Here is a 144179-nt window from a genome sequence, read left to right on the forward strand (position 1 = left end):
CCTTTCCTCTTAATCCATACCCTTAGGCAACCACCCGAACACTTTGTCTCTATAGATTTGCCTATTCTGGACATTTCATATAAATGGAACCATAGGGTACATGGTCTTTGTGACTGGCTTCTTTCACTTACCATCCTTTCATATTTTATCCATGTTATAACCTGTACCAGGATTCCCATTTCTTTTTATTGCCAAATATTCCATTGCGTGAATATACCAAAAGTTTAACCATGCATCACATGATGCATATTTAGGTTGTTTTTACTTTTTAGGTATATAAATGATGGTGCTCTTAACTTTCATGTACCAATTTTTGTGTATACATGTTTGTATCACTCTTGGATTTATACCCAGTTGTGGAAATGCTGGGTCATATGAAAACTCTAACCTTTAGAGGAATCACAAATCTGTCATGTTCAATTCCTACATTCCAGTATCTGAGGATTCCAGTTTCTCCATATCCTCCTCACCAAGACTTGTTATTGTCCATCTTTTTCATTATAGCCAACTTAGTGGGTGTGATATATCTCTTTGAGGTTTTTATTTGCATTTTCCTGCTGGCTAGATACTGAGCACTTTTTCATCTGTTTATAGGGCATTTGTTTATTGTCTTTGGAGAAATGTCTGTTCAAGTCCTTTGACCACTTTTAAATTGGATTGTCCTTTAATTATTGAGTTTTAAGAGTTATTTATACATTCTAGATGCAAGTCCCTTAGCAGGTATTATTTGCAAAAAAAAAAAAAAAAAAAAAAGTTCCCATTCTGGCTTTTTCACTTTCTTGATGGTGTTTTTGAAGCACATTTTAAGTTTTGATGTTGACTTCGCCTTATTTTTTAATTCCAGTTAATTTACATACAGTGTAATATTAGTTTCGTATACAAGATAGTGATGCAACAATTCTGTGCACATCACTTCGTACTCATCATGACAAGTGCATTCCTTAATCCCTATCACCTATTTCACCCATTCTCCCACCCACGTATTTTTTGTTGTGTTTCCTTCTGATGTTATATCTAAGAAACCATTGTTTAATCCAACGTCATAAAGATTTACATTTGTTTTCTTCTAAAAATCGTTTGTAGCTTACATTTAAGTCATAATCTATTTGGAGTTAATTTTTTTTTTTTAAAGTAAAAATGTATGGGGATGCCTGGGTGGCTCAGTCAGTCAAACATCTGCCTTTAGCTCAGGTCATGATCCCAGAGTCCTGGGATTGAGTCCCACATTAGACTCTCTGCTCAGCTGGGAACCTGCTTCTCCCTCCACCTGCTACTCCCCACGCTTGTATGCATGCTCTCTGACAAATAAAATCTTTAAAAAAAAATATGCACGTGTTTACATGTATCCAGTTGTCCTGGCACCATTTGTGGAAAAGACTAACATTTTCCCATTGAATTGCTCCACCAACCTTGTGAAAAATCAATTGACAGTAAATGTGAGAGTTTATTTCTAGACTCTCAATTCCATTGCATTGATCTATAGGTCTATTCTCCTGCCAGGACCACATTGTCTTCATTGTTATAGCTTCACAAAGTTTTGAAATTATGAAGTGTGAATCCTCCAACTTGTTCTTTTTTAAGACTATTTTGGCTATTCTGGGCTCCTTAAATTTCTATATGAATTTTAGGATGAACTTGTCATTTTTTGCAAAAAACAAACAAACAAAAACCAAACCCAGCTGGGGTTTTGATCAAGAATGCATTGAATCTGTAGATCAGTTTGGGGAATATGGCCATTCTAATAATGCAGTGTTAAGTCTTCTAGTCCATAAATACAGGGTGTCTCTGCATTTATTTAGGTCTTCTTTTATGTCTTTCAACAATGTTTTGTAGGTCAGAGTATAAAGTTTTGCTTATCTCTCAAGTGTATTCCTAAGTATTTTAGAGTTTTGATGTCTTAAGTCACTTTTACTAAGCTCTGCTTTTGTAGGTACTTATTTCATCAAAATTTTCCAACTTACTGTCATAAAGTTATTTATAATAGTCCTGAATTGGTCAGTGTTCAACCAGAGAAATAGAACTAGCAGGAAAATATATTAGAAGATTTCTTGCAGGAATTCACTCACACAGTTGTGGAGATTAGAAGGCAAGTCTGAAACCCTAGATATACAGTGTAGACCTCTAGGAAGGGCAGGCAGGAAATCTGGCTTGAGCTGAAATTGCTGTGTACAGGTTTATTTCTTCTACCTCAGGAGAGCCTCAGTTCTGCTCTTTAAGAAAGTCTTTCAACTGATTGAATCAGGGCCACCCACATTATCTAGGATTATCCTACTTAAAGTCACCTGATTATAATATAATCTGTAAAATACCTTCATAGCAGTACATAGGTTAGTGTTTCACTGAATAACTGGCAGATGTGGCCTAGGCAATTGACAGACAAAACTGATCATGATAGGCCTCTTTCAAAAATCTGTACCATTTGTAGTTAATACATTCCTTTCTATTCCTAGAATCACTTATCACTCTTTTTCTATTATGATTAATCTTGCCAGATATTTTCCAAATTCGTCTTTCAAAGAACCAACTTTTGGCTTTCTGATCCCATTATGTTTATTTTCAATTCCATCACTTTTTACCCTTTATGATACAGGGTATCATAAACAACAACAAGACCATCACCAGCAAAAGGCAACACTTCAAATTTTAGGTTTGAGTTGTTTGGTTTTCTTTTGGATTTTTTGGGTCCTTTTTTTATACCTTTTGGGACCATGAATTTGGACAGCATATCTATGTGAAAGAAAAAACACATGCACAGAAGAAAGCCTGATGACATACACCAAAATATTAACAGTGGTTACCTCCAGATATTAGGATTAGAGGGGATATTCCTCCTTATTCTTCCCATATTAAAAAGTTGTACTTCTGGGCCCTCTTGGTTGCCGTTGATTAAGTGTCCGATTTCAGCTCAGGGCATGATCCAAGATTCCTGGGATCAAGCCCTGCGTCCCTGTGTTGGGCTCCCTATTCAGCAGGGAGTCTGCTTCTCCCTTTCCCCCTGCTTGTATTCTCTCAAATAAATTAATAAAATCTTTAAAAAATTATGACTTCTATTATAATGCATACATGTTGAAAACTAATATAAACTAATAATTAATATAAATTAATATAAAACTAATAGAATACTGTATGTCAACTCAAACTAAAAAAATGTATACACTTCTAATTAAATGAAATGCCGGATTTTTAAAAAGATTTTTTCAATGCAGGATTCTTGATTGATCCTAGATTGGGTGGTTGGCAGGGAGGGAAGGCTAAAGGATGCTTTAGGGGAAATTTTAATATGAAATGCATTTTAGGTAATAATGCTCTTCTGTTAGATTTCTTTGGTATAATATATTGTGGTTACATAAAAAAGAATGTCTTTGTTCTTAGGGGACACAGCTTGAGGCACCGAGGGTGAAATATTATGATGCATATTTCAAATGGCTTGGGAAAAACCCTATTTATAAAGCATATACTACAAAATGTCAACAGTAAGTCAATCCTCAGATAAAGGTTGAATTATGTTCACTGCACTACTTGAAATTTTCCTTAGGTGTGAAAATTTTCAAAATAGAAACCTGAGGAAAAATTACATACTTCTATAATAAAGCAGTTGGAAAACAAGAAAGACCCATAAGACAACCAGTCACTGATTAAGGTACTTTCTACATGGATGGGTCGCATCTTTTTGTTTACAGGGATCTGTTTCATGTTGGTGACAGAGGCTCACCACAGGCTGCTGCACTGATACGATGGGCTGTAGATTACCACAGCCCCCAGAGGTGGCAGGCATAACTCAGTGCTCACTCACTTGCTCTCTGGAATAATCAGATGATGCTCTTTTGATGAATATAAAGTATAAAAAGAACCTCCTCTTTGAGAAGGTTTTACTATTTCATACAAAGAACAAAATTAAACAAATGGCTATATTCTACAGCACATAACAAGCTCAGAATGGGGAATATTATTGAAATCATGATGGTGGTTAATATATTCATTCACTTCCATTTCCATTTTCCCACTCTTAAGTCCCAATTCTCTGAAAAAAATTCTTTTTAAAGGTTTAATCTTATATAGCAAAGGAATAAAGGTAATGTTTCTTGGTTTTCAAGTTCTGATTTAAAATTTAAACCAAGTCAATACAAAAATGTTCCTTCAACCAAATAAAACCCCTTTTTGGGACACCTGGTTGGCTCAGTTGGTTAAGCCTCTGCCTTTAGCTCAGGTCATGATCCCCGGGGTCCTGCGATCAAGTCCCACATCAGGCTCCTTGCTCAGCAGGGAGCCTGCTTCTCTCTCTGCCTCTGCCTGCCACTCTGTCTGCTTGTGCTCTCTTGTGCGCTCTCTCTGACAAATAAATAAAATCTTTAAAAAAAAACAAAAAACCCCACCTTTTTCTTTTTCTTCAAATCCTTAGTATTATTAGGTTCCTATGGAACTGTAATAACTGAAGGACTATATCCTATGTACAACAAATAAGTTGAGGAAATAAAAATAAATGTATGTCTACAAACATGTCTTCCAAAGTACTATAAACTTTTACCTCAACTTCTTGAAATAAAAATTCATCCAGTATTCAGAACAAAATCAAATGATGAAGCAACATCAAATACCCAATAGCATAACTGGCGTTGGTGGTATAGTGGTGAGCATAGCTGCCTTCCAATAGCATAACTAATAATAGCCAACATCTATATAAAACATTACTATGTACTAGGAACTAAGTGCTTTTATCTCATTTAATTCCCATAACCCTAAAGTAGGTACTATTATTATACCCATTTTACAGATGAGTGGTCAAAGGCCAGAAACTTGTCCAAGGTTTATTTGGCTGGTAGGTATTACAGGGAGTCTTCAGACCCAGGTTGTTTGGCTTTGAAATCTGTGCTCCTAACCACTGCACTATAATGTCTCTCTATACTAGCTACTAATTAAAAAGTCAGAAATGCATTCCTTCCTAACCTTAGTCATCATGATAAAGCGTACCTTTGGCTTCTACATATCTGAATTTTCAACATTTTATATTCCTTCCAACATATAATACCATCCTCAATTCTGAGCCACCTGATTTATTTTTACTATAACCTCCCTTTCATCCCCACCCCTGTGTACTCTGCTGTCATTAAGTGGCTGCATTTATATTAAACTCTGCTTAGAATAATAACCAAAAATATATGAAATAATTAAATCTTGTTTGTCCAAAATTAAAGAGGAGTTCAACACTTTCCCTAACTCTTCAACTACTCTCTTATCAAGGCTTCAAAGACTTGCTCAGGAAAGTACTGCTGATTATGATAACCAGAGTATCTTACCAAGAACACATTATGCCCTGGGCTGAAATACTATCAAAACAGTATCCACAATCTTCTTTTCCATGTGTATGATGCTTACTTAGCAGGATGGGGATGATGGTGGAAATTATGGCAATAAATATAAACTGTATTTTCTAGAAACACTTTCATTTCATGGAAATACAATGTTAAGACCACAGCAAGCTAAATATGGAAATGTGAAAGTCATTTATTTTTTAAAAACCAGGCAAATACAAAGACAACTGAAACCCATATATGAAGAAATTTCTGAAACAAACAAAATTTAAAAATCTCATCTAAAAAATTATTTACATGTTTAGGGTTCATATTAAAAAACATGGTCCCTAGTTCAGTATAGACATAGAGAAGAGTCTATGGTAACAAACCTGGAGGACGACTTCTGTAGTACTTCTCCATACATGACATAAACCGAAAGAGGAAACCCCTTGAAGGTACTTCAATGTTCAGAGGTTTTAAGACCTTGGCTTTGATGATTTTAAAGATAAGAAACAACACCAAACTGGCTTCCACTAGGACACGCCAGTGGCTTCACATTGGTGACTAATCACAGTGTTTCTCAATGTCCCTCCATTTGGGAGCAGAGCAATCTGCAGAGATGACAGTTTTTACACATGCCCTGTCACCTACACCAATATAATCACTACATTATCTTATGAAGACAGGTAGTTGTCACTAAACTCTCAAAAATATATAATGAGTTTTCTAAAGTTTTTTTTTTTTTTAAAGTCCAGGTTTATCAATGATGAATAAAAAATCCATTACCCACTTTCCCACTTTCTTTAACTCTATTCCTGCTTAAATGCAAAAGCTGACAGCTTCTGATTGGTCGAAAGATCTAAAGGTTTTTGCTTTTTAGGCAAATTCAGATTCTCCTTTGCTTTTTCCTTCTCATTTTCAGTTTCATAACTTTCATCAACCACATGTTTTCGCTTCTTTGCTTCAGCTCCATCACTTGTAGTTCCTCCTTTGGCCTTAGACGCCCATGCCTTTGTAAAAATATGGGAGGAGGAAAGATTTTTAGGCAGTAACAAAGAAATAGGAAGGAAATTATTTCCTTTCTTTTCCAGGTAAAAATCCATACATAAAAGAGCAGAATTTTTTTTAAAAAGCAGCATAATTAGCACTTGAATTGTTAAGCTAATCATTAAGGGTTCTCATTGTTAACAGATTTTACTTAATTGCAGAGCACGTTAAAAAATTTACATTCTACCTCTAATATTTCAATCTAAACTCTGCTTGTATTTAACCATATTAAGTGCAAAATACTATAACAGCAGCTACTTTTTAAAAAATGAAACTTTTTGAGATTATTTACAAGCAGTTGTAGGTAACAATACAGAAGGATCTCATGTACCAGTTTCCTGGTTTACCCCAATAGAAGCATCTTGCAAAACAAATGTAGTATCACAATCAGGGTACTGACATCAATACAATTCCTCTTTTTTATTTCTACTCCTATGTGTGTTGTGTATATTTAATTCCAATGTAGATTCCATGTTCAAGATACAAAACAGTTCCATCATTATAAGGATCCCTCATGTTGTCCCCAAAACCTACACTTCCTACCCAGGTCCCCACTCCTGGTAATTAGTGCTCTGTTCTTCATCCCTATCACTTTGTCATTTCAGGAATGACATTTCAGATATTCTTTAAGGACTGGCTTCTATTCACTAAGCAAGAACCTTATGAAGTTCAGTCATTTCCATTTGTCTCTTATTCACTGACTGAATGACTGATTTTTTAAGGAGGTTCCACACCCAGCATGGAGACCAACCAAGGGCTTGAACTCACAACCTTGAGATCAAGAACTGAGCAGAGATCAAGAGTCCGATGCTTAACTGATTGAGGCACCCAAGCGCCCCTCCATCGGTCTCTTAAATCTATTTTAATATGTAATAGTTCCTCCTTCTTCCGCTTTGCTTCTTTTCCCGCTTCTTTACTACAGAAAAGGAACCCTTTGAAGCTGCAGAATTTCTCACATTAACAGACTGGATTTAAGAAAACATTTAAGGTTTACCTTAACAATACTAATTACATTTTTAAGTTTTCAAATACACAATCACAACCTTTACTAAGTTTCTTCCTCTTCTGCTGTATAAAACCATTCAAATGCCATTTTATCTAATTCTTTAGAATTTCTATCCTCTTATAAATTCTTATAAAAAATGAGAAGTATGAAGTTGCCAGTGAAATTCTAATAAGGCTAGAGGTGGTTAAACCAGTTTCTAGCCTCCTCATTTTGTAATACACTTTATTTTTAAAACCCAGTTTATCGAGGCAGGTATCTATTTCACCAGGTGCTCATGCTGTGTACTGTCAGCCCTGGGGAAGTGAAATCTGAGGATTTAACTGATACACCCTGAACATTCCTTCCCCTTGCACCAGAAAGCTGCTCCTAGTCCTCCCTCACATGGCAGAAATTACATGAGGAGCAACAGGTACCAGCCACCTGTCCTAATTTCCAAGTGAAAGGCTATAATAGAACACTACCTTTTCTCCCCAAAAGCAGTATTCTCATTTTGGGTTTTCTTGGTGTTTTTTTTTTTTTTTTTTTCCCCCTTAAAGTAAGCTCTGTACCCATAGTGAGGCTTAAACTCACAATCCCAAGATCAAGAGTCACTTGCTCTACTGACTGAGCCAGCCAGACAGTCCAGTATTCTCACTTTGTATTCAATATGGAAGTACACCGCATTTTAAAAAATTCTTCTTAAATTACAAGAACCTTAAAATCCAAACATGTGAATTTCATTCTTACTTATTCACTTAGTTTGCTTTTGATTTAGAAGTAATGTAATTTTTCTTAGAGTAGCCTACTAACTTGCATTATATAGGAACTTATATACAGATATAAACAGTATATCTACCCCAAATTTAACCCTGGCACTAAATAATAATTATTACACACCTACGCAGTCAAAGCTGACATTTCAGTTATTTAATTCCCTCTCAACCAAGAGTTTACCAGAGTATCTGCAATTTCCAAAAACAGAAAAAGGGAATTTTCTGTAAGAATTTTTAAAATCTGGGAATTTAATAAGATCTCAATCTCAGCAAAATTATCCTTACCTTCCTTTCTTCAGCTGACAATACTCTAAATCTCATCATTCCTTCTTTTATTACGTCTGCTTCATCTGAAAAGTTAGGATTGTCAGACAAAATACTACTTCTGTTTTCTTCTAGCCACATCTGGAACCCAGTCTTTGGCCTAAAATAGCAATTATGTGAAAAAAATTTTATAATTAAAATGCAGTTTAAAGTGCTTTATGATTTTTCAGGTTAGTAATGAACCATTAGTCTTTGCATACCTATATAAAGTAAGAGAGACACAATTAAATTTTTTTCTTAAGATTTTTTTTTTTTTTTTGACAGAGAGAGCACAAGCAGGGGGAACAGGAGAGGGAGAAGCAGGGAGCCTGATGCCAGCTTGATGCCAGGACTCTGGGATCATGACCTGAGTCAAAGGCAGACACTTAACCAACTGAGTCACCCAGGCGCCCCGAGAGACACAATTAATTACATCTGTTAATATTCATACTACATATTACCCTGGAGACCATGGGAATAACAAACTGAAAAATCCTTTGTAAGATCAATTCAAAGATTTTACATATTTGTATTTTCCAAGTGGAGCAACCATGAACTCTACCCTTTCAGCTCTTTTTAGAATACCTACACACTCAAGATCTCCAATTCTCCTCAGCCCCGCTGGGCCAGTAAAATTTTTCCAAGTATCCTTGGTGGGTTCTCTTTCCATTTCCCAAACCAGCTATTTGAAATTCTTATTTCTCTCAAGATCCTTACCCAACCCCTCTCTGCTCTCATAGCTGACCTGGGAGTGGGGGTCCTTTCTTGTGCAACTATTATGTAAAGCATAAACACAGCACACTTGTCAATTTCATTAGATTTTACTTCTGACACAATTGTCTTTAGATCATAAGCAAAGGTTTAACGTAAACATTTAATATTTACTGAGCACTTACTATGTGCTAGGCATTGTTCTAAAAGCCATGTATTACCTCATTTCACCCTATGAGATAGGTGCAATTACTGTCTCCATTCCATGGATGAGGAAATTGAGGCTCAGAAACTTGAAATAACTTATTCCAGACTACACAGCAGAAATCAGACCCGGGATTGAACAATTGGGCAGTCTGACTCCAGCGTCCCCATGCTTAACACATCAGCTCTACTACTGCCCCACACTACCCTATAGCCAAATGGAGCCTGAATAATAAATTTAAGGACACAGCAAAAATTAGATGCAAAAATACCACAGAAAAATATTTATGATAAAATTTTAAATGGAACCAGAAAGACAGGATATAAAATTAAAGCTCTAATACAAATCTCATTAAATATAACATCTTAATTTTACTAAAAAAAGATAGAAGGGAAGAATTACCTTTATGAATAATTGCGGGATTTTGCCTAAACTTTTTAATTTTTAGAAAAACAAGCTATTAAAAAAATATTATTAGTCTGGCTAGAACTACTTGCCCAATTTCTGGAAATATCCTAATATAATTCTACTTTCAGAAAAATAATAGAGCAAATAAAAACAAACAGCAACACTAAACAAAGGTTCTTGAATTTCTAGAAATATTCATTTTAATCAAACTTGGGGCAAGTCTAGCTAATAGCTTACAATCTCTCCCCAAACAGCTATTGTTCAAGAGAAAAACAAAATTGAACATTTCTCTTCTGATTGAGTATATCAACATTTGTGACAAAATATTTAGTTAAGGGGTGCCTAGGCGGCTCAGTGGGTTAAGCCTCTATCTTCAGCTCAGGTCATGATCTCAGGGTCCTGGGATCAAGCCCCGCATCGGGCTCTCTGCTCAGCGGGGAGCCTGCTTACCACCCCCCCCTCCGCCTGCCTCTTTACCTACTTGTGATCTCTCTCTGTCAAATAAATAAATAAAATCTTTTAAAAAAAATTTAGTTAAGCAGTGATAATTCTTTAATGAAATTTCATCTAAGTAAGTTTTCTGTATAGCTCACTGATAGTAAAAAAAAAATTGGAATCTTCTTAAATAAAATCTTCATCATTTAATATCTGATTTGAATTCAGGACAAAAATGGGAAAAATAAAAACCAAAGGTACTCCTCAGATTAAATTGGTTAACATGAGTGGCACCTGGCTGGCTCAGTTGGTAGAGCATGCGTGTTTGAACTTGGGGTCATGAGTCTGAGCCCTATGTTGAGTATAGAAATTACTTAAAAAATAAAACCTTTAAGGGGCACCTGGGTGGCTCAGTGGGTTAGTATCTGCCTTTGGCTCAGGTCATGATCTCAGGTATCCTGGGACTGAGTCCCATGTCGGGCTCCCTCCTCAGCGGAGAGTCATCTTCTCATTCTCCCTCTGCCCCTCCTCCCTGCTTGCGCTTTAGCGCTCTCTCACAAGAAAATAAATAAAAATCTTTAAAAAAAAGAGAGACCTCAAGAAATGTGGTAACATATTACACTGGCAGACAAATAGGATACAGGCAAATAAGAACTCTCATATTGCAGGAGGCACAGAAAATGATACAACATCAACAGAGAAAAATTTGGCAATATCTATTGAAATTACAAGTGCACATTAACTTGAAGCATACAGGAATCCATCTTATAGCTATAGGTGTATGTGAGAAATGACATTCATATGAAGTTATTCTTTGTGCTACTGTTTGTACTAGCAAAAGACCAGCAACCACCTTCTGTCCACCAGTAGAGAACTGAATAAATTATGGTATATCCATTCAGTGTATGTGAAAAGATTAAAGAAACTCTTTATGTAGTAATATGAGATGTTCTATAAAAAATGTTAAATGAAAAGAAGCAAGGTACAGAATAACATGTATGCTACCATTTCTGTAAAAATAAAAAAATAGATAAATCTAAGTGTTTGAACATGTACAAAAAATATTGGAGGGCTATGTGAGAAATCTGTTGTAATGACTGTGCAAGAGGGGAACTGGGTGGACAGGAAAGATGTTTACTCTTTATCACACTTTTTTTGGGTAACTTTTCACTGTTTCTCCCATGCAACTATCTATTTTAAGATAAACAAAAAAATTATAAAATATGTACAATTTAAAACACATATAATTTATCAGGGTGGATCTTATTAAGTAACATAAATAGACATTAATCAATATTTATGGCTTCCTTTCCTTAAAGTTATGTGTTCAGAATGTCCACTAACAGTGTCAATGTATTACTTGTAATAATGAACAAGAGGGGGCGCCTGGGTGGCTCAGTGGGTTAAGCCGCTGCCTTCGGCTCAGGTCATGATCTCAGGGTCCTGGGATCGAGTCCCGCATCGGGCTCTCTGCTCAGCAGGGAGCCTGCTTCCCTCTCTCTCTCTGCCTGCCTCTCTGACTACTTGTGATCTCTCTCTGTCAAATAAATAAATAAAATCTTTAAAAAAAAAAAAAAAAAAAAATGAACAAGAGGGTTGAGTAATTTTGTATTGTTTCTGTATGCCTTTTATTGGGATATTATATCTTAAGAATAATAAATTTATTTATGTACTGACCTTTGATTTTCAGTGTTTTGAGGAGACATAGCTGGTGTTTCAGATGATGACTTTTTAGGATGTTCTTCTTTTACATCCTCAGTCTTATCAGTTTGGGAAGTTCTTTTCTGGAAATAGGATGCTGCAGATGCCTATAAAAACAAACATAATGAATACTGCAACAAAATCTAGTAAGATATTATATACTACAATCAACTTTTGAAAAGTGTGGGAAAATATATGTAGAATTCTTAAACCAACATGTGAAGAAGCCCCCTGAAGTTCTCAGCTGAACATAAACAAGACTACAGACACAAAATCCCCTAAAACTACAAATCCCGTATTTTCTAAGTGCTGAATTTTACTATATGAAATGGAAAAGAAAAAAGATCTATTGTACTAATGACAAATCTGGGATGAAATACAAAATCTGGGCTGAAACCAGAAGGCAAAATCAGAATACAGAACAAGACTGGGGGGTGCCTGCGTGGCTCAGCTCTTAAGCATCTGCCTTCAGCTCAGGTCATGATTCCAGGGTCCTGGGACCAAGCCCCACATTGGGCTCCCTGCTCAGCGGTAAGCTTGCTTCTCCCTCTCCACTCCCCCTGCTTGTATTCCCTCTCTTGCTGTCTCTCTCTCTGTCAAATAAATAAATAGAATCTTCAAAAAAAAAGATTGGTGCCAGCTACTACAGCATCATCTTTAAATAAAGATACGCATCAGAATCATCTGGGAAATTTTTTTTAAAGACCAAACAGATTCCTGAGTCCCTGGGCCCTGAATGTGTATGTATATATATGTATGTATGGTATATATATATATATGTATGTATGGTATATATGTATACATACATATACATATATACCATACATACATATATATATGTGTTTTCTTTCCACCCCCCAAAAAGTGATTCTGAAGCAAAATCAGATTGGAGAACCACTACCCTTGCTAGACAATCAATCATAAACAACTGGAGCCTCCTGTCCCATACCTGAAAGAGTGAACAAAACAAACAGAATATGTGCTGCTTATTGTTAATGTGGGTAGTTGAAATTGTACCTGCTTAGACTTTGGCTTTGGAACTAGAGGCTTTATAACTGGAGACTTTTCATTATTTGTAGCTCGATTAAGTGCAGTAGATTTCTTGGATGATTTGTTCATATTGTCTAAAATATTACTTGAACGTGCTGAATTCACTGAAGTGGATGGTTCTTTGGAATTGGCTGATACCTAAAGAACAAACTATTAGCATTTTATATTTAAAGAAGAAAAAAAATCCCAAGAGATTAATTTTTCCTTACAGTATGTCAGGTTTATATTGTGGTCTCACATTTAGAATTGAACACATTTTGTACAATAAAATTAAGACTGATACACATATTAAATATACCACATCCCCAAGGAAAAGAGGGAATAATCTTTCAAAACTATCAGTATTTAGGGGCACCTGGGTGGCTCAGTTGGTTAAACAACTGCCTTCAGCTCAGGTCATGATCCCGGAGTCTTGGGATCAAGTCCCATATCAGGCTCCCAGCTCTATGGAGTCTGCTTCTCCCTCTGACCTTCTCCCCTCTCATGCTCTCTCTCACTCTCTCTCTCTCAAGTAAATAAATAAAATCTTAAAAAAAAAAATCAGTATTTAGAGGGTAAGTAGAACATATAACTCTTAGACCAAGTGTGAACTAGTGCTGCTTTCATCTGTTTTCATGAAGATCTGCTTTAGTCTTTAATGCCTCCAAGTCTGGAGAGTGTCATCTGGTAGTCTGGAAATATTTCTTTGTATAAAAATGTACTGAAATACATTTTAAATATCACTGGAAAGAGTTTACCTTGAAGGGGTTTACTCGTCCTTGGTTGCTACAGGTAACTGCACCTTTCGTAAGAAAGAAACCCTCACTTAATAGCGGCAAAACATAGAAGACTTCTGACCTCTTTAATAATAAATGGAATATTTTAATCTGTATCATACAAAAACAAATGTACTTTGCAGCTTTAAAACTATTAACAACTATATATGACCTCCTACCTCTTTCCAAGCTAAAATACAAGCTAGTAAATGGGAACTACCCCAACTTGTTAATATGAAATATAACCACCCAATATTCATATAGATCTATCCTTTTCTCCTATTACCATGGAAGAACGGTGACTCATTTTAGCTAAGTTAACAATTCCTCTACTTGTGCCCTAGATCCCAATCCCTCCTGCTTTGTCAGGAAACTCACCCTATCAGTGCCTACACCATCTTTGGATGTATACTACTTTTTCCTCTTTATTGGCTACTCAAGTTTCCTAACTTAAACAAACAAACAAAAACAAGCCCTCTCAACCCCATAGAGCCAAATTCGAGAGCTGTCAACAAAGCTATTCCCAGTTCCTCAAGGTTCATACATTCCCACATCCAAAATATAATGGCTTCCAGCCCTACTATCCTATAGAATCTGCTCTTGCTAAGGACCCAATAAAGTCCGTGTGGCCAAATATGGTGGGTAGTTTTCAGTCATCATCATTTTGACCCACTCAATAGCATTCTACATAGCTGAGTGTCCCTTTCTTTTTGATACTGTTTCCTACCCTTGAGTTCTGAGATTCCATGTTCCTATCTCCTTCCTCTCTTACCTCATTTTCTTTTAATGGTTCCTCCTCCGCCCAGTGTTTAAATGCTGGGGATTCTCCACCCCCTAAGCTCACTTTTCTTCTCACTTTATATCCTCCTCCAATGCTCAATCACCCATGCCCATGATTTAAATTGCTATCATTATGCCAACAATTTTCACTTTATATCTCCCTCCCAGACTACTTTCCTGAGTTCCTAACCCAAACATCCAATAGTAGTTCATCTTCCTCCTATCTAAACCTGAGTTTCCCTAGTGTTTTCTAACCCAGTAAATGGTACCATCATTCATTCAAATATTCAAGCTGGGAAACTAAGTCATTCTGTATACCCTGAACTTTCATTCTCTCTACATTTTCTTCAGCAACACTTTATCAATTCTTCTCATTCTTTCTCCCATTAGTCACCACCACCCGAGTCTAAGACACTATTCAATATCACTTGAGCTGTCTCCTTATGTGCATTCCTCCTCTGCCAGTGTGCACACTCTGCCTCTGCTTTAAACCTACAAAGGCCTCCCAGTGACCTCAGAATAAAGATCAAAATCCTTACTGTGGCCTCTATGGATCTGCATGATTTAGCTCCCGCCCTTCCCTCCAATACCACTCGGTGTCATATTTCTCTGCCTCTGTGCTCTTCGCACTACTCTTAGTCTTCGCAAATGCTATTCCTTAAGTCACACGCCTTTCCCTTGCTTCTGCTCTCACCCACTTCAGCCTAGCTGATTCTTATTCATCTCTGCTTTAAACATTCCATGAGGCCTCTCTTGGGGTCCTGACAAAGCCCTTACCTCTGACTAGATTACAGCACACTGTTATATGTTCTTATAATACTCTGTACATGTGTTTACAGGTAATTTTTTAAAATCAAAGGACTATATACACACGGTTTAAAAATTCAGTTGATACTATGTATGATTTACGCAGGAGTCAACCATGCATGTCTGCCTGACTTCTGTATGTCCCACCTAGTCAAATACCTGACACACAATAGGCACTTAATAAATATTTGTAAAATTAGCAGTTTCACAAACAATATTTCTGATAAAAACAAACCAAGGGCAGAAGAGTGGAGGTGGGGGTGGGCAAAAGGGGTGTATTTGAATAGATATATCACTTTAAAGACTTCTTGAACAATTTTCTTGATATTACAGAATCACAAATATTTCTCACCTGACTTAATAGCTGGCACATCAGCAGAATTTGCACTTTTGGAAAATGGATTCTGTCCTATAAAATTTAAAACAATACATTGTAAATGGGGAGACAAAGTTACTCTCTATAATCAACAATCAGCATAGATATATTAACAAAGCACTGGTATTCAATTTTCCTCAGCCAAGTAAAATAGGGAAAGCCACATAAATGAAATTTCTCATCCTTAAATTGCCTTAAAAATGTATCTTATAGGGCACCAGGGTGGCTCAGTTGGTTAAGCATCCAACTCTTGATTTCAGCTTAAGTCATAATCTCCAGGTTGTGAAATTGAGACCCATCTGGCTACTCGCTCGGCGGGCAGTCTGCTTCTCTCCCTACCTCTCCCTCTGTCCCTCCCCCAACTCATACACATACTCTTTCTCTAAAATAAATAAATGAATCTTTAAAAAAAAAAATCTTGCCATGGTTATGTAATTCTGGTTCTTCTTCTTTATCATCAGATTCTCTGGTGTCCTCTGCATCTTCTTCAACTTGGTTTCTAAGCCTTGGCTGGCCCCACTCTGTAGCAGTATTACTGTAACTAAAAGACAATATATTATTCAATAAAGAGCTATACAGGGGCGCTTGTGTGGCTCAGTGGGTTAAGCCACTGCCTTCGGCTCAGGTCATGATCTCAGGGTCCTGGGATCGAGCCCCGCATCGGGCTCTCTCTCTGCCTGCCTCTCCATCTACTTGTGATTTCTCTCTGTCAAATAAATAAATAAAATCTTTAAAAAAAAAAAGAGCCATACAAAGACCAATTTGGGGCGCCTGGGTGGCTCAGTGGGTTGGGCCACTGCCTTCGGCTCGGGTCATGATCTCAGGGTCCTGGGATCGAGTCCTGCGTTGGGCTCTCTGCTCAGCAGGGAGCCTGCTTCCCTATCTCTCTCTCTCTCTGGCTGCCTCTCCGTCTACTTGTGATTTCTCTCTGTCAAATTAAAAAAAAAAAAAAAAAGACCAATTTAATATTCAGAATGGTAAAGAAGAATTTAAGCAACTGATTATTTCTTACCCGGCATTCAGCTCTTTTCTGAAATCTTCCTCTTCCTCTTCTTCTACCTGGGTTGCTTCCAATTCAGCTGCCTTCTCTACAGCCAGTTCACTAAGCCTTTGGGCCAATATTAATCTCCGGGAACGAGAAGCATATTTAATGGCTAAATTCACAGCATTTTGAGTCATTAAATCAGCTAGTTCCACACAACGGAATTCCCGATCCAGTTTACAAGAAAGCTAACCCAGAATGGAAAAAAAATAAAGCCACGTCAAGGAAACTTTTTATTTAAAAAATTTTTAAATTTATTATTATGTTCAATTAGCCAGTATATAATACATCATTAGTTTTTGATGTAGTGCTCAACAATTCATTAGTTGCATATAACACCCAAGAGAAACTTTTTAAAAATAAGAGAATGATACTAGTAGTAAAACTGAGAAATCAGTTTTCTAGATAATGCATCTCACTGACTCTAAGAACCATATTTTTATACATTTTAACATCTCTGAAAGTGGGAGCATCTCACAACTGATGGTGGGTCAGAGTTTAATTTGTAGCATTTTGGGGGAGGCTTAAATAATGATGCATTTTACAATCAATAGTAGCTTAGATTCAATGAAATAAGGCTTAGGATTTCAGTCTATTAATTGCAAGGGAAGTAAAGACACTCCTTTACAATTCAAATGTAGTTTTCTTAAACTTGTTTCACTGCCCACCCACCCTCACCCCACCGTTGCCAAATAAGGCAGCAAGTTCAAAAAAGGAATAGATAGTAAATGATTTATTTGTTATTACTTTGCCCAGAATTGTTACACAAATACTACTAAGTGAGTTTGGGTGGGGAGAAGTAGATTTAGCCATTCATTTTTAAGTGTGATTGTCTAAGATCTCCAACTTCCAGAAATAGTTACACAACTTCTAATTAACAACTCCCTTTTTCTTGCTCGATTTTTTTATATGTAACAATACAAAACAAAGGGCATTCATTTAACATCTTAGAAAACACTTGACTACTTTTCTTTTGGTATGAATTTTTACAACTCAAAGTGAGGCAACTCAAGTACAATGTAAGGAAAATTAGTACTTCACAGACTACTAAGGGTTTCCTAATTCATAGGGTAGAAGGATTATTTTGTTACTTAGACATCCCACATCTCATGCCTCAGCACAGAGGTTTAGACAATCACCTGCATGTCCTTTTCAAGGTTTCTACTATCACTCATCTATAAACAGTACTTCTTAATCAGGGTAGTACTCTGCCTCAGGGGACATTTGGAAATGAAAAGTAGGATTCTCATAGCAACGAGGCTGAAGTTCCAGCATTTGCCAGGGGGACAGGAATGCTAAAGAACTGACCAGTCCTTAAGCTACTGATACTCTGTTCAGAAACACTGTTCAGAGGAAATGCTCCTCCAATGCTACATGGTAAATAACCAAACGGATATTCTTACATGTGCTGTGGGAAATAAGAAGGTTACTAGCTCCTACACCACACATGACATTTTTATAAAAGGAACAAAACTTACTCTACAATAAGCTAATTAAATTTCTTTAATACTGGGAGGCACTCAGTTGGTTAAGTGACTGCCTCTGGTTCAGGTCATGATCAGAGTTCCAGGATCAAGTCTCACATTGGGCTCCCTGCTCAGCAGGGAGTCTGCTTCTCCCTCTGAACCACCCCCACCCCCGGCCCCCCGTCACACTCTCTCATTCTGTCTCTCTCTCAAATAAATAAGTAAATAAAATCTTTAGAAAAAAATTTCTTTAATACTATACTCAAGACAGTGTCACATAGTGGTGACAACAGTGAATACTACCTTTTTCCAACAACATGATGGCTCTAGAGAGTATAAGGCTAAGTGAAATGAGTCAGAGAAAGATAAATACCATATGATTTCACTCATATGTATAATTTAAGAAATAAAACAAACATAGAAAAAAGGACAAACAAAAAAACTAGACTCTTAACTATAGAGAACTGGTGGTTACCATAGGAGACATTGGTAGGGAGATGGGTGAAATAGGAGGAGGTTAAAAGTACACATATCTGCTCATGATCTTAGTTACAAGGTAATGTCTAAAATATTTTACTTATTTTTAAAAATATTTTAACTGCAACATCAACTGGGAAACAATTGAGTAATGTACAGAATTGTTAAATCACTGTATTGTACACCTGAAATTAACATAACACTATAAATGATACTAGAATTAAAATTTTAAAAATTTAAAAAAAAGTTTCTGAGGTTGTGGAACTTGGTGCTAATTCACATACTTTTAAGAAATCCAATCTATAGAAAAGTGCAACTTTAATTTTTCCAGCATATTTATTATACTCACTGCAAGCATTTTCATTAAAAGCTCCTGTTGTTCTTTTATTGCTTGATTTTTAGTGCTTTCTTCATACTCATAACCATTTTTAGCTAAATAATCAAGGTAATTGTGAAACATGATGGAACGCCAAAATTGTTCCTACAAAAGTGAAAAAAATAGCTTAGAGAAAACTACCAGCTTAATACCAGGCAAGTATTAAATATCTATCTTGGGGCACTTGGGTGGCTCAGTGGGTTAAGCCGCTGCCTTTGGCTCAGGTCATGGTCTCAGGGTCCTGGGATCGAGCCCCACATCGGGCTCTCTGTTCAGCAGGGAGCCTGCTTCCTCCTCTCTCTCTGCCTGCCTCTCTGCCTACTTGTGATCTCTGTCTGTCAAATAAATAAATAAAATCTTAAAAAAAAAAATCTATCTTAAGATAACGGATTCTGAATTAAAATAATTTTTGAAATACTTTTTCTATAATTTATTTTGTAATTCAAATTTTAACATGATACCAAACCTTAACTTCATCTTTTGTACTTAAAAAAAAAAAAAAAAAAAAAAGGAACTATAACATTTTAAACAGTATCTTAGCTATCATTAATGCTCAGAGAAGGTGGTATGCTACTTTTTAAGAGGCTGGTTTACTTCCTATTTAAAGTAACTAATTACAAGATTTCAAATGACTTTTGATGGTACAGGGCTATGCCTAGAGTGAAGCAAGCCTGGTCTAAGACCCAATATTTATGGAGGTCTACCCTCTCAGGCACTCACCCAACTCTGAGAGTGAGTGAGAACCTTTACCCTGATGTTCATGCCCATTTCCCTCACAGACAAAATCCCTGGACGCAGAGACGGCAATCAGGTGCCCTTGTGATCATAAGCAGTCACCCTCCCACCCTGTTACCACTATTTATTTAATCATAAAGTAATGAGTATTCAACACTGCTTATCAGGGATATTTTTAAATGTCTGTATCACAGACAATGTATTATCAAATTCAGAGTGTCAAGGTAAGATTTCGACATACCTCCATTTGTCCTTTCTCTGTTGCAATCTGACAATAAGGAAGCTTAAAGGATAGTATAGCTACAGCAGGTCGTGGAAGGGTGGGAGGAAACCGAGAACCTTTGCAAGGAATGCACCTGTCAATAAAAAAAAAAAAAAAAAAGTGTCACTACAAAAACTCCCTTCCCAAATCATAAAAAATGTTAAAATATAAAATTTCCAAAATTCAATAACTTGGAATAATATTATTCCAATAGCTAGCTTAATAATATACAACAAATTACTTTTTTTTTTTTAACTTCACAATTGATTAGGGTTTCTTTTGTTTTTTTTTTTTTTTAAAGATTTTGTTTATATATTTGAGAGAGAGAGAGAGAGATCACAAGTAGGCAGAGAGTCAAGCAGAGAGAGGGGGAAGCACGCTCCCCACCAAGCAGAAAGCCCCATGTGGGGCTCGATCCCAGGATGCTGAGAACATGACCTGAGCCGAAGGCAGAGGCCTAACCCACTGAGCCACCCAGGCACCCCACACACCTGATTAGGTTTAAAAACTATCCCTCCCCATGCATTTTAAGAATTTCAACAACCCCTCCTCACATCAGTTTTTCCTTCGGAAACTGTCCACTTTTAAATTATGGCAGCTCGGGGCACCTGGGTGGCTCAGTGGGTTAAGCCTCTGCCTTCAGCTCAGGTCATGATCTCAGTGTCCTGGGATCGAGCCCCACATCTGGGCTGTCTGCTCAGCAGGGAGCCTGCTTCCCTCTCTCTCTCTCTGCCTCCCTCTCTGCCTACTTGTGATCTCTCTCTCTGTGTCAAATAAATAAATAAAATCTTTAAAAAATAGAATAAAATAAAATACAGCAGCTATGCCATAAATAGTTTTCAAGGGATCCATGTTATAAAACAGATCACCCAAGATGAAATACTGATGAAGCATTTCCTTTTATTTATCAGTTTGGGAATACTTGGTACTGCTGGTAGAAAGTGTCAAATAAGAGAAAAAGACAGTGATATGTCCAATAGAGATAAGTATCTACTACTAGATATTGGTAAAGTGAAGCAGAAAATCCAGTATATACCTGTTATAATATATACCTGCTCTGCTAAATCAGTGGTTGCCTTATGAGATAATAAATAGCTCAGTGGTGAGAGCTTTGTCTAAACCTTTTCTGATTATGATATGAAAGTATTTAAAGATGCCCATCAGTATGAATAGTAATGCAATTCATTAATTAGAAATCATTCATTAATCGCAGAGTGACATATGCATGTAGAATACCCTTTCAACTTATGTACTCCAAATTATTTATAAGAAAACCACTGGAAAACCTTGCTCACACACGAAGTACCTTGGTTGAATTTTCTATTTTCTCTAGTCATTTAAAAATACAGTACAATGTTCAATGCCTATTAATAACCACACACATTTAATTTATAGTACAGCCTTTTAGTCATGGCTTAAAGTCATGACTTTCTTAAAGGGAAACACTAAGTAGAAATCAGATCCTCAGGTGTAAATTTTTTCATAAATGTCTTCTAGTATTATCAAATGCCCACTAGAATAGTTAAAAATTAAATAAGTGGCAATACTTAGCAATCTTTTAAACTAGAGAGGCCCCCCTTCCTAATAAGATTTGAATACACTTTCTTCTTTTTGTGACCCTACAATAAAAATACAAACATGTTTTTAGCGTTCCAATACTTTTGAACATACAATCTCATTTCTTCTTCTTCCTCTCCTTTTATGATTTCATATAAATCAGTGGTTATCACCATAACAGGTGGTAGTTTGAATACCTGAAAAAAATCTCTTGTAGCAATTCTGTCATTCACAGAAGCTAGTGGTTTATTAGTCATGCAAAATGAAAAAGCATATGTGCATTCGGAAAGGAACAAGTCTAATGATACATATATATGTATATTAACATAATCAGAAGGAACATTGGGAATAATCTTAATTGCCTTAACATTTATTTTTTTCTATAAGAAGACTTATACTCTCTTGTTTAAAAAAATTTTATACCTCAAATACTCTATTGACTTATCACAGTAAGCAATTATCACAAAGAAAAATTAGGACTTTATTAATGGTTTTTTAAAGCTACATTTATATCAAAGCAGGGAATTAGTACCCTGCTTTGATATAAATAAAATTTCTTATACTTTTAGCTTTAAAGACTTGAAGTAAAAAGACCTGTTCTCCATTAAATACTCCTTTCATTAAAGAAGAGGAAGAACAAACTCATTTGACTGCTAATTTGGTGGGTTTTGCCTATAATGAATAAGCCTCCAGGAAATTGCGTGGCTAAACCACCTGGAGGAAAAAATGCAAAAAATAAACTATGGTTTACTAAGAAAACAAAATTACTTCAATTCCTTTTCAAATAGATAATAAAACTTGTTCTCTTATTAAGGGAAGAATCGAAAAAATATTAGACTAGTGAAAACTGGGGCCAATGTCCAGACTAAGCTTTCCCCGGGTAACAAGTTTTGCTTTGTGTTCTGGGTTGCACGGAGGAGACTTTGTTCACAATTTGTTTAGAGCACGTACTCAGGAGTAGATAATGATTTTAGCAGCCAACTCTTCCAGGCCTTTACGTAGTGCAGCACATATAGTCAGTACTGTAACAAATGCTTGTTAAAACTCAAAACAAGAATTCGTTTGCAAGCATGCTTAAAACTCTTAAGAGCTTTTAAAAGCTAAAGAGAAAAGGAAAAAAGGCTAATGTTGGTAGAGAGCAAACTGGACTGTAGCATGCAAAATCAGGAAACTCGGTTACATATTAACCAGTAGTGATTATGAAAAAAAAATCTTCAGTGGAAACAATAAAGATAGTTTTTGCTAAACTGAAGTGTCATTCAAATGGAGGTAGGAGTGATAACTTCTACAGATTAGTAATTACTCATATTCATGATTAAAGGCAGGTATTTCGTATGGAATCAAATGACAGGTTTTAAATTCCTTTATTTATATCCCTAGGAGTTGAACAGTTAAGTCATATACTAACTCTGTTTAACTGTTTGAGGAAATGCCAAACTGTACCGAGTTTCTATCCCCACCTAGCGCTGTTTAGGGTTCCGCATGCTCAACAGCACTAATTATTGTCCATCTTTCAGATAATAACCATCCTGGTGGGTATGAAGTGGTATCTCTGTGATTTTGATTTGCATAATGATGCTTAATAACTAATGAATACCTTTTCATGCATTATAGGCCGTGCGTGTTTTCTTTCGAGAAATGTCAGTTCAAATACTCTGCCTAGTTTTTAATTGAGTTACCTTTTCTTAGGTTACAAGAGTTCTTTATATATTCTGATACACATCCCTTTTAAATCTACATGGTACTCTAGTATGCACTTGTACCTAACATTATTACCTATTCTACTAATAGAAATTTAGGGTTCCAATCTTTTGCTAATATTAACAATCCTACAAGGCAGGGTATCTTTTGCACATGTCATTTCCACATGTGCTAGCAGCACTATTTCCTAAACTTTAATGCACACACAAATCACCTGAGGATCTTGTTAAAATGCAAGTTCTGATTCAGTAAGTCTGAAGTGATGCCTGAGATCTGGTGTTTCTTTTCTTTGAAAGATTTTATTTATTTATTTGAGAGAAAGTGCATGCATATGTGTGCAAGAAAGAGAGCATGAGGGGCAGGGAGGCCGACATGTGGCTCCATCCCAAGACCCTGGGATCGTGATCTGAGGGGAAAGCAGATGCTTAACTGAATGAGCCACCCTGGTGTCCTGAGATCTGGCATTTCTAATAAGCTCCCTGGTGATGCTGATGCTGATGGTCCATGGATCACACTTTAAACAGCAAGTACTAGTACATCTGCAGAAAAAATCCTAAGGCAGATAAAAAAGCACATGCATTTCTAATTCTGGTAGTTCTTGACAAACTGCCTTCCATGGGGATTATAACCAATTATACTCCTATCAGCAATGATAAGCTTGATTATTTCCCCCCCAGTCTCACCAACTAAGAGCGTTATCATTTTCCAGATTCTCCTTACTCGATAAGTAAAAAGAGTGTTTTTATAAGTTTTGATTCATATTTTTCTTATTTTGATATCAATCATCTTTTCACATATCCAAGAGCCATTTTTATTTTCTTTTCTAATTAGTGCCTTTCTAGAAATAGTCTCTACTTACAACTTCTGTGATATGATGTTCTTCAAGTGATTTTTCTCTTATTTGCTTAGCCAATATTCCTTTTCCTCATTCAAAAGCTCCATCTCCCAATACATGACCTCTAAAGGCTGGAATTTCTAAGGGGTGGATTCTGTGACCTTTTTGTTTCTTTCTTCTAAGTGATCTCGTTTATTACTATGACTTTATTTTTTTTAAGTGTTTTATTTATTTTTGAGAGAGAGAGAACATGTGAGTGTGGGTTGGGGGGGCAGAGAGAGAAGCAGGCTCCCCACTGAGCAGGAAACCCAATGTGGGGCTCAATCCCAGGACCTGGAGATCACGACCCGAGCCAAAGGCAGCCACTTCACTGACTGAGACACCCAGGTGCCCCTTGTTTATTACTATGAATACTTTACTTACTATGAAGTATATACTTACTATGAAGGTATAATACTTTAAATACCTTCTATATTTTGGTGATTCCCAAATTTATATCTTACAGTCATGTATTATAATACCTTCTTGATATCACCACTTAGATATTCTGCAGGCATTTCAACAATATACCCAAGAGCGAATTTGTTTTCACCTCTCATTTCTATAAATGGTATGACTATACATCTAGTTGCTTTAATTGGAGACATGGGTATCATTATTGAGTCTTCTCTCTCACTCCCAACATGCCATCTATCAGAAAATCCTACTTGTTTCTATCTCAAATCTAGTTCCTTTAATTTCTACTGCTGCCACCCTAGTTCCAGCTACACTAGTAGCTCTGCTGGATGACTGCAAAATCTTCCTCAATGTCTCTCAATGGAGGCACTGATAGCACTTGGGAAGGAAGGACAATCTGTAGTTCAGTAGGACCATCCTGCACATTCTAAGATGTTCAACAGCCCTGGCCACAGCTCTCTAGATGCCAGGTAACCCCTGATCATTGTGATGGCTAAAAATATGACCCTATGTCTCCAAACACTCTCAGAAAGCAGAATAAATTCCCTGACTGAAAACTGGGCTCCCTAATTTCAGTCTTACCTCTGCCAAGACATTTAGCACATGTATTTTTCTTTTTATAGTATAAATCAGATTACATCATTCCCCAGATAAAACTGTAGAATGGCTTCATGATACAACTTCAAATGAAATATTAACTTCTCTATATGGTCTATAATGCAGCCTATATCTAACTTTCCGATATCAGCATGGACTTATGCTTCCCATCAACCCTCAACTTCTTGTATGCTAGCCATTTTTGCATTCTTTCAATTCTTTAAATACACCTAGCTCTTTCTGACCTGAGGACTTTTATACATGCTGTCTATTCTGCATGGATCATTTTTCACTTCACTTTTGCCCACAGACTCCTTGGTCTTGGGTCTCATTTTAATTCTATCTCTTTATCAAGAGTCTTATGTGATCATGCTACCTAGAATGTGCCCTTCTGTTATGCTCCAATTTGTGTTTAGTACTCTTCTTCTTCTTGCTTTCTTGGCCTTGTCACTGTTGTATTCCTCAACTTCTACCTAAGCAAGTGCTCAGATTAATTTGTGGCATTTATCCCAAGTAGTAATTAACATTTACTTATTTCTGTTATCTGTCTCCCCAGTCTATAAGTTCCATGAAAGCAAAGAACTCTTTGTTCACCAAGTACCGATATAATGTCAAAGGGGAAAAAGTGAAGCTAATTTGAATAATATATTTTATTAAATCCAATATATCCAAAATATTATCATTTTAACATGTAATTAATATAAAAGAATTACTAAGATTCTTCTTTTTTTGTACTAAACTTTCAAAGTTTGGAGTATTTCATACTTACCACCATCTCAATCTGGATTAGCCACATTTCAAGTGCTCAGATTAATTTGTGGCATTTATCCCAAGTAGTAATTAACATTTACTTATTTCTGTTATCTGTCTCCCCAGTCTATAAGTTCCATGAAAGCAAAGAACTCTTTGTTCACCAAGTACCGATATAATGTCACTGCCAGTTGCTTAGACCAAGAAGATATCAAGTGTCAAAAAAAGAAGAAAATATTTAATATTGAATAGAGACTAAATGGATTGAGAGTTGTACACCTGCAGTCAGCTACTAAATTTCTATTAGCCCTCTCTCTGGTTACAATTACTGAGCCCTTTAAAACTCTCAAAAAGCCACTGAATTATTCAATTCTAAATCACAGTTTAAAATAAAAGGCTGTAATAAAAGATGAAATGCCACATTTAGCTCTCCCTTCCCTGTCTGGCTGAAATAATACTAAAGTCTCACCATTAAATTTAACTTCTATTTTGTTCAGTAAGTTCTAAGTCAAGCAATCAGTTGAAAACTTCAAAATGAATTTCTAAGCTAGTAAATATGGAAAGCAAATATATGAACTAAGGTGAAGGACAAAAAAAAATTCCAAATACCTTTAAAGTGTATAAAATAAAAAATTTCACAGTACTTTTTAGAAACAACCAAGCACTTTCTAATAGCCTACCTGAGTTGCTGGGGATTTTCATGGATACCAACCACCCAGTAGTGATCAGATTTTCCTTTGCAGTGTTCTCTTGTGTTACATATTGGAGTCCATGTGTTACCAAGCCCTCTGTTAAGCATTCGAACAACACCTTCTGAATCCACATAACAGGGAGTACCTACACAGCAATTGAAAAAGGAATCATTTGGAGAAATAGCTACATATTTGTGAAATAAATCCTATATCAAAAATATATACCAATGATTCAAATGTCAGTTCAAAAGCAAAAAGGTGAATAATTAAAGATCATTTCCCACAAAACTTCATTAACCACACAGAGTAAGACCTAACTGAATAAAAGAAAAAAAATTGCATGACTAAAATTTACCCAAGGGAAAAGCTGATAGTTTCAGTGAGAACTATGCCACCTAGTGGAATATAGCAGTATTTTTAAAAGCCAATTTCAGTTTAAAAAAAAAAAAAGAGTTAAACCTGAATCTGAAGTTTCGCTAGTTAAGAGAGACTTGGAAAAATGACCAGAACCTGACGCACAGTGATGATATAGAGAAATTTGTGTTTAGTACTCTTCTTCTTCTTGCTTTCTTGGCCTTGTCACTGTTGTATTCCTCAACTTCTACCTAAGCAATTCTTAACCTGAAAACAAGTCAGCATCTCTGTTTCCCACTTACTCTGTTCTCATGTCAGGAAGTACACAGCATATTTGCTAATTACCCCTTTCATTATCTGTGACTTCATACACCTCTCACACTGCAAACAGCATGTTCCTCAAGTCTAGATCTAACTGGTAGGGGGAAAAAAATAAAGCTATATGAATGGAAGTTATTAAATTAATGGTCACATTAGAACATAAATAACCAATAAGGGGCACCTGGGTGATCAGTGGGTTAAAGCTTCTGCCTTCGGCTCCAGTCATGATCCCAGCATCCTGGGATCGAGTCCCACGTTGGGCTCTCTGCTCAGCAGGGAGCCTGCTTCCCTCTCTCTCTCTGCCTGCCTCTCTGCCTACTTGTGATCTCTCTCTCTCTCTCTGTCATATAAATGAATAATAAAATCTTAAAAAAAAAACTGCTAAAAAAAAGGAAAGGGGAAAAAGTGAAGCTAATTTGAATAATATATTTTATTAAATCCAATATATCCAAAATATTATCATTTTAACATGTAATTAATATAAAAGAATTACTAAGATTCTTCTTTTTTTGTACTAAACTTTCAAAGTTTGGAGTATTTCATACTTACCACCATCTCAATCTGGATTAGCCACATTTCAAGTGCTCAATAGCCAGCCATACATGGCTACCGCAGTAGACAGTGCAGCTATTGAAATTTCCTATTTTTTTTGCATAGAATCTCCTGGAAAAGCCACAACTTGACTACTGACTTGTATCTCCTCGTTATCTAAAACAAACTTCTAGAGAAATGTATTTCTCTCTTTGTATGTTTTCTAAACAGAATTCACATGAACATCAGATCTTATACATAAAAGAATGGCTATCTTGCCTAACAATTCCAGTTTCCCCACTGCCAACATAGTAGAGAAATTTACACATAGAATATAGATAATTCACCTTAAGAAAAATAATTAGGAATAAAACAATGGAACAATCTCTACTTGAAAAAATGTCTTTAATATAAATAAGTTAATTTATCTTGCCTTCAGCTGAAAATCCAACCCACACTAGGTAGGATTTCCTCGTAAGAGGAAGAGGATCACCATGTAAAATTTGTTTTTTCTTTTTCCCCAGCTCTAGCAGTTGAACTCCAAGGCACTGATCACCATCAAATCCTGCACCTAGTGAGAATATATAAATAGAAATCAGATTTCAAAGGCTATTTAGCTATAATGCAGTCTAGAGTACCTTCTGTGAACTGAACTGATTTTGTGATAAACTCTATATTAACTAGCACTACTTTTTATGGATAACCCCCCTGATTGAGGTACCATTCTGGTATAAAGCAGAATACTATGTTACAGGGACTATTTATACAAAGTGGTATTAAGCGATAATTCACTCACCCAAGAAATATTTACAACGAGCTTACTATGTGCGAGGTACTAAGCTACAATAGTAAAGAAGACATATCCTCAGGAAATTTATATTCAGGTAGAAGACTAATTTTGGGGAAAAAAATGTTAAGTGTTAACAGAATTAAAATAATAATGTGATACAGAGTGTCAGACTGAGTGATTACTTTAGACTGGACAGTCTAAAGGTAGCCTGTGTGAGAAAGTAAAATTTAGCTGAGATATAAATTGCAAGTTAGTTAGGGGAAAGAGCTGTAATACAGTAAACAGAAGGAACAGCTAATGAAAAGATCCTAAGATGGGAACAAGCTTGGTAAATTTGAAGAACACAAAGAAGCTAGTATGGCGAGAATGAACGATGAGAAAAAGTGGCAAGAGATGTGGTTGAAGAGGCAGGCAAAGGTCAGATCATGTAGGACCTTGCTAGCTGTGATTAAAGGTTTGATTTTTATTCTAAAGCAATGGGAAGTCATCAGAGGAATGTGAGCAGAAGAGGGACATGTTCTGATTTATGTTTTTAAAAGATCACTCAGGTTGTTATATGGAGAATGGACTATGGAAGGCAAGGGTTGAAGCTAACAAGCCAGGTACAGGGCTACTAGTCCAGGAGAAGAGGGGTTTTAGTGGAGGAGATGAAAAGACGGTTTGGAATGTTTTATTTGATAGAACTGACATGGTGATATGACTTCACTGATAGGGTTGACGTGGGGGCGGTGAGGGAAAGAGAAGAATTCATGATTCATTTCTGACTTGACTGGCTGGATTAAGAGTATGCCATTTATGCAGATGGGGAAAACTAAGTAAAAGGCAAGGCGGAAGGTAAAAAACAAAAACGCAAAAGTTTTATTATGACCAAATTTGAAATGAGTATCAAAATTGTACAAAGAGATTGCAAGTGGCCACTGGATATATAAGTCTGTAGATACAAGGAGAGGGTAGGGCTGGTGATACTAATTTATAGGTCATGGACACACAGATCTATTATATAAAGCCACAGGCCCGGGGGTACCTGGATGGCTCAATTGGGTGTCTGCCTTTGGCTCGGGTGGTCCTGGGATTGAGCACCACTTTGGGCTCCCTGCTCAGTGGGGAGCCTTGTACTCCCTCTCCCTCTGTCTACCACTCTGCCTACTTGTGCTCTCTCTCTTAAATGAATAAAAAAATCTTAAAAAATAAAATAATAAAGCCACAAGCCTTAAGGAGATATCCCAAGGTAGTTTCTCAAGCTGTACTTTTGAGCTATGAGTCAAGAAATGAATTTAAAGTTGCAAATAGTATTTAAAGAAAATTGAAATCAGGGGAGCCTGCACGGCTAAGTTGGTTAAGCATCTGCCTTTGGCTCAGGTCATGATCCCACGGTCCTGGGATCTAGCCTCACACTGGGCTTCTTGCTCAGCAGGGAGCCTGCTTCTCTCCCTCTGCCTGCTGCTCCCGCTGCTTGTGCTCTTTCTCTCTGTCAAATAAGTAAGATCTTTAAAGAAAACTGAAATCAAGGAGTAAATACTGTCCATGAGACTTTTATTTCAGTTACATTTACAGATATATACAGAATAGCAATGTAGAATGTAGTTCTTATTAGGGCTAAGAGTCAAAAGACTGAAAGTTCCTCATCTAGAGAGGGTACTAGAGAAGCAGGGCTGTGATAGAGTCCTGGAGCACTCCAGCCAAGAGGCTGGCATAGGAGGTAGAGCCAGAAGAATAGCCAAAGGAGTTATCAGTAAAAAAACATCTAGAGTGATGTTACAGAATCCAAGAAAGGAAAGAGCTGGGTAGGGGATGAGTAAAATAGGTGGTGGGGTTTAAGGAATGCACCTGTTGTGATGAGCACTGGTAATGTATGGAATTGCTGAATCATTATATTGTACACCCGGAACTAATATAACACTGTATTTAAACTAAGTTGGAATCAAAATTTAAAAAAAGAGGGAAAGATGGAACTAGAGTGTACTGTGCTAAGCAAAATAAGGCAGTCAGAGAAAGACAAATATCATGTGATTTCACTCATATGTGGAATTTAAGAAACGCAACAGATGAAGATAGGGGAAGGGAAGGAAAAATAAAATACGATAAAAATAGAGAGGAAGAAAAAGCACAAGAGACTCAGTAGTTAAGAGAACAAACTGAGGGTTGAGGGAGGGGAGGTGGGCAGGGGGATGGGTTAAATGCATGATTGGTATTAAAGAGGGCACATGTTGTGATGAGTACTGGGTGTTATATGTAAATGATGAATCACTAAATTCTACTCCTGAAACCAATACTACACTATTTATGTTAACTTGAATTTAAATAATATTTTTAAAAAATAGAAAATGTGTTTTTAATGGAATTATAAAAAAAAATAAGCATAAAAAGATTATCAGTAATCTTCCTTCTTTTCTTAAGTAAGCTCTAGGTCCAACATGGGGCTTGAACTCATGGCCCTGAAGTGAAGGTTGCCTGCCCCCTATCAATAATCTTGATAAAATCAGTCCTGACACATAGTGATGGGTACTGAAGACAGAATATGAAATGAAGGAAGCAGCAACTTTTTAAGTCATATTCAAACTGTCTTGGTCCTGTACGCTAGAAGTTAGTTTATTTTTTGAGGCATTTAAACTCTGAAAATTCTTACAGGATTTAAACATGGAAGTAACTATAAACATGGAATTCTTTCTACAATACAGTTTTCCTACAAATAAAATACTTTCCTTTTCATTACTATCAGTGAATACAACAAAATTCTGTAAATTTGAAGACCATACTGATTCAAATACAAAATGAATGCAAAAGCAGGTATATAACCCAAAACAAAATAAAAGAAAGAGAAAAATTCTCAAGTAATTTTCATTTTACTTCAGGTCTCAGTAAAATTATAAAAGACTAGGAAAAAACCTACCTCTATGATAAACAATGAAAAGCTGTTCTCCATGTCCTGCCATTGATACTATAGGGCCAGGAAGACTGAAGATCTCTTTCTGAACACCTCCAATAGTGAACAGTCGAAGGAGCATGGCACTAGTGGCAGCAGCTGCCCATCCCAGACCAAGACATATGGCTTCAATATCTTCATCCTGAGGCATGTCTACTAACCACTCTTTGCTTGAATCCCAAGAACTGAAGTGCAGACAGTGAAGCTTGCTAAAAATTAAAACAAGACAGAAACAAACTTTCATATTTGCTATTTTATATCTATAAAACTAACCATGATACCCCAGTGACAAAACCAAATAGCTATTTTTTCTATTAAACATAAATAGTCCAAAAATAGCTTTGAAAAAGTAATTATGAAATATCCTTAAAATGGACTATATTAAAGCCATTTAACAGTCATGTTAACAGGAAAGTGCTCATAGCTTAATGTTAAATGAAAACAGGCAGACTAAAATCTGCAGAATAGGACCTTAGGTTGTAAATATACAGAAAAAGATGACTAAATTTTTAAAAAGAGATGAAGCATCAAAATGTTAAAGAGTTCTTTCACTGCCAAAAAAATTTAATACAGGAAAACAAAAGAAAAAAGGAAAAAAAATCACACAATCCTACCAGCAAGATCACCAACCACTGCAAACAATTTGATGTTTCCAGTCTTTTTTCTTTGCATGCATACAGACACATAAGTTATTAAAGTTAAGTTTGGGAATGCAGATACTATAGTATTCGGAAACAGAGGTAGTACTGATTTTCTGAAGAGTAATTTAAAATTCTATATTTTTTTTTTTTTTTAAGAAATGTATTTATATGAGAGAGAAAGAGAGAACAAGTGCCTGAGTGGGGGTAAGTGGCAAAGGGAGAGGATGAAGCAGACTCTCTGCTCAGCAGAAAGCCTGATGCGAGGCTCAAACACAGGACCCTGGGATCATGACCTGAGCCAAAGGCAGACACTTAACCAACTGAGCCACCCAGGCACCTCTAAATTCAATTTTAAAATGAAAAGTCACATTGTATATAGCTATGAAATAACATATCCAGGAAAACAGGGAAAGATATCTGAAATCAAAATTGCACATGGAAACAAATGTTCTAATTATGTGAAGACTCTGAGTTGGAGACACTGAGTCAACAGTGGTTTATTTTAGTGTACTAATTTAATTCAATAATGAGGTATTGAAAAAAATAATGAAGTAGTGTGTGGATTTTACAATGTGTATATTAGGAAACCAATTAATGTTAAGATGAGTTTCTCAGACTTTAATGCAAACTCAAGCACCTGTAGATCTCATTAAAATGCAGATTCTGATTTAGGTCTGGGGTGGAGTCTGAGAGTCTGTTTTCGACAAGCTTCAAGTGACCCATGCTCCTAGTTTGTGGACCACACTTAGAGCAGCAAGAAGCTAATGTATCCGATTAGGATTTTAATTTCGAATCACCTCAGAGTTGGTAAAACCTATAATCAAGTGTATAAGCATTAAAATCAGCTGAAAAATCAGGAAAAGGCAATCTGGCTGAAATAAGTGACCCATGCTCCTAGTTTGTGGACCACACTTAGAGCAGCAAGAAGCTAATGTATCCGATTAGGATTTTAATTTCGAATCACCTCAGAGTTGGTAAAACCTATAATCAAGTGTATAAGCATTAAAATCAGCTGAAAAATCAGGAAAAGGCAATCTGGCTGAAATAACAGAAAGATGAATAAAAATTTTTCTTCTTCTTTAAAAAAATATGGATGGATTCAGCATTCCACTGCTTTTCCATCATAATTTTGTCTATGTATCTACTTACCAAATATCATTCTGCCCTCTCCCTTTTTAAAAAGAAGTTTCAATTCGGGGCGCTTGGGTCGCTCAGTGGGTTAAAGCCTCTGTCTTCAGCTCAGGTCATGATCCCAGGGTCCTGGGATCGATGCCCGCACTGGGCTCTCTGCTCAGCGGGGAGCCTGCTTCCTCCTCTCTCTCTGCCTGCCTCTCTGCCTACTTGTGCTCTCTGTCTGTCAAATAAATAAATAAAATCTTTAAAAATATTACATAAAAATATTTTTTTAAAAAAGTTTCAATTCTATTTTATAATGACAAAAAAACCCAAAAAGCAGAAAAAAATCCAGGTCAGTAGTTGTCCAAGGCTGGTATTAACTGCAAAGGGATACAAGGGAATATTTTTGAGTGATAAAAAAACATTTTGAGGAGCACCTGGCTGACTCAGTCGGTACAACATGTGACTCTTGGTCTTGGGGTTATGGGTTTGAGCCCTACACTGCTGTAGGGATTACTTAAAAATATAGCAGCAATGTCCACAACAGCCAAACTATGGAAAGAGCCGAGCTGTCCACTGACAGATGAATGGATGAAGGAGATGTGGTATAGGGACACCTGAGTGGCTCAGTTGGTTAAGCGTCTAGCATCGGCTCATGTCATGATTCCGCACTGGGCTCCTTGCTCAGTGGGGAGCCTGCTTCCCCTCTGCCTGTTGCTCCCCTTGCTTGTGTTCTCTCTCTCCTTCTCTTTCTCTCTGACAAATACATAAATTTAAAAAAAAAAAAAGTAGAGACACACACACACACACACACACACACACACACACACACACAGGAGTATTACGCAGCCATCAAAAAATGAAATCTTGCCATTTGCAATGACAGGATGGAACCAGAGTGTATGATGCTAAGCGAAATATGTCAATCAGAGAAAGACAATTATCATGATTTCACTCAAATATGGAATTTAAGGGGCGCCTGGGTGGCTCAGTGAGTTAAGCCTCTGTCTTTGGCTCAGGTCATGATCTCAGGGTCCTGGGATTGAGGCTCTGATTTTCTGAGCCTACATCAGGCTCTCTGCTCAGCGGGGAGCCTGCTTCCCCTTCTCTCTCTGCCTGCTCCTCTGCCTACTTGTGATCTCTGTCTGTCAAATAAATAAATAGAATCTTTAAAAAAATGTATTTAAAAATGTGGAATTTAAGAAACAAAACAGAGGACCATAGGGGAAACGAGGAAAAAATAAAACAGGGCAAAACCAAAGAGGGAGACAAACCATAAAAGACTCTTAATAATAGGAAACAAACTGAGGGTTGCTGAAGGGTATGGGGTTGGGGTGATGGACACTAAGAAGGGCATGTGATGTAATGAGTACTGGGTATTATATAAGACTGATGAATCACAGGTCTGTACCTCTGAAACCAAAAACATATATGTTAATTAAATGAGTTTAAATTAAAAAGTTTTTTAAAAATTAAAAAAATTTTTTTGATTGTGACAGTTGATACATACACATTCGTTAAACTCACTAAACTGTATACCTAAGAAGTACATTTTATTATACATGAATTACACTAATAAAGTAAAGTTAAAAAGGGGGCAAGGGTTTGTACAAAAAGAAATCTAGAAAAGATACATACCAAATTGTTAACAGTGGTTATATCTGAAAGTAGAATTCTGGGGGGGATTTTTATTTCCTAAAAATCCTGTACTGCTTGTTTGTTTACAATATATATATTAAATATTATGTAATTATGTCTATAATATATAAGCAATTATAGAGATATTATATAATTATAATTATATACCATATTATATACATCTATATATCATACATATCTACAATAGTAATGAAACAGAGTAACAATGTTTTATCTAACTCTTTAGTTTCTCTTGCAATTATAAATTGTTAATTGTATCATGTCATTTCCCCTGCCCCCCCACAATGCAGGGCTTGAACTCACAACCCTGAGATCAAGAGCTGAGCTGAGATTAAGAGTCAGATGCCTAAACCGAATGAGTCACCCAGATGCCCCATGTCATCCTGATTTGTATTTAGAGACTGTAAAGGACAGGACAATTAGGCAAAAAGAGACATGTTCTGAGGTATTATGTATGAAACTCTTCTGTATCTAACAATCCAGCAGTGACCAATTCTTCCCAATAATCTGGAATTTACCTTGGTAGTTCATCAGTACTTTCACATGCCAACAAAATAGCTTCATAAGATAGATCTGCTACTGTGTAATTCAAAGTGTTTGATAAGTGTGTTGCGTGGTGTATGGAGGTATCATGGAACTCCACATCTATGGCATTGTCTTGCTCATCATTATAGCAGCGAATAATTCCAACAGAGTTCCACACCTATAAACATTAAGGTTAAATACAAGTCTGAGATAAATTAAAGGTCCTAAAATCAGTGGACTAAAGTAGTACAAATTAATAAATATTATAATTCAGTCTGTATTGAAATTGAAGTTATGGGAGCAAACACAGCTTAACTACCTTTAAATAGTTTCAAGTAAGAGTAGTGACATCAGAACTACAATTACTACCTACTCTTTTCATGAGAAAAAGGCACATAAATATTTAGTAGCAAGTGGAGTATTTCATTTAATACTTTAAAAATTACATGACTGCCATAAAAAAATACAATTCTGAACAACCAAACTATTAAATTCCCCAACAGAATTATTTTAAAAATTTACTTACTTATAAATATGGATATAAATGACAGCATATTTTCCTGCTCCAACTAACTATTTTATATCGTAGGAATAAATATATACATTTTAAGGCAACATAAACCAATACCATTAAACATAAACCAATACCATTTAGAAAACTTATCTTCCACCCATATATACTACAGGCTCACACTTTCCTCTACTACAAACAACTATAAATAAAGTATGTAACAACAAGAAATTAAGACCTATTACTTGATGATGACTACGGACACCAATTAACAGTTTTATTAAAATAAAACATCACTTCTAATATTTACATACAAATTTATGCCAGGCCTATCCTTTCAAAAAGGACAAGAGGCAAAGTCCTCAGTGGAAAGCCTCAAATAAATAAAAATATTAAACTTTTTAGTTCTCAGAACAAAAAGCTAATATATTCATTCATCCATTTAGGAAATATATTCTTAATGCCTACTGTGCCATACCTTGTTCTAAGTGCTATCAGTAAACAAAACAAAAACAATTTCTTATCCTTCTGGAGTTTATATTCCAGTGGGATGGGGTGGGGAAAAGGGGCAGATAGTTTGTTTTCCATAGTATTTATCATCTTCTAATATATTATATTAGGAGCCACCTTCAAAAAATACCTTCTAACCAGTGTTTTGGAATCAGTATAAACTTCTATATAAAAATATGAGAAATAAAGTTTGGAAGTACAATCAAGAGATATTGCAAGATATATAGTCACATTATGTTCATTATGTCACTTTGCAAAGCAGATTTTTTTTTTTTTGCAAAGCAAAATTTTATTTAATGTGATTTCCAATAATAAGGTTGAAATAAGGTTAAAACTGTAAATTAACCATAAAATAAATCAACCACAAAATTATAATGAACCAAAGTGCTTTTGGCCAGTTAATCAAGGTTTTAAAAAATATTTCGTACCAAACAAAACTAACTATAGTGAGATAAAACACTTACAGTTTAAATAGTTAAATAAGGGCGCCTGGGTGGCTCAGTGGGTTAAGCCGCTGCCTTCGGCTCAGGTCATGATCTCAGGGTCCTGAGATCGAGTCCCGCATCGGGCTCTCTGCTCAGCAGGGAGCCTGCTTCCTCCTCTCTCTCTCTACCTGTCTCTCTGCCTACTTGTGATCTCTCTCTGTCAAATAAATAAATAAAAAAAAATCTAAAAAAAAAAATAAATAGTTAAATAAAACGATTTTAAAGTTAAATGTAGATCCAAGGCTTACCATGAACCTATGCGTGAGATGCATGGGAGTAGAACCTGACTGGAATGGCTTTTGCCGGGGAGTTGGCATTGGCCCATCATAAAACGGCCTTTGGGATGTTACAAGTGGTAGATTATGAATGCTGTTGGCCTGATCATCTTCGTCTTCCTCTTTGGAAAGACTAGAACCAGCTTTTAACAAGGTAACATCTAGAAAATAAAAAATCATACTTAGAGAATCATAAATACCAATGATGTAGAAAAAGGAAAGCACTATGAAATCTAAATAAACTTTTCTATTCATATTTAATAATACTAGCATGCTATCTGCCTCTTCTACTATGTTAACATTTACAGTGATGGTACAAAACAATAGAGGGTAAAACTGTTGGTGTGGCAGTGGCACCAGTCTGTATTAGTAGTCAATTCATTGTTAACCACCACTCAATTGCTGTAAAAATATTAATTCTGTTGAATCTTGATCCAACATAGATTTTTTAAAAATGTTCTTTGTGCTAAAATACGAAGTGTGCATAAAGAGTGATGTCCACCTCAAAAAAAAAAAAAAAAAAAATTTGTGCAACTGAGTTGTAAGCTGAACTAGTTGATTTTTTCACAGAACACCATTTATACTTCAAAGAATGCCAAATAAACTATGGCTATGCAGTCTTTGGTATTTGGTAAACATTTTCTTTAAATAAATGAAGTTAATCATTTAAGAAAAATAACTGACAGAATTTGTTGTCAATGATAGAATTTGAGTTTTCAAGCAAAAATCAGAATATTAGAAAATGGGGCACCTGGGTGGCTCAGTGTGTTAAGCCTCTGCCTTCAGCTTGGGTCATGATCTCAGGGTCCTGCGACTGAGCCCCAGATCGGGCTCCCTGCTCAGCAGGGAGCCTGCTTCCCCCTCTCTCTGCCTGACTCTCTGCCTACTTGTGATCTCTCTCTCTCTCTCAAATAAATAAATAAAATCTTAAAAAATATATATTAGAAAACTTGTACCTGCCACCATGAGCCTGACTGCTTCCTAATATTTAAAAACTTCTGATGAGATTGGTGATGATACTGATACTGGATAATAGTGTCAAAATTAAAAGACCTGCAGACCTATAGTGAACCAGTATTTTCCAAATTACCAATGCATATATTTTAAAATCAAACATGGTAAATTAAAAGATTCATTTAAGTCAGACCAATGGATTTTAATGTAATACAGCTGGAATATTCACTGGAGTTTCTGGATTCCACATTGCAAGTAAGTTGAGTTTTTCAGTACAGAAGCAAAGAAGACTATCTAGAAGTATTTCTTTTCTTTTTTTTTTTTTTTTAAAGATTTTATTTATTTATTTGACAGACAGGAATCACAAGCAGGCAGAGAGGCAGAGAGAGAGAGAGAGGAAGGGAAAGCAGGCTCCCCGCTGAGCAGAGAGCCTGATGTGGGGCTCGACCCCATGACCTTGAGATCATGACCTGAGCCGAAGGCAGAGGCTTTATTTAACCCACTGAGCCACCCAGGCTAGAAGTATTTCAACAGGCTGTTAAAATACTCCCTTTTCAAACTACACGTTCATGTGAGCCTGAATACTATACACATACGTCAAGTAAAAACAACATATATGACAACAGACTGAACTCTGAGGCATTATGAGAGAATTCAAGTCATCTTCTATGCTAGACATTAAAGAAATTTTCAAAAGGATAAAATAATGCCAATTTTCTTATGAAATTTTTTCATCTGAAACATTATTATGTATACATAAATGAGTTTATTGTTATTTAAAAGTAAATTAAATTTCTTAGTTTTAGTTTCTACCATGGTAAATAATGATTAACTCCACAAATAATTTTGAGATCCTCAAAAGTTTTTAAGAATGTAATGAGCTGGGGCGCCTGGGTGGCTCAGTGGGTTAAAGCCTCCGCCTTCAGCTCAGGTCATGATCCCAGGGGGCCTCTGCTCAGCAGGGAGCCTGCTTCCTCCTCTCTCTGACTGCCTCTCTGCCTACTTGTAATCTCTATCTGTCAAATAAATAAATAAAATCTTAAAAAAAAAAAAAAAAGAATGTAATGAGCTCCTGAGATCAAACATTTGAGGACTTCTGTTGTATAAAACCCGTATGATTTAAATGTAGCACAATTTACCACCACAAAATGGTATTTAGCATTTGATAATACCACTTATTTGATAATGATACATTTATTTGATAATGTTAAATGTACTATTTTAGCATATAAGTTGTTGCAACAGGCACTTTATAAATTTTTATTTTATTTTATTTCTTTGTTTGACAGAGAAAGAGACAGCGAGAGAGGGAACACAAGCAGGGGAAGTGGGAGAGGGAGAAGCAAGCTTCCTACTGAGCAGGAAGCCTGATGTGGGGCTCCATCCCAGGACTCCGGGACTATGACGTGAGCCAAAGGCAGATGCTTAACAACTGAGCCACCCAGGCACCCCTAAAGTGTTCTTTCAATTGTTATCTCTATTTCTTTAACAGATACTATACTATTCGCGTTACATATTTCTTGAGTTAGCTTGGTAGCTTATATCAAAGAATCATCCATTTTATCAAAGTTGTTACATTTATGGGCACAAAGTTGTTCATAACATTCTCCTTTATTCTTCTGTTATTAATAGCAGTGCTATCTTATAGAAATGAATTATATGTACAATTTTAAATTTTCTAGTAGCCATATTTTAAATAGTAAAAAAAAAACCCAGGTCTAATTAATTTTAATATTATTCTATATTAAAACATTATAATTTCAACACGTACTCATGTAAAAAAAGGACTAAAATATTTTACACTCTTCTCATATTCTCTTCAAAATCTGGTTGCGTTTCACACTTACAACACATCTCATTTTAAACTAAGCACATTTCAAATGCTCAATAGCCACAGGTAGTTAGTGGCTACCATACTAGATAGTATAGGTCTATAGGATCTATGGTGATGAGTCGCCTTTCATCACTTATATTAGTCATTTGGGTCTTCTTTTCCTTTCTGGTCAGTCAGATTCAATGACTTCACCAATCTTTTTAAAGAACTAGCTTTTGATTTCACTGACTTTCTTTATAGGTTTTTGGTTGTCAATATCATTGAATTGTTTATTTTCTTCTTTCTGCTAGTATGGATTTTAATTTCCTCTTAATTTTCTAATTTGCTAAAGCATAAGCTTAGATCATTGATTTGAAACCTTTCTAACAAGTATTTTTTTTTTTTAAAGATTTTGTTCATTTATTTGACAGACAGAGGTCACAAGTAGGCAGAGAGGCAGGCAGAGAGAGAGAGAAAGAAGCAGGCTCCCTGCTGAGCAGAGAGCCCGATGTGGGGCTCGATCCCAGAACCCTGGGATCACGACCTGAACCGAAGGCAGAGGCTTAACCCAATGAGCCACCCAGGTGCCCCCAAGTATTTAATATTATACATTTCCCTCTGTACACTGCATTAGCTACATTCTGTAAATTTAATAATGACTTCAAATAAAAAAATCTTTTCAATGAAAAATTGAAAAGATCAATCAATGGGATGCACAATCATATCCACAAAATCAACACATACCAACTGAATTATCATCATCTTCTAGGATGTGACTTCGTTGTCTAGGACGACCTGAGGCCAGCATGAGGTCATCATCTTCTTCCTCATCATTTATAATCCTCTTTGAAAAAGAGGGAGTCTCAACTGCATTGTCATTTAGAAAATCACCAGCATTATTTGCATCATCTCCATCAAAAAGATCATTGTAATCCTTTTCCACTTTGCTAGATACCTTGAACAAATTAACACAAATTACAAAGTATCAGTGAACTATTTAGATAGACTCCTTTACTCAAATGGCAATTCTGTAATACACACCTATACATTCTACCATGTAAGCAAATGTACCTGACAAGAATAATAAATGTATTTACAAGGACTGTATTTATATTTATGTGAGAACTAGTCATTACTTTAAGTGCCTTACAGACTAAGGATGGGACAGGAGTGTAGGACAGATATGTAAAGAACTACTGTATATACCCAAATACAAGGTAAGATTTTACTCCTCAAAGGTCATTCTCCAGAGAAGTCACCTGAAGTCCCTATAAAATCTCTTTTATTATAAGATTCTCTCATTTACTTTTATTAAATTGATTTTATACTGTGTAGGTAGGATATATTTGCTTTCAATGATCTCAGTTAAAGCTAGTTTTTTTGTGGGCTTTCTTTTGATGCTTATAAAAGTAAATGGATAAAACCAACAGACAAAGGAAGCAAGAAAATTCAACACTAATCCCTGATTACTGGGAATATGAACAATGTAGATGTAGAATCTACCTTTGTAGACCCCAGATGACTGTAAACAGTTTTTTAGATCACATTACTGTATTTGTTGGGTAATCTCCATGCCCAATGAGCGGCTTGAACTCACAACCCTGAGATCAAGAGATGCATGCCCTACTGACTCAGAAAGCTGCTGAGATCACTTTAAAAAGTGAATAGTGGGCTCCTGGGTGGCTCAGTCGGTTGAGTGTCTGAGCTGAAGCTCAGGTCATGAACCCAGGGTCCTGGGATCAAGCCCCATGTCTGGGTCCTTACTCAGCAGGGAGTCTGCTTTTTCCTCTGTCCTTCCCTCTGCTCATGCTCTCACACTCAAATAAATAAAATCTTAAAAAAAAAAGAATACTAAGCAGATACACTGTAGAGCTCACAGGTGACTCCCATAGTATAAATGAATGTACAAATGTTCAATACATTTGTTATTGTATAACAATTTTTTTTACAACTGTATAACTGTACAAATGTTAAGCCAATGGAAGCTTATAGTTTGGTAAAAATCCTTTTTTTTTTTTTAAATTTTATTTATTTATTTGACAGAGTAAGAGAGGAAATACAAGCAGAGGAAGCCAGAGAGAGAGAAGCAGGCTTCCCGCTGAGCAGGGAGCCCAAAGTAGGGCTCAATCCCAGGATGCTGGGTTTATGACCTGAGTCAAAGGCAGACATTTAATGACTGAGCCACCCAGGCGCCCCTGGTATAAAATTCTAATGAGAGCACCATCAACAGATTCAAAAAGACTTTATCACAAATCTTTTAGATGGAAATATATAAAATTGTGTTCTAGAAAACTAATGTTTAGTGAAAGGAGAGAACAGAAATAAAAAATGCTTCTAAATTCTTATATTTAAACATATGATCTGAAAATAATAATTAAGAACTAAATGCTCTAGGAAGGTTTGCTTTTTTTAAAATATTTAACTATTTTATCTTTAGTCCTAGGAGTTTACATACTCACTTGGGTTAAAAACTTTTTTTGGATTTTCTTTTTAAAAAATGAGGAATTTTATTGGAGAAATTAAAATCAAAACCTCATTGAGATACCACCTTATACCAGTTAGAATGGCCAAAATTATCAGGACAGGAAACAACAAGTGTTGGAGAGGATGTGGGGAAAGGGGAACACTCTTACACTGTTGTTGGGAATGCAAGTTGGGGTAGCCACTTTGGAAAGCAGTGTGGAGATTCCTCAAAAAATTAAAAATAGAGCTATCCTATGACCTTGCAATTGCACTACTGGGTATTTATCCCAAAGATACAGATGTAGTGAAAAGAAGGGCTATATGTACCCCAATGTTCATAGCAGCAATAGCCACAGTTGCCAAACCGTGGAAAGAGCCAAGAGGCCCTTCAACAGATGAATGGATAAAGAAGATATGGTCCACACATACAATGGAGTATTATGCCTCCATCAAAAAGGATGAATACCCAACTTTTTTATCAACATGGATGGTACTGGAGGAGATTATGCTGAGTGAAATAAGTTAAGCAGAGAGAGTCAATTTTTATATGGTTTCACTTACTTGTGGAGCATAAGGAATAACATGGAGGACATTAGGAAAAGGAAAGGAAAAGTGAATTGGGGTAAATCAGAGGGGGAGATAAAGCATGAAAGACAATGGACTCTGAGAAACAAACTGAGGGTTTTGGAAGGGAGTCGCGGGAAAGTGAGTTAGCCTGGTGGTAGGTATTAAGGAGGGCAGGTATTGTATGGAGCACTGGGTACAGTTGCATAAACAATGAATCTTGGAACACTGAAAAAAAAAAAAAAAGGACTTTTGCCTTATACTTACGATGATGTCCATAAAGTATTAGAGGTATTATGATAGGAATATGTACTATGAAGAATAAAAGCAAAAAAGAAAAGAATGAGCAGTTAAGGGTTAAGGTTTTTTAAGAGGTAACCTTTAAACTAAAAACTGTTTTACAATTTACTTCATTTTTATCAATGTTACACATGCATATAAATTAGTCAGTTAGGTTTATTATAAAAATGAAAATAGTCCTCCTGCACAGCCTCCAACTTACTTTTCTATTCTACTGGACAATTCTTTTGATAACTTCCTCCATAGTTTTAAATAATATTCTAGTGTTTTTTTTTTTGGCTTTTCAGTTTTAATTATTATCTATTAAATAGATTCTATTAACTTCTATATATTAGGAAATATGAGGATTTGGTGTAATTTTCAACCACCCCTATTCTCTTGTATGTATGTACATTATTCTCCTACTCCAATCCTCCCAATATAGAGATTATTATGACCATATAGATGATATTCATGGTTGAATAAAAATACTAACAGCTATTCATGGTTGACTATAACTTATAAAGTGTTGTGTTAGAGACCTTCTAATTCTATACATAATTCATATAATCCTCACAATAAAACTCTACATGGTAGACATTATTGCCATCCTCATTTTATAAATGTGGCATATTATGACCACTTTTCCTTCCTTTTGTAATTTTTTTCCCTGGAGTTAAGAATCCTCTCTCTTTAAGCCTTCTTTCTTGGACAGATTCCCCAAAAACAATTCCAATCTCTTGCCTAAAAAGCCCCAAACCAGCTGACAATGCCATAGGAGCCAACTATGAAAAATAGGCTGGGAATTTTAACATCCAAGTATACACACTTTCATTTAATCCTTTTCAGTACAGTATTCCTCCTCCACCCAATGCTACTCAACTGTACCCAGTGCACCAACCAAAGACCTCTGTTTTACTTTTTCTAGAGAACAAATTTCCAGCATTCTGCCAGAATATACATGACAGTGAGGGAACATTAATGCTGAGATTGGAGATATCTACTTGTTTGTGCACATTAGGTGTGCACATTAATGCTGAGATTGGAGATATCTACTTGTTTATTAAACCAACCTTCTGTTTATAGCCCCACTTTTAGATGTGTCTAGTGCTACCAAATTCTGAAATCATTAAGGGATTCAGTCAGGCAGTGAAATACTATTTCAGGCAGGCAGTCTAAATTGCATCTCTGCTTTCCCCCAACTATGGTCTTAGGAGTCAATTTTTTGACTTTTTAAGAAACTAAAGTTTCCCATCATGCTTCTATTTTCCAGGGGTTCCAGTATCAGTATCCAAGTAGACATAAATGGAGGGGGGGTGGTTAAGTAAATGATCTTTAACTGGAACCCTAAACCAAGACTTAAAATAAGACTGGGTATATTTGCCATGTAGGAGGAATAACAAACAAAAATAAGGAGCTGTATAAAACAAGGTGGCCTGTTTAAAGCAGTTCAGTAACGCCAGATGGCTAAGCATTAAGAGATATAAGGGTAGCTCTAAGAGTTAAAGCCAATTCAGAGCAGAAAAGGTTTACAGGCCAAACTAAGCTATACTTATTAACCCTAATTTTTATCTATATTTATTTAAATAACAACCTCCAGAAAACCAGGATACTAAAATAGTATTTCACAGTGGTATTCTTTATAAAGCCAAGGAATATTAATAGGCATTCTATGGAGGGGAATCCATAAGTTTCTCAGTAAAATATATTTAGGAAGCATTAGGTCAAACAAGTTTGTTTTTTTTTAAAGATTTTATTTATTTATTTATTTGACAGAGAGAGATCACAAGTAGACAGAGAGGCAGGCAGAGAGAGAGAGGGAAGCAGGCTCCCCACTGAGCAGAGAGCCTGACGTGGGACTCGATCCCAGGACCCTGAGATCATGACCTGAGCCAAAGGCAGAGGCTTCACCCACTGAGCCACCCAGGCACCCCAGGTCAAACAAGTTTAAATAATTTTCTTTATGACAGGTAATTACTGAACATCTAATATAACATGAATTGTGATTGTCCAAGAAAGTAATGTATTTTGTGGTGTTTTCCAAACCCATATGACAATAAAAGACTTTGTTGAAGAAACTATTCCACCATCTATTTATTACTTGTTACCTTACTGCTTGATGTCTTTCCACTGGGTTCACAAACATTCTCCAGAAGCCCTAGATTTCCTTCTGCATCAGTATAAGCTATTCGACCACAAGTAGGATGCCATGCCAGGCCACAAATTGCATAACCCTTCTCATGTTTCACCCTAAAATTAAAAAGTGAGTTCTTAAAACAGTACCAAAGTATATAAACTATACATTGCTTTAGGTTAATTTTAATTAGAAAGGTTAAATGACTTCTGACAAACTAATAACTATATACTATATGTTTGTATTCTAACAGTCTAATAATTGCAAAAACTTGAAATGCTTCATAATAAAACAAAAAATCTAATAGAAATGAGAAAAAAACAAAAATAAAAACAAAAACAATAAAAAAAAGAAGGGGGGGTGTCTGGTTGGCTCAGTCAGTATAGCATCCAACTCTTGATCTCAGGGTCGTGAGTTTGAGCCCCACACTGGGTATAGAGATTAGTTGGGAAAAAAAAAAGGACAAAAGATATGTTGAATCATACCTTTCCATGCATTCTTTGGTTTCCACATTCCAAACTATAATTAAACCATTAATACTCCCTGCAGCTAAATATTGCCCACAGGGAGACCAGGTTACTATATTTAGGGCCTATGAGGAAAAACAATGAATAAATAACAATCTGCACAATTCGAAACTAAACACTTATTTTTATTACCAAATTCAAATTTTTACAACCCATATTCTGTGTAACTTCTAATTAAAGTGATTCATAAAGGCAGGACAGTTTGGCAAGACTTTCTAAATTTCTTTTTCAGTAATATTTAACTATCACTAGCAGCTATTACTTTGTTTACCATGAGAAAATTATATTGACACAATTTTAAAAGCAAAATCTAAAAACTGTTATTATCCTAGAATACAGATCATAAAAAGTACCCTCGCAACCGTCCCTTTCAAGATGAAGAGAACCACAGTGAGTGAAGTGAACCATATTAAGCCATTGCTGACTTACTAGACCTCTGTTTCCTTGAGAGCCAAATGGGAATGTATAACAGAAAAAGAGAGAAAGAATATAGACCAATAAACTTTCCTGCCCTAACATTTCAGAGTCTATCTGTGATCACAAGTCTCAATGAAACTCACTAAACAATAATGGCTAATTAATTACTGATAATGTGAAAATAACACGTTCTAATATTATGTTAGGGTTAAATATGACTTCTTATAAATTAAGAGACTTTCTTATCAAATATCACAAGGAGGGAAGCCTGGGTGGCTCAGTCCGTTAAGCGGCTGCCTTCAGTTCAAGTAATGATCCCAAGGTCCTGGGATTGAGTCCTGCATTGGGCTCCTTGCTCAACGGGGAGCCTGCTTCTCCCTCTGCCTCTGCCTGCCACTCTGCCTGATTGTGCTCTCTCTCTGACAAATAAATAAAAATGAAATCTTAATTTTTTTTTTCTACAAGGAGAGAGTTCACACAGAACCTAAAAAAGACCTATTTACTGTCCAGTTACCTATTTACTGAGGGGGCAAAAGGTGGACACATGCACAACAATCTGGAGTTGTTCTCCATGTCCAACAATACTTCACTACAACTATATTTAGGCAAAGTGTAATACTCCTGCTAGCCTAATGAAAGTTTCACTTATAAAACCTACCTGAGGGGGAGGAAATAAAAACCTACCTGAGAGATGAAATTATCTGAAAGATCATATTGATTATTCCACGTTTCTCTTCTATATAGCTTAACAGACTTTTCCACAGGAACTGCCAGCAACTATTAGAAAAGACAAATGATTTAAACGAAAGTTTACATTAAATTAGAGAGAAAAAAAGCAAAAAAAAAAAAAAAATCCAAATAAGAATACAAAACATAAAACCAAAATCGTACTTTATTTGGCAACTAACAAAACTCTGAAAAACACTTAAAATTTTGATAAGCAAAGAATGAATGATCACTCTATTGCTTGCACTGACAACCAGAGCACTTATAGTTACATATTTCTGATACTACTTCTCAGGAATCTAAGCCCTTTGGATCTAAACATCTACCTCATTTGCCAAAAGGAAAGAAACAGATCCAGAATGCTTTAAATATATTGAGAAAAGGAAGTTGATTTTTTTAGACATTCTTCCAAAAAACAGACTAACAATAAAAACCATATATTCTTTCAATGTTTATACAAAAAAGAGAAAACTATGTATTATTTATTAACAGAAAAACTATGTTAACTGTATTGATTTTTAATTAATGTTTCATGAGCAAAATAAAAATACACACAAAACTCCTCAACTATCACTTTAACACAGAATGTAGTAGTCTTAAGAGTTCACATGCTACAAAGGGCATACATTAAAAGAAAGTCTCCCTCCCATCCCTAAATCCTATTTCTACTTCCCAAAGGTGCACATAAGCATAGACTGCACCAGAAGACATAAGAACAGGGGTGGTTGGGTGGCTCAGTCAGTTATGTGTCTGCCTTCGGCTGAGGTCATGATCCCAGAATCCTGGAATCGAGCCCCATATCAGGTTCCCTACTCAGCCAGGAGTCTGCTTCTCCCTCTCTCAACTACTCCCCCTTACTTGTGCTTGTTCTCTCTTCTCTCTGTGTCAAATAAATAGAACCTTAAAAAAATAAAGCATACACACACACACACAAACAGTAGCATTCTATTTATACACCTACTGCTCTACAGCTTAATGTTTTTTATTTCACAATGTATCAGAAGACTATTCCCAGTGAGCACATACTGATCTACCTAACTTTAACAATTGCAGAATACCCTACTTTTAGGAATACCAGGCTTAAAGATACAAATGTAGTGATCGGAAGGGGCACATGCACCCCAATGTTCACAGCAGCAATATCCACAATAGCCAAACTATGGAAAGAGTCTAGATGTCCATCAACAGATGAATGGATGAAGAAGATGTGGTGTGTACACACACACACACACACACATACACACACACACACATGAATATTATGCAGCCATCAAAAAATAAAATCTTGCCATTTGCAATGACATGGATGGAACTACAGGATATTATGCTAAGTGAAATAAGTCAATCAGAGAAAGCCAATTTTCTTTCTTTTTTTTTTTTTTAAGATTTTATTTATTTATTTGACAGGCAGAGATCACAAGTAGGCAGAGCAGCAGGCAGAGAGAGGCAGGAAAGCAGGCTCCCTGCTGAGCAGAGAGCCCGATGCGGGACTCGATCCCAGGACCCTGAGATCATGACCTGAGCCGAAGGCAGCGGCTTAACCCACTGAGCCACCCAGGCGCCCAAGAGAAAGCCAATTTTCATATGATCTCATTGATATGAGGAATTTGAGAAACAAGACAGAGGATCATAGGGGAAAGCAGGGGAAAATGAAACAAGACAACCAGAGAGGGAGATAAACCGTAAGAGACTCTTAGTTTCGGGAAACAAACTGAGAATTATTGGAGGGGAGGGGTTGGGAAGGATGGGGTGGCTAGATGATGGACACTGGGGAGGGTATGTGCTATGGTGAGTGCTGGGAGTTGTGTAAGACTAATGAATCACAGACCTGTACCCCTGAAACAAATATACATTATATTTTAATTTTAAAAAAAGAAAAAAAAAGGAATACCAGGATTTATTTGATCAGTTCCTATTAATAAACATTTAGGATGTTGCTATTCTTTTGCTACTACAAAGAGTGATACAACATTTTCATTATACATACCCTGTAGTGCATATATATAAATATGCTTACAGGATTTATGCCTAGAACTAGTACTGTTCATTCTGATAAAAAACTGCCACACCGGGGCGCCTGAGTGGCTCAGTTGTTAAGCATCTGCCTTCGGCTCAGGTCATGATCCAGGGTCCTGGGATCAAGCCCCGCATCAGGCTCCTGGCTCAGCAGGAAGCCTGCTTCTCCCTCTCCCACTCCCCACTTGTATTCCCTCTCTAGATGTCTCTTCTTCTCTGTCAAATAAAATTTAAAAAAAAAACAAACAAACAAAAAAAAAAACTGCCACACCTACTTCCACATAGTATGTAATCAAACTTTTGATGTTTGGACATCTGATAAATGAAAAACAGGCTATCATAATAGTTTCAATTTGCATTTCTTTTGGTATGAAAGGTTGCATATACTTTCATATGTCAAAAGTCATCTGTATTATCTTTTTCTATACACTGCCTATTCATGTCCTTGACCATCTTTCTATTAGGATCTTACCAACTTGGTTTTTTTTTTTTTGAAAGGTTTTATTTTAGGGCACTTGGGTGGCTCAGTCATTAAGCGTCTGCCTTCGGCTCAGGTCATGATCCCAGGGTCCTGGGATCAAGCCCCGCATCGGGTTCCCTGCTCAGTGGGAAGCCTGCTTCTCCCCCTCCCACTCCCCCTGCCTGTGTTCCCTCTCTCGCTATATCTCTGTCAAATAAATTAATAAAATCTTAAAAAAAAAAAAAAGAAGAAGAAGGAAAAATTTTATTTTTATTTATTTTTCAAAAATCTTATTTACTTATTTCAGGGAAAGAGGAAGAACACAAGCAGGGGTAGACAGGCTGAGGGACAGACTCCCCGCTGAGCAGAGAGCCCAGTGTGAGCCTCAATCCCAAAACCCTGAGATCATGACCTGAGCAATGCAACACTTAACCAACAGAGCCACCCAGGTGCCCCGAAGATTTTACTTTTAAGTAATCTCTACACCCAACGTGGGGCTCAAACTCACAACCTTGAGATCAAGATTTACATACTCTTACAAACGAGCCAGCCAGGCACCCCAGATCTTACTGATTTTTAAGAACTTTTTTTTAAAAAGACTATTTATTTCTTTGAGAGACAGTGTATGAGAGAGAAGATTAGTGGGAGGAGAGCAGAGGGACAAGCCAACATTAAGTGTGGAGCCCAACACAGGGCTTGATCCCAGGACCCTAAGATCATGACCTGAGCCAAAGTCAGACACTTAACCTACTGAGATACCCAGGTGCCCTGACTTAAAAGAACTTTCTGAATTTTAAGAAAATTAACTCTTGGGGCACCTGGGTGGCTCAGCTGGTTGAGCGTCTGCCTTTGACAGGTCATGATCTCGGGGTCCCAGGATCAAGCTCCATGTCAGGCTCCCTGCTCAGCTGGGGGGTCTGCTTCTCCTTCTCCCTCTGCAGCTCCCCAGTTGTGTATGCTCTGTCAAATGAATAAATAATAAATAAATAGAAAATTAGCTCTTTGTCATATTTTTTCAAACATTTTTCCCAGTTTGTCATTCGTTCTTTGAAATATTTCATACAAAAATGTATGCTTTTACGGGCGCCTGGGTGGCTCAGTGGGTTAAGCCGCTGCCTTCGGCTCAGGTCATGATCTCAGGGTCCTGGGATCGAGTCCCGCATCGGGCTCTCTGCTCAGCAGGGAGCCTGCTTCCTTCTCTCTCTCTCTCTCTGCCTGCCTCTCAGTGTACTTGTAATTTCTCTCTGTCAAATAAATAAAATCTTTAAAAAAAAAAAAAATGTATGCTTTTTATACCGTCAAGTTTATTAATCTTCCTGTAAAATTTCAATTACAAAGAAAAATTGAAAGAATTATATAGCAAACACGATTCATCATGTAGTAGGAAGCCTTTAAGATGGTTCTCAAAGATTCTCAGCTCCTGGTATTCATACTCTTTGCCAATATATTTACTCAGTCTTCTTTTCTCCGCCTTTCAATAAACTAACTCTTTACATACTGGATCTATTTCTCTATTTAACAGATATCTATCCATGACTCAGTGGCAACCTTTAATTCTCATAGCATCATAATATGTGTATCTGACTAGATTAGACTCCAAGACTTTGTTCTCCACATGGATTTTACAATAGCTCTACGGTCCCCTTCAAACATCTTACTCATATTTCACATTTGAATGTTCTCTAAACTATAGGTTAATTTAGGAAAGAACTGACATCTTTATATCGAAAATTCCCTTCTAAAAATGGAATATATTTTTCTATTTAAGTCTTCTTTTACTCCTCTCGATAGCACGTTACAGTTTTCATTATACAGCCCTTTCACATTTTGGCAAGTTTACCCTTGTTAATTCAGCTTTTTTGATTTCACAGTAAATGCACCATTTTCCCCACTATATTTTCTAATAATTGTTTTTTTAAAAGATTTTATTTATTTATTTGTCAGAGAGAGAGTGCATGAGCTAGCCAGCACAGGCAGACAGAGTGGCAGGCAGAGACAGAGAGAAAAGCAGGCTCCCAACCAAGCAAGGAGCCTGATGTGGGACTCGATCCCAGGACGCTGAAATTATGACCTGAGCCAAAGGCAGCCACTTAACCAACTGAGCCACACCATATTTTCTAAATGGCTATTTTTTATATACAGGATTGTTACTGGTTTTGCATATTAGTTTGTTTCCAAATACCGTGGTGGATTTTCTTACTAATAATATTTTTCCCTCAGTTGATTTCTTAAGATCTTATATTCAACCATTTCATTTGTAAATAATGAGCATCCTCCATCCTCTTTTGAAACAATTCCTACCTTTTTTTTTTTTTAAAGATTTTATTTATTTACTTGAGAGAGAGACAGTGAGAGAGAGCATGAACGAGGAGAAGGTCAGAGAGAGAAGCAGACTCCCCATGGAGCTGGGAGCCTGATGTGGGACTCGATCCAAGGACTTCAGGATCATGACCTAAGCCGAAGGCAGTCGTCCAACCAACTGAGCCACCCAGGCGTCCCAATTCCTACCTTTCTATTGTCTATCAGGTGCTACTAAAATGTTAAATGCTACTAGTAAGAGTGGTAGACATAATAAGACTTTCCCGAGTTGTTCCATTATATACAAAATAAAGAATATAAAATTAACTCATACAAAATGTATGCTTCAGAAAGAACCTTTACAAAGTTAACATGTTTCCTTTTTTTTTTTTTTTTTAAAGTAGGCTCCATGCCCAGCGTGAAGCCCAACCCAGGGCCTGAACCCACAATCCTGAAAAATCAAGGTCTGAGCCCACACCATCAGTCACACGCTTTAACCAAATGAGCCACCCAGGCACCCCCAAAGTTAAAACATTTCTTAAAGCATTTCAATACTTATTGGTTGGCTTGGGCACTAAAACTTACAACCTAAATGAAACAGTTACAATATCAAAAACTAATTCTACTATTTTCACATTCAAAGTTGAAAAGAACTACAAGTAACTAAAACAAAGGTTGAAAAGTAAGAGTCACTTACCTTCCCACTTTTTGGCTGCCAAGCAAGTCTGCAGATTGATTTTGCATTTATCACATCATTGCATTTTTGTAGCAGTGGCCAACTAATAGTACAAGTCTGATATTTTAAAAAAGAAAATTTATTTCCCTTTATGAAACTTCTCCCAAAGAGATATGCAGAATGGAATATATTTCAGAGGTGCTTTCTTCAACTGACATATAGCATGAAAAAAGCAACTTGATTCACTTTCATCTAACTATGATATATGATTGACCTAAATTACTTTAAATAATTCAGAGGTATAAAAAGCACAAATCTTATAAGTGTATTTCCTATATAGAATAAGCAAACAATATACTCACTGAATACACGTATATACACACATGAAAAAAAAAACTCGATACATTAAATTCTTAAAACATCTACAAGATTAAAGTTAAGAAATCTATAAAATGTTAAGGTATCAAAGTCAACTCTTTAAAACAGTTCAAACATGAGCAGAAAAAACAGTGGCTATTGAGGCATACCCTGTGGGGGATACTTTCCTCATCAGCCACATTATCTCTAGAATGCCTCAGGAAGAATTAATTGTTCCCTTTGCCAATCCAGAGACCACTTCCCAACAAGTGGTAGTTCATAATAGAGTAAATATATACTGACAGATTTTTTTCCCCCACCGATTTATAAAACCTAAAACTGAAATATAAATCTATTTCCCATGTGATTGGGTATAAACACAATTACCCTTCAACACATTTTCACATTAGGTTATTACAGGATTTGATCAACTATAAAGAAAAAGAATTATTAATTTGACCCCATGCTATGTAATATCACATTTAAGGCAGAAATGAGCACAAAGTTTTAAATTCAAATTGATAAGTTTACCTGATCTGAAATTTGCCACACTTTGACAGATCCATCACAACTAGCTGATGCCTGCAAGAATAAAATAAATTTCTCTATGGTTACAACCATAATACCATAAGGTAACTGGTGCAACTGATAAACCAAATAGCCTTTTTATCAACTGTGTGAAATTTTTCACTAATTCCCTTATAATTTTAAAAATACTGAAAAAAAAAAGAAGAAATGGCAAAAATGATTACCAGAAAGATGTCCTTAGGATCAAAGGAAAGACTTAAAACAGGAGCATCATGTCCTCGAAATGTTTTCTGTTGGCTGCAATCTATCACATCTACAACTTTGAGTAGAAAATCACTATGAACAATAAGAGTAATGTATAACAGAGTATTAATAAACACCCATGCAAAAACCTCTCCTACATCTACCCAAATATTTCAAAATCACAATACCCAAATACCCAAATATTTCAAAATCACAAGAGTAAATGTCATAATTTCTTTACAGCAACATGTAAAATTTGGCATCCAAATTTAAGGATCTACTTTTTAATCTTGGCTCTGTAAAGATACTAAAAACAAAACTCAGGATTTCCCTTTAAAATACAAATACTTCCTAAGTGGCTTCCTTCATTACACCTTAAGCTTCTATTATTAATTAATTAATTAAAGTCCCAACCGTTTTTATTTTTAAGTCACAGCCACTTTTAAGAGCACTATGTCAGGGGCATCTGGGTGGCTCAGCTGGTTAAGCAGCCAGCTCTTGAGAGCGGCATAGGTCATGATCTCAGAGTCCTGGGATCCAGCCCTGTGTTGGGCTCCATGCTCAGCAGGGAGTCTGCTTGAGATTTTTCACTCTCCCTCTCTATTCCTCCCCCTCCTCATGCACACTCTCTCTAAGATAAATAAATAAATTCTAAAAAAAAAAAAAAAGTACTATGCCTTTTATTCCCCTCAGTAATTCATTAGTTCCTTTCTTTTTTCATATGACAAATAAGCATAAAGAGAAACAACAAAAATTCTGACAACTGAAGTTCTTCCCAAAATGATTTTTAAAATTTCGTATCAAACTATCATGTTTCCCCAATCTTTTTCAGCATTTATTGAACAGGCTGTCTGCAAAACAGTCTATCTCAATTAACAAAGAAGCACAAGGTTGCCCTCAAAAACCTTTACTAAAGACTTGAATACAAAAATTAGGCGGGGTACCTGGTTGATTCAGTCAGTTAAACATCTGACACTTGATTTCAGCTCGGGTCATGATCTCAAGGTTGTGAGACAGAGCCCCACATCAGGCTCTGAGCTGGGCATTGAACCACTTAAGATTCTCTGTCTTCCTCTCCCTCTGCCCCTCCCGACTGCACACACACACACACACACACACACACACACACACACACAGGACAGAGTACTGAAAATGTTACACTGAAGCCAATGAATGAGGCCATTCTGTTCTAATATTACTTCCTTTTCAGGTATCAGAGGGCCTTACCTAGATCCAGCAGCAACTTTTCCACCATCCCCATTAAAGACCACATGGTTTGCATTTGTGGTGAAGCGAGTCAATATACCATCTGGAACTCCTTCAGGAAATGTGTGAACTTGAATAGTATTATTAGATACTGCAGTGACCAATTTCCCATTCTAAAAGAAACATTGGCAAAAAAAATCCTAATCAATTGAGTCTCTCCATACTTTAACAATCCTATAAAAAACATAAAAGCTTATAATTGTACTTAATGTCAAGAGAAAAATCATCATTCAATGTACAAGTTTCCTGAAGTACCTATTAGCAAAAAAAATTTACTTACTACCTTTACACAATTTAATTCTCACTTCATCAGCCAAATTTTTAGCCTCTGAATTTTCATTTACTTCTGACAAGAAAATTATTTAAATAGTATTTTTATGCATCCCCAAGTGTCATGAAAGAGACTCAAGGGAGCTTTTTAGAAAAAAAAAAAAAAAACATAGCTAGTCTCAGTGAGGGAACAGCACATCAGAAGGTATGGATGGACTACAGCGTTGCCACTGTGTTTCCACAATAAAATCATCAGATATCTTTGGGGTAAGTAAAATCTAAATGCAGAATCCATGGCTTCTCTTTAAAAACACTAAGTAAGAAGACAGCAGAATCAGAGGATCCTAAAAAGAATACACTTATAATGATGAACAGTGTAAAATGGTTGAGAATTACTATATTGTACAACTGGAACTAATACAACACTGTAGGTTAACTATACTGGAAGTAAAAATATAAACAACCTTTTTAAAAATAATAAAAACACTAAATGAACAGAAACTTTCAGGATCTGAAAATGATCAGCAGATACCATTGCTCTGCATAGATTTTGGCTAAGAATCATAAAAGGTCAAGTATCTGCCCTAGAACCTTAATTTTATTACTTACTTCTCTAGGAGGAACTAAGTCCTGACAGACTAAATCATCGTCTACCAATGCCTTACATGCTCCAATAAATCATAATCAATTATTGAGATTAAATGATAACTGCCAAAGAAACAAATTACTCAAGTTTATTAATAAATATCATACAGCAATAGGTCTCAGTCATATTTACATATGTAAGACCCTCCTCTTGTCTACAACACCTGCTCTCACTCCAGTGGAAAAGGAACTTGGTAATACAGTGACATTTTACTACATAGAAAAATTGGGGAAGATGTCTACATCTGTTCAAGGAACAGTACAGATGACTCAGATTTGAACTATAATATATACTTATCTTCAATTACTGGAAAATCAGTGAAAAAAACTGTTTATGCCTACTTTGTAACTACTCTTCAAGTAATTAAACAATCCACAATACACTAAATCTATCAGAAGCTAATCTAACAATAACTTAAATGTGAAAACAAGAAGAGAATTCAGGAAAAACTAACCAACTCAAGACAACACATGATGCTACATGTTCTTTGGCAAAACTGCAGAAACATCAACTATATGTATGCATGTACAGGAATTTTGCAACCTGGCTGTGCTTTACTTGGCAGAGAGATCTCTCAGTGGAATCCAACTAAGCAGCCTCAGTTAGATCTAGTAAAGAATTCTGGTAACCATTAACTGGTCCTCCATTCATGTGAAAATATTAAAGTATATATCTATACTTACTCACCCAAGAGACCTGAATAAAGGATGTGCTTTGAAGTCAATTTCCAACAAATCTACTGGGAAACCAAATCATTATCAGTCCTTTCTCAACTAGTAAAGCTAAAAAAAAGAAAACACTCAAAAAGAATCGGGGATCTGGTCAGATCACTCTTCTCCCTAGTAGACTGAGAAGAATGGGTCCAAACACAGGCTGACTTGAGCTCCAGTCCACAGTGTTCCTTTTTTCTTTTTTAATATATTTATTTATTTATTTATTTGACAGACAGAGATTACAAGTAGGCAGAGAGGCAGACAGAGATAGAGAGGAGGAAGGAGGCTACCCGCTGAGCAGAGAGCCTGATGTGGGGCTCGATCCCAGGACCCTGGGATCATGACCGAAGGCAGAGGCTTTAACCCACTGAGCTACCCCGGCGCCCCTGACCACTGTGTTCCTTACCAACAGAGTCAACTGACCTTCTTCAGACCTTTGACCTTTCCAAGAATAAAATGGAGGTAATTTCACATACTTCCCCGTATCTTTGTTAAAAGGCCTTGACAAGGTAAAATACTATGCAAGCTTTAACTATTACTACCAGTTGATTCATCTCATTTTTCCTGTTTTTGGAGAGTGATATTTTCTCTACTTTGTTCTCAAACAAAACGTCTGACCATACTTCCCTATACCAATGACTCCAAAAACAGAAAGTATATTTATAAGCAATTATATTTTAAAAGGAAATCTGTTGTAAAATTTTCAGCTTCACATGGCTGTGTGGTAAAGTCATTTCAATGAAGTACCATAAACTCTATTCCTAAAGCCAAAGAAAACATTTAAGCACAGACTATCAGACTTGTAGTGGATTGAATAATGGCCCCCAAAAGACATGTCTAAGTCCTAAATCCAGTTACCTGGATTTTTTAGAAATAGTCTTATTTAGAAATAGGGTCTTTGCACACGTAGTAAATTAAGGATCTAAATCTAATGACTGGTGTCCTTATAAGAAAATGGACAGGAGATTTGAGACACAGAGAAGAAGGCAATGTGAAGAGAGAAGCAGAGATAGGAGTGATGTATCTTCCAACTAAGGAACAATGAGGATAGCTGGCAACCCACCAGAAGCTAGAAAAAAAGGCATGGAACAGACGCTCTCTCAGGGTCTTGGAGTTAACCCTGTCCACACCTTGATTTCAGGCATCTTACCTTCTGAACTGTGAGACAATAATTTTCTGTTGTTTTAAGCCATTGAGTTTGTGAAAATTTGTTACAGCTGCCCTAGGAAACTATTACAAGACCACTTTTTTTTTTCCTTCTTTACATTTTTTTCATACACAAATAATGCAGTGCATACATACTGTATAAGAAAATTAAAAATAGGGACGCCTGGGTGGCTCAGTGGGTTGAGCCGCTGCCTTCGGCTCGGGTCATGATCCCAGCGTCCTGGGATCGAGTCCCACATCGGGCTCCTTGCTTGGCGGGGAGCCTGCTTCTCCCTCTGCCTCTGTCTGCCTGTGCTCACTCTCTCTCCCTCTCTCTCTGACAAATAAATAAATAAAATATTAAAAAAAAAAAAAGAAAATTAAAAATATGAAATTGTTCTGGCCAAAGCATGAGTTTCCCTACTCTAATGAAATAATCTCCACTAACATTTTGGGGTTAAGTCTTTCTAACTTTCTTATATACATTTATGTATATATGTATCCTTTATCTTAAACATAAGACTACACAATACAGACTACTCTGCAACTCTCTTTCATTTTTCAACTCATTGTAAATATCTTTGCAGATGAAGATATATAGCGCTCACTCTTTTTTGTGGCTACATAAAAATACATTTCATGGGTCTACCAAAATTTATGAAATAGAGACATCTGGGTGGTTCAGTTGGTTAAGCATCAGCCATCAGCCTTCAGCTCCAGTGATGATCCCAGGGTCCTGGGATCTAGTCCCGGACCTGGTTGGACTTCCTGCTCAGCCTGCTTCTCCCTCTTCTTGCCGCCCCTCTTGGGCTTTCTCTTGCCATCTCTCAAATAAATAAATAAAAATCTTTAAAAAAAATTTTACAAAACAAATTCTCTCCTGAAGGACACTTCAATCAGTTCTAACTTATAAACAATAATTTTAAAAATATAGTTGACCACACAAATAGAAGGAATATAAGAATTTCCTCAGGGTAAAGGGTACCTGGGTGGCTCAGTCGGTTAAGAAACTGCCTTCAACTCAGGTGATGATCCCAGGTTGTGGGATCAAGCCCCATGTCAGGTTCCCTGCTGAGTGGTAAGCCTGTTTCTCCCTCTGCCTGTCCCTACCCTTGCATGCGCTCTCTCTGACAAATAAATAAATAAAATCTTAAAAAGAAAAAAAAAGGGGGCGCCTGGGTGGCTCAGTGGGTTAAACCTCTGCCTTCAGCTCGGGTCACAGTCTCGGGGTCCTGGGATTGAGTCCTGAGTTGGGCTCTCTGCTTAGCGGGGAGCCTGCTTCCCCCTCTCTCTCTGCCTGCCTCTCTGCCTACTTGTGATCTCTCTCTGTGTGTCAAATAAATAAATAAAATCTTAAAAAATAGAATTTCCTCAAAGTAAATAGCCAGAAATGACCATGTGCATTCAATGTTTTATTCACAGTATGAATTCACTCCCTTTTTTTTTTAATTTGAAAGAGGGCAAATGAGAGAGGGGGAAGCTCCATCCAAGGAGCAGAAGAGTATGACAAGACTCCTTGTTTGTTTGTTTTTTTTAAAGATTTTATTTACTATTTGACAGAGAGAGACACAGCCAGAGAAGGAACATAAGCAGTGGAAGTGGGAGAGGGAGAAGCAAGCTTCCTGCCAAGCAGGGAGCCCGATGGAGGGCTCCATCCCAGGACCCTGAGATCACAACCAAAGCCGAAAGCGATGCTTAACGACTGAGCCACCAAGGGGCCCAAGACTTTTTGTTGAGGACGAAGCCTGTCATGGGGTTCCATCCCACAACCCTGAGATCATGAACCAAGCTGAAATCAAAAGCAGTTCAACCTACTGAGTAGCTCAACCACTGAGCCACCCAAACATCCCTCAATTTACTTCTTAAAAAGCTCCCCAAGCACACCTGGGGACTTGATTTCAGCTCAGGTCATGATCTCAGGTTCATGAGATGGAGCCCTGTGTGGGGCCTACTTAAGATTCTCTCTCTTCCCTCTGCCCCTCCCCCGACAAAAACCAAACAAACAAAAAACCCAAAACTCCCCAGTTACATTTCCAGCAACTGTCGTGCAATACTGTAAAATAATAGAAAATACATATTGCTCTCTGCCTCTTATTCCTGGCAGAGTTCCTAAAACCCTTGAAATTTCCTAAGTGATAAGACTACTAGGAGCAGTTTTTGCTCTAATATTTGGTCTTTGATCCCAGTTCCCAACACAAGTTCCTAAATTCCCTGAGATTTCCTGGGTGATAGAAAAGACCCTTCAAAGGAGGCAATTCTTGGTGGGCTCCTGGATAGCTTCAGGATGAGGGCTGGTCATCAGAAAAATCAAACCATGATTAGAAACAGAACTTTCAGCCTTATCCCATCATCATCCAAGAAAGGAAGAAGGGCTGGAAATGGAATTAATAATCAATTATGCCAATGTAATGAAGCCTCCATAAACATCCCAATGGTATGAGGTTCAAAGAGCTTCTCAGTTGGTGAACACATCCCCATTAACAGGAGGGCAGAGGATCCCAACTCCATGGGGGGAAAAAAAGCCTTTCAGACCTTCCCTATGTACTTCTTCATCTGGCTGTTCACCTGTATCCTTTCTCTATATTTCACTACATAATGAACTGTTAGGAGTGTTTCCCTGAATTCTGTGAGCTACTGTAGCAAAAGACTGACTCCAAATAAGTGGGATCCTCTGATTTATAGCCAAGCAGGACCAAGTAGGGTAACCTGGGGACCTACTACTTGCAACTATTATCTGAAGTGGGGGACAGTCTCATGGGACTGAGCCCCTGAACTCTTAAGGTCTGTGCTCACTCCTGTCAGTGTCCAAATTGAACCAAACTGTAGGACACCCAGCCAGTATTACAGAAAATTGCTTGGTGTAGGAGAAAAAACCCACACACCTGGTGCTGGAAATGTTATGAGGAAGGTAGTAGTGTGAGAATAAAGGAAAAAGATAGGAAAGTGTTCTTCCTTTACAAATACTTACTTCTCCAAACCCTCACTATTACTGGAATTAGCAATATTTTTCACCCTTGCTAATCTGATAGAAAAAAAAAAAATTCAATTGTTTAATTTCTACTTCTTTGCTTATTAGTGAAATTTAACTTGTATCTAGTATATGTTGATCATTTCTATTTTTCCTTCTGGGAATATATTTTCCATTACATATGACCATTTTTTTTTTTAGATTTATTTATTTGAGAGAGAAAAAGAGAGCACATGTGAGAATGCGCAGGAGCGGGAGGGAGGAAGAGAGAAGCTCAAGCAGACTCCATGATGAACATGGAGCCTGACACAGGGCTCAATCTAAGCCTGAGACCACCACCAGAGCCAAAACCAAGAGTTAGAAGCTTAACTAACTGCACCACCCAGATGCCCCTATATAGGACAATTTTAAAAAGAACATCTTAAGTATCTAAAGACTATCTCATTCCTCTACCTTAATGAACCTGGGTTTGAAAAAAACATGAATTCTGTGAAAATACTTTTCTCTACCCAAATACAATACACTCAACTTAAAATTCATCACAAATAGAAAGCTTAGTGGTTTTTAGATACTTAGTTTGCAAAGGTCTTCTGAAAACAAGTCTCCATTCTCCAAATAACCTACATATCATTCCCCTATTTACACCTTACATAAAACATTAGAGGGGCGCCTTGGTGGCTCAGTTGATTAAGTGACTGCCTTCAGCTCAGGTCATGATCCCGGAGTCCCGGGATTGAGTCCCGCATCAGGCTCCCAGCTCCATGGGGAGTCTGCTTCTCCTTCTGACTTTCCCTCTCTCAGCTTTGCGCAGTGGCACTATTGTAGTCAATGAGGTTTATCCAAGGCGCAATTACTGCTAACTGACCTCCCCTCTCATGCTCTCTCTCACTGTCTCTCTCTCTCAAAAAAACAAATAAAATCTTTTTAAAAAAACCAAAAACATTAGAAATATGTATATGTCTTGAAAAAGTTAAAATATTCCTCTTTTCTTGTGTAAATGGTTGTCTAAATTAGTGAACTAAAAACCTGAGAATGCCATGGAGTTTTCTCTCAAAGGGAAATAAAGGGAACATTTAAATCTCAAAAGAAAAAGTATAATTTCTTGCAAATATTTTAATTGGTTTACCATTAATAAACCATTTATCACCTTTAGTAAACCATTCAGATTTTATTTTTTTAATTTTTATTTAAGATTATTTATTTATCTGACAGAGAAATAGGGAGCATGAGGAGGCAGAGCAGCAGGCAGAGGAAGAAGGAGAAATGGGCTCTCTGCCAAGCAGGAAGCCCCATGCAGTGCTCAATCCCAATAGGACCTGAGCTGATGGCAGTCGCTTAACCAACTGAGCCACTCAGGTGACCCCATTCAGATTTTAAACCCATTCAGATTCAGATTTTACTTGTAAAAATTTTGGGAAATTTATTGTATTATTATGGTACACATTTGAATATTATGATTTCATAAGAGAAAAAAATAAAAAGCACATTCAAAACTTCAACAAAAATATTCTTTACACTAATTTATAAAAAATCAAACAGCAGTATCACTTCTCATGGTTTGCTATAAATGTTTCCAATACCTTCAAAGCACATGAATATGCCTTTTCTCCAACGTTAATGGACTTAGGATCATCATCATCTAAGTCTTCCCAAATCCTCACATCTCCATCACTTCCACAAGTCACAATGTAACTGTGAAGGGAACACACTCATTAAAAGGTCATCCAAGTTTCAGGAAAGAAAAAAAAAAGTCACCCAGTTTCAGGCCTATTAATTTTTTTGGAATACTTTATCTTCTTTTCAATAAAATTAAAGTGTTACTCAATGTTTTCTCACTTTACATACATAGGTCTTAATAAAAAGGCCTACTAATCTCCTATCCTATAAAACGAAAAGTAAGTTTAATGTTCCCTACAGTTTCTCCTTGGCATAAAATTCTTTATCTGAAATAATGTAAGAAAGGTGAATGGGTAATCTCTGTTAACAACAGGGACCAGGTCTACCTTGCTCACCACTGTGCCTCTAGCACAAAGCAAGCTGACATATAGAAGCCTTGATAAATATTTGTTGAATGAATGAGTGGATGGATACAAGAGCTCAGTTATCCTAAGCTGATTATCAAATGGCCACCTGTATCTCTCAAGTCTTGTTTTAAACCCATATTCCTGGTGCTTTTATTCATTTGGTATGTGTCCTGACACATATAAAAGCAAAAAATATAAAAAAGTAACATGGCAAATGGCAAAGAGAAGCCACATAAAGAACTGTAGAGGTTCATAAGAAAGGTGGTGTCTACATGGGGAAGTCAAAGGGCAAGTAGAACTGGATATGCTGAGATTGGTGAAAAGAGCAGTTCCAGAGGAAACCACATGAACCATAGGAAACCATATGAAGTTAGTAAAATATGGGGGAGTTCACTTAGAGCAGACAGTACAGGAAATTGAGAAAGAAAATGTAGACTGGGGGTCATCCAATTTACAATGATCTTAATGCAAGTGTAGAAGCTTGGATTCCCTTCTATAGGAAATAAATAGAACCGTTAGTCTTTTTGTCTAGGACATTCCTTTTTTTTTTTTCTTTTTTTCTTTTCTTAAAGATTGTATTTATTTGCTAGAGACAGAGAGAAACCACAAGCCAGAGGGAAAAGCAGACTCTCTGCTGAGCAGGGAGCCAAAGGGGGGCTTGATCCCAGGACTCTGTGATCATGAACTGAGCTGAAGCCAGACACTTAACCAACTGCGCCACCCAGGTGTCCCAGCTTAGGACAATCCTGATTTATGCATAGAGCTGGTTTAGAATAGGTCAATTTTTTTAAATTTTAAGACATATTAGTATTGGGGCACCTGACTGGCTCTGTCAGAAGAGCCTGTGATTCTTAATCTTGGGTTGTGAGTTTGAGCTCCATGTTGGGCATAGAGGTCACTAAAAAAAATACATAAACTTTAAAAAATAAATAAAATGTAGTATCTTAAAAAAAAACATATTAATATTATTTGCATCAAAACTGGTTAGGTGGGTTTGACAGACCTCTTTGCATTTCCAGCTTCTGCCATGATCTTGTTTACTAGTGAAACATGTACAATTAAAGAATTCTCCCTTTATCACATAAGTAAATCTAAAAGACAAGTGATAACCCATCTCCCCATTCCAATCCTTTTTTTTATTAGCATATAATGTATTGTTTGTTGCAAGGCTACAGGTCCTGTGAATCATCAGTTTTACACTACTTGATGCAACATAACTAAGACCTCCTTTCGCAGACAATAGGGACTAACAAACAGAAACTAAAGTGAAGTCAGTCAAGAGGCTTTACAGTGATTTCTTTTAGTCCTCAGTAGTGATGGGGTAAGGACTTCATATTGCTGTCGTTACTATTTGACCCAATCAGCCGGCCAGCAAGGGAGAAGTTGCAGGTGCCAGTTGGCAGTACCAATGGCAAATTATAGTGAAATACAGTGGAATTAATGAGAAATATATGCAACAAATAGTTAAGTTAAATAGTTAAGTTGAGCTTTTAGAGTTGCCTAAACATTCTTCTGTGTTTTTGTCATTTACTATAGGAATAAAACTAAATGTTAACTTTATTATTGATTATGCCTTTTAATGAAGTACCTTACAGTAGCAACTAAAAAAAAGCTACAAGTTTAACAAAAGTACACATTTAACAAAAAATTAAATACATTTCTGCTTCTCAAGAAGTTGATAATGGAACTGTAACATGAACAAAATGTTAGTTGACGCTTATCATGGGGGCTAGATTGATAACACCAACCATATGAAGTCAGAAGACACAAAATTTCTGAAGAAACCTGAGCATCTACTTTGTAAGTTAGTAGTTATTTTGTGACTTCCTGAAAACCATGCTTCTACAGCTGCAGAGTCTGCATCTTGTCAGGCAGAACTTTTCATAATTTAGTAGTGTCCAATAGAACTTTATCTTAAAGGATGGAAATGGTCTCAAACAGGCTCCTGAGTAATTAAAGTGGGGTTTAAAATGTCACTCATGCAACTGAGGAACTGAATTTTAAATTTAATTAACTTTAATTAAAATCTAAAGAGCCACCTGTGTCTGGTGGCTATTGTGCAGAACACTGCAGCATTAAAACAGATGACAGCGGTTCTAAATTAATTTTGTTCATTTTTCATTTTAATTTTTCTAATTCAAGTATGAAGTAAAGTTATAGCTGTTAATACGTTGTTGCCATTAGTAAAATAATTTTTCAAACAGTTAAATGATACTGGCTTTATTTCAAAGTCATCAGAGCGTTTAAATAGAGAATCAGTCAGATTAATTCCAATAATGGCTTAGTCTTCTCTTCAGCTCATGGAAACAAAGTAAAGCTTCTAGAAGTTTATACTGTGGATGTGAAACATCTAATATTATTGGCAATTCTATATAACTTCATTTGAAAAGTTCAATGCTAAAGATAAAATTCTTTATTTTTGTACTAATACAACATTTTGGTTGAGCACAGCACTGTAGTAAAAACAATGTACTTACTGAGTTAAGAAACCTATGAAACACGTATGTACTGCAAATTGAAAGTGTAATTCATAACCAAATGCACTGTGATAATGTACCAATTAAAACAGAAGCCATAATTGTCAAATTCTGAGATCATTTTATTTATACCAGAAAAACAACAAAATTTTTTTAACAAACTGATATTAAATACATAAAAATACTTCAGCATTGCATGAGGTGCTTTCTCTTCTGCCTATCATCACTTAGTATTTTTTTTTTTTAAAGATTTTATTTATTTATTTGACAGAGAGAAATCACAAGTAGACAGAGAGGCAGGCAGAGAGAGAGAGGGAAACAGGCTCCCTGCTGAGCAGAGAGCCCGATGCAGGACTCGATCCCAGGACCCTGAGATCATGACCTGAGCCGAAGGCAGCAGCTTAACCCACTGAGCCACCCAGGCGCCCCTTACTTAGTATTTTTTAAATATTTGAGCCTTTAAAGAGTGACTTTTTAAAATTTAAATTCAATTAGCTAACATATAGTGATGATTAGTTCTAGATCTAGTGTTCAGTGATTCATCAGCTGTGTATAATACCCAGTACTCATCACAGCAAGTGTCCTCCTTGATGCCCATCACCAAGTAACCCCATGAAGAGTGAATTTATAAAACCTACATGTCCTATAATGATGGTATTATTATTACTGGAAACAAGTTCCCTAAGTCTTAGTAGCATCTTGCTCAAAATAAGTTAATAATTTTTAATTTAAGCATTCAACTTAAGGCTTTGAAGCTTTCAGTAAAATGCAGTTAATGAAAACAAAGCTTATGCACAGGAAGGTAAAACATATGCCTTCAAAAGCAAATAAGAATTGAAGAAACTGTACATTAAAAGCTAAAAGACTGAATGATATAATTTTGAAACTCATTAATTGTACTCTGGAATATCTTGACCTGTGAGAAGAATCTTTTGAGGGAACTCCTTTTTCAATTGTATAAATTTATGAACGTATTCATAAATTTATTTTTAAATTTTTTATTTAAAATTTTTAAATTTTAAATTAAGTACACTTAAAATTTGTGAAACATTCAAAGAAACCACACACAACTTACCTGATGAATTTTATCTTTAAAAATATTAAAGAACTAATAAAATAAAGTAAAATAAATTTTAAAAATATTGAAGACCTCACTACTGAAAAAGGATACTCTGAATACAGGTTAAAAAAAAAACAAAAAAAAACCAGAACTTGTAAAAATACTGAAGGTGAAAGATTTACCTATTTAAAATAAATTTTTAAAAATTGAGACTCTTCTGGGACGCCTGGGTGGCTCAGAAGGTTGAGGTTCTGCCTTCAGCTCAGGTTGTGATCTCCAGGTCCTAGGATGGAACCTCATGTCAGACTCCCAGATCAGTGGGGAATGTGCTTCTTCCTCTCCCTCTGCCTCTCCCCCTGCTTGTGTTCTCTCTCTCTCTCTCTCTCTAATGAGTAAATAAAACCTTTACCAAAAAATAAAAATAAAATAAATAAAAATTGAGATTCTTCCATTTAACAGAATTTGCTTTGACCTTACCAGGTATGTGAGAACCTAAAGAGAGTATTTTCTGATTGAAAAGTATTATGGTCTAGGGTCACATGGGTGGCTCAGTCAGTTAAGCATCTCTGTTGGACTCAGGTCATGATCCAGAGTCCTGGGATAGAGTCTGCCATCCATCAGGGCTCCCTGCTCTGCCTGCTGCTCCCCTGCTTGCCCGCTTGTACATGGGCTCTCTCTCTCTCTGACAAATAAATAATCTTCAAAAAAAATTATGGTCTAAAAAAAAAGTCACTGAAGGTCTCACTTCAAGTTCTCACTATAAATTTAACTCTGAGGAAGACTCCAATTTTATAATAAAAAAAGACAATATTAAAAAAATATTTTTCAGAAAAATATCAGCAATATCATGTTAGAGAAAGGCTAAAAAATGATTAAAGTACATGAATATGTACCAAAAATACTCTATTTATGTAAATGTTTGGATTATATGTTTAATGTTTAGAAAATCAAAGTAAAATTTTTTTTAATGTTTTAATGTCACAAATGTTTTTATGAAAAAATGTTTTGAAACAGTTTTTGAAAAGAAATGTTACAGATCTACCAAAACAGAATAATTTGCGAATCAATAAGTAATTTTAAAAACTAATTTTAACTCTTGAAATTTTTCTCCTCATTCCCAAAGGTGCTCTGGTTTGGATGGTAAGAAAATCACTGTAAGTTTCTGAGTAAAAAAAACACTGTAAGGACTAATTCTATCATGCCTTTATCCTCTTTGTGACATAACTACAAGAAGCCAATGATTACCAAGTTATTTCTCACCATCTGGATTCTCCATCCTCACAAAGCAATGTTCTGTCCCTCATCTGACCCCCCTCTCCCTGACCCTTCCACTGGCCTCCTGAAATTCACGGTCAGGCACCAGAAAAATCTCTCCATCCTCAGCTTTTTTTCCCAACATTTCTTCTGAGAACACTGCTTCATCTTCAGCCCTCTTAAAGGGTGGCTAATTTTTCTTCTACATTCCTGTGGGGTCTATTGATGGGCCTCCCTTGCATTTCACTATTACTTCCATTCTATTGCTACACACTATTCTTTTTTTTTTTTTTTTGCTACACACTATTCTTAAAAAAAAAAAAAAAGAAAAAAGAAAAAAACTGCTATCAAAACACTTACAAATGACTAGAGAAATCTCCCATGTTCCCTAAGAATTTTTAGCACAAGGCTGGCTCACTGTCATTCTCTAAGAACACTATTCCTATCATAATTCTTAGTATTATCAGTATCCATATAGACAAAGACTTACACCAAACCTTGTCTTCCACCTCATCCTCAAACCCCCATGGTCATAGCATAAATTTTGTCTTTATCAATATTGCAACTGCTTCATAACTTCAATTTCAATCACCCTAATCACTTATCTTTTCACCTTATACCCTTAATATCCTAACTTCAACAATTTTTTTACTTCTATTAGGATCTACAATCTATTGAAACTACTTCCTCACACTCTCTCACTCCCTTCAAATTCTCACATCCCTCCTAATCTGGCTTAGATTCCAGTCTGTCCTTCAGATCACTCCTTTACCTCATCCTCAAACTCTGACCCTTCTTCACTGTGTCATACTTACCTGGCAAATTCCCTATCTATGCCTATTAATAAATTTGTACTTGAAGCGCCTGGGTGGCTCAGTTGATTAAGTCTCTGCCCTTGGCTCAAGTCATGATCCTGGGGTCCTGGGATCGAGCACCACTACAGGGCCCCTGCTGTGTGCTCTTTCTCTTTCTCTCTCTTCCTTAAACAAGTAAATAAAATCTTTAAAAAAAAAAAAAAAAAAAAAGTTTGCACTTGCAGAGCTAAACACAGCTAGAGAAAAACACATAACTGGGCTGTCTGGTCTCACTTTAAATTTGTGATCACTAACCTAAAGTAGGCTTAGTGCTGCCCAGTATTCCACCTAACATTTCCCTAGGCCTTTCAGCTTTTCTTCTCTTCTGAACATCTATCTCATATATACTCCTCTTTCTTCAAACCTTTACTGCCTCCCACTCTTAACTTTGCTTCTTCTTTTACTCAGAAAACAGAAGCAGTCTACAGAAATTGGCTGCATGTTCGCCCCATCCCATTTAGTTGCTCCTTCCTTCCACTTGTGAATTTGACCATGCTCTTACCTTTGGCCACTGTCTCCCCCTTATGCACTATACCGTAGCCCCTCTCACCTACTGAAGGCTACCACTCCAGCAATTCTCCCTCTTTCTATTCTAACATCAACTTATCCCTCTCTGTCAGATCATCCCCACTCTACATATACTGTATCTCTCACCTTAAAACAAAGACCTTTCCTGACCTCAAATTCCTATCCAACTACCCCTGCTCTTTATGTGTCATCCTTACGAACTCCAGTTCCTTCCTTTCCATTTTCTTGAATCTACTGAGACAAGGTTTTCATTCTTACCACTCCATTTAAAAAGCTCAAGATCATCCAGTGCCTCCATATCACTAAATCTAATGGTGGATTCTCAGTCCTCAACTTGACCCACCACCATCTGACATAGTTTATTACTTCTCTCCCTTTTTTTTTAAAAAGAATTATTTATTTATTTGACAGAGAGAGATACAAGAAGAGAGGGAATATAAGCAGGGGGAGTGTGAGAAGGAGAAGCAGGCTTCCACCAGAGCAGGGAGCCTGATACAGGGCTCCATCCCAGGACCCTGGGATCATGACCTGAGCCAAAGGCAGAAGTTTAACAACCGAATCACCCAGGCGCCCCACTTTATTATTTCCTTCTCCTTAAAATGCTTATATTTCAGGGCACCTGGGTGGCTCAGTGGGCTAAGCCTCTGCCTTCGGCTTGGATCATGATCTCAGGGTCCTGGGACTGAGTCCCACATCGGGATCTCTGCTCAGCATAGAGCCTGCTTCCCCCTCTCTCCCTCTACCTGCCTCTCTGTCTACTTGTGATCTCTGTCAAATAAATAAACAAAATTAAAAAAAAAAAAAGTTTATATTTCATTTGCCTTCTAGACATCATTCTTGTCTCTTGATTTTCTGCTTTTCCAGTCACCTTTTCTTAGTCTCCTTAGCTGGATCTTCCTCTCCAACTTGATCTCTAAATGTTTTGGAGTGTCCCAGAGCTTAGCCCTTGAACCTTTTTCCTTTACATTTACTCTATCCCTAGGCGATTTCAAAGTTCATAGCATTAAATATCTACTTATTGACAACTTCCACATGTAGATTTCCAGCCTGGACCTCAATCCTGAACTCCAGGAAACATCAGCAAAAATAGATTTCTAGGGTGCCAAGGTGGCTCAGTCGGTTAGGAGTCTGCCTTCAGCTCAGGTCATGACCCCAGGGTCCTGGGATCAAGTTCCACATCAGGCTCCCTGCTCAGTGGGGAGTCTGCTTCTCCCTTTCTTTGTACCTGCCACTCTGCCTGCTTGTGATCTCTCACACTCTAATAATAAATAAATATTTTTTTAAAAAACCATATAGATTTCTGTTTCTAGCTTACATTTATTACTTCTCTTAGCTTTCAACCCATTTTATCCAACTGTCTACATCTCTAATTGATCTCAAAGAAACATTCTAAATGTCCAAATGTAAACTCCTAATCTCCACTCTCATTCTACCTCTGAAATAATCTCCTCTCCAAGCATTTCAGATATCTGTGAATGGCACTATCATTTCTCCAAATGTTACATCCAGAAACATACACATTATCCCATACATCTCCCTCTCCTTCATCTTTAATGTCTGATCCACCCTATTGATTCTACCTTTTAAGTATTTCCTGATTGTATCCTTTTTTCCATACACATCTTCTCTAGTTCAAGCTTCCATCATACTCTATCAGAGTAATACTGATCCCAGTCTTTCTGCATCTACTTCTATTCCTCCAATTCATCCTCCACGTAACTTCTCAAAAACAAGAGTCTGGTCACATCTCTCTGCTTCAAATTTTTAAAATATTCCTACTGCTTTTAGAATAAAAATATTATTATATTATTATTATAATATAGATTATAAATATATATTTTTATGTAACATATAAATACATATAAATATATATTATAAACATTATTCTAATATTATCATATTAAGATTCCTTAATAAGGTACAGAAGGTCCTGGCTAGGATAACCGCTACCTACCTTCACAGATTCATCTCTCATCAGCCCCCGTATCACACTCTACATTTTGGCATCCCTAGCTTTCTTTCAGTCCTTTGAGCATGGTCCCTACCCCCACTGGAATTTTGCAGTGTTTCCTCTGTCCGGAATGCCACCACTACCACCTCACTGCCATCACCACCCCATCTCTTTCTACTCCCTAACGTCTACTCAATCTTCAGATCTCATCTCAAGAAACAACCCCTCAGAGAAACCTTCCCTGCTTCCTCAAGCTGTATCAACTTCCCTTCAAATATACTTATCATTGCACCTATCACTTATTTCTAAACACACATTTGCTTTGTGATTAATTTGTGCTCAATGTATGTCAATTTAAAAAGACTTCAAGGTCAATTAAGGAATAGATTGTGCTTTGTACTACTGTGCCTCTAGCCTCCACCAGACTTGACACCCAAGTACTTTTTTCAGTGAAAGAATCAACACAGGAGTGACCGTGGAAGCCACACAACTGGACATTACTGCAGAGGAATGAAACTTAAAAAGGTAAAAGAGACCAGGGTTTTGGGGAAATATCACAATTTAGTAATCAAGCAGAGGAAATAAGTTGGGAAAAAAGCTATCAAAAGGGGGTATGGGGTAACTGAGTGATGGACATTAAGAAGGGTACCTGATATAACAAGCACTGGGTATTATATAAGACTGATGAATCACTGGGGCGCCTGGGTGGCTCAGTGGTTAAGCGTCTGCCTTTGGTACAGGTCATGATCCCAGGGTCCTGGGATGGAGTCAGGCATCAGGCTCCCTGCTGAGCAGGAAGCCTGCTTCTCCCTCTCCCACTTCCCCAGCTTGTATTCCCTCTCTGTCAAATAAACAAATAAAATCTTTAAAAAGAAAAAAAAAAAGGGGCGCCTGGGTGGCTCAGTGGGTTAAGCTGCTTCTGCCTTCGGCTCAGGTCATGATCTCAGGGTCCTGGGATCCAGTCCCGCATGGGGCTCTCTGCTCAGCAGGGAGCCTGCTTCCTCCTCTCTCTCTCTCTCTGCCTGCCTCTCCGACTACTTGTGATTTCTCTCTGTCAAATAAATAAATAAAATCTTAAAAAAAAAAAAGACTGGGCGCCTGGGTGGCTCAGTGGGTTAAGCCGTTGCCTTCCGCTGGGGTCATGATCTCAGGATCCTGGGATCGAGGCCCGCATCGGGCTCTCTGCTCAGTGGGGAACCTGCTTCCCTCTCTCTCTCTCTGCCTGCCTCTCTGCCTACTTGTGATCTCTCTCTGTCAAATAAATAAATAAAATCTTTAAAAAAAAAAAAAAAAAAAGACTGATGAATCACCAACCACGACCTCTGAAAGCTAAAAATACATTATATGTTAATTTTAAAAATAAATTAATTTTTAAAAAAGCCGTCAAAAGGTTAAAAACAACAATGAAAAAATGAAATAGCATTACAAACGCCACGGAAAGATACAATACCAGAAAGATAGAACAGGCCACTGAATTTGACAAGTAGGTGATTTGACCATAAAATAATGTGGGACGCAGAGAGGAAGGCAACAAAAGAAAAATACGGGGGAAAGGTCACATCTTTCCAACTCGTCTGGAGATATGATTTTACACTCGCTTTTCCGAGATACTAGTTAACTACCATGTCGGTCCGAATTGAACAATAAATCTAAGGAAAATATGTGTGCCATTTTAGATTTCAGCCTTATTTCTCTCTACCTGGGTGAGTCATTTTAGGCTGACTACTTATCTACCTTAAAACAACAAAAGTGCTAATACTTACACCCGAAATACTGTTTTTGTTTTTCCAAGCACCTTACCTCCCCAAATCATCAAAACAGACATCTGTGTGTCCCTCTGTATGTCCAAATCTCATCGGCTTCTGGGTGGCAGGCATCTTTTCTTCTACCTACCTAAAAATATTTTATAAAAGCTAATATTATTTTAAAGGTGAGGAAAGACAGTGACTGATGGGGAAGGGAAGTTAGTCTCCGGCGGCCCCTTTCCCCCCACCCTGGTGGCACAAACAAGATATAGTAGAGGGTCTGCCAGACAATAAGCCGGGAAAAGGACACGCTTCCCTTCGGTGCGCGACACGGGCACCGGCAGCGGGAACGAGTACTCACCAACCGGACCGACCTCCTCCACTGTTGAAAAACGCGTTGCAAGAGCCAACCGAGCGCCGCTTCCCGCGCTCTGGCGAGCTCGCTACACTGCGCCTGCGCCCGCTCGCCCACGCCCAGCGCCGGGCGGGACCGAAGTCGCCGGGTGGTGGCGTCAGCGGCGCGCCGCCTGTGAAAGAAAAAGCCGGTTGCTAGGGGAGTGAGAAAGAAAGGGAGGGTGCCGAACACGGAAGTGATGGCAGCGCCTTGGGAGTAGGTGGAGGCGGTGACCGCAATGTGTGAGACAGGAACTCAGCGCCGACGGGTGGGGGCTTGCACAAAGGCATCGGCCTTTTCGGACCTACACGAGGTGCAGAAGTGGCTGGGCCTCCCTTCTCCACCTTAGCGAGCACTCAAGAGGGATGGCGATGGTGATGGCGGCAGTTTCTCGGACAGCCCCAGTTAAGCTGCGGTCTGAGAGGTGAGTGGGGGAAGGGTGGTTGCTGCCTGGCTTTGCCGACTGGGGTCGGCTGTCGCCTTCCAGCCTCTCCTAACATGAAACCATATCCGAGTGCAGCTGAACGTGTCCAGCTCCTCCTTGGGGCCCAGTTAGAGAATGAGGTCTTTGAGCATCTTCTCTCAAGGAGACCGAGACCCTTCCCAAACCTTTAATCTTGGCATCCTTCGTGTCCTTACCTTGTCGTTTCTATAGAGATAAAGGAGGGAAGATTTTCATCTCAATTCTCAGTTCCAAGAGGTATGGCCTGCACATTAATGCTTATTGGGGGGGGGGGGGGGACCTTCTACATATATCCCTTAAGAAGAAAGTAACTTGGGTTTCCCCCTTCCCCCACCTAAAATTCTCTGAACTGCGTATTTAGAGCTAAAGGAAGAGCCAGAACTAAAGAATATTGTTGAATACTTAGTTCGCGCCTTACAATCTGAACCAAGGTCTCGGCTATTAAGTTCATGCTTTGATTGTGTCCCCGTGTTCTCCCATGTTGGTAGACGGGTGTGATGAATACCCTCACAGTTACATATTTTTGTGGTACCCACCTTCTAGTCTGCATCGGACACTAATTTATGAACTAAGGGAGACGTTTTTCTGGTGTAGACATTTCCCCATTGTTTTTCAACCTAGTTCCATTGTGAAAAGTTGCACAGTTAACACAAACGGTGCTATTGTTCTTCCTGTCTTGGCATTCTGTGAAGGTTGTTTGGAGTACTAGGGTTCCACATAGGCTTCCTAGATACTCAAGTTTGGTATGTTAATGAAGAGGAAAAATGGTTGGCTGAAAGTGAACTTGGAATTTGTGGAAAAATAGCCAAACTATTGTGGATTTCCCACAACGGCAAAAGATACCTGAGATGATTCTTTCTGAGTGACTTAATTTTATTTGGAGATCATTCATTAATTTTTAGATAGACTGATATGTAATTTTTTTTTTATCCAAGTAAATATCACTGGATAGACTATGGGATTGAAGTGGAACTCTGATAATATTTGTCTCTATATTGAATATATCTTGATGAGATTTCAAGGCCGTACTATTCAGAGCTCAGCATAAAAAAAATCTGTAAATTGGAACAGGAATTATAGGTATAAAATGCCCTAACTATGACATCTATAACACTATGTGACTTTAAAATTATGAATGGCTTTGTGGCCATTCATGGCCACGTGAATGAATGGCTGGGTGGCTCAGTTGGTTAAGTGACTGCCTTCAGCTCTGGTCATGATCCTGGAGTCCTGGGACCTAGGCCCACATCTCGCTCCCTGCTCAGCAGGGAGTCCTCTTCTCCCTTTGACCCTCCTCAGTCTCATGTACTCTCTCTGTCTCTCAAATAAATAAATAAAATGCTTTTTAAAAAATAATTAAACTATGAATGGTATCTATATTTCTCTCCCTTAACTCTGTCTTAGCAATCAAGCCATTTAATCCATAGGTTAAAGAAAAATTTCCTTTACAGATTTCATATGTATGGAAAGAGCTTAGGCCTTAGAGTCAAACAGCCCCAGGTTTTAATTACTCAGTTACTCATTGTATGACCTTGAATATGCTTTACTTTTTCTGAATGTCAGATTTCTTATTTCTAAAATGGAGATATCTGCTTCCATGTATTGTTACAGTGTATAGAAGATACTCGTGGATGTATAAAACTAATTGTTACTAATGTCTAGTGTTATTAACAGGGTACCTTGGGTGGGTAGTTAGTGCTTTTATTTAAAATAGACTGTTTTTGTTTAAATCATTATCCTGTAAAAGTTTTCAAGTATTAAAAGATAAACTCTTACTTTTGCTGGTATTACATTTCTCTTTCAGTCAAATGCCTACAAATTTTAATGTCAGTGAGTTCATGGTCTTGATGGAAACAGACATTCAAACAACATTTACAAGATAGTGTGGTAATGAAATGCAAGTAACTTAAATGTTAGCAAGATAGTGTGGTTATTTAGGATAATGTAGCCTTTAAAAAAAATCTGTTGTGGCTGTCAAAATTTTCCAAATGGATTTATTTATCATTAACAGTGGGTGTCTCATAGGAGTGGGTAGCTGAATGAACTCCCTGAAAATGACACCAAGATCACAGATTAAACTGCTATGAAGATTAGTTAGCTTTGCTCTGTTGTGACCATTTATAGTGTCCTTACACTCACAAATATTGTTCTCAAGAGCAATAGGATGAGAAAACACGAATATATTACAATTCTGCTGATGGTGATGAGTATTAGCTACATTATATACTCTTAGAGACTCAGTTTATCTAAGAAAAATACCAGTGTTGTGTTATGGAAGGAGTTTTAAAAATGCATTTTCAACAAAATATGTACTTGATGTAAAAATCACTAATTATGTGAAAGATAAGGCTGGAAGAGAATGTTAAAATAACTGAAGAGAGGGACATCTGGGTGGCTCAGTCAGTTAAGCATCTAACTTGTTTCATCTCAGGTCATGAAATTTGAGCCCCAAGTGGCCTCTGCTCTGGGCATGGAGCCTACTTAAGGTTCTCTCTCTCCCTCTGCCCCTCAACCCCCATCTCTCTGACATGTGTGTGTTCTCTCTCTCACTCTCAAAAATAAATGAGGAGAACGGCAATTTCTAAAGGCAATTTAGAAATCTGAAGGTCTGTGTATCTCTGAAGATGTCCTGAAACTTACCGGCCTATTTAATTTATTTTTGGAGTAAATAATACTTGACTATGTGTAAACTTACTAAGTTATAAAAGACAATACAATAAAAGTTCTTTTCCCAGCTATCCAGCTCTTGTGGCTAGAGGCAGTGACAGTATTTGATTACTTTGTCACCTGGATAGTGGACCCTTACATAGCAAGACAGATATATTCACACTTTTATTGATGAAGAAACCGACTCAGAGAGATTATAGTTTGTCCAAAGTCACATTCCTACCAAATGTCAAAATGAGAGATGGAACTCAGATCTTTTACCTTCAGATTCAAGGTAGTCTACCATACTGCTCCTCCATATCATAAGTGTTGCCATAAAACTTAGAATTTAGTAAAACACATTAGGACACAAAAGCATTTTAAGTCTAGAGTCACCTTATACTAGTTTATTAAAACTTGTATTGGTAAAACTTATCACCCAAGCTTAAATATAAGGATATGTAATTTTTTTAGGAAATGTAATTATTATGAAACAATGGAAAGAATAATTTATAATCAGAAGAAACTTTGCCTACTCTTTCTGTTGAAATCTATGTATTTACTAAATTTGCTTGCTAGAAGCTGTATTTTTTTTTAAACGGTTTTATTTATTCATTTGACAGATAGGGATCACAAGTAGGCAGAGAGGCTGTGGGTGGTGGAGCAGGGGTGGGGTGAGGGGATGGGGGCCAGGATGCTCCCTGCTGAGCAGAGAGCCTGAGAGGACCGTGAGATTATGACTTGAGGCAAAGGCAGAAGCTTAACCCACTGAGCCACCCAGGTGCTGCAAGAAGCTACATCTTTTAATAATTAAAGGTTTAGGGGTGCCTGGGTGGCTCAGTGGGTTAAGCTGCTGCCTTCGGCTCAGATCATGATCTCAGGGTCCTGGGATCGAGTCCCATATCGGGCTCTCTGCTCAGCAGGGAGCCTGCCTCCTCCTCTCTCTCTCTCTCTGCCTACTTGTGATCTCTCTCTGTCAAATAAATAAATAAAATCTTAAAAAATAATAATAATAATTAAAGGTTTAGGGTGCCTGGGTGGCTCAGTGGGTTAAAGCCCCTGCCTTCAGCTCAGGTCATGATCCCAGGGTCCTGGGATTGAGCCTCATATCGGGCTTTCTGCTCATCCTCCTCTCTCTGCCTGCTTCTCTGCCTACTTGTGAACTCTCTCTCCCTCTCTGTCAAATAAATAAATAAAATCTTAAAAAAAAAAAAAAAAGAAAGAAAAATGCTGAAGCCCCCTCAGCCTCAGATTTTCAAGCCTTATATGTGGCCTTTGTTGTCTTTTGTTCCTTTTTTTTTTTTTTTTAATTTTGCCACTTGCCCACCTCTCATTTTTAGAAATTAATTTTACATTAGAAGTTCTGAGTACTCCTGGAAGCTAACTAATATGCATTTTCATTAATCTCAATGTATGCTATTTTCATACATCTTAAATACTGGTGGTAAAAACATAAGGCAGCTTGCATTATCCAGATTTTTCAGTGTGAAAATTGAAGCTAAATGAGATTTTAAAATCAGATGATATAACTAGTATGTGACAAAGTCTGGATTTTAGCCTGTATTTGATGATTTAGCCCTTCATGCTATTTCATCTGCCCATTATCATTTTTAAATATAATATAGTGAAAAACTAGATTGTTGATTTTTTATAGATGTTTAAAACATTAAAATTTTCTCTTTATTTTTTTAAGATTTTATTTATTTATTTGACACAAAGAGACAGATATCACAAGTAGGCAGAGAGGCAGGCGGGGCGGGGGGGGGGCAGGCTCCCCACTGAGCAGATAACCCAATGTGGGGCTCAATGCGGGGCTTGATCCCAGGACCCTGAGATCATGACCTGAGCCGAAGGCAGAGGCTTAACCCCCTGAGCCGCCCAGGCATCCCTAAAATTTTCTTTTTAGACTAAATTACTCTTACAGGAAAATAAACTGCAAGAAACTAGAACAAAATGTCTAAATTTACTACCTTTAGGTAATTGAATTATAGGTTTTTTTAAAACTTTTAAACTTTTCTGGATGTTCCATAAATTTTTACTGAGCATATATTGTTTTTATAATTAAAAAATTATAAATTGGAAAGAAAAAAATACGTCTGTTTAATCCAGTTTATTCCCTAAAGAGTTAGAATCATGTATCTTAAATATTTTGGTTTTTAGGATTCTTTTAAGGTCCTTCCACTTTTAAAAGTCCAGGTACTGCCAGCTCTTAGTTTTCTGTTCTCTCTTGTTCAGTGACAGGTTCCTGGCCATTTCTCTCTGGCATGTTCAGGGAACATACAATCATTTAAATATTAGCCCAAGTTAATATTTCTTCTAAAATTTGCTCCAAAAGGATTTGTGTGGACTAAGTACAGGAAACTGTGGCTTAGCAGGCTTCTTAACTGAAGGTCCTATCAGAACCTTTTGCTAAATATGCATTGTAGTAGTTCAGATGGGAAGCCATTCCTAAACTTGTTTAACAAGGAAACCCCTATCTCTTTAGAATGTGTATTAGCATCTTTTAGAACTAGTGTCCATGAAAGTACAGGCTGGCAGACACCAGCATAAGCAAACTATAATTGGGAAAGTAAGTGGAGAGTATGGGGAGAAGGCGGATATAGTAGTACTAATTAGTAATTCCTTTTGTTAGTTTGTTTATTACTCCAGTTAGGTCCCATGAGCCCTGACTTGATAGCATGAAAATGGCAGACACCAAAATATTTACTGGAAAATGAACCTATATTGCTCTTGTAATGAGAAAAACAAAACAAAGCATTTTTTTAGTGCTGAGATTTTTTTTTCATGTGAACAAACCTGGTTTTCGTGTTTTTCCTTAATATTTCAAGGAATTCATTGTCATCTACTGTCCAGTATATTCCATTTGTGGACTCTAAATGTCTCCACAGAATCCTCTTCAAGTATCAAACTATGATCAAATGTTAAGGACTATGACCCATACAGTCCAATTGAGCTATCACAAACTATGATCAGAATGCTTTCTGATCATAGTCTGTGATCAGTTTGGGGACATATAATGGCAGGTAAACTTTGGAGTCCTGGATTTGGTCAGGAAATTCCCAGAGCTGAATTACTACCAGAGTAATAATTTATTTATAAGTTCTTTATGTAGTGTAATAAATAATTATTTTAGGATCAATTTTATTTTAATTTAGTATTTACATGACTTCTGGCCTTAGGTATGCATTGTAGATAAAGTCATTGTTCAGTGAATAATTAATACATAAAATAATGCTCTGGTATCCAGTGTCATAGAGAATACAATGAATTTTTCAGATAGATGAAGTTTAACCCTTTAATTATTGGCCTTTTTTTTTTTTTTTAAGGAGCCTTCATGCCCAGCATGGGCCTTGAACTCATAATAACCCCCTAAGATTGAGAGTCTCATGCTCTGCCTACTGAGCCAGCCAGACAGGCATCCCTAATAGTTGGCTTTTTAACAATTTTCTGTAGAAATCTTGAATTAAAATCACCTCTTTGGCCTTATTCAATAGACCTAATTAAATGTTATTTAAACCTTTGTTAGTAGAATGGCTATGTTGGATATTTATTCTAGGTTCACTGTCCTTGCAGTAGAAGCTGGAATCACATGACTGCTTGGAATCTAAGAACTTGCTTTCTTGAAAGTGACTTTTATATAAATTTGCTTTTTTAGATATTTGCCTCTTGCTCATTAAGAAATAATAATTTGGGGGAGCACCTTGGTGGCTTAGTGGATTAAAGCCTCTGCCTTCGGTTCCGGTCATGATCCCAGGGTCCTGGGATCGAGCCCTGCATCGGGCTCTCTGCTTAGCAGGGAGCCTGCTTCCTCCTCTCTCTCTCTCTACCTGCCTCTCTGCTTACTTGTGATCTCTGTCAAATAAATAAATTAAATATTTTTTTAAAAAAGAAATAATAATTTTTAAAGATGTCACTCTGTACTCCCCAGAGCAATGTAATTTAGCTGCCTTCATAAAAAATTAATTATTGAATCAAGAGCCAAAGCAACCTTCTCCCTAGTGATTTTTTTCACCCTCTTAAAAAAAAAAAAACTTTGCAGTTACCAACAAAGATCTTTGATTTGTCAGCACCCTTTAAAGTATCATCTTTGATTTCTATACTACATAAAAAATGGTAGTAAAGGCACTTTCTTATTTTTTTTTTTTTTAAGATTTATTTATTTCACAGAGAGAGAGAGAGAGAGGTCACAGTAGGCAGAATGTAGCCCCCCCGCATCGGCGGGGCTCGATCCCAGGACCCTGAGATTATGACCTGAGCCAAAGGCAGAAGGTTAACCCACTGAGCCACCCAGGTGCCCCATAAAGCCATTTTCTTATCACTTTGAATCTCTTCTGCCTCATTTATTCGAAATTCGTAAAATTCCAAGTACTAGTGATAGGCTATTTGAAAGGATTCATTCAGATTCAGAACCCAACACTTTTTTTTCACATTTAGATTTTATTTCTATAGGCAAGACACCAAAACACTTTTCTAATACTCATCTTTAGTCTTTAAAAATAGAACAGTAAAAATAATGTTCTCATTAAAAATTGTTATTTTTATGGAGAACACTGTGGTTGAACTTATTTTTAAGAATTTTAAGGTTTGGGGGTGCCTGGGTGGCTCAGTGGGTTAAAGTCTCTGCCTTCGGCTCAGGTCATGATCCCAGGGTCCTGGGATCGAGCCCTGCATCAGGCTCTCTGCTTAGCAGGGAACCTACTTCCTCCTCTCTCTCTCTGCCTATTTGTGATCTCTGTCTGTCAAATAAATAAGTAAAATCTTAAAAAAAAAAAATAATTCTTTTTTTAAAAAAAGAATTTTAAGGTTTGGAAAAAAAGAAAAAGAAAAAAAAGAATTTTAAGGTTTGCCCCCCCGGGTGGCAAAAAGTCGGTTAAGCTTAGTAAGTGTCTGACTGGATTTCATCTCCGAGCATGATCTCAGGGTCATAGGATTGAGCCCCATGTCAGACTCCACACAGCATGGAGCCTGCTTAAGATTCTCTCCCTCTGCTCTGTTCCCCACCCCTTGCATGCACTCGCTTTAAAAAAAAAAAAAAAGTTAAGTTTTAATGAAACTTGTGGAAGAGATTAAGAAATTATTTTTCTGGGGTGCCTGGGTGGCTCAGTGGGTTAAAGCCACTGCTCTCGGCTCAGGTCATGATTCTAGGGTCCTGGGATCAAGCCCCGCATCGGGCTCTCTGCTCAGCAGGAGGCCTGCTTCTCTTCCTCTCTCTCTCTCTACCTGCCTCTCTGCCTACTTGTGATCTCTGTCTGTCAAATAAATAAGTAAAATCTTTAAAAAAAAAAAAAAAAAAAGAAAAGAAAGAAAGAAATTATTTTTCTAAATGTAAAGATTTGAGAGTTTATACATATAATGGATTTTCATCATTTTTGTAAAGAAATCACGTAATAGTGAAGGAAATTCTGAATATCTTTTTTCTAAAAAGATCTCTCTGTAGCACAAACTTTTTTAAGCAGTTACTTTATTAGTAATTAAGATGTTACCTACACCATGAAATAACCAGCTAAATGTTTTGTTTTGCCTTTCTTTTTTAATATATCTGCTAAATAGCTTCTGAGAACCACTTATCCCAGTAAAGATCCTCAATTTTAGAACACCTTCAATTTCAACAACATGATATGTTATAAAATGTCTGTGATTGTGTCTATTTACAAATATTGTGAAGATTATTTTATTTAAGGTAATATAATCCACAAATCTATTCTAGCAACATGGAAGCAGGTACAGTTCACTGTAGGTAAACAAAGAAATGGAGAGGGCTGCCATCAGGTCCTCAGCTTTTTGGAACTCCCACTCTTCCTTCAGGAACAGGACACCATCCAACAAGTAATTTGACAATGAGTGATGGGAACATTGCCAAGCATATATTCAACAGTAATGAATTTTAATTTTTCTAATGTTTATACAAATATAAGTAGAAGTTAAATTTTCTTACTACTTTGAAGACTATAACATTAAATGACATTTTGGACCATATATTGATATGGTATGTTTTACCAAATCAATTTTTTGCCATAATTTATAAAAGTGGGAGGGACTTCTGAAGCATGAACTCAGTTTTCTAGCAAAAGAATAGCTATGTAAAATTTATAGAAGGCTATAATTCTCAGATACATATAAAACTAAGTCAAGATTTTCTGTGTATTAACTCTTTAAGTACAAGTAAATGTATGGAACATTCATCTAGGGCGATGGTATGTCACATTATTTTATGGACATCAGCATTAGCACATGTAAGAACAGTTAACCAAAAATACAGAGAATACTTAATTTATTAGTAACTATTATGTACAAGTTGGTAAGCCTTGTCAAAGTAAATCTGTTATGTTGGCATGTTAGCTTATATAGAATAAGGGTGGAAATTAGTTCTCTGGGAGAAAATGTTCTCTAGCTTCGTGTCTCTTGAGTTCCAGCTATATCTGGCATGTTGATCCTTTTTCACTGAAACATGTTATCCTCCTGAAAATTCTATTTGCTTATAAACTTTTTAAGTTAGAATTGGACTAGAGACAAAAGTATTCTGTCATGTTGTCATTATAAACTATTTCTTTTTTTTAAGATTTACTTATTTGAGAGAGAGAGAGAACAAGTGGGAGGGACAGGAAGAGGGAGAGAGAATCTCAAGCAGACACAGTGATGAATGTGGAGCTGAACATGGGGCTGGGATCACAATCAGAGCAGAAAACAAGAGTTGGACATTCCCAACAACTATGTCACCCAGGAGCCCCAGGAATAATTTCTATTAAACTGGCTTATGTGCTTTAATAAAATAATATAGGTATAATCTGTTTCTTTAAAAAAAAAATAAGAACATTTATTGATTACTTAATACATTTAGGATCTGAGCTGAGTACTTTATATACATCATTTCATTTAATCTCCAACAGTTGAATACAATAGCATCAATATCTTTTTTTTTTTTTTTTTAAGATTTATTTATTTATTTGTCTGAGAGAGAGAGAGCATAAGCAGGCAGAGTGGTGGGCAGAGGCAGAGAGAGAAGCAATCTCCGGCTGAGAAAGGAGCCTGATGCAGGACTCGATCCCAGGACAGTGGGATCCTGACCTGAGCCAAAGGCAGCCACTTAACCAACTGAGCCACCCAGGCATCCCCAGTATCTCTATTTTATAGATGAAAAACACTGAGGTTTCAAGTCATGTGGCTAGTATAAAATAAACTGGACTCAAACCATACTGCTAGTGGCCACCATTACTGTGCTATGGAACTGCATTCTTCTCATATCCATGCATAAAGATGTTGAAAATGTTAAAATGGTTTCTGCTGAATGGTAGGGTTATGGATAGCTTGGGTTTTTGTTTTTGTTTTTGTTTTTTTCATATTTATAAGCTTAGTTTGAATTAATCATGACTATGAATTATGGTTATTTATGTTCATCAAAATGATATATGCACCCAGGTTAAAAATGAAATTGAAATATTAGATAATATAAATGCTACAGTCCTACCCAATCCAAAGGCATCCACTTTCAATCTTTTAACTGTTTTTCAGATATTTACCTTTATATTTCTAAATCGTATGCTAATACTTCTTTCTTGATTCATCAGTTATCAGACATTGTCACTTGACTTCCTTTTATGATAGATGAGGATTTAACTCTTTTAGTCTCTTTTTCTTTTTTTTTAAGTCTCCTTCCTTTCTTTCTGGTTTTTTTTTTTTAAGATTTTGTTTATTTATTTGTCAGAGTGAGAGAGTGTGCATGAACACAAGCAGGAAGCTGCGGGAGCAGCAGGCAGAGGGAGAAGCAGGCTCCCCGCTGAGCAAGGAACGTGATGCAGAACTCAATCCCAGGACCCTGGGATCATGACCCGAGCGGAAGGCAGATGCTTAACCAACTGAGCAACCCAGGCGTCCCATCTTTCCATTTTCTTAATTGCATTTATATTGCAGTTTTGATGAATATGTAAATGATATTTTCAGTCCTGAGCCAGATGTTTTACAGCTCTACTTTCTTGTATAACTCTTGAATTTTTGTGTAATTGATAATTACCTAATTCTTCTTCTGTTGGCATTGTTCTCAATTGAATTTTCCAAAAGTCTGTTCTTTTTTTTTTTTCCTCAAGATCTTCCACCTTGGAGCCTATAGCCATGTGTCGTTAAGTGAACTAGTTGCTCTGGAGACCCTATTATCTAGAGACTTTCCTTCTTCATCATCCTAAGAATTCACATTTCCTCTCTTTATTTCCTGTGTTATGTCTTTTGTTGTGGGTGTACATTCTAATTTTAGAAGACTGTATCTTCCAATATGAGGTAAAATTGTTAATGCTTTGCATATCTGAAAATTTCTTTAATTTATCCTCATATTTGATGGATAATTTGGCTGGTTATCTCTTCAAAGTTGGAAAGTAGCTTCCATCTTCCAAAACTAGCCTCTGGCTTCCAGTGTTACTGTTGAGAAGCCAGATGCCATTTATTTACAATCCTTTGTGACCTTTTTTCCTCAGGAAGATTTGTTTTGTTTTAAAGTTTTTATTTATTTATTTGACAGAGAGAGAGCAATCACAAGTAGGCAGAGAGGCAGGCAGACAGAGAGGGGGAAGCAGGCCCCCTGCTGAACAGAGAGCCTGACGTGGGGCTCGATCCCAGGACCCTGAGATCATGACCTGAGCCAAAGACAGAGGCTTAACCCACTGAGCCACCCAGGCGCCCCAGGAAGACTGTTTTTTAATTTTTATCTATTTTGGGGTGTGGACTTATTTATTTCTTTATTTAACTGTGGTAAGAACACTTAACATGACATCTGCCCTCTTAACTTTAGTGTCTCCACTTTATCGCTAGGGTTCTAAAATTTTAGAATAATGTAGCTCAGTGTGCATTCCCCCCCATTGTGCTGGGTACTCAGTGAACTCTATCAGTATGGATGCACATATCCTTTGGTTCTGAGAAATTTTCTAACATAGTTTCCCTTCTTCATTTTGTTATTTTCTGTGAAATGTCTATATTGGTCCTCTAAGTTTTCTTACCTTTTGTGTCTAATAAACCATTTTTTTCCTATTTCATGTTACTTCCTCAATTTATTCTCCCAACTTTCCTATTGAATATTTTATCTCTGTAATCATATTTTTAATTTACAAAACTTTCTTGTTCTCCAATTGTCCCAGATGCCTCTTACTTATTCGTAGGTGTGATATCTTCTCTTAACTTGGAAGAAATTAATTTTATTTTCTGCTCTTTTTGTGGTTATTGTTTTCTCTAAGCTTTTAGTTTTAGTCTCTAAAACTGTTATTGTTCATGTTAGAGGCTTTCCTCAAAAATCTGATGACCTGTGACTATTCATTCATATCGTGGAGTGAATGAAGCACAACAATGCTGCCCGACAGCTGTGTGTGTGAGTAGGTGGGGCTTGTGGACTGGCAAGCTTCTCTGCATGCTTGGGTGGGTCTTCCAGTTTTATTTGTTTTATTTTGTTCTTTTTGATTCATTTATTTATTTTGAGAGAGAGAGAGAGAGTATACGTCAGGGGAGGGGCATAGGAAGAGGGAGAGAGAGAATCTGGAGCAAACTCCCCACTGAGCACGGAGCCTGGCAAGGGACTTGATCCTGAGCTCATGACCCGAGCCACAGTCAAGAGTCCACTCTTGGATCACTCAACCAACAGAGGTACCCAGGCACCTCCCCCCGAGCTTTTTATTGGTGGAGTCCCAGCTGTCAGCATCTAGAGGTCTTTTCTCTTTGGCCATTCTGTTTCTTCTGCAAAGTATCTTTTAGTCCCCTATTAGGAGGTGTAAGTCTGGCTGCTGGAGTTTTGGGTGTTGGATGGAAAAAGGAAGTAGGAGCTTTCATTCTGATTTTTGTTCCAAACCTCCCCTCTGCCCTCTATGTCTGATATCCAGAGTTCTGGGCCTCGCTAGTTCCGTTTCCCCAAATGATAAATATCCCATCTCCTCTAAGTGTAGGAGTAAAAAATGGAGAGATCCAGTTGTACTTATGCATATTTTCCACCCTGTTCTCCACCCACTTCTGTATCCTCTGGTGCCTCAGAGTCCTGGACTTTGCTTACTCTGTTGGTTTGCTTCTCATCCCTGTCATCTCTGTGCCTAGTGTTACCCAGCTCTCAGCTGCTGAGTTATTTACTGCTCCTCCATTCATATTCTGTCCTCATGTTTTGTGATTCAAGTTGTAGATATCTGCTAGTCTTGTCAAAGATAAGATTTGTGTTTTCTCATTTTTTCCTTGTTTTAGGTTGACTTCTGAGAGGATAGAGCAAAAAGATTTTCACTTGGCCATTTCAAACCAAACAATTACTTATTTTACAATCAGAAGAAAACAAAAAGCTGTTCTCATTTTGAGGGGAAATGAAGTTACAATATTCACTAACAAATTTAGTAATGGAAAGCAGCAGGTGTAGTAGCTAAAGGAAGCATTAGAATCACTAAACAATTTTATAGGAGACTTGGTTGTTACTGACAGCAGAGAGAACTTGAGAGAGAAAAACTGAAGCAGGCCCTGGTAAAGATGGGAATGCCATCAAGATCAGAGATAGGGAGCTTATCTTTGATAATAGAAGTGAAAGAAGAAATGGTACAAGGTAGAGTTAATAGGCAAGTTGAGGGAGTTTATATTCAGTGGAGTAAAGTTGCTTATAGAGTTTAATAAACTGCTCTTTGGGTATTTTTTTAGTAGATCACCAGGCATTTCAGATCTTACATATTTTTCAGAACTGAATAAAAAAAGTAGACACTACGTAGTATTAATGAAAAAGGTCTGCTTAGGGCTCCTTTATTACTTTTTTATCTTGAAAAATATGTTTAAGTATAAGCTCTTAATAACAGGTGTCTCTTCTAATCAATGACTCTTCATATTCTTCAGCTTACTTTGTTGCCTTCTTGTTTATTTTTGTTCAGTGGAACTTAGTCAACAAACAGCTAAAGCATAATGTTGAATATAATTTTGGTATAATAAATGATGATGTATCCCCCAAAATTAGATTTAAAAATACTTTCCCTATGGATTTTAAATGAGTATTCACTAGTGAGCTCACTAAACAAAATAGTCTGTATAATCACCAGGTGCTATTCAGCGTTCAGAAATGGAGTATTTTATTTGGCAAGTCTGATTCATTAGTTCACACTTTTAAGTACTTGCCAGTCTTATTTGCTACTACAGATGCTTGCTTGAAAAATCCTGTTGCTTTGAAAATGCATTCAGGTGGCTCTAAACATTTACGTGACTGGTGGGATTCTGATGTTCTCTGACATAATCAGAAACTTAATTGTAAAGTCTCCAAATTCAAATTTCATTTGCATAATATTTGAGATTATAAAATCCTTATTTAGGATTACAGAATCCCAATTCTGGGCTTAATATTCCACGTAAGAGGGCGCCTGGGTGGCTCAGTGGGTTGAGCCACTGCCTTCGGCTCAGGTCATGATCTCAGGGTCCTGGGATCGAGTCCCGCGTCGGGCTCTCTGCTCAGCGGGGAGCCTGCTTCCTCCTCTCTCTCTCTCTGCCTGCCTCTCTGCCTACTTGTGATCTCTCTCTGTCAAATAAATAAATAAAATCTTTAAAAAAAAAAAAAATTCCACGTAAGAATAGTTAAGCTAATCCCCTCTATAACCAATCATTACTATTAGTCTTAATAAAACTCAGTGCTTCACATTGTTTAATTCTAATGTATCTAGCCAATTTTATTTTATTTTTTTAAAAGATTTTATTTATTTACTTAACAGAGATCACAAGTAGGCAGAGAGGCAGGTGGGGAGGAGGGGGGGGAAGCAGGCTCCCTGCTGAGCAGAGAGCCCAATGTGGGGCTCAATCCCAGGACCCCAGGACCATGACCTGAGCTGAAGGCAGAGGCTTTAACCCACTGAGCCACTCAGGTGCCCCTGTAGCCAATTTTATAAGACAGTCATTGCTCTATAGAAATTTAACTGCTTGTTTCTCAAGATTACCAAGAAAAATACAAGGGTATATGTGTAAAGTAACAGATTTTTTATTTTTTTATCCTATTCCTTATTTTCTAAAAACTGCCCAGACTGATAGTGAAATTGACCATTTACTGAAATGAGTTGACAAAACTGCATTGGGAATGCTTGCATGACGTTCCTTTTGTTCAGTGGTGATTATTAATTCTCAACAGCTTTTAGAACTTAAAGTTTATATTTTCAATCAATAGGAAACAAAGCAAGGAGAGGGAGGTTGAGGGAACTACAGGGTAGTGGTTCTCAAACACCAACTCATGTATTTCTACCTCTTGTAATCAATTCACTGACTAGTCTGCTGTGAAATAAAAATAAGGGGAGGAGAGATTGACATAAGGTATACCTCAAGACTAGCAATTGTTCATATTTTGAGCATACAGTTGGACTAAGAGGCGGCCTCACTTTTTCCAACCTACATTGAAAATTAACTGTAGGAAAAGAACGTATATTCTTGACTCCTGGGCACTATGAAATTATAGTATATAGAAGAGCAGATCATTTAAGTGAAAACAAAATATCCTGGAACTGTCTTCCAACATATCCAGTATTCTTATCTTGTTCATGTACTAGTTATGCTTTTTCATCTTATGTCTGATTGGGGCTTAAAATAGAAACTACTGTGTGTGAAGTAAATGACAATTGGATGCCTGGATGGCTCAGTTGGTTAAACTTTGTCTGATTCTTCGTTTCAGCTCAGGTCATGATCTCATGGTCAGGAAATCAAGCCCTATGTTGGGCTCAGTGCTCAATGTGGAGTCTGCTTGAGATTCTCTCCCCCGTCTCTGCCCCTCACCCCTACCCCACCCCTGCCCACTTGCTTATCATGAGCATGGAGCCTGCCTGGGATTCTCTCTCTCCCTCTCCCCCTCCCCTGTTCCTGTGGTCTCTCTTTCTATCAAAAAAAATTTAAGAAAAAAGAAGTGAATGACAAATGACTGCTGTTTTGTTTTGTTTTGTTTTCCTTTAGATATATCCAGAGAGTGCCCAGAAGAAACTTCCTGCTGGAAAAACTGAAAAAGCAGTATTTATAACACTGGAATTTGTGGATAACTTGTTAAAATGGCAGAAAATAGTGAAAGTATTAGCAAAAATGTAGATGTGAGGCCCAAAACTAGTCGAAGTAGAAGTGCTGACAGAAAGGACGGTTATGTGTGGAGTGGAAAGAAACTATCTTGGTCAAAAAAGAGTGAAAGTTGTTCAGATGCTGAAACAGTGAATGCTGTAGAGAAAACTGAAGTTCCTTTAAGGAGCCAAGAAAGGAAGCACAGCTGTTCATCTATCGAGTTGGATTTAGATCATTCCTGTGGGCATAGATTTTTAGGCCGCTCTCTTAAACAGAAACTGCAAGATGCCGTGGGGCAGTGTTTTCCAATAAAGAATTGTAGTGGTCGGCACTCTTCGGGGCTTCCATCTAAAAGGAAAATTCATATCAGTGAACTCATGTTAGATAAGTGTCCTTTCCCACCTCGATCAGATTTAGCCTTTAGGTGGCACTTTATTAAACGACACACTGCTCCTATAAATTCCAAATCCAGTGAATGGGTAAGCACAGACTCGTCTCAGAGTGAACTGAGGGATAGTCAGCTAAAACAAAGAAGAAACGTGGAAGAAGAGGTAAACTGCTTCTCACAAACCAATGTTCAGCCCTGTGTCATAACCACCAACAGTGCTTCTTCATGTAGAGGTGGTCCCATGACTGGCTCTGTGATGAACCTGCTTTCAAATAACAGTATAGAAGATAGTGATATGGATTCGGATGATGAAATTATTACACTTTGCACAAGTTCCAGGAAAAGAAACAAACCCAAATGGGAAATGGATGAAGAAATCCTGCAGTTGGAAACACCTCCTAAGTACCATACCCAGATTGATTATGTCCACTGTCTTGTACCAGACCTCCTGCAGATCAATAACAATCCATGTTACTGGGGAGTTATGGATAAATATGCAGCTGAAGCTCTACTAGAGGGAAAACCAGAGGGTACCTTTTTACTTCGAGACTCAGCACAGGAAGACTATTTATTCTCAGTCAGTTTTAGACGCTATAGTCGTTCTCTTCATGCTAGAATTGAACAATGGAATCACAACTTTAGCTTTGATGCACATGATCCTTGTGTCTTCCATTCTCCTGACATTACTGGGCTCCTAGAACATTATAAGGACCCAAGTGCCTGTATGTTCTTTGAACCACTTTTATCCACTCCTTTAATTCGGACTTTCCCCTTTTCCTTGCAGCATATATGCAGAACAGTTATTTGTAACTGTACAACTTATGATGGCATTGATGCCCTTCCAATTCCTTCTTCTATGAAATTATATCTGAAGGAATATCACTATAAATCAAAAGTTAGAGTACTCAGGATTGATGCACCAGAACAATGCTAGGGAATGTGTAGGAATATGGGAATGATTATATATACATATTTTCATTTAATATTTTATTTTTCTTATGTCACTTTGAATTTTTCTACAAGGGCAGTTCAAATCTAAAATAAATCTCTGCCCTAAATTTTACTTCCAGATCAGTTTATTTTTCTTAAGATAAACTAATTGTTTAAAGTTACACACTAGGGGTTAATGAATATTTTTGACCAGGTGTTTGGTTTTTGGTTTTACAGATAGATTGTATACTTAATTTTTTTTCTTAATTGTAATTTGCTTAAGGTCCAGGGATATTTGAAATTTGGTAGGCATTGCAAATACAATTAAGTAATCTATATTTCGTACTTTCCTTTAAAAATAAGCTTATGTCCTTTCCTACATGTTCCCTTGTTAACCTATGCCATTGGCATCCCTATACATAAAATACAGTTTCCTCATCCCCCTTTCCCGAGTTGTTTTAAAATTCTTCAGTTAACCTGAGTGTGTTGTAATTCACAATCCATATCAATGTAATTGAGTCTTGTACCTTAATAATAAACAGTAGGGATGTTAAAGGTAACAAAATGGTTTGAAATTAAACTTGAAGTGTTTTCATTTTAAATACTAACTATAAAGCAGTATTACTAAATTTGATTAATCTGATTAGGAAGAATCAAATGAGAACATGACTTTTTGGAAGTGAATTTATTTTCTACACTGTAGCATGGTCATTTATTTTTGAATAGGTCTTTTACTCAACCTAGATGAGTTGCTATCTTCAGAACAAATATTGTTCCTTTCTCGCTGGAAGCTTTAAAAATAATAACACTATTAGTATAGTAATTACTAACATATTAAAGCAACTATGGGGTTTTTCTGTATTTACTTATGAAGCATTTCTTCTGATTACCCTTTTCATAGAAACTCTGAGCCTGTTATTTTGGAGAGATGCCACGGTTTTATAAACAGCCAGAAATTTCCATCAGTAACCAAAGAGGACCTAAGTAGTCTTCATTATTTTAAAGTGAGCTTCACTAAGGATTCAAGAAGTAAAACATGGAGCTCGGTTTTTTGAAACTTAATATTGGTTTTGATTTTCAAGTTTCAAATAATTATTCCTGTCTTCAGAATTAACATGTCTTTACTGTGGCTTCAAAAAAGGAAAAATGTTTTGCGAGCTACATGGCTTACACCATACTGAATAGCACTAGGCACTAGAAGTAGTATTTTAAATTTGCTATCCCAGTACAGAAGCATTTTTAGAAATGTCATCCCAGTATGATAAAGGTAAATGGAGTGATACCTTATCTAACTCCACTTTTTTAAAGAGTCAGTGCATAATAAATTTCTCAGACAGTTTTTTCTTCTGGTGAGCTGTCTAGCCCTTTGTACAAATTGGCATTTTTAATATCCTAGTAATTGATTTCTTTCTTTCTTTCTTTCTTTTTTTCCTAGTAATTGATTTCTTGATGCTAATTTAGGTCCGGTAGGAAGCTGCTTCTACCTGGATTGGAAGAAATTTGACTCAAGTTTCCAAGTTAGAACAGATGTTTAAGTATCATTGCTTTTATGTTGAAGTAGCATTTCCCTTTCCTGCAGTTCTGTTGTAAACATAAAGATGGCATTTTTCAGTAGTAGCTTTAAAATACATTTTAAGCAGTTACAACAAAATTAAATCAAGAAAATATCTTACCATTTTCTAGCATTTTTTTTTTCTCAGTGATCTCAAGATTGTCTTATTCCAGGTAGGGTAACTACTAATTATGGCACCTGTCTGTGGAGTAATGAGGCTCAGGATATCATTAACACCGATATCGGGATAAATATCTCTTCTAAAGATGATACTTCCCTTTTTCAAAAGTAGAAAAGTCTCATACTACCTCATCTTTATTGTGACACTTTTTGTAGATCACTGAGAAGCTTGTCTTATTTACCAATAAACTGCTTCCTAAATATCCATTTTTGGTGAAAGAACACTAATAGTGTAGTAAGACTCTACCCATGATTATAGTTTTTTATCAGAATTTGATAATGAGACTTTCTGTTTCTGTGAAACAATTATTGTTTTAAATATTTTTCTTTTAAAAGTAACTTTTTATCAGTACAGAAAAACCTTAGGGATGACTAGCTAACAAATATTCTGTTATAGAGTAATTTTGTAAAGAAAAAATGAAATATAATTATGTTGTCTTTTATAATGGTAAAAATTAATGTTTATATGAAAATCAAGATATGAGTAGCTTTTCATATATTCAAACTGGTTGCTTGTGATATATTTTCTTTGGCTTTCTTATTTTTTCAACTTAAAGGTATTAATAACTGTTAACATTTTCAAAATACTGCCATATATATATCCTTGAAGTAAATGATCTAATAAATGAGAGCAGGGAAGAGACTCATTTACTCTGAAATGGTTTGTATTTTTCCTTTGGTATTTGCTAGAGTGAAAAGAAATATGGAAAGTACAAGTATAAAGACTTGAGAAGGGAATTGTTAACCACGAAGGAAAAAGGAAAGAGTAATTAATTTTTTAAAACATTAAAGAATTGGAATTCAGAAAGGTTAATACCTTTCTCTTTGTGGGGATAAATTTGGAAGAGCATCCAGTATTCACAAACCTATTTTTAAAATGTAAAATGTGTAATTATTGGAATATATAAAACAAAAGTGACTAAGTCATGAAAGGAACGTAAGGAAAGATACAAATATATCTAAATATAAATTTTGTAACTCTAGGTTTGTGGGCATTTGAAAAGTGTAAATTCCAGAGTTGAGAAAGCATCAGCATGGTGGAAATGTCTAGAGCTTATTGGTGAGAGAAGATGGAGCTAAAAGAAACAAGATAAAATATTAAAATTAAGAATTTAGGCATCACCTCAGGGAAGAGCCTTGATAGTGAAAGGGAACTACTTAACTGCTAATAGCTGGTCTGGACCAGACACTTAACTGCGCTTTGGGAATCATCCTGCACTAATCAGGAAATAAACTTGACTTTTCTATTTCTCAAGCTTTTCAGGACAATCCCACCACCACCACCATGCATTTTTTCTTTTTTTTTAAGCTATAGCATCTTGATTCATATTCTAATTCCTAAAATATTCTGAATGGATTTTTTTGGGATCCTGGAGCATTTTTGTATGAAAAATCCTATGTGATCTTTCTATAGCTATGCCATTCACTTAAATAATTCATAGGGAGAATGGTTTAATTTAAAGGAAGAAGATTAAAGGAAGCTTTTAGTCAGCCTGTGGTTAGATTTATTGATTTGGTGAACAGAACTGTGTTCTTTCCTGAATTTCAGCTAATGGTCAAAGAATGGCTTTCAGTTAAAGTTGTGACTTATTATAAATAATATAAAGAATGTCTAAGTAATTAGAAATCCTTTAAAAAGTAGAGTAAATGTGGCCAATAGGACTCATACAAATTCCATTTCTTTTTATAAGAAAAATACAAACCATTATCATTTATTCATGAGCCAAAGCCATTAAGAAGACAAATCAAGTTATCAACTTCCTGTCTCTCTGAAGTTTGGATCATTTTATAGACCCACATAATAGAGCAGTTTTTTCCTTTGAAACAAAAACCTTGAAACCTATCTCTTACAAATATACTTAGTTTTCATTTTAAAACTTTTTTGTCACTTTTATTTATAATGAGTCAAATAGGTTATATATTGATTGGTGGAGTAAATTTCACAGGAAAGTAGACTTAACTATTTCTGGAGACAACACAGGGAGAACAATGTTTAAATGTAAAAAAAAAAAAAAAAAAACCTCCTATATGTTAAATAATACCCAAATGAATGAAAGATGTTAAATCAAACAGACTATTATTTCTATTTTGGAAAAAAAAAATCTTTACAATTTTCGTTTTAACTGTAATCAGTTTTACAATTATTTTTATTTCTAAAGAATGAACAGAAAGCACAAAGTTTTTTTTTTCTTTTTTTAATGTCCTAGTAGAAATGAACAATGCTACAAGAGTCTGCCTATGCCATTCTAGTGTATTAAGATATTTGACACAGTGGAGGTGACTTTTTAAATGGATTGGCTTCTAAGAAGTGTAGACTAATGGATATGACCCAATGGAAAGGGATTTGGGGTACATTAATCCTTTTTCAAATAAAAGTGGAGTCTATTTTTTGTTTAATTCTGAATAGATTACTCAATCCTAAATATCTTCATCTCTTAGCGTATAAAATGTAGATAAATAATACTTGTCACCTGACTTCCTGAAGGTTATTCCTTCATTTAAGAGGTGACCCTTGGAGCATACTTGAAAATAATTTCTGTAATTTCTTGAAAGTAACGTGATGATAGATTTTCAGAGTATCCCCTTAGTGGATCCTGCAAGTTCACATTCACTTCTTACAGTCTGTAATAGGCTTTCTTGGCTTGATTTGACAATAGAGATAACAGTACAATTTGGATTTGTGGTTTAGACTCGAATTGAATGAACAATTGCAGTTTTCTCCTACCCTTAATAAGGTTTATGTAAAATTGATGTTTGCCTGTTATTTTAAAAGTTGATTACATTTGCAGGAAGTGAAGATAATCACTTTTGCTGTGGTTAAAATCAAATCTAAGCTTTCAGACTTGAGAGTAAAACTCAGAGGTTTACTTAAATTACCCTAACTTTGCTAGGATTGAATCAATTCTGTATAAACCAAGTAAGAACTTGATATATACTTGAATATAGACGGAGTTTAACTAGTAACTTCACAAAGCTGTTAGTACTCTTGTCAGCTGGACTTGTATGATCCTCCCCTTACCAAAAAAGAAGTAAACTGTTCCCATTTTTATTTCTAATCCTGAAGTTGAATGTTCTTCTTGGATGTGAGTTCAAATAAATTGATCTGAATAAATTTTCACTTCTTAATTAAAACTTAATATATAAAATCCAAAGGCTTTGTATTTTGTTTTTAAAGCATTGTGTATTCTGGGGTGCCTGGGTGGCTCATTTTGTTAAGCATCTGATCCTTGATTTTAGTTCATGTGATCTCAGGATTGTGAGATCAAGCCCCACCTTGGGCTCCATGATGGGCATGGAGCGTGCTTAAGATTCTATCTTCCTCTTCTGCAAATGCTCTCTCTAAAAACAAAAGACATTGTATATCCTGGCTTTGCACATTCAACTTAGAAACAAAACACTGGGGGCACCTGAGTGGCTCAATGGGTTAAGCCTCTGCCTTCGGATCAGGTCATAGTCTTAGGGTCCTGGGATCGAGTCCCGCATCGGTGTCTCTGCTCAACGGGGAGTCTGCTTTCCTCTCCCTGTCTCTCTGCCTGCCTCTCTGCCTACTTGTGATCTCTCTGTGTCAAATAAATAAAATCTTAAAAAAAAAAAATTGGGGGCGCCTGGGTGGCTCAGTTAAGCATCAGACTCTTGGTTTCAGCTTAGGTCATGATCTCAGGGTCCTAAGAGCCCCACCAAAGGCAGAATCTGGAAATCTTTCCCTCTCCTGCCCATGCCCTCCACCCTTTGCTTTCATGCGAGCGCACTTTCTCAAATCTGAAAAAAAGTTTAAATCTATGTTACAGACTTTCTAATTTAAAATACACTTTCTGTCTTTAGTGTGTCAGTTTGAGTCTTCTAGAAGCAGATGCCAAGATGTGAGTAAATGTGCAAGAGATTTACTGGGGAAACACCTATGAAGGAAGAAGGTGTGGATGTCTTCCTATCACTTTGCAAGTCTGACAAACATGAAAGAAATGCAAAGACAAATGATGGTGGGCTTCAGATTGCACTGCAATTGTGAAGTAGATGGAGATTTAGTATTAAAGAAAAGGTTGACTGAGAGAGCCCACATGGAACAGGAATGGCCTAGCTCTTGAACACTCAGTATGCTGTTATTGGCTGAGAGGTGGGAAAACGAGGTTGTCAGTCACTGATAGTGACCAGGACCAGAGTGAGGTGGGTGAGGCACTCAATTTGGGCACAAAAATTTTTTGAGCAAAAATCTCAGCAATGAAAGGCAGTATTTCAGTACAACGTTCTTAAGATATTTTTTTTTAAGATTTTATTCATTTACCCGACAGATCACAAGCAGGCAGAGAGAGAGAGAGAGGAGGAAGCAGGTTCCCTGCTGAGCAGAGAGCCCGATGTGGGACTCAATTTCAGACTCCTGGGATCATGGCCTGAGCTGAAGGCAGAGGCTTCAACCCACTGAGTCACCCAGGCGCCCCTAAGATTTTTTTTTTTATTTGTTTATTTGACAGAGATCACAAGTAGGCAGAGAGGCAGGCAGAGAGAGAGAGGAGGTGAAGCAGGCTCCCTGCCGAGCAGAAAGCCCAATGCGGGACTCGATCCGAGGACCCTGAGATCATGACCTGAGCCCAAGGCAGAGGCTTATCCTCACTGAGCCACCCAGGCGCCCTCAGTACAACGTTCTAAATTCAGAACTAAGGGGCGCTTCCGCTGAGGTCATGCCAGTGTCCTGAATGGAGCTCCGTGACTGGGTCTCTGCTCAGCGGGAGCCTGCTTCTCCCTCTGCGGGTCCCTCAGCTTGTGTTCTCTCGGTCTCAAAATATTTTTTAAAAAATAACATCAGAATTAATACCTAATGAAGAGAAATGCCAAAATTTTACGTATAATTTTACTGACTTCTGGTGACTCAGGCTTCCTTATACCTCCAGGAGGCACTGTGGATTTGCTGCCTCCTGAGGGCAGGTAAGTCTTTCACACTGATACCATTTTCCCATAGACCATTTTGTCTGAGAATGTCTTCAACAGGCTTGGGTATTTGCACTTTCTCTACGTTTTTCAGTAAAAGACGTGTGTGTAGTGAAGCATACCCAGGAATAAGTCTTCATCTAAGAAAAATATATATATAATTTTAAAATATTTGAGAGTCAGAGCGAGAGAGGGAACACAGCGAGAGTGGGAGAGGGAGAGGTAGGCTTCCCCACTGAACAGGGAACCAGGTGAGGGGCTAGATATTAGGACCCTGAGATCATGACCCCAGCACAAGTCAGACGCTTGATGACTCAGCCACCCAGGCGCCCCAGGAAATTTCTAGTAAGATGCCCCTGCCCAATGACCCACTAACGGGCTACACAAAGAAGCTAAATGTTTTAATGATTCTGCATACTTCTAACGTGTTTTTACGTGTACGTACATATTATATGTACATATATTTTCACGCTATGTAATTATGGCATCTATGTAACTCGCTAGCAGATTCCTTGGCGCTGGGGGAACGTGTCAATCATCCTTCAGGCCCGACCTGGAGTACCCAAAGGTTTACTCAAAGATGGACATGTGGAGGGAAGAGGCGCTGATCAGGGAAAGGCTGCGTAGACAACTTCCAGTCAGTATCAACTGCCGAGTCATTTACAAACGTCTTCCCTTCCCCGTGCAGTTCCTTTAGCGCTCCTCAGTTTGGGCCTGAAGGCCGGTGGCCGCGTCCACACCCAGCCCGCTTCAAGGCCCGGCTGTAAAAATCTCTAAACCTAGGACATCCAAAAAATCAGTCCTTACACCACTCTAGGAAGCAAGTTTCCGTCAGGGTGCCCAGGACGTCACTGACTACAGGAATTTCCGGAAAGCCGGGGAGCCTTCCGCGCGCCAGAAGAAAACAGCCACGCGGGGCGAGCCGGAAGAACTACCGCGTCACGCCGCGCTGCGCCGCCGGGCAGGCCGTAGTTGCTGCCGGAGGCCTGCCGGGGGCGCGCGCGCTGCCTCGCCCGGCCCCGGGAGGAGGGGAGAGCGAGGGCGGGGGCGGTGCGCTCGGCGCTTCCTGTTCCGGCGCCAGGAGGAGCCGCGCGCTGTTAGTGCTGCCGCCGCTGCCTCCGCTGCTGCCGCTGCTGCTGCCGCCGCCGCCGCCGCTGCCGCCACCGTCAGTCACTCCGCGTTCGGTTCTTCGGCACCCGGTTCGCTGGGACTCTTCGCCGCTTGTGAACTTTGCTGCGGGCTCGGATCTTGCCGGGTAAGGCTGCTTCGGCGCTAGTGGGGATCGTGGAGGGGGCCAAGGGAGTGCCCAAGCGGGAGACAGGCGCAGTAACGGAGGTACCTCGAGTCGCCTTTTCGGGGTCCAGGACTAAGCGCCTGCCCGCGCCGTCTTCCTTCGAGCTGCGAGGTGCCCCCCTGGTAGCCCCCCAGGGAGAAGGCGTCGGAGGCGGGTGACGTCGCGCCCGACGGGTTTCTCGGCGCTTGACGTCGGGCCTGGCTTGGGGGCGGGGCGGCGAGCGTTCCTGGCCCCTCCCCCACCTACCCCACCCCACCCCCACCCCTTCCCGGGCGGCGGGACCCGCTCGGAGGCCGGTTCGCTCCGGTTGATCCCGGACTCCCTTTGTTCGTTTGGCCCTAAAGGGTTCCCGGCTCGCGCCCCTCGGCCCCGACCCCCTCCCCCATTTATTAATTTCTAATAAAACGGGAGATACGGGCCTGAATAGTCTTAGGGGAATCTGGCACTTGTTTAAAAGATTCTCCTCAATGTGACAATGTTCTGGTCGTTATTCAACCAAAGGAATTGCTGGCAAATACATTCGATGAATACACATGACAGAGACCATGAGAAGTGCTGAGTTCTGTGATACTCTTTTTTAGGATTTAGGAGCTTGTGTTACACATGGAAGCATATAAATAGCTGAACCATTTCCTCTTCGAAGACCAGGAGCATTGCTTTTACTGGATAGAATTTCTAATGTTGAGGCATCAAACCATACCGAAAAAAATTTTTTACAGCATTAAAGCTGAAGAAAAACACAGGTCTTACACCTGATGATTTTAAAGCTCTGCTTTGGGAACGAACGTTTATTACAGACCAAGATAGCCTTCAGAGATCTTTCAGAAGTTCTTTGTTCGGCTGTATTCATTGGGTAGGAAGAAGAGAAATTATTTTTGGTACTGGCGTCCCTGATTGGAAACTGGTTTGTTTCAGAAAATTCAGTTGGGTTGTGTGTGTGTTAGAATGTTCTTTTCCTCTCTCCAGGAGCAATAGAGGTAGACCAATTCCTTAACTTCAAGCCTTGGGGTCAGTGTGTTTTGGAATTCAGAAATCTTTGGATTGAATCTCTAGATTTAGGAAGAGAATAAGATGCACAGACAAGAGGTATCAACCCCCTCCACAAAGTCCCTGCAACATCCCCTAAGACAACATTTATATTTGTGCAGTGATAAGAGTGACTTAACGGAAACTATAAATATGCTTAGGTTAGATTTTGCCACCGACTGTTCTGTGCCAGACTTGGGAATGTTTATGTTTCTTTTATTTTCAAAAGTTTCTGAATGGAGAACTGCAGATAAAGGTTTGCAGACCCATAATACCAGTTGTAAAAGCTAACGTTTGTTCAGTTTTCTTTGTGTGGCAGACATTGACCTGGAGATTTGCTTATGATGTAAGTCTCAGGGCAGGTCCGTGAGAGAGAGACCATTCTACTACATCTCTGAGGTTTGAAGAGTTCAGCCTGTCCAGAGCCACCCAGCGAAGAGCTGTGGTTTTATCTAGGCAGTGGTACCTTTCACCGTCATTCTCAACCTGTGCTACGTGCCTGTGTACAAAGGAAGAGGGGGGAATGTACATGTCGCCAATCCACTGTTTTTAGAGCACTGGTTTTATAGACACTTACTTACCAGTACCATTTAGTCTTTCACGTCACTAGTCCTTTTATAGATGAAGAAACTGAGAGTCACTCAGGTGAGCTGAAGCTGATGGAGACCCTCAAACCTTATCCTAAAGGAGCTCTGCTAAGACTCCTGTCCCTCCCCTTTCTGAACTGCTTACATTTCCCATAGTGTACTCTTCACCTTTTGCACAATCTGCTCTTCTTTCCTAGGGCGTCCCACCATACCCTACTCCCAGCTCTTCCTTCATTGTTCCTACAGACCGCAAAAGAACCTCTTCTCAGGATTCTTCCCCTGATACTCCCTTCCTTGATTCCTTTAGGAGTTCTTTGAGGTACTCTCTTGGTGCCCTGTGCTTACGCCAGGTAAGGTAGTTAAGTGTTTAAAGGGTAGTTCTCTACAAGACTGAATTCCTTAAGGATTTATTCTGTGCAGTATTACTCATTTCCGCAAAGCCCAACACAGTGCCTGGTATGTGTGTTCCAGGCATAAGTATAAAAAATGATTTTTTTTAAATTACATGTCTTTAAAAAGTTTAAAATACTCCCAAACTTTTATCAAGTCTCCAGTTCCTTGAGTTACCCAAATGTAAAATAGAACTTATCTGATAAAAGAGCCAATATTAAATATGATCAAATACTCTCCTTCAAATTTTGTATTTTTCAGTATATTAGCACCATTCCCCTACCCCCCCGCAAACATCATTGTAAAAATCCTGTTTTTTCTTAGTTTCTTATTTCTTTTTTTAAGAGGTGGGAAGGGTCAAAAGGAGAGGGAGATAATTTTTTTTTAAGATTTTGTTTATTGATTTAGACAGAGTGTGGGAGTGAGGGACAGGGGCACGGGGTTGGGGGAGGTGGTCTCCATCACCCTGAGATCATGACCTGAGGTGAAACCAAGAGTCAGACATGCAACCAACTGAGCCATCCAGGCACCCCTTTAAAGTTTCTTTTAATAAACATCTTACATATCTGTAGTACTTGATAGATTATTAAAAATGTTACTTTTAATTATCTGTAAAGTAGTCAGGAGTTAAAGCTGTTTTGCAGATGAGAAATGGTTTGTGATTAAGAAGTTTGCCTTAGTCAAAAGGATTGATGTCCACATTTCATAACTCTCTAGTTCTGTGTTCTTTATCACCCCACCACAGTGTGATGACCCTTTGAAATAAGCCTTGTTCGGTAGTCACTAGTGATTTACAGAGTTCAACTTTTAAAACCTCCTTGTGACTGGATTGCCTTTTTTTTTTAACGATTTTATTTATTTATTTGACAGAGATCACAGGTAGGCAGAGAGAGAGGAGAAAGCAGGCTCCCCGCTGAGCAGAGAGCCCAATGCGGGGCTCGATTCCAGAACCCTGGGATCTTGACCTGAGCGGAAGGCAGAGGCTTAACCCACTGAGCCACCCAGGCACCCCTGGATTGCCATTTTACTCTAAAAGCCCTAAGAGTTACAGCAATGTTTTACCTTTCTAGTATATGTCAAAAGAGATTTGTGCTGTGTTTCAATTACTATTCTTGCTGCTCAGAAAATAGAATGATAATTTTTCAGGTGATGCATAGATCTGCCATAGAGTACCAATGGAAAGTTTTGGAAATAAGCTTTTCAGTATTTCAGAAAGAAAAAGGAAAATCAGGGCGCCTGGGTGGCTCAGTGGGTTGAAGCCTCTGCCTTCAGCTCAGGTCATGATCCCAGGGTCCTGGGATCGAGCCCCACATCGGGCTCTCTGCTCTGCAGGGAGCCTGCTTCCTCCTCTCTCTCTTTCTCTCTCTGCCTGCCTCTCTGCCTACTTGTGATCTCTGTCAAATAAATAAATAAAATCTTTAAAAAAAAAAAAAAAAGAAAGAAAATCTCTCTTGCTCATAACCCCCCCCCCTTTTTTTTTGGTGCCAGTTCAGGGTTACATGGGCCTCATCTTAATTAGCATAATCCATTGGCATCTGAGTGGCTCAGTTAGTTAGGTGTCTGACTCTTGATTTTGGCTCAGGTCATGATCTCCTGAGGTGGAATCCCATGTGGGGATCCACACTGCATGGACCTGCTCAAGAGTCTCTCCCTCTGTTCCTCCTCTAAAAAATTAGCATAATCTAAGTATTTTTGAATGGTTTTTTTAGAAAATCTAGATTTAAAAAATTATGTAGCTCTTCTCATATTCAAACACTAATGTCCAACTCTATTTTTTGCCTTTTTATGATGAAAGTAAGAATAAATTAGAATGTTTCCTGTTAATAAGAACACTGTATGTTCTACACTGGAGAGAAGGTCACTTTACTAAAAGTGCTTTACATCAAGAAAAGATCTATTTTTAATCCCTTTATTCAGGGCTTCATTACTTAGAAGATTCTAATACCTCGTTTATCTTCCAGGATTTAACTTTTTTTTAGGATTTTATTTATTAAAAGATAGAGAGGGGAAGTGGGAAAGAGAGGGAGAAGCAGGCTCCCCGCTAAGCAGGGATCCAGACTCAGGGCTCAATCCCAGTACCTGAGACCATGACCTGAGCTAAAGGCAGACCCTTAACCACCTGAGCCACCTAAGCGCACCCAGGATTTAATTTTTAACTTCAAATTTGGAAAGCCGGAGTTGTGAGTCAGTTAAATAGTATTAACTTGTGGAGTAACTTACATTCTAATGTAATTTTACAACTAGTTAGCTTTATATTGTATATATATTTTTTTAATTAAGAGAAAAGAGAGAATTCTGAAAACCCAAACAGCAAGACCACATGAAATTGAATGTATGTTCTCTGCTTCAGAATTAATGTGAACTTTGATACAGAACCATTTTCTGTTTCAAAAAGGCTCACCCTATTCAAAAAGCATGTTAGTCTTATGTAGACTTTGAACTTGCCAAACTTGCCATGCACTGATAAAGTCCCTTCAGGTGTTCATCCTAAAAATTTACTATTGTGTGATACAACGTTTTAGTATAAAACCTTAATGTGGGAATGAATGGATAGTTGCATTTGCTATATATTCTAGATGTTTTTGATGATCTGAATAAATAGCAAGGTCATAGCAGTTGTAGCCTTCATATTCTTTTTCTTTATCATTTCTGTTAGCCAGTTGTACTTGAAAGTAACACTCTAAGAATGCAAGGGTGGGCTCAATATTAAGCAGTTTTTTTATATATAATTGTCTTTGTGGGTCAAAGGAGAAAAACTAATCAGCTCGTTAGGTGTCAAAAAGATCTGAAGAAATGCAGTGTCGTCTTTAAATGGTTTTTTTCCTCTAAATGTTTTTTAACTAGCAAAATAGGAATAAGTAAATCCAGCAAAATAGGCATAAATAGACATTTTTTTTTTAAAGATTTTATTTATTAATTTGACAGAGAGAAATACAAGTAGACGGAGAGGCAGCCAGAGAGAGAGGAGAGGGAAGCAGGCTCCCTGCTGAGCAGAGAGCCCGATGCGGGACTCGATCCCAGGACTCTGAGATCATGACCTGAGCCGAAGGCAGCGGCTCAACCCACTGAGCCACCCAGGCGCCCCATAAATAGACATTTTTAATACAAGTGTTTTCATCTCAAACTGAAAAATGGGAACTTTATTTAAGCATTTCCAGGAGATTTGGGAGCAAGACTATTGTGCTCACTATTTAAAATTTCATTATTTAGTTTAGCTGATGCAGAGAAAAGAGATGTAAATATTGGAAAGAGAATGTAAAATTATTATTATTGTTACAGATGACATAATTCTTTACCTGAAATCCCAGAGAATCAACTGTGACACTCAGGAATAAAGTAATTTAGTAATGTCACTGCTTACAAAAGTAATACACTAAAATTTAAAAAAACTTTTCACATGAGGTGCCTGGCTAGCTTAGTCAGTAGAGCATGCGACTCTTCTCAGGGTTGTGAGTTCGAGCCCCACGTTAGGACTAGAGTTTACTTTTAATATAAATAAATAAATAAACTATTGAGTGATGAATGACAGTGATGGGAACTAGGAAGATATACCTTGTTCTTGAATGAAAAGATTGGATATTTTGAATATGTTACATGTCTTCTAAATTAACTGTAAATATTATGCAGTTCCAACCAGAACACCCAACAGATTCATTTTACTCTATTTTTTTACAAAAAGATCTGGAAAAAAATAAACAATATTTAGGAATCTAGGGGGAAAAGACAGCAGCAGTAGGTCAACTAACATTAAAATCTGTTAAAAATGCAAAGCTAATGAAATTAAGATGGGATGTTGTGGTGCAGATCAGTAGAAAAGAACAGACTTCAGAATATCTATAGGAATAACAGAGACTCTATAGCCTGGTGGTAAAGAGCCTTGGCTCTGGAGTCAGACTGTATACCTGAGTTTGACCCCTCTTCTACTTGTCCCTAGCTCTGTCCCCTTAAATAAGTTAACTTGATGAGCTTCCTTTTCTCAGGCTGTCAACTGAGTGGAAGAATTTGTGTCTATTCAGTGAGATGACCCACCTAAAACACTTTGAACAGTGTGCCTGTTCTGTAGTAAATACTCCATTTGTTGTTAGTACTGGCAGTAGAATGTGTTAAGGGTAGCTTGTTGTATCCACTGAGAAAAGGTAGATTATACATTAAGTCAGGGATGCCTGATGGCTCAGTCGATTACACGACTGACTGGCTCATGTCATGATCTCAGGGTCCTGGGATCAAGCCCCACATCTGGCTCCTTGCTCAGTAAGAAGTCTGCCTGTCCCTCCGCTCCTCCCCCTGCTCATTCTCTCTCCCTCTCCCTTAAATAAAATCTCTTAAAATATACGTATTTGGGGGCACCTGGGTGGCTCAGTTGGTTAAGCAGCTGCCTTTGGCTCAGGTCATGATTCCAGGGTCATGGGATCGAGCCCCGCATCGGGCTCCCTGCTCAACAGAGAGCCTGCTTCTCTCTTGTCTCCCTCTCCTGCCTCTCAGCCTACTTGTGGTGTCTCTCTGTCTCTCTGTTAAAATAAATAAATAAAAATACTTTTTAAAAATACGTATTTTAAGTTAAACCATATTAATACTGTTAGAAAGCATGGATGAATTTTTTGTCTCTTATGTTTCAAAGCTAATCCTAAAATTTTATAAAGCACTAAAAAAAGATGTAGAAAGGAGTGAAATTGTCAAAGGCGAGAGAGCACATACTTTCTTTATTTAAATGAAGTCCAAGAATAAGCAAAAACTAAGAAAGTGGTTGTTGATTGGAAAGTAGCATGAGTAAACCTGGAGTGAAGGAAATTGTTTTGTACCTTGGTTAAAGGGACATATGCAGTTGTCAGAGCTTGTTGATCTAAACACTGCACATCTGTGCATTTTATTGAGTATTAATTATGCATCACTTTTAGAATTTGATGAAAGGACAAAAGTGGCTCGAAGACATAAGCAAATCCACAAAAAAAGTTTATTATAAATTGGGCATGAAATTTTAAAAATGCGGAAGTTAAAATAACAAAGTGTCAATTTTTAACCTGTCATAATTGAAAACTATTTAGACATTTAATACTCTCCAGTGGTAAAGAGGAGTTTTCAGAGATAGTGTAGGGGCACCTGGGTGGCTCATTTAGTTAAGCATCTGCCTTCAGCTCAGGTCATGATCCAGAGGTCCCAGAATCCACCCCCGTGTTGGGCTCCCTGCTCAGCAAGGAGTCGGCTTCTCCCTCTCCCTCTGCCCCGCCCACTGCTCCTTCTCGCAGCACAAGCGCCCTCTCTCTCAAATAAATAAGTAAAATCTTTAAAAAAAAAAAAAAAGTATAACTGGCAAAGGACTTTAAAGTGGCATGGATTTTTTTATTTATTTATTTATTTATTTTTTTGCCGGAGAGAGAGCATGAGAGTATAAGCAGCGGGAGTGGCAGGCAGAGGGAGGAGCAGACTCCCTGCCTAGCAGGAAGCTGGATGCGGGAGTGGATCCCAGCACCCTGGGATCATGACCTGAGCTGAAGGCAACAGACTGAGCCACCCACACGTCCGGTGGCATGGACTTTTAAGATGTGTTTTAGATAGCCTTACCTGTTGACCGCAGATTTCCCTTTTAGTACTTTTCCTGATGACACATTTCCAAGGATATGTGTTGAAAAGTGTTCCTGTATCATGGTCTGAAGCAACTCAAAGTGCAAAGAACGTAAACTACCACCAAAATGAGAGGCAGACTATATTGTGGATCCCTTCTATGTGAAATGCAGCCAGTGGAAGGGGACGGCATTTACAGAATTACATGAACTGCAATGAAAGTTTGCCCTCTGTAAAGAGAAAGACCTTGCGTATGTGATTAAGTAACAATGGTATATACAAAGAAAGTTCCTTAAAAAATACATAAGAAATGGTAAGCACTGGTTTTGAAGTATTTTTGTTTTTTCTTTCTCTTTTTTAGGAAAATGTCTGATGAATTTTCGGTAAGTTGATGCATTTATCCTTTGTAAGTATTTTGGCTTTTAAGAAAATGACATAGTTCTAACTGCAGGCCATGTAAGTCTTTTAATTTAAAAGAGATCCTTGCTTTTGGCTGGGGAGAGGATGTGATTTTCATAGATGATCTGCCTTAATTGACTTAGATATGATATGTTTGAAATTTTGTTGTGTTGTATGTATTTATGAATCCTTAAGTAAAAAATTTTAAAGTGTTAGGTTGCTTTTGTTCTCTGTTAACATGGCAGTGCTAATAATAGACAGCATTTTGGGGCGCCTGGATGGCTCAGTGGGTTAAGCCTCTGCCTTCAGCTCAGGTCATGATCTTGGGGTCCTGGGATCCAGCCCCACATCGGGCTCTCTGCTCGGAAGGGAGCCTGCCCCCCACCGCCCGCCTGCCTCTCTGCCTACTTGTGATCTCTCTCTCTCTGTCAAATAAATAAATAAAATCTTTTTTAAAAAAAATAGACAGCATTTTTTAATGTAACATACACCAAGTACTGTGTTAAGGGTATTACATGAATTATCTCATTTAAGCCTCAAGTTAATGCTAAACTTTTTTTTTTTAATGCAGAAACTAAAGCTCAGAGAGGGTATTTAAGTTGTTTGCAGTAAAGTCAGGATTTAACTCTTCAGTATTTTGAGTAATTGGATTTAGAAAATACGATCTTCTCTAAGAAATTTGCATTGGAAGGTTGGTTTTTATATTACATGAATTGCTTTTACACTGAGCAGTTTGGCTGTTGAAGATGTTCTAGGGGTTTGCAGTCCCTCGCTCTGCAGCTTACTATCCTTGGTGGCTTTATAATCATGTTTGACATGATTTGTCCCTAAATAAGATAGGTAAAACATGCCTGTTTTGTCTTCCAGTTGGCAGATGCACTACCTGAACATTCCCCTGCCAAAACCTCTGCTGTGAGCAATACAAAACCTGGCCAGCCTCCTCAAGGCTGGCCGAGTTCCAGCCCTTGGAATAACCCAAGTGCTCCACCTTCTGTGCCATCCGGACTCCCGCCAAGTGCGACACCCTCCACTGTGCCTTTTGGACCAGCACCAACCGGAATGTATCCCTCTGTGCCTCCCACCGGACCACCTCCAGGACCCCCAGCACCCTTTCCTCCTTCTGGACCATCATGTCCCCCACCTGGCGGTCCTTATCCAGCCCCAACTGTGCCCGGCCCCGGCCCCACAGGGCCATATCCTACACCAAATATGCCCTTTCCAGAGCTTCCAAGACCATATGGTGCACCCACAGATCCAGCTGCTGCTGGTCCTTTAGGTCCATGGGGATCCATGTCTTCTGGACCTTGGGCACCTGGAATGGGAGGGCAGTATCCTACCCCTAACATGCCATACCCATCTCCAGGGCCATATCCCGCGCCCCCTCCCCAAGCACCAGGGGCAGCGCCACCCGTTCCATGGGGCACTGTCCCACCAGGAGCCTGGGGACCACCAGCACCATATCCTGCCCCTGCAGGATCATATCCCACACCAGGACTCTATCCCACTCCCAACAATCCTTTTCAAGTGCCTTCAGGACCTTCTGGTGCTCCACCGATGCCTGGTGGCCCCCATGTGAGTGTTAAATTTGTTCTTTAAAATGTACTAATAGTCACATAAGCACAACTGAAAGATTATTTGCCTCCTGTTTTGGATAGAAGATTAGAAAGCATTTAAAACTTTTTAAAAGAAGGGGTGTATGTATATATGGTAAGAGTAAATTTCAAACTTCAGATATAGCATTTAGAAGGATGAAAACAAAAGTATTCCTGGTACTTAGAAAAATTTCCCAAAGATCCCGCGAAGACTTTGTGATATAGAAAGCAGTGTCCTCAGTAACATCCTTGAGATAAACTCAGGTGCATTTCATGGGACGTTTTTTTTTAACTATTTCTCAGTCTCATTTTGTAGCATCACACCAAAGCACAGTTCAGTAAAACAGTCTCTGCCTGGGTGACTTCATCCAGATGTACATTTTTAGAGCATCTAGGACAATGAACACATAAGATTGCCTGTCCTTCCTGTTACTCTCCCTCGTGTTTCTCAGCCAAAGTTTTGTTAGATCCTCAGCAGCACTGAGCTCCCGAATAGCCCACTGTTCTGCACTGTCAGTCCCAGGCAGTGCCTCGTGCTACACTGCCAGCATCTGAGTTGGAGGACCTGTCTTGGACGTAAGACCAAATAGAAAAGTGTCCCTCTTCTCCCCGCCCCAGAAGTAAGCCAAGAGTCCTCAGAAAGAATCCTGATTCTCCATGGGGGTTGCAGTGGGGGGGGGTAGAAAATGACTTACTCTTAACAAAATAATCAGGTTTCCAGCTAGATGAATCGAATATCCACCCCAACTGTCAAGGAAAAAGGATCCTAATAAAAAGCCCTCAAAACTTGACTTTCATCAGTATAACTTCTCTATCCAAATTCCCTTAAAAAGCTTTTTTTTTTTTTTTTTTTTTCTCCCCAAATTGTATGTCAAAATAAATGGGATGAGTTGCCATTTGGATTTACTAGGCAATAAGTTTATTTTATTTTAAACCACAGCAAGGAGTTAATAAACTCCACTTAGAAAAACTGGAGGTTTACTTTTTCTTTCTTCTGTTGCAGTCTTACCATTAAGTTAATGGACGAAGATATGACGCTTTGCTTTTTGAAGTACATATATATGCACATGAATGCATATATAAAAATTGCTGGTCTCACTATTCTTAGAGGGCATTCATGAAAGAACAACCCTTGCACCTCTCAGAGAAGATATCTGCCTCTTGTACTTGGATGTATAGTACATCTGATGGATACAATCAGATAAAAATGTAAAAGTAAATCGTTCAAATGTGATTTTTATTCGGTTTTTATGGAACGTTAAAGTGATGAAGTGTATTGAATAGCTCTTTGATACAGTTTGTTTAAAACAAGTTTTCGATTTGTTTAAATTATGAAACCACACACTTAAAAATCTAAGATGATGTGGATTATTGTTACAATCTGCAACCTCATTGGCGAATTATTTCAAGTATTTTTCTATAATCACTTTTTCCCTAAATAAACACACTTTGAAAACAATCACATTGTCATAATTTAAACAAATGATGCCTCTCAACATCTTGAACTGCTCTGTCAGTAGAAAAAATACACGTGGGCCTCGTGAGGGTGTAGTTTGGATATATATTTTCAAGCTGTTAGTAATTATTGTCAGATGTTGAGTTCATTAGCCAGGCAGTGTTCATTTTTATCCTCGAGCTTTTAGTAAAAACTTTTCTTTGATTTTTGAGTTCCACCTGATTTGCTTTATTTTTAGCCAGATGGGTCACACAGCTCTAAAATCTGCCATTTATGAAAACTTTGTTCTTTTTAATGCAGGCCAACATGTGTGTGAATTAATTCTTAGAGACTTGTTCATCTCTGTATTGCTTTGGCATAGATTTCGAGATGTCAGTATTGCTTTGGGAAGAACTCGAAGGAAATAATTCTCTCCTTTGTCTTGAACCTCAAGCCAGAGGAAACCCCGGAAATTGCTTTATAGTGACAAGTCACTTGCATTCCCACAAAACCCTCTTCTACTCAGACCCTTCCCTGTAGGTCCCTTTGCCTCAGTTCTTTAGAAGGAGCACATCCCTTAGTTTCTCCCTGATATGGAAAACTGGCACACTCTAGGGGTCTGTTGTAAACACATATAGCAGTTACAGTTCAAGAACCTTAGTCATTTAGACATGACTCTGTACAAGTGTGATCAAAACGTGTACATGTCTTTCAGAGTCTGGTTAAGCTATGTCATTGTCTTATGCAGTTTCCTGCATCTGTTGTAAAGTGCTTATGGCTAACAGTTCTTTGTTTGTTGACAGGTAAATAGGTAGAATTGAGTGCCATTCTTAAAAATTCTTAAAAATTACCCTCTAGCTCTAACACTGAAACTAGTAATAATAATAATAATAATAATAATAATAAGGTGTAGATCTCTGCAGTGTGGCTGTTGCTTAAATTAGTGTTGTTTGTAACCACCGAAATAGCCTGAGTAGCTTTTTGTCACCTTATCTCTAAATCAGATCCTTAGAGTCTTAGAAGTGACTATGTTATTTGTCAAATAACATTGTGAACCTTTGAATGTATCCATGGGGTTACTAAAATATGTTGTGAATTTCTTGCCTAGTCTAGGAGAGATTTATGCTGGAGCTCTTGTTTTTGCTTAGAAATAAAATATTTAGTAGTTTGTTTCTCTTATATTTTAAATGTCAAGAATGCCAAATGCTGCCAATTTAATGGTTTGATAGCTACCTCCTTTTAAGAAAGCAAGATGGTCATCTTTGAGAAAAATACAGTGTTTAAGCTCCCTTTAAGTAGGTGATAGAGTCGAGCTTTTAGAATTGAAGCTGATTTGTTTAGGTATCTTCAGACTGGGGAATGTCGTTAGACAGCTCCTACAGAGTGGCACCAGCGGTCTTGAACAAGTCGCACCAATCTACAACACTCCTGGAATCTTTGTCAGAGTAGCTCTAAGGCAGGAGCCTTGGAAGGTATTTTAGCTTAAATGATCAGGCAGTATCCTGTCAGCTAGCCTGGGGTGGGGTAACAGGAACAGTGAGATAGCAGTGAAGATTTCCTGGTGGTTATTTTGGTTGTGCTGCATTGGAAGAAGTTGACAACTCTGGCTTTAGATAGAATATTTAATATAACACTAGAGGATACTGTTTGATTAAGAGAAGTGGTAGCAGGTTTGGGGATCTGTGGTCATGCAGTCCATTTATTAGAGGAGAAAATCTGCTAAAGGATTTGAAGGACCATGAACATGAGATTTGGAATTCCTACTCCCAATAAATACATAAACTTGGCTAGTGACCCGTACTGCCCCGTGTGCCCTAGACATAACACCTTTTCTTTGCTTTTCAAGGACTTTCCAACTGGTAGTTGTGAAATTCTTTTTAAGCTAAGAAGGGAAATCACAGGGACTAGAATTTGCTTTTATGTTCCTTTTGGTTTTTTAGAACCTTATTTCTCAACCTATGAGGAGAGTCTTAATTCTTGTGGGTACTCTGGGACATAAATGTATTTTTAGGTTCAGGGTAAAGTTAAAAGCAGTTGTTGTTCCAGTGGAGGAATGGGGGAAAACACAGGGGAAGGTTTTTCTCTTTACAAGGAAATACCGTTGCTTTCGAAACCAGTCCTTTTAGGCTGGCATCAGTTTAGGGAAGAGACTGTTTCTTAGAAAGTTTGTTAGGTCTCAGAAGGGAATACACAAGATGGAATATGCTGGCACTTGCACTCTCAGAACAAGAACTTGAAGGCAAATTTGATGGAGATAATCGAGATGTGTTGAGGACTCGTGTTTCTGGAGTTGGAATCTTAGATTTTGAAACGTTAAACCTAGAAATGATAAAAAAAAATGAAAATAAAGACCTTAGGTCCTCATCATCATGTGATGAGAATCAAGGCTCCTTTCCTTAAAGGAGTGCTTGAAATCCTTGGCCTTGTCTGTACTGGACTTAGTCTGACACCTTTTCATGCTTTTGAAGATGGCTATTTACAACTGGGACTCCACAGCCTGTTTTGTGTAAAGTAAAATACTGATTATTCAGGAATAGGCATACATTTGTTTTAATTACCCAGGGCCTCCTTCCTTTGTCAGTTTTCCTGTTGTTTTCAGTATAGAATAATAAAAGGAGAAAAGAAAGGGGGGTGAATTTTTGGCCTTGGTCTGGCACACCACTACAACAGAATATTGGCCTATTTTCTAGGAAAGAAGTCAGTTTTGCCCATAAAATTTGACCTCACAAATAATGATAAGTGCTACCTATTGTACTCCGGTGGACAGCTTTTAAAATTATGTGTTTAGACTTCTAAATGATCAGTGCCAGTATCTTCCTTCCTCACCCTGAATAATCGAGTGCTAGATTTATAAAATGCCAGGTTTATAAACCCTTGACATTAAACCTAAGCACAGACCTTCAGGTGTTGGCTTTTGAAAAGCATAAGGTTAAATTCAGATGAATCACACTGATAGAGGTACTATGCAGAGAAGGTGGTGGGCAGCTTTCAGGGAAGACTGAAATTTACTCTTAATTAAGCAATATTGAGTATTGAAGATAGACCCCTTTTTATTTTCAGAATTCTGCCAAGTAAAATTAAAATTGCCAATAAAATAATCAGTATTAAAGAAATGCCATGCAAGCTTCTGGCTAGAGAACACATCTGAGAACTGCATTCATTTGGTAGACACTCCAGTGTCCAAACAAGCTTTGCCACCTTGCAGAGGCACAGAGAGGAAAGAGAAGGCCTGTCCCGCAGCAGCTTAACGTCTAGGGGTGGCATTTACAGAATGAATTAGTACGCGCATTTTTGGTTTACCTAGGTAAACATATTTTAGTTTGCTGCTGGTGGAAATGAGAGGCCAGCTTTTGGACATTTTAAAGAGCAAAGTGGTGTACCTTTTTTTAAAGTAAGAAATTAATGTTTCTCAAGATTGTAGTGTTTGTCAGTGCAACTGCTCACGTGTGCAAAGTAACGGGATGTTTTTCCTCTTCACTTCTTCCCTGGATGAAGGCACTTACTGCCTGTCACTGGTTAGCAGATACAGATTTGTTGCCATTAAGTAAACTTGACTTATGCGTGCTCTATAAAGTTTTTTTTTTGTATTTTTTCTTAATATTGTGATTTTTTAAATTGACTTAATAATGACAAATTTAATGTATGTAATTGTCTATGCATTTTAAGTTAAACTGCCTAAAATGTGATTTGAGACATAGACATTTGTTTTGTATTATGAACTGTAAGCAATCTGTTTGAGACGTTAGGTTTTATCACCTGCTGCTGTATTTGTAAACAAAAACATATGTTGCTTTAAGAAGTAATTATAATTAGGAATAGTCTATGGATGTGATACTTGATATTTTTTAAGATAAACTTGTTTGCTTTTGTGTATTATACCTGAAAACTTTTTAAAAAAATGTATTTTCATGGTTTCACAGTTTTTCCCTGTATCTTGTTCTTTAGGCCCAATTCTGGGCTTCCCTGAGAAGTCCGGAGCCTAATTAACTACAAAATTGTTACCCGAAAGAAAAAAGGGTCTGAGATGCTCCTCGGTGTTTGACCAGCATTCACTAAGTCATTTAAATAGGCTGCCTGGGAATAGCCTTCCCCAGGCCCTCCTTCAGCAACATGGTGTCCACTGTGTGGGTTTCCTCTCTCCCTTCAAGGCTACATTATTCTTTGTAACCAAATTATCGGTGTATACAGAGTTAGGGAGCTTTCCCTCTCTGCCCCAACTGCCACCACCCCCGCTTTCTTTTATGAAAGATGGTTCTATTCTGTGTAACTACTATGCCTATGGTGAGGGTCACATTATCAAACTGGGTACAGTTTGCCATTTCCACAGGGGAGTTGCTACCCTGTCTTGAACCCCGGTGTGGGTGGGCCTGTAAATGAGTCATTTGTACTACATTGTGCTTTTGGGAGAGTCTTCTGCTTTTTGCCTTACAATTGAACAAAGTGCAATGTAAATTTTTAAGTTCTGTTTGATGTCTTATTTCCTATCCCTTAACGGGACCCACCTCAAACAGAGTTCTGAAATAAGTAGTAGAGTGCAAGATCATTCTGGAACAGGACTAGGGGCTTTTTCCTCATCATGAAATGACATCACTTCAGCAGACACGTTCCTCCCCGGATACCTGACCCAAGCAGGTTCTTTTTTTACCACCATATTAAAACTTAGCAGTCCTTTTGCAACAGATGTCTTTTTTTTTTTTTTTTTGACAGAGACCACAAGTAGGCAGAGAGGCAAGCAGAGAGAGAGAGAAGGAAGCAGGCTCCCTGCTGAGCAGAGAGCCGGATGCGGGCTCGATCCCAGGACTCTGGAATCATGACCTGAGCTGAAAGCAGAGGCTTTAACCCACTGAGCCACCCAGGCGCCCCTTGCAACAGATGTCTAAAGCAAAACAATTATATTCGCTTTTTTTTTTTTTCCAGTAACCCAACACAATAAAATTCTTTTTTTTTTTTTAAGATTTTTTAATTTATTTATTAGAGATCACAAGTAGGCAGAAAGGCAGGCAGAGAGGAGGGGGGGAAGCAGGCTTGCCGCTGAGTAGGGATCCCGATGCGGGGCTTGATCCCAGGACCCTGGGATCATGACCTGAGCCAAAGGCAGAGGCTTCAACCCACTGAACCACCGAGGCATCCCAATACAATAGAATTCTAATATCAGAAGAGAATTTGGGCCATCCCATAGTTTGTTCCTGTGGCATGTGAACGTCATACTTGCCATGTGGCATTAAACATTACTTTCTATTTTGAGACCCTGGGGTTCCCAAAATGACGGAGAGCTTAGTCCCTCCCTATTCTGTGTTTTCTCTAAAGCAGTTCCTCTCTTCCACTTTTTATCATTTTATTTAGTGTTTTAGCTTGGGCTACCGTAACAGAACATCATAGACTGGGTGGCTTAACCGATGGGGATTTATTTCTCAGTTCTGGAGGCTGGGAGGTCCACAGGGTGCTGGCCTGCTCATTTCCCCGCCACAGGGGTCTATGTGGCCTCTTGATGGCCATCTTCTCACTGTGTCCTCATTTATGGTGGAGAGTGAGAAGCAAGCTGTGTTCTCTCATACAAGGCCACTCATCCCATCATGAGGCTGCACTTCTGACCTCATCTAAATGAATTAGCTCCCAAAGGCGCCATGTCCAGATACTGTCTTATCTGGAGTGAGGGCTTTGGTGTGAATTTTGGGGGACAAGTTGGTTCGTAACACAGATACGTTGTTGGGGGAACAAAATATTTTGCTTTTAAATTCCAAAAATGGTTGTAGATGACTGTGTCTCCTAGTTGACATTTGCTAAAATTATAATCAGATACAAGATACAATTCCATTTAGAATTGGAAGCTACACCCAAAGTGTTAGTGTCCTATAAAAGAGGAAATTTAACACTTTAGTTTTCCCTTTGTTCATATTTTATGTTAAGCCTCATTTTTTAAAACCATCATTTAGACGAGCATTCCTTAAAGATTGGTAGGCAGATTTAAAAGAGCCCTTTTTTAGAGATAAAGAGGTTAAGTAAATTCCCAAGGCCATAATCTTAAAGGATGGTGCACAGTTCTTGTCTTCAGGGCTTAGGGTTTGTCCTGGTTTTTTTGCTCAGGCATCCAGTACCCTTTTTATGCAGTTGCTTGCCTACCAGTCTAGACCCTTGCTGTTTCTCTTCCACAAGACACCCTGACTTGTTCTTGTCTCCTTAAGATGCCACTGGTAGGGGCGCCTGGGTGGCTCAGGGAGTTAAGGCCTCTGCCTTCTCGGGTTGTGATCTCAGGGTCCTGGGATCGAGCCCCATGTCGGGCTCTCTGCTCAGCAGGGAGTCTGCTTCCCTTCCTCTCTGCCTGCCTCTCTGCCTACTTGTGATCTCTGTCAAATGAATAAAATCTTAAAAAAAAAAAGCCGCTGGTAGGTAGGTTCCAAAGCTGTGGGAAACTGATGAAAACATTCAACTGGTTAACTTTCTAGATCAAGAAGCCAAGTTAGATTGAGCTCCATGTATTTTCCTACTTAACAGTTTAATTTATTGGGAGCTAATGATAGCTTTTATGTACGTTTTACATACTTTGGCTCATTCCATTCTTAACACCCCTGCATTTGAGATTCATGCAGTCTAAGAGGAGACAAAAACAAGTAGTTGACAGTAGATTAAACAGTTCACAGGTATCTCAGTTAAGCTGCACAACAAACCTAAGACAAGAACAGTTCTTGTCCCCATTTTATAGATGATGAAACTAAGGCTAAGAGGTTACTTAGCTCTTCGGTCTGTGTGAGTTAGGTCACATAGCTACTATGTAAGGAACAGAGATTAGAATCCTAGCTGTGGCTGGTACCAAAGCTTTTGCCTTATCCCATCATACCACAGAATGCTGCTTTCTAAGAACAGCATCCTATCCTGGTCACCTGAGTGCAGAAGTTCTGCTTCCCAAAGTGTATACCTTGAAAGTCAGATCCATCTACCATTGAGTGTGATGTGGCAGACCTTTCACACGTGCCATGTCATTAAAGGAGTTGAATTGGAAATTCACTTTGAAGAGCTAGAACTTGTGTCTGAAATGCATGTCCTCATAGTTGATGAATAAGCACCGTTCTTAAACTACTAATGTAAAACTTAGTTGTATTTTCATAAACAGTTAAGAGTAGGTTTCAGATATGTACGTGAGAGTTGTTAGGAAAGCTACTGGTCGATCAAGCCACCAGTTGCCTGTCCTACCGACTATTGAGGACACTGGGCGTCCATATGCTCTGCAGTGGGAAAAGCTTGGATGAGGCTGTCGGGAGGCTGAGACAGAGGAGGTCTCTGTTAGCAGTGGAGGAGCAGCCAAGATGTACAGGAGAACTGTACAGAGGGCGGGAGAGTCCAAGGGACGTTCTGCCAAGTGTGGCTTGACAGTTCTTTTTTTAAACTTGCCAGTACAGGACATGCTAAGTTAAAACATCTTAACCGTTGCCTAGTTACTGCAACACACAAAATTCCCAAGGACTAAACTTAATGAATACCTGGATCCCTTCTCGAGTGCCCAAAGGAATTTTTATAGAAAACAGACAAAAAGTACATGACTCACGATTCAGACTAGCACCCAGGCTTTTTAGGGAAGTGGGATGAAGAGGATTCATGCGGAAATGGGAAAAGCCTCTTTAACAAATTCTACAAGATTCCCTATCTGAAGGGCAGTTCTAAGTCTCCACCTCCAGTGAGTCTGCAATTGAAATCTGATCAAATTCTACAAGGCCACCCTTCCCGTGACCAACACAACTGCTGGGGAATCCGGGACAGAGTTTTTAGCTCTGAGCTCAGCTCTGCACTGTGATTTGCTGCAATTGACTAGCTTCCTGTGCTCACCTTAATGGAAAACATAACACTCAAAGCACCACGAGGGAGAAAAATGGAACGTGTCCTTGCTGAAGGGATCTATCTGGTGTAGTAGCATAACTAAAAGATTACAGCTCTCATAAATAGTACCTATATTAATGTCCCTTTTTAAAATTAGATTGTCACGGGGATGCCTGGGTGGCTCAGTTGGTTTAGTGCCTGCCTTTGGCTCAGGTCATGATCCCAGGGTCTTTGGATCAAGCTCCTCATTGGTCTCCCTGCTCAGCGCAGAGCCTGCCTCTCCCTCTGCCCCTGCTCGTGCTCTTCCTTGCTTGCTCTCAAATAAATAAAATCTTAAAAATAATAATAAAATTATTAAAAAAAATAAATCAGATTGTCATAAAGGCTTAAAGTTACACAATGTGATAACATACTTCTCGAAAACAAGGTTGTACAGTAAGTGGTCATACATCCCAGTTTGCCTGAAACAGTTCTGGTTTCTGTTCAGGTATAATCATTAGTGCCCTCCTTGAATTCCCATTCTCCTGGTTTTGAGGATAAATTATATGACTATCCTAATTATAACAAAAAGTAATGCAAGTAAAGATTTTCCATATTTGTTTCCTGAGATACAAACTCATCCTAAAGAACACATTTTGGCATAGAGGTTAACCGTTGACTCCCGTGTCATTTAGGCTGCCACTGCATCTTATAAAGGTGAAGAAAAACATCCAACTCACTTAATCGTAGCCACGCCGTCTTCAGCAAACCCCAAAGGTGTGAAGAGCACACATTCTAGTTCTAGAATAGGAAGCCATGCCTTTTTTAGGCTAGAAAAGATGGATAGAGGAGTAATGGGAATACTCCCTTTTCTGGGCCTCTCTCCAAGGGTTTCTGCCTCATGACCTCAAACATGCCCCCCCCACCCCCCGCCAAGTCCTGAAAGCAGTTTCCCTTAAAGCTTCAAGTTTCTTTGTTTTGTGTTGTTGTTGAACTTAGTCTTCTCACACACTGAATAGCACTGAAAATTATGTCCAGTTTTGGGGGTCTTTGAGCTGCTGCGTACAAACATTACCAGAGCTGTGGTAGAACTGCATTACATTTCTCCAGCCCTGGACTGATGTGAGTGTTTGTGACTCACAGTAATGGTGGGAAGAAGAAGACAGTGAAATTTTTTCAAAGGGGGCCCATTATTGGCAGGGAATAAATGATGAAAACTCGTCAAACCACGTCAGAAATATCTGCTGGCTGGTGTATTGGTTTTCACTTTTTTGGTGTTGGAGACCCATTTCTGAATACCGGACCTTGGAGCTCTCGCGTGAAGAGTGAATGCTTCAGGAGTCAGCACACTAATGCTTCACCAGTATTCCTGCTGGAGTGGAACGCCTGCAGCCATGACTAAGTTCTCTCGCACGTTTTCTCACATAGTTTCACAGCAAAGTTCTTGCATGTCAGAAACAATTTTTCCTGCTGCTGTCTTCACGGTACACGCCCTCTTTCCCCTGCAGTTGGAATCCCGCTTTTCAGCTTCTGCAACGGTGCTCAGCCTGTCTTCTGACAGCCATTGCCATAAAAGTGCGTGTCCCCAACTGTGGCCCAAAGTAATTCTGCACCTTGACCACAATTTGCTGACACATTGGTTCTCAGCACATTATCACACTGCTGTGGTCATGAAGTTAGAAACCAGCTCACCGAAGACATCAGTGTGACTAGGATGTGAAACCTCAAAATACCAGTATCCATTCGCTGCTAGCACCTTCTATGACAAAGCACCTGGGAATCACATCTGACTTACCCAGCCAAAACATAGTGCTCTCAGACAACTCATACTCTTTGTACACTGAAAAGCATGTTGGGGGGTTGGGAGAGAGATGCAGCTGGGGAGGGGGTGCATGGGAGACTTGGTACAATGTGATACTACTGTATTGAGTGGGGCGATGGCTATACATGAGCCATTTAACTCCAAAGACATGTAATACCCTTTTGTATGTATAATTTACATGCTCTTTTAAAAAAGTATATGGGACCTGTGCATCTAATCTTGAAAGGAACCCCGGTTTCACCTAGAGTCTTCCTGAGAAAGGTAGACAGGCCTAACTTCAGTGGTAGCTGATTTCCCAGGCATGTAGCAGCGATGTGAAGCTGTGCCTAGAGTCAATGTTCTTCCTTTATGCTAACAACTGAGTATTTCAATTGGTTTAGGAAACAGATGGTGTCATTAAGGACATAAAAACATAAAGGGTCTGCCCAGTGATCCACTCAGTCTAGTGTCCAGCGTGACAATGGAACCAAGAGACGTTTTGTGAGAGAACACAATGGGTACATAAACCTAGTGTGCCAGAGCCAGCCCCAGACAAATGGAGAAGCAGTGGTAAAGCAGGCGAGTACATCAGGCGTTGTGTGGGCCTAGCACAACGAGAATCACAGAGTAATTAGAGCCCCACAAACACAGGAGATAATAGGGATGACATGTTCCACAGTGATAATTAGTGTAGCTGGAGAAAAATGAGGACAATCTACTGAGAGCAAACACCGAGGCAGTGCATTGCCTGGTAAAGAGCACAGGTTCTGGAACCCGACCAGCTGTATTTAAATACTCTCTCTACCATTTACTAGATCCATCACATTGGGAGAGTTACGTAACCTTTTGGCGCCTCCATATCTTCAGCTATAAATGCAGAAAACAGTAGTTCCTAACTTCCCGGGGTTTTGAGAATTAAATGAAGTAATCCAGGTAAAGCATTTAGTGCTTGACATCATAAGCACTCAACCAGTGGGAGCTTATCATGGGACCTGGAAAGCATTTTCCTAGGTTTGGGGCCTACAGGGATGTTGCTGTCTAGTAGAAGAAAGAAAAGTAAATGAGCCATTTCCATCCAGTGTGATGTCGCTGAAGCAGAAGGCACAGATTCCTCTGAGCATACCCAGTGAGCTCAGGTGGTTGAACGGCTACCATGTCTTGAGCACTAACCATGTGCGATTCGGTCTCAGAAGGGCTTTAATCACATTATCTCCTTAAGTCCTCACACCACCTTCCAAGTCAGGGGTAAAGGCCAGCTCTGTCCAGTGCTGAGCTAGGTTCCTTCCCCTTTGCGATGGGTCTTCATGAGTGCATCAAGGGAGCTTGCACTGCAGAACAAGTCCTGTCTCAAGAGAAAGCATAAGAGGGAGACTGTCCTCACCTCCAGCCACTTTGCCTGCGGCCATATTTGCTGGGTGTGTGAGTAGGTTTCAGGGAAAGAGGAGCAGCAGGCCAGGATGTTGGGGAGGAACTGATCGAAGTAGGTTGAGTGTAGCTGGTACCTCCAAGGAGCCGTGTTCCCAACATTCCAGAGAATGTCCCCACACTGGAACAGCTTTCCTTGCATTTGTCCTAGTGACATCAGCAGCATAACGGCAAACACGACTTGCTTCATGCCTGCCCCCAGCTACACTGTTCCTTAATGCTGGACTTCAGGAGAACACACAAGCTATTCACCACACAGTCTCAAGCTCCCTGGAAACTCTGAACACTTCATACTTAAAAGGAAAACCATGGCTTTTCCGCGGCTCCTTTGCTCCAGATTACATGAGAGACTTGGCCTTTGTACACTGACATCAACCACTACTCTGATCAGGGAGTCAGTAGGAGAGGCATTCCTTGGAATGAGTATCTAAGAAGAATCTCAGGGGAATCCAAGCCTTGGACAAAGGGAATTGAGAAGCCTTTGACCAAGAACAAAGGAAAACAGAACAGCCCTAAGTTAACTGCAAGACATACCAGCACCTAGATCGTTTTCGGTCATTCACCCAGACTTATTAGCCACTTACCCTCCGCCATGTCTAGTAATTCAAGAGAGAGCCCGTCGAAACAATTTCTGCCTTCATTCAGCTCACAACCAGGTGGGAGAGACCATCATTAAATAATGTTATCTCGCCTGTGATAAGTGACCTGGGAAAAAAGCAGAACTTAGTAGGTAAGAGTTGAGTAGAGCTCAGCCGGGGAAGCCCTTGAGCTGCAACGTGAAGGATGAGCAGGATTTCGGCGACACATCAGGAGAAGGGTGCCAGGAAGAGAAGCCAAGAGCGGTAATCCAAGAAGGCAACCCTCGGGTGGAGGAAGGGAGGGAGGGGCCAGGAGTGGGGAGTGTCTACCTGCCCGTGGATGGTGTGGAGGCGGAGGATGTGAAATGGAGCAAAACAGGGGAGGAGACCTATGATGGGCTCTACGTTTCCTCTGTGCTGCCTACCAAATGAAGCAAGCTATCTTCCCATTGATAAAGCTCCAATAAACTCAGTTTCAAGTCTTAAGAATCCCTTGACCATCCAGGATAATCACACCCTGAGATCCCCTGCATAGGGTTCCCTGAAGTCCCATCAGGCATATTTTCCTAGCCTGGTGGAAGACGAAGTCTCCTTTTTTTTTTTTTTTTTTAAGACTTTATTTATTTATTTGACAGAGATCACAAGTAGGCAGAGAGGCAGGCAGAGAGAGGAGAAAGCAGGCTCCCTGCTGAGCAGAGAGCCCAATGTGGGGCTCGATCCCAGGACCCTGGGATCATGAGCTGAGCTGAAGGCAGAGGCTTTAACCCACTGAGCCACTCAGGCGCCCCGAAGTCTCCTTTTTTTATACTCTTAGTATCCTTCAAAGCCCCTGCCTGTGCCAAAGCCCCACTCTATAAGCCATTTGTGAAAGAATATTGTCATCACTGTGCAGATTGGGGGAAGGGAAATCATCCCTGGATTTATTCCAAAGGGAAAATTAGAGAAATGATTGATTGAATAATTTGGTCAGCTCATACCCCCCCCCATAACTGCAATTTCCTTAACATGCTTTTTTTTTTTTAAAGATTTTTATTTATTTATTTGACAGATAGACTCAGCAAGAGAGGGAACACAAGCAGGGAGAGAGGGAAAGGGAGAAGCAGGCCTTCCACCGAGCAGAGAGCCAGATACGGTGCTTGATCCCAGAACCCTGGAATCATGACTGGAGCCAAAGGCAGATGCTTAACAACTGAGCCACCGAGGCGCCCCTCTTTATGCTTCTTGTCATAGTTTTCTTTCTAATCCAGAAAAACAGAGTGTTTATAAAGGACACAAGGTAATTTCAGACCAGCTGCTTGGCCTACACCTGCTGTAGTAAATATCCACATTTTCCAGCTTCTTTAAGGCCTTGCCTAGATCAATTCCCAAGGCAGCATTTCCCAAGATGTGTTCAAACTTACAGCATTGTATGCTTTAAATACATATGTATATATTGTATGTTAATTACCTTGACAAAAATGCTAAAAAGATCAGAGAATAGGGTTTTCTGAAGTAAATGGAATACCTATTTCAAGAATAATATACATTATTATTGAATGTTTTTATATGCCAAACTCTGTACCAGTTAAGAGTTATTACTTCCTTTGTCTTCCCAGTAACCTAATGAAGGAGGAACTATTATTTCCATTAAGTCACTCATGCAAATCACACAAACCAGGGAGATGCTAAGCCACAATTCAAACCTTGGACCACTTGACTTCACCACCCACAATCACAACCACTCCTTTACCAGGTTTGAGGAGGCCCCCAAGAAATGTGCAGGGCAGTGGAGAGATAGACATCCTCCTCCAACCTACAGTAAATGAGGGAGAGAAGGGGGAAATTTGGTGAAGAGGAAACTAATGTCTTGCTACGTTCCAAACTAGACCATTGACCCAGTGGCTAGGTTCTGGATGCAGAGACCTGGTCCTTCTGTCAGGCCACTGGACAAGGGAGGTGTTGGGGAAGGATAGGACGCCTGTGTAGACTGAAGGCGATTAAACCATGCACACTCGGTTCAAGAGGCCCCACCAGTCAGGGCTCCTCCAGTTTCTGCCCGGGGTTAAAGACAAGCAGAAGCAGCTGAACAGACATTGCCTTGTCCCATTGCAGGAGTTCCGAGAGAGGTTGATAGTGGAAAGTTCTCAGGTTTAGAACCTCTGATGAGTCCTCTTATTGCTCAGTATTTCCACTTCCTCATCTCTAAGGTTGGGAAGTTGAACTTGCTGTGGTTCTCTCTATGTCTCACATGCTTTGTCCTGGCCTGTTTTTATGATTTTCCCAAAGAGCCTGAAGGCTCTGATGGACATCCATGAAGTGTCTAGTGGGGTGACTTGACTTCTCTCAGCAGCTCTGTTAACTACAGGGCAATGTCCGAAGTTTATAAAACATTATTAACTAAAAAGGAAAATCATTAACTTTGGCTCCCCTTATATTCATAACTACTTTTCTCATTATAGAAGTGAAAGACGTTAATTATAGACATTCTAGAAAATACAGACTGTGAGGAAAGAGTTAACAAGGCAGGTCTGGTTGCTCTTTACCCATCGAGGGACCCGTGATTAACCCTTGGCAGCCCTTAGAGTGTCCTTTACCTTAGTGGTTGATGTGTTTGTTACATACGCCTAGACCAATGGACCATACCACATGTACTCCTCAGATTACTTCGCACAAACTTCAAGATCAACAACCTGCACCTAGGTTCATTGCTAGGGTTGAGTTTGGTTGCCATAGTTGGTTGCATACACAGCGGGATCTACCTATGCAACCCCATAAGAGCCCCCCATGTCTGTCCCCCGGGCAGACATTCTACGCATGTCCTCGAAGTTAATGGTGAGTGAAAGAGTATTCCTATATGGCCTCAGAAAAGGAGTATTTGGACCAGGAAAGACATTGGAAGTCTGTGTTGAATGTCTATGGACCCCACACATGAGTATTGTTTTCCTGCTACTTTTGCTCTGTATCCTTTGCTATAATAAATCTCAGCGAGTATATAACCTGCTATTGAATCCTGTGGGTCCTTCTGGTGAATCACTGAATAACACACAGAAAAATATAAATATATAACAATATATATAAATTAACCAAATCCTTATACCTGGAGATAACACTTTGCTAACTTTAAAAGCAAGGTTTTGACCAACCAAATCATGTCACAGAAGTCCTTCTAAATTGTGAGAAGGCAAACAAAACTGCTAATTAAATTGGTAAACTGGGGGTGCCTGGATGGCTTAGTCAATTAAATGACTGCCTTTTCAGGTCATGATCCTGGGGTCCTGGGGTCGAGCTCCGTATTAGGCTCTCTGCTCAGTGGAGAGCCTGCTTCCCCCTCTAACTCTGCCCTTCGTCCTGCTCATGCAGGAGGAAGGGCAGAGTTAGATTTATTTGACACGGAGAGAGAAATCACAAGTAGGCGGATAGGCAGACTGCAGGAGGGGGGAAGCAGGCTCCCTGCTGAGCAGAGAGCCCAATGTGGGGCTCCATCCCGGGACCCTGGAATCATGACCTGAGCTGAAGGCAAAGGCTTAACCCACTGAGCCACCCTTCTGCCCAAGTGTACTGTTTTAAATGATTATCAAGATTCACTGAACTTTGCTTTTGTGACATAATAATGGTTTCATATATGAATTTGTCCTTTATTTGGAATCCAACTTTTAATCTTTTTTTAAAACACTGTTGTTGTTGTTTTTTCAAAGATTTTATTTATTTATTTGACAGAGAGAGAGAGATCACAAGTATGCAGAGAGGCAGGCAGAGAGAGAGGGGGAAGCAGGCTCCATGCTGAGATCCCAATGTGGGGCTCCATCCCAGGACCCTGAGATTGTGACCTGAACCAAAGGCAGAGGCTTAACTCACTGAGCCATCCAGGCACTCCCCAACTTTTAATCTTAATTGGGTACCTATGGGAAGAGATAGGACACCTTATAAGAAATGGCTTTAGAATATCATCCAGGAACAGGCAGTGAAAAGCAGAGACTACCTGTGCATGGGGGTCTGGGGGAACCAAGGGTGGGGAAGTGAATGAAACTAGCTGCCCTTCCATGTACCCCTCATCCTATAAGTCACCCTTCTTTGACAGTTTCCTTCTATGACCTTAATAATAATAATTAAAAATAATTACTAATATTTATTTAGTACTTACTATGAGCCAATCACTATTCTAAGCACGTGTTTTCTCTTAATCTTCACAACCGTCTATCCAATAAGTGTTATTATTTCCTCCTTTATACAAATGAAGATACCAACGGTAAGTTTATGAAACTAGTAAATGAGATGGTACTGGGACTTGACCCTGAACTCAGAAGGTCAACTGCTACACTTCATGTCCTCTTATATTTGCGCAAACAAGATGTCAGTGATAAAAATGGGTTTTGGAGTTAGATTGTGCATTAGGTTTTCCAGGGAAAAACAAAACCAACAGGATACACACACACAGATTTATTTTAAGGAATTGGCTCACACGATTGTGGGGGCTGACAAGTCTGGAATTTGCAGAGCAGGCTGGCAAGCTAGAAATTCAGGGAAGAGTTGATATTGCAGTCTTGTATTCAAAATATGAAGGCTGGGAACTCAGCCAGGTTTCTATTTTGCAGTCTTGAAGAAGAATTTTTTTTTTTCCTTCAGGAAACCTCAGGTTTTGCTTGTAAGGATAACCACCCGCATTATGAAAGGTAGAATAGTTTACCGATTTAAATGTTAATCACACATTCATTGTAACCATCACAATTTTGATTTTTCTCTTTTGAAGAAGAAAGGGAAGGTGAATCCGCAAATGTGATTTGCTCAAGACTGACCCCAGGATGAGCCAGCTCCCTCCTAAGCACCAGACCCACGAGCTGGCAATTCCCTTAGCCACAGCCATGCAAGTGTGATATTGGCCAGAAGAGGGCACTGCCTTCTACTTGTGTAACCATCTGCAAGGGAACCCAGTAGGATGGAAAAAAATGTTGACACTACTTTCAACTAATTATTAGTTTTTACAGCCCCTGATGTAGCTTACTTAGCAGTCTTTGGTAGAATGAATACCTGTGAGCTTTTAGTTGTACTGTGAGACCAAAGAACCTCATTGACAATACTCACACTTTACGTTCAATAACGCAGGAAGACATGGAAAGATTGTGTCCTTTGGCTTTCCTGGTGCATTATAACTGATCCAGTCATCAGGGAGAGCCAAACCAGTTTTTCCCAGAGTAGGCCAACTCAGGCTGATGCAGGGGGAAGGAAAAAGCTGGGGCATTTGGCGCCTAAGAGAAAGACGGCGGGATTGGGGGAGTGGGGGGTGAGGGCTGGGGAGGACCGCTGGGGTTCCAGGCCCCTGAAGAATCTTCTAGCAAGAAACAGGGGCTGGGTTTGGGAAGCTACTTCCTGTGTCTGGGTTTGAGAGAATAAAACACAAACCCCTTTGGCAATACAGCTCTGTCCAGATGAGCAGTTAATCTAATCTCTGGATTCTGAATGGGGAATGGAAATCCACATAAGTATAGTTATTCTTTAGTTCTCATTAATAATTAAAAATTTCCCTTCCTTGCTTCCATTTTAATGACAGCTTCCATTTGTGCAGCTTGAAGTTTGGCAGAGGGCTTTTCCAGCCCACAGCAAATACTAGAGCAGGTTCTAATTACTTCCTATTTACAGCTGAGGAAACACAGAGGGAAAGGCTTTGCTCTGGCTCTCCCATGGTCCCAGCCTGGGAGGAGACCAGGAACCCGGCGCCTGATCTGAGCTGCTTGCTTTGTCCCCTATCAAAAATACATTCCGAACTCTCACCTACTGCTATTTCCGGGGCCATGACAGCTGAACGCCCGCACACACTGTTAGCCAGGATTCCGCCTGCAGGACCGTGTGCAACTGAAATGCATGCACACGGACACCAACAGAAGGTGCAAAACTATTCCTACCAGCAAAGTGCGAAGCTGCTGAAGCAAAAGACAACCCCGAGTCCCATCGACATAGAATGGATAAAAAACCGTGGCATATTAGTGAAATAAGCCAATCAGAGAAAGACAATTATCATATGATCTCCCTGATACAAGGAAGTTGAGAGGCAACATGGGGGGTTTTGGGAGGTAGGAAAAGAACAAATGAAACAAGATGGGATCAGGAGGGAGACAAACCATAAGAGACTCTTAATCTCACAAAACAAACTGAGGGTTGCTGGAGGGAGGGGGGTAGGAGAGGGTAGTGGGGTTATGGACATTGGTGGGGGGGTATGGGCTATGGTGAGTGCTGTGGAGTGTGTAAGCCAGATAAATTCACAGACCTGTACTCCTGGGGCTAATAATACATTATATGTTAATAAAAATAAAATAAAACCGTGGCATATCTCTATCATGGAATACCATATAGTAACAAGAGTAAGTAATAAGTAATAGAAATAAGAATAAGATTACACAAAACATGAGTAAATTTCACAAGTGTATATAAAGGTCAAAACCAAGCTAAAACATAAAGTGTTGAAAGTCAGGTTAGTAGCTATACCTCAAAGGACTAGTTACTGGAGGGTCGGGGAACAGGGGTCCTCTAAGGGCCTCTAACATTCTACTTTTCAACCTACGTCATGGTTACCAGGGTAACGTAGGTGTGTTCACTTGGCACAAATTCACCAGGCTGGGCATCTACAGTGCATGCACTTTTCTGTATCTGTTACACTTCAAGAAAAACAAATTTAAAGTCTGCATTTGTCTAAGTAGATCACTTTTCCATGAGCAAACTTTAGTACTGCCCCAATGTAGCCTATCCCTGATTGCAGATTTGCTTGTTGCTTTAACCGTGACCACATCACCATTTCCCAAAGGGTTTCCGAAGCCCTGTGAGAGCAGGTCAACAGCTGCCTTTGCATTTGTGCACGCAGGAATGCATTTCAGGAGAGAAGCTCGTCCCCCTGCCTCCAAGACTATGAACATGTGTTCTTTCTGCGTGTCCAGAAAGTAAGGAAGAAGGAAATATTCAAGCAGGATAAGCCAAACACAGAAAACATCTCATCCGGATGAAAAAGCACCCTTGTCTGTCCCTTTTTTTTTAATTTTATTTTTTTTAATGGAACGCTTCACAAATGTGTATGTCATCCTTGCGCAGGGACACACTAATCTCTGCACCGTTCCAGTTTTTTAAGTATATGTGCTGCCAAAACAAGCATGCCTGTCCCATTTTTTAACACTAGCACTATTTTTCAGGAAAAACAAGAAACCTAACCCCTGTATCCCAGAGGTGCAGATGGCACCTCTAAACAAGAGGGCACGGGGCAGCAAAACAATGCTGCTCAAAATCCCATGGCAGGTCCTGGTGGGGCCATAAATGGAACCAGATTTCCTGTTTCGTAGGGCACTGTCTGCTTCTCATTAGCCCTCACTGCTTCCTGCAGGACGATGTTGCTTGAACATCTTAAAGGACAAGAGTACAACAACATATTAGATCAAGGGTTGGCAATGTCTGTCCATGAGCCAAGGACATTTGGTTCAGGGTTACACACACACACACAAACACCATACTTCCTCACGTCCTCTGCTGCTTCGGAGAGCTTCTACCACCACTGTAGCTCTGGGATCTTGACCTTAGTGATTCACTGCTGTTTCAGTCCTACACTCTATCCCAGGGGCAAAAGACTGAGAATCTTGAAAAACATTCTAAGAGCGCCTGGGTGGCTCAGTCATTAAATGTCGGCCTTTGGTTCAGGTCATGATCCAGATCCTGGAATCAAGCCCCACATTGGGCTGTCTGATCAGGGGGGAGCCTGCTTCTCCATCTTCCTCTGCCTGCCACTCCCCCTGCTTGTGCTCACACGCTCTCTCCTTCCGTCAAATAAGGAAAGGAAGGGAGGGAGGGAGGGGAAAAAGAAAGAAAACCATTCTGATAGATAACCACGTTCATACTTTCTCCAACCAGATTGTGTTTGAAGGAGCTGGCCCTCTTTCTTTCTTCCCAATGGCTTGGAGGGACACTAGCTATACTTTTTTACCCTTCCACGATATGATGAGGTTATCAGAATTCTGGTGGCTGGTCCAGAGGCATGCGGCAAACATACCCGCAGAACAACAGGGCAAGAGCAGAAGCCGGGACTGAACCAGGGCGGTGTTCTTCCAGGGTCTCAATGAGTCTTGGAGGTAGCAGAGATACTCGGGGTGTGCATCCTTGGAGACCAACACCAGCACTTTTCTGGCTGTGATGATACTCAAAGCTACGTAGAGAACACAAAGACATATATACAAAGGAGCTAATCGCGGCATAGTTGTTATAGAGAAAAATGAAAGGCAACTGAAGCAACCAGCAACAAAACATGTTCAATCATATGATAGCGGCATATACCATGGAGTATCATGCAGCCATGGAAAAGGAGGCTGATGTATATTAACTAAGAAGGTGGTCAACACTTTAAAGTTAAATGATAAAGGCAGATTGGGGAAAACTATATATACCATAACTCCATTTATATATTTAAAAAATCCTGTGTGCATCCACACAGACTCACACCTGCTACAAAAAAGACCTAGAGAGAGACACCAAACTATTCTCAGGTTACCTCTGGGGAAGAGAATGGAAATCAGGATGTAAGGGAGAACTTTCCAATTTAGCCGTATTCATTTATGTATTACTGTTTATGAATAAAATAGCCCTTTGTATTTAGAAAAGCAACTGGAGCGTCTGCGTGGCTCAGCCAATTAAGCGTCTGACTCTTGATTTTGGCTCAGTTAATTATCTCAGGGCTGTGAGATCGAGTTCCGAGTCAGGCTCTGTGCTAGGCATGGAGGCTGCTTAAGATTCTCTCTCTTCCTCTATCCCACCCCTCACCACGCTCTCCCTCTCTCTCAGTTAATTAATTAATTAATTAATTTTAAAAATTAAAAAGCTATTTGAAAAACCAAGACCGTGGGGAAACTGGAGGAGGCACATTTGATGAGGGTGATCAGCACAGACAGAGGCTTCTGTGACTTGGGCCCAAGGGCAGGGAAATAGATTCTCCGAGAGTTGGGGGAGAGGCTCCTCGTTCCCAAGGGTGCAGAACAGTTCCTTTTTTTGTCCTGTTCTCCCTCTTCGGGATCACGTGCCCTTGGTTGCCGTTGGGTCACTGCCAACCCTAGGCAGCCAGAGGAGTCAGGCCCCTCCCTAGGAAGAGCCAGGGAAGATGACTTGAGCCTACTGGGCCCAAGGCCTTGGAAAGGAACCTCCTCTTTACCTTGGTGCCCATTTCCTGGGTTTTTGTATCAAAGGATCTCCAGAGGCTGAGGAAAAGGGGCCACAGCACTTGGTAACTTTCAGTCTGGCCTGCTATCCCTCTCCACCAAGTCTTCACCTTAGGGTTGCCTGGGCAGCTTTGAAAAAATATAAGCCTCAAGTATAGATATATACATTGAAATAGAAAATAAATGTTTTGTTGTGTTAACAAATGACCGATGTTGGGTAAAATAGAAATTTTCATCCATTTTGGAAGGAGTGTAAATTGGTTAAGAGCCTTTTGAAGAGCAGTTAGACAATATTAAGAGTCTAAAATACTTTCATATTATTGTGTCCAGTAACAAAACTTCTGGAAATTTCTCCAGGTGAAAAAGCAAAATGCCTCAAATAAGGAAAATTCCTGTGAAGAATGCTCATTATGTCTCTTTTTGTAATAACTAAAAATCAGAAACAAACTAAATGTTCAACAAATGACAGATGAATGGTTAAATAGGTATACTCCTTGGAACACTTTGTAACAGTTGAAATTGTAATGAAAATTTGTAATAATAGGTTAAAATGTACTAATGATGAATTTGTAACATTTCTTCTTTTTTTTTTTTTTAAAGATTTTATTTATTTGACAGAGAGAAATCACAAGTAGATGGAGAGGCAGGCAGAGAGAGAGAGAGAGGGAAGCAGGCTCCCCACCGAGCAAAGAGCCCGACTCGGGACTTAATCCCAGGACCCCGAGATCACGACCTGAGCCGAAGGCAGCGGCTTAACCCACTGAGCCACCGAGGCGCCCCTTGTAACATTTCTTTAGACAAAAGTACTTGCGTACCTACACAAAAGTTCATTCCAGAGGAAAGAATAGACATGTCCAGGCCTCATCCCAGTCTAATTAATTCAGAAGATCACGGGGTAGGAACTGCACATGAAAATGTGTTTGTTTACACAGATGATTCTCTTTTTTTTTTCTTTTTTAAGATTTTATTTGTTTATTTGAGGTCATAAGTAGGCAGAGAGGCAGGCAGAGAGAGAGGAAGAAGCAGGCTCCCCACCGAGTAGAGAGCCTGATTCGGGGCTCGATCCCAGGACCCTGAGATCATGACCTGAGCTGAAGGCAGAGGCTTTAACCCACTGAGCCACCCAGGTGCCTCTCCCCAGCTGATTCTAACTGAAGTCAAGTTTGAGAGAGCACCATTGGCCTTGGGGCCAAATGAGACTTCCTGGTTGAGGTGTGGCCCAGTCCAGCTCATCTGGATGGTACTAAATGGCTTGTGTTTCCCTGGCCTTGTCCCTGACTAGAGACACCAGTGGGCCAGGTAGTAACCCCAGTAGGAGGCTAATCATAAATTTGAGATCATAGCCAAATAGCTCTACATCTTACCACAACTGACGGCATGTAGGCTCATTAAGATGGTGAAAATAGCCTAGGTAAGAGGCAAGCAAGGGCTTGAACTGGGTCAGAACAGCAGTGGGAGGCAGAGGAGAGGTGCTTTGTACACAGCTGGGCACCTGAGCAAATAGGGCAGGCTCAAGAGTGGAAACCAAACCCCAGAACATACGTGGCCTGTCAACCAGGCCTCCAGGGCCCCTGGTTGCAGGGCTGTTGCTGTCAACCTCTACCGCCCTGCTGGCAGCAATAAAAGCTTAGAAGGTTTGCTTCCAGGAGATTTGGTGTCTACCAGGCTCCTTAGAAGAAGGTGCTACAGCGCATTCGCTGCCGGGCCAGAGTAAACAAATGAAGTTGAATGGGAGAGAGCAGCTCGGGAAACCAGGCAGCAACACAGTGCATCAGCAGAATATAATGATCCTGTTATGGCCTGACATTCGAGACCCTCAGGCGAAGAGTAACGTGGTGATGTGGCATGATCAGTGGGGCACTGAAGAGTCCCCTGCTCATAAAGGTCCTCCTCTGGCTCTCTGGTGCCTGTGATTCCACTATCAGGGGAGTGCCACTGGCCCATTCCTTGCTGCGCTCTTCAAAAACACAGACTCCTGACAGGAATAACACTTTGCTCCAACAACCATGTAGCACAATCAGTTCATGATTTACTCCGTCAGTCTGAGTACCTACTTTGTGCTTGGAATCACCGTAGGAACTGAGATACTAGGGAGGGATGACCTCGTGAAAGTGACTAAGAAGACTCAGTTTAATTCAAAAGTATCTACTAAACACCTCCTGTCACATGACAAGGAGTTGGCGCTGAGATGGGAGGAAAACGGAAAAATGCACAACCTTGTCACCTCCCTCAAGGAGCCCTTACTTAGTCTTGCGGCGGGGGGTGGGGTAGGGTTAGGAGGGGGTTTGTGGGGGGGGTTCACACGGGGATCCAAGCACACAAAAGGCAGAACAAGCAACTGCTTATTAAACCACTGATATAATCAAGGGCCAACAAGAAGAGTGCAGCAAAGGGCCTTCGTGTCAAAGAGTCTTTTCAGAAGCTTTCATGAGTGAACCACACTACCTCTTTTCATTAGGGAGCCTAGAAAAGAAGCTATTATAACCCCACTGTTTTCTAAATATCAGCATGGGTGTGACTTCTGGGTTCTGAGACCTCACCTTAATTTCTACCCTCTACACCCTATAGGTCTGGCTAGGCTAGGCACTATGAAAGGGAGTTATTCATTAAGCATTGACAGGATGCATAGGGACCCACCCACCTTCTCTGCCTGTGCCCCACCCCCTCTGGCCATTTGGCACATCTTGGTGGTGGGCTGAGTGATTTCACGTGTACTAAACTCCCACAAAATACATGGTTTCTGTTTACCATAGTCATGCTCACAAGGTACCCTTGTGAGAAAAGCCTCACCAGCTTCTGGCTCTCGCTGTCACAGGGAACAGAGGATTGTGACAGACACCCAAGTGGGGTAAGGAAGGGAGATTTGGAAACAGAAGAAGAGTCGGTTAAGCATCGGACTCTTTTTGCTTTTTTTAAGATTTTATTTATTTATTTGACAGAGAGAAAGCAGTTTCCCCCCTGAGCAAGGAGCCCAATGGGGGACTCAATCCCAGGACCCTGAGATCAGGACCTAAACTAAAGGCAGATGCTTAACCGACTGGACTGAGCCACCCAGACATCCCAGCATAAAACTCTTGATTTCAATTCAGGGCTGTAAGGTTGAGCCCACATTGGGCTCCACGCTGGGCAAGGAGCCTGCTCTCTCCCTCTCTAAAATAAAATATAAGTAAACAAACAAACAAACAAACAAATAAAAAGAAAGAAAAACAGAAGAACGGGTGTGGCTCAGAATCCAGATATCAAATAGGATCAGACAGGGCAATATTACCAAATCTTAAGGAGCCTTTTCATGAAATTTTGTCTTTTTATGAAACAATCTTTGGTAAATTGTGTTATCCTGGAAGCACATTCCAGGCCAGAGGTCCCTTGGGGCCGGATCAAAAGCCCAGGAAGAATGAGGAATGTAGACAAGTGCCAGAACAAAATAATATCTAGCCCAGAGGAGGGGCAGACTCTTTGGCACCAGGGATCAGGAAAGACTGGAAGCAGAACTGGAAATCAAATCTGGAATTGCCAAGAAAGAGCAGACAGAACAGAATCTAAGGCCAGGCATTGAGGTAGCACAAGCCCTGAGGGGGAGAGCACAGAGTAGGGTCCAAGTTGAAGATGGGTGTTCAGAACCAGGGGGGCCAACTGATGTCTACAGACTAAGCAAAATACCGGAACAGTCGCTGCCTCTTGCTTGTGTGTGTGTGAGGGGGTGTTGCTGGCTGAGGAGCAGCAGGAGGGCACTTTCTAAGAAGATACAGAGATAAACGTTCTGTATCTTGAAAAAATTGTAGGTTACACAGGTATATCCATTTTTCCGAAGTCACTCAATTGTAGACTTGGGATTTGTGCACTTCCAATGTATATAAGTTTTAACCCCCAAAACTGTTAACAACTTGGACTCTCATTAGGTTTGCTTTTTTTTTTAAAGACTTTATTTATTTATTTGAGAGAGATCACAAGTAGGCAGAGAGGCAGGCAGAGAGAGAGGGAAACAGGCTCCCTGCTGAGCAGAGAGCCCGATGTGGGGCTCAATTCAGGACCTTGAGATCATGACCTGAGCCGAAGGCAGAGGCTCAACCCACTGAGCCACCCAGGCACCCCTAGGTTTGCTTTTAATGGTACTATGGATCAGCAATTCTGAAACTACAATCTGTATACTCTTGAGATTGAGGTTAGTGAGAAACAGATTTCTAAACATTGGGGAAATAACTTACAAATTTGGAAAAGGTGTTTGTTGCATTGAAATTCTAGTTATTGGTATAACTATATATTATGTCATAGTTCTATAGATATACAAATATATATATCCAACATATTTCTCATATATGTCTTTGCCTCTATGTGTATCTATTTTGTTTGTATATGTAATATTACCTAATTCTGTCTGCTAAGAGGTCCCAGAAGCAGTGACATACCAGCAGGAATAAGCATATGTAGCACCCAGATGTTGGTTTCTAAATACCATTGCCCACAAAAAGAATCAGGGATTCTTGAGAAATGGCTTATTCTGTAGGAATAAGTAGGAAAAGTAGAGGATAAGCCTGGAACATCTTATTTTGCTAGAAGATAAGGAAATGCTCCAAGAATCATGAAAATATTTTGGAAAGACTCAGAAGTCAGCTTGAGGGGGCTCCACTCAGTAATCTGGAACAATCTGAACATCAAAATAAATAATATTTACAATGAAGTATACCCTGATAGAATAAGAATCATATTGATATAGATAGATGGATGATAGGTAATAAGAGTGAAGGGAAAACTCTTCATTATGGTAGAATGCCAAAATGAGAGACATAGAAAATCATCAATGGATGATAATTACACAAACAAAACAAAACAAAACAAAACAAAAAAAGGGGGGGGGAATAGGATAATTGCAGGGATGCCTGGCTGACTCAGTTGGTAAAGTATGTGACCCTTAATCTCAGCGTTGTGAGTTCAAGCCCCATGTTGGGCATGGAAGCTATTTATAAATTAATTAATTAATTGGGGCGCCTGGGTGGCTGAGTGTGTTAAAGCCTCTGCCTTCAGCTCAGGTCATGATCCCAGGATCCTAGGATCAAGCCCCGCATTGGGCTCTCTGCTTAGCAGGGAGCCTGCTTTCTCCTCTCTCTCTCTGCCTGCCTCTCTGCCTACTTGTGATCTCTGTCTGTCAAATAAATAAATAAAACCTTTAAAAAAAGTAATTAATTAAAAAAATAGGATATGCAATTGCACTACTAGATACTTACCTGAAGTTTACAAAAATACTAATTTGAGAGATACCTGGTTGGCTCAATTTGCTTGAGCATCCAACTCATGCTTTTGGGTCAGGTCATAATCTCATGGGTTGTGGGATGGAGCCCTGAGTTGGATTCCGAGCTCGACAGGGAATCTGCTTGACAATTCTGTCCCTCTGCTCCTCCCCTTCCCCCACCCCCCCACACTCTCTCTCAAAATAAATAAATATCTTATTTTATTTAAAGATTTTATTTATTTATTTGACAGATCACAATTAGGCAGAGAGGCAGGCAGAGAGAGAGGAGGAAGCAGGCTCCCTGCTGAGCAGAGAGCCCGATGCGGGGCTCGATCCCAGGACCCTGTGATGAAATTCTAGAACCTAAGTGAGGTTCGGTGGGCTGAGGTCTGGAGCCGATGACCAAGAAAGAATTCTTGAGACATCTTTGGTGCAAAATGGTGGTTTATTAAAGCACGGGGACAGGACCCGTGGGCAGGAAGAGCTGCTGCCCCGGGTTGTGAGGGTAGGCATGTTATATACCTTGCAGCTGGGGGAAGGTGAGGGGAAGGGATGGGAAGTTTCAACAGAATTTTCACATGTTAAGGAGGGCCTACAAGGTGCCGGGGGGAGGCCTTGCCCTTATGGCTTGATCAATGTCGTCTTTAGATCAGGTATTAACATCAAGATAGTTGGGAGATTCTTGGTGGGGTGTTATGATCCTGCTATCATTTACATTCCCTTCTACCTCAGCCTCCTCCAGTTTATGGTGGGGAGGGAGACATTAGGGCTTCAGGAACTGAGAGTTATTTGCCTCTGGAAATTTGTGATATTGATAAGGTAACCTCCCTGTTTAGATCTCTAGGACATCTGTAGAGCAAGGGAGATTCCTGTTCTTCAGGATTGTGATCCCTGCAAGTTAACTATTTATCGTTTTATGGCAGTCAGGGGTGCCTGAGGAATGCTACACATATTACGGAGGGGAGCGGGTGGAGAGGGGGTGCAAGGTGCCAGCTTTTGCTCTGTCCTCAGCCAGCCTCCTGCTCCCTCATCACCTGGAATCATGACCTGAGCTGAAGCAGAGGCTTTAACCCACTGAGCCATCCAGGCACCCCAAAATAAAGAAATATTTAAAAATACTAATTCAAAGGGATACATGCATCCTGATGTTCACAGCAGCATTATCTACAATAGCCAAATTATGGGAAGAGTCCACATGCTCATCTGCTGATGAGTGGATAAAGAAGATGTGATCATGGAATTTTAGTGATAAAAAAGAATGAAATCTTGTCATTTGCCACAACATGGATGGGGCTAGAGAGTATTACGCTAAATGAAATCAGTCAGAGAATGACAAGGACCATATGGTTTCATTCATATGTGGAATTCAAGAAACAGAACAATCAAAGGGGGAAAAAAGAGAGAGGTAAACCAAGAAACCGACTCTCAACTATAGAGAACAGACTGATGGTCACCAGGGGATGGGGGACACAGGTGATGGGGATTAAAGAGTGATGTGTGCTGGGGCGCCTGGGTGGCTCAGTGGGTTAAGCCGCCGCCTTCGGCTTGGGTCATGATCTCAGGGTCCTGGGATCGAGTCCCGCATCGGGCTCTCTGCTCAGCAGGGAGCCTGCTTTCTCCTCTCTCTCTCTGCCTGCCTCTCTGCCTATTTGTGATCTCTCTGTTAAATAAATAAATAAAATCTTTTTTTTTTTTAAAGATTTTATTTATTTATTTGACAGAGAGAGAAATCACAAGTAGGCGGAGAGTCAGGCAGAGAGAGAGAGAGAGAGAGAGAGAAGCAGGCTCCCGCTGAGCAAAGAGCCCGATGCGGGGCTCGATCCCAGGACACTGAGATCATGACCTGAGCCGAAGGCAGCGGCTTAATCCACTGAGCCACCCAGGCGCCCCTAAATAAATAAAATCTTTAAAAAAAAAAAAAAAAAAAAGAGTGATGTGTGCCGATGAGCACCCGGTAGTGTAGGAATCACTAGATTGTACACCTGAAACCAAAATAACACTGTATGTTAACTAACTGGAATTTAAATAAAAACTTAAAAAAATAGACAGAGATATCTATAATAATTACAGAGATGTAAAGTATGCTCCCCTCCCCCCATTACTTACTGAAAGGTTAAAATAATAACTTCACAGTGTCAGGTACCACTATGTCAAGTCATGAGACCTAACATCACTATATTGGTACAAACCAATATCCCACATCATGTGCCCTCAATTAGCATGCTTGGAGGAGGGTCTATCAACTCTGCATAACCTGAGTCTGATCATGAGGAAACATGCGACAAACCAAATTAAAAACAACTGGCCTGTACTTTTTAAAAATGTTTGGGTCAAGAAACAAAAAGAGAGGCTGAAGAAGTGTCCTAGAATATGGGAAAATAAATAGACCCGACAACTAAGGGCAGTGCAGGATTTTGAATTTGACCCTGGGCTGGGGGGATGAAATAAAAAAGAGTACGGACGTTTTGGGAGCAATTAATGAAAGACATAGTAGGATGGTATTAATACTTCACTGCCTGATCGTGTAACTATACTGTGGTTATTAAGAGAATGCCTTTCTGGAAAATGCATATCGGAAGAAGGAGGGGCACTACCTCTCCATCTTACACGCAAGAGGAGAGGGGGAGAGAGAGAGAATAGCACAGCAAAAAAGTCAAAAATGCAAACAAAAAATCAAAGGTTGTAAAAGTTCCTTGTGTTGTTCTTGTGATTAATTGAAATCATATCCAAATAAAAAGATCCTCCCGCAGATCTGTGTGGGTGTGGTCCGCAGCCAGGAGACCTGTGCTTCCTGCTGGGGCCGGAGTCAGCCCCAGGTAGGGCCATTCCAGGGCGTGCTGGAGGGGAGGGGTAGTCAGGCTACAGGGTCGGCTTAGTTCGCTGGAACAAGTATTATGGAAATGCAGTCAACAACTAGACCACAAGCAGGGTACAGTTCCGGGTAGGGCCACCCTGTCCTTGCAGCAGAGAGGCCCTACAGCTGTTTTGCGTCAGATGAGTCATAGATAACATGCAACGGAAAAGAATCATTGGCAAATGTGTGAACTGTGCTCAGATTTCATTTCATAAAAAGAAGTTAAGTCTTCTGCTTTTGTTATGACCCATCAAGAACTAGAAAGGTGTTTGCATTTTTGCACAGAGGCCTGGATTTTAAAAATCTGGTAAAAGAGTTTAAAGTTCAGAGATTTAAGGTAAAATCACTTAAGGTTTTCCCATTTAGTAAGAGTAATAATTAAAGCGTCAACTTTCCCTAAGCAATTCCTTTCTGAAGAAAAGCATAGATTTAAAACGTAATTCATTTGTACCTCTTCTACATGGCCATTATTCAATGCCTGGCCTTTTGCCATGGCTCTAGAGCACAGTGATTTTTCTGCCATTTCTTTTTTTGGTCAAAGATTCTAAGAATCTCTGAATTGTTAATTATAGGATTTCCTCTGGTTTGTCCCCCAGAAGCTTAACAGTTAGCTTTCTCCCCCACCCCCACCCCGCCCCTGGCAAATTGAATGCCCACAAATCAAAGACCAATTCTCTGAAAGGAAGACAGAGACCTACGTGGGTATTAACTGCCTTTTCTCGAAGTAACAGGTAGCCGCTTTGCCAGCTCTCTTCAAAACTGATCCCACTAAGTTCTTTGTAACCTCTAATTTATACGTCCTGGGCTGTGCCTAGGAAAGGCCAAGAGTGACAGCAGTTTTGGGGAGTGGAACAAACCAGAAACCACCTTTTCTTTCCTTCTGCCTACCTGTGGGCAGTGTTTCTCACTCCTCTCCCGCTCACTCCAGGCAGCTGGGGGGCAGCACCTGGCCAACATTAGAGGAGGCGTTGCCCCCCCCCCCGCCCCCACCCTCCTCAGGAAGGCCTGGAAAACACCAGTCATTAGAGCTAGGCTGAGTCATCAGGGTGTGGAGGCTGTTGGGCCACATTCTTGCAACATAACAAGCAAACAGAGTACAGGCAGAGAACATCTAGACTGTGGATTCTATAAAACTTTGTCAAGGCCGGTTCACAAAGGCCGCTCCGTGAGCATGAAATAAAAGGGGAGCAGAACCACAGCCCCAGACTCAGGCCGGTTAGAACTCCACAAGGTCAGGTTAGCCTGTGGCCGGTGGGGACAGCAGAGGAAGAGGCCTCTTCCGGGGTCTGAAGACCCTGGCAGACGGTGGCCTCAAACCCAAGCAAGTTTCTTCCAAGCATCTGGTCTCTGTTAGGTCCCCCAATAATGGGTCCGTGATTAAAGGAGCGAGACTGATACAAAGCAAAGGTCAAGCAAAGCTTTATTCTGCACCAAGCATCAAGAATCAAACCAAACATTTGGTGCTGCACCTCTTACAGAGAGGGTGACCTCTCTCTGCTCCACAGACTAGCTTTTAAGGGCAAAGACCATGTGGTTGGGCCTGGCCACGCACAGGTGGCTAAGGAAATTGTAACACATAGAGAAAGCTGCATAGTCATGTTAGGTCACACATAAGTGACCAATTGAATTATAATTTACCCTAGTAGATACTTGAACCAGCCTATCACCTTGGTCAGAATTGGTGCCCAAAAGGTGCCCCAAGGGGCAGGGCCCATACTCCTTGGTAACTAGGGAGACAGTATGCGCCCCCTACCAATCGGATGTCTCCACCTGGCCTGACCTACCCTTGTATTTGGGCTTTGTTACCTGGTACTGGTTTCTGGGACTTGTTTTTAAGTAGGTCCCCTGGGGGAAGGGGGGCAGGGACAGTTTAAGGGTTAAACAACAAGGTCGTTGTTTAACCTGGATGGAAGTGCTCTCGCTAAAATAGGTCCTTACAGTCTCCAGGTTTAACTGCTCCTGGTCTTGAACTCCTAGCTGGATAGAATTTACCAAAGTAGAACATAGCCCTTCATACTCCTGAGAACCCAGGCAGAGAGGAGGCTCTCTTTGTCTTTGAGACTGAGATCTGTTTGCAGAGCTCTAGCACTGGACAATGCAGACCCATCCTATTAGGGGTCAACTGAGAGGCAGGTGTCCTGGACCAGGGAGGATCCCACGGACAAGTGCTGGCAGACCTAACTTAGGCTCCTGGGGCTCAAACCAGTTCTTTGCTGCAGTGGGTCTGAACGTACGCACCTGGCTTGGAGACCAAACTAAATGGTCAGCCTGATGAGTAAATGGTTCTGACAGACCAAAAGGTGGGAGTCGGCAAGAAGCGAAGAATGCCCAGACTAAGGCACCGGTGTGATGGCCACTCCCTACATCCCCTGCTATGTCCCCAAGCAGACATCTTAGACCTGATATTTTTTTTTTTTTTTAAAGATTTTATTTATTTATTTGACAGATAGAGATTACAAGTAGGCAGAGAGGCAGGCAGACAGAGAGGAGGAAGCAGGCTCCCCGCGGAGCAGAGAGCCCAATGTGGGGCTCGATCCCAGGACCCTGGGATCATGACCTGAGCCGGAGGCAGGGGCTTTAACCCACTGAGCCACCCAGGCGCCCCTTAGACCTGATATTTAAACAAGCTATGAGACGTTTGTCAAAGTATGGGGAGACAGATGCTTTCTGCCTTTTTGCCTTTGGGTATTTTTCTCCTGCTTCCTGAGCTGTGCTGGGGAGAGACAGCGAAGAAAGGGAAGGAGAAACCGAGGAAGATGAGAGAAAGGCACCCCCAGCCAGAACAGAACCCTTTGTTCTGCTCCTGCGCCAGGGGGCCGAGGGCCTGGGCTGGCTGGTCAGCTCCACTCACACGCTGCTCATCCCCTCCACTTGTGTTACAGGTTTCTGTCTGAGGGGCCTGTGTACAGTCTTGCTAATGTATCATCGGCAAGGAGGGCCAGGTGTGGCTGTGGACAGACGGATGCAAGTCCATCTTGGCCTCTGGAAAAACAAATTAAGAGGCATGCCTTTCTAAAGGCAGTAAGAAGGGAGCACCTGGGTGGCTGAGTCGGTTAAAGGTGATCAGACTCCCTCTTTGTCCAGTGTCTTTTACTGCATTATGGGATACAGAAGAGATGAGAACTAGCATTTGTTGGGGGCTGCCTAAGTGTGCTGGGCACTTCAGTTATATTCTCACTTACTGCCGCAACAGCTGAGGCAAGTGACATTAGACCCATTTTACAGATGAGGAAACTGGGGATGCGTATTTGATTGCGTACCAGTCACCAGACCTTAGGCAACTGGCAGAATTAGGATCTGAACCCAGGTTGGTATGTACAGAGGCCCATGTGCTTTCCACAGGACTGTGCCTACTGTTCTTTGTCATTTCTGGTCAGCCAGGGCTTCTTAATCTTCTACAGTTTGTCAGTGATTGTAAGGTCATGATTTAGCTTCCATCTTTTAAATATATTTGATTCGAATTTTATTTTTAAAATAGAGTTGACCTCTGAACAAGATGGGTTTGAGCTGTGCAGGTCCACTTATTCACAGGTTGTTGTTTTGTTTTGTTTTTCCAATAAATACAGTACAGTACTGTAAATGTATTTTCTCTTCCTTATGATTTCAATGACATTTTCTTTTCTCTAGTATACTTTATGGTAAGAATACAGTACATAACACATAGAACATACTAAATATGTGTTCATTGTTGATATGATCAGTAAGGCTTCTGGTCAACAGCAGGCTATTAGTAGTTCAGTTTTTAGGAATAAAAAGTTATAGGCAGATTTTCAACTGCCCATGGGCTCAGTGGCTATAACCACCGTGTTGTTCAAAGGTCAACTGTATACATGGATTTCATTTTTAAAATGCATTTAAACTATTTTTTTAAACTATAATTAAGAACACAAACAGGGGCGCCTGGGTGGCCCCGTCGGTTAAGTGCCGGCTCTTGATTTTGGCTCAGGTCATGATGTCAGGGTCATGAGATCGAGCCCTGCTTCTGTCTCTGTGGTCAGCTGAACGTTGGCTTGGGATTCTTTCACGCCTTCTCTTGTTGCTCCTCCCCCTGCTTGCAAGTGCGACCTTTGTCTCTCTCGAATAAATAAATAAATCTAAAGGGAAAAAAAGGTTAAAAAACAAATACACAAACATACACAGGGCACCTGAAAGAGTCAGTAGAGCATGGGACTCTTGATCTCAGGGTTGTGAGTTCAAACCCCACCTTGCATGTGGAGCCTACTTAAAAACCAAAAAACATATGTTAGCTAGTTACCAAATTATAACACGTAGCACAATAGAAACACAAGCACATAAATTTCTGCTGACAGATTTTTGAGCCAGGTCCTCCCTCTTTTTCTCTCTCTTTTGACTAACAGAGATTCGAAGTATAATTTAACCTACAGTACAATGCACAATTCTTAAGTTTATAGTACCTGAATTTTCACACATAGGTACTTTTTACGACCCTATCCATATCAAGGTTTACATAATGTCCAGCATTCCAGAAAGTTCTTCTGTGCCCTTTTCAAGTCATGAGCCACCCTGCCACCCATCACTAATCCGACTCTATTACTAGTTAGTCATAGGCCACTGATTGGGAAGGTTATGGGCGTGCACTGGCCTTTCATGTCTGTTCCAAGAATGCAATGCTCAGTCAACTGTCCCACGAGGCTCAAAAGCATCTATCTGGTCCCAGTTAGGCCTCAGTGGGCTTTTATAAGTGAATGCATATCCTGCTACATGAGTCAACCACTTATAAAAAGCGTTGGGTATTTCACGTCTGACTTTCATATCTAGGACAAGAAATTCAACAGTCTTGAAGATTTGATTTAAAAATTTAAAACTGTTCTGGTATTCCTTTCTCAAATTTTGGATCTGTTTATACAATAGAGTACAAATCAAGCTGATTAAAAAAAAATATATATATATGTATGTATGTATGTATGTGTGTGTATATATATATATATATATAAATACTTATTTACTCTTTGCAACTAAAATGATATAGAGAAGTAAATTAAATGGCAAGCTTGATTTCAAGATTGCAATGGTTTTTTTTTTTTTTTTTTTTTTTTTTAAAGATTTTATTTATTTATTTGACAGAGAGATCACAAGTCGGCGGAGAGTCAGGCAGAGAGAGAGAGAGAGAAGCAGGCTCCCGCTGAGCAAAGAGCCCGATGCGGGGCTCGATCCCGGGACACTGAGATCATGACCTGAGCCGAAGGCAGCGGCTTAATCCACTGAGCCACCCAGGCGCCCCAAGATTGCAATGGTTTTAACTACAGTAATTATTTTAAATTTTGGTATTCATTGAAATAGTAGTTTTCCCTCATATATGAACTTTATATGTGAATGCTAAATAAAATTTAACTTAAAATGTATACAAACAGGGGTGCCTGGCTGACTCAGCTGGTAGAACATGATATCAGTGTGGCCAGTTAGAACCCCACATTGGGTCGGAACCTGCTTAAAAAAATAAAATAGGGGCTCCTGGGTTAAGCCTGTGCCCTCGGCTCAGGCCATGGTCCTGGGGTCCTGGGATGGAGCCCCGCATTGAGCTCTCTACCCAGCAGGGAGCCTACTTCCGCCTCTCTCTTTGCCTGCTTCCCTGCCTATTTATGATCTCTCTCTCTCTCTGTCAAATAAATAATAAAATCTTTAAAAAATTAAAAATAAAATAAAGTGAAATCTTTAAAAAATATATACAAAAATAATTTTTAAAAATGTATACAAATAAAGTATTTTATAAATAGTTTAAAATTAGAGTTCATGTAAGATTGTCTGAAGAAGTTATACTCATAAAATGTTTGCAACCCACATGCTAGGACATAATTTGTCTGGGCACAGAGAGTCGGCTCTTTAAGTAGCAAAATCATTTTTTTCCTGACATGCAATTTACTTTAGGCTTGCATCCTTCTGGACTGCCTTGTTTTCTTCCTATCCAGTTGGAAGCACTTTCTCTATTTGTGGAAGCAATGGAAACAGAGTAGTTAATACTCCCACCACCTTTCCCAGGAGAGCCCCACCTGTGCCCTTCCTTT

The 144179-nt window shown here is 39.0% G+C and overlaps 3 protein-coding genes and 1 pseudogene across 4 annotated transcripts; 3 read left to right on the plus strand and 1 right to left on the minus strand.

The window, feature by feature from the left end:
- Positions 1-5453: 5453 nt before the first annotated feature.
- Positions 5454-73053, minus strand: WDHD1 (WD repeat and HMG-box DNA binding protein 1). Of its 2 annotated transcripts, XM_032344277.1 has the most exons (26): positions 72933-73053; positions 72627-72719; positions 62259-62370; positions 54897-55048; positions 53651-53762; positions 53430-53480; positions 52563-52658; positions 47050-47142; positions 45907-46013; positions 45396-45537; positions 40726-40936; positions 37188-37375; positions 35427-35611; positions 31460-31701; positions 28213-28350; positions 26562-26718; positions 19965-20079; positions 18962-19093; positions 16640-16857; positions 16050-16168; positions 15604-15660; positions 13647-13690; positions 12877-13047; positions 11836-11966; positions 8382-8520; positions 5454-6301 (listed from the first exon to the last, which is right to left on the minus strand). In XM_032344277.1, exons 2-26 carry the CDS (start codon positions 72701-72703, stop codon positions 6101-6103), a joined length of 3390 nt encoding a protein of 1129 aa, XP_032200168.1. In that variant the 5' UTR covers positions 72704-72719; positions 72933-73053; the 3' UTR covers positions 5454-6100. The 2 variants fall into 2 exon arrangements, with proteins under 2 accessions (XP_032200168.1, XP_032200170.1); XM_032344279.1 differs by lacking the exons at positions 62259-62370; positions 72627-72719; positions 72933-73053 and having other exon boundaries at positions 53651-53745; positions 54897-54981.
- LOC116592097 lies at positions 61478-61649 on the plus strand (annotated as a pseudogene).
- A 29-nt stretch (positions 73054-73082) lies between the features above and the next one.
- SOCS4 (suppressor of cytokine signaling 4) lies at positions 73083-93434 on the plus strand. The gene is made up of 2 exons (XM_032344280.1): positions 73083-73389; positions 88981-93434. Exon 2 carries the CDS (start codon positions 89073-89075, stop codon positions 90396-90398), a length of 1326 nt encoding a protein of 441 aa, XP_032200171.1. The 5' UTR covers positions 73083-73389; positions 88981-89072; the 3' UTR covers positions 90399-93434.
- A 4681-nt stretch (positions 93435-98115) lies between these two features.
- Positions 98116-113245, plus strand: MAPK1IP1L (mitogen-activated protein kinase 1 interacting protein 1 like). The gene is made up of 4 exons (XM_032344281.1): positions 98116-98301; positions 106264-106285; positions 107169-107873; positions 108897-113245. The coding sequence occupies exons 2-4, from the start codon at positions 106268-106270 to the stop codon at positions 108906-108908; spliced, it is 735 nt and encodes a 244-aa protein (XP_032200172.1). The 5' UTR covers positions 98116-98301; positions 106264-106267; the 3' UTR covers positions 108909-113245.
- Positions 113246-144179: the final 30934 nt, after the last annotated feature.

This window comes from Mustela erminea, chromosome 5 (genome assembly GCF_009829155.1).
Source record: "Mustela erminea isolate mMusErm1 chromosome 5, mMusErm1.Pri, whole genome shotgun sequence".
NCBI lineage: Eukaryota > Metazoa > Chordata > Mammalia > Carnivora > Mustelidae > Mustela > Mustela erminea.

Coding starts and splice junctions, on each gene's coding strand:
- SOCS4 (XM_032344280.1), top strand. CDS start 89,073: ATGGCAGAAAATAGTGAAAGTATTAGCAAAAATGTAGATGTGAGGCCC.
- WDHD1 (XM_032344277.1), bottom strand. CDS start 72,703: ATGCCTGCCACCCAGAAGCCGATGAGATTTGGACATACAGAGGGACAC. Junction 28,351..31,459: donor TTTCATTGTTTATCATAGAG/GTAGGTTTTTTC, acceptor TATTCTCACTAG/GTGCAGGATTTGATGGTGAT. Junction 6,302..8,381: donor TGTCAGCTGAAGAAAGGAAG/GTAAGGATAATT, acceptor ATTTTTACAAAG/GCATGGGCGTCTAAGGCCAA.